We start from the raw sequence: 144,179 nt of genomic DNA on the forward strand, positions 1-144,179 counted from the left end.
GTATTGACTTTGTAACCAGACATAGCCATCTGTCAACTAAAAGAAATGTTCTTGCTATAGGATTCTGCAGCATTATGTATGCTTCTGGACACTGAATACCGGGTGCGTCACCTCTCTTGAAAGCACTCAGATTTGTGTACTTATCAGTACGTTTGAGATGAGAAAATTTTATCAGCTTCTTTTCTTTATTTTATAATTAGCTACACAGCATGTCGCAAAAAAAAAATGTTTTAAGGAAAAGTATTTCAGTTTAGAGTAGAACAGTTCAACAAAGTTGTTTTGGGCATTCTGGTAACTTCAAGATGGTATCTGATGGTTGCATACAGACGCGCAAGTCAAACCTCAAAGGGCATCAAACTTAACAGTACCGCTGAGCTTATCCTTTCGTGCTTTTTATGTGTGTGTAGATCACCTGGGGAAGTTCAGTATTGGATGTTGCATTTCATAGTTCTGCTACAACTTTTATCTTCCTTTCTACACATGAAACATGACTGAACTTGATTACATTCCCCAAGCAAATACCTGACGCCTTACAAGCGTTCCTTACTGTGCACAGTTGTCCCAGTGCATTATATCCACTCATGTGCAGCACACTGTTGTGTTGCTCTTGGTCTCCGAATGTGCTCTCAGCAATATGATGGAATCATAGTCCATCCAGATGGTCTTTGTGGTAGTGCAAATTTCAAAACAGATTGAAGAAGAATGATGAGTGTGATACTTCGTCATGCATCATGCAATGCTGGTGCTAATCAGGCAACATGTGTGGTATATATACTTCGCACATTTGAGATTCATTGGATTTGTTCTGGAGCCATACTGGGAATTAATTAATCGATCTGTGATTTGTCACTGAAATTGAAAGAGGGCACTAATTTCTGAACTTTTGACACCAACTGTGAATTCAAAACTGTCTTTTCGTGTAGGCTTACATGGCCTTTTTACGTGTATGTAAATTTATGCTAATGACTTTGGAAATTGCTTTGGAAATGGTTTTGGAAATTGCCTCATAACATTCCTGTTACAGCTCACAATTCGCTTTCTGCACGTCATGTTTGATTGAACCTGATTATATCCCCAGGCTTGTTTGTTGCACCTAACAAACACTGTTGCCCTTTCAGAGTTATTCCATTGATTGACTCCTTTCGAGTGCAAGCAACAAATGGTTGTGTTGCTTCTGATTTCGAAATATGGCTGTCTGCATGACGGGCAACAACATAAGTGCTCTGGATGGCTTTCATCATGCATCTATAAGATATCTGTAACTTTCAGAATTGGTTAAAGGAAGAACTGAAGGATGCTGTAAGAGTCATTAGCAGCTTGTTTTTTACATTATTTTACAATGAACTTGCAATGTTGACAAGTTCTTGCTCAGTGTGCATGTTGTCATGTACAGGTCCCTGCAGTATCGAAGGGAACCATTTTGCACTAAAAGATAATTTTTTGGTTATTTGTTTGCTGAAGTTGAAAATGATTAATGGGTACTTACGCCAAGACGAAAATTATAAAACAGCAAAACGTGAGCTTATTGCTCATTATTGAGAAGTAATCATTAACTGAATGCTCGAACTTTGTTTGCTTTCACCCTAAATGGGCCTTTACAGTCTCGACAAGTTGCTACTAAGCAAGCAAACGCACACATGGCCACACGCAGCCTCACTGAGCTTGCTCAGTATGCACATAAGCACGCACAGCTTCGGCAAGCCCCTCTCAGCACGCAGATGTCCACGTACAGAGAGTTCTCCACGAGAGTCCACGATTTTGTACACGCAAAGAGTGTGCGTGAACGTCTATCAGCTCACAGTACGCGCATATGTACACACAGGACGCACAGAATGCGTACAGGTAACGCACAATTTCTGCGCATTCGTGTGCAAAATGAACGTGATCGTACAAAAATCACTGTTCTCGTGCAAACTCACGCAGAGTTTTTTCAATAGGGATCCCAGTTGAAAAATCCACCAGACTGTTCTGGTGTGTTCTGGTGTTAACACCAGGATTTCCTGGTGTGGCTGGTGTGCACACCACACCGGTCTGGTGTGCACACCAGACCAGCCTGGTGGTGCTGGTGTGCACACCAGACCGGTGTGGTGGTGTCTGGTGTGCACACCAGACCGGTGTGGTGTTGTCTGATGTGCACACCAGACCGGTGTGGTGTTGTCTGATGTGCACACCAGACCGGTGTGGTGTTGTCTGATGTGCACACCAGACTGGTTTCATGTCGTCTGGTGTGCACACTAGACTGGTTTCATGTCGTCTGGTGTGCACGTACACTAGACTGGTTTCGAGTCATCTGGCGTATATGATCCAGCTCAAGCACACCAGACCTGTTGCTGTATTCATGTGCGGGAGCCGAGCGCCACCAAAAAGATCTGTTCGGTTCATTCTAGTTTGCATGATGTACCAGATACAATCTCAGGCACATGCCAGACATGTGGCCAAGGATTATTTCATGCACTGACCAACATGTAGGTTGGTTTGGTACTTACTGAGATTAATGAAAGATTTCTGTCCTGCTTAATTGCATAGTCCATTGTTGCAACTATGGGTGTTCATGTCTTCACACCACAGTCAAACCGTAAAAAAGTCCAAGGTAAATTGTGAGGTGCATTTGCATATCATACAGCATATAATTTAGTATTTATTACTATTACACTAAGGATGAATGGCAGTCTGTTTATTATGTGGACAAAAAAGGCACACTTTTTTAGCTTCCAGGTATAGTTAAATGCTCATATCAGCCAGGACAACAAAAAATTTGTATCTGGTGTGACTATGAAAACATAAAGGCATGACAGCAGGTTGAACTAAAGCTTGAAAGAAATTAAAACACATTTATTCTCAAAATTCAGCATAGAACTCCTTCGTTTCAGAGTTGCAGTAGTGCCTTCGCGAAATGGGCATTTGGGAAAGTGCCCCTGAAAGCATCACAAAAGAACACCATCAATTCATTCCCCTGAATTGTAGCAATGTGGGGCCTTTCATACAGCCAGGCAGCTTCCACAGTGCCTTTCACAGTGATCAAGGCAATGAAATTACTGGAATCAGAATGGTGATAAGGAGGTGGGCTTTTGTGCAGACACAATACTTGACGGGCAGGTAGGAAAGTACTGAAGTGCTGCCAGCTGCATTAAGCACAACAGCAAATGCCAGCTCAGTTGATAACAAATTTTGCAAGGGCATTTGAAGACAACTTCACACAGCACTGTGCATTTGCTCATCGACGCAATGCCAGAAACCATAAGGAACAGCAAGACAGGAACAGGCATGGCTGAGTTGGCAACAGTAAAAAGTGCTACACGGCAAAACAGCCGAAAACGTCCTAAGCTCCCCCTGTGCTATAGATTCTGCCTGTAAGAGCTTAATTTTCTGACTGACATGAGAGCTGTACATTGTTAAGAGATGAAGAGAATGTGAACAATCAAGTTTAAATGGCCAACGATTATTTCGTGCACTGACCAAACACCACCAATTGCATAGCTGCTAAAAGGAGCATTTTGCTACTAGTTTGCTTGTTTTAACACCCGCTAGGTGAGATGCCCCAGACAACTTTTTCATCAACAGCCAAACAAAGTCTCAAGGTCAGCACATGTAGGTAAAAAAAACAAGCAAAAGACATTTTACATATCATTATATAAAGGGTCTTGGAAAACAATGCCCTTCCAAAGTTACATGCACTGAAAAAATTCCCCGCTGTACATTACCACTGAAGGCTATGGAAAGGTGCAAAGGAAGTGCAAATACACTGTAGAGAACATCTTCAGCATAAGTTGCTGTTTTTCATGACAATGCCTACTTCGAAGCATGAAGGACAAGAATCAAAAAACTCGTGCTGAGCAGCAGAGCAGCAAATAATGCACAAGACAGTACACCGCAACTTGACATTACTTAATAAGGCACAATATTATATAAAAAAGGGCTTCATATCACAGGATACAATGTCAGTCAGGTTATCCAGCTTAAGTAAGCAAAGAATAAAAATAAATGGGTGCAGTTTTCACTGGATATAAACGAATGCATGAGAACTGCTTCAAAGAACTGTTCATGAACTCGGAACAGATTGAAAACACAGAGATAACAGTCCCTGATAAGTGTGTTCATTTAACAGAAATGAACACTTACAAAAAAGCTGGCTCATTCGGGTTGCTAAGTCATATATATAGGGATACATCTTGTAGAGAAATCATCAGCTAAACTGCATACACTTTGGGGCGAAGGCTTCTCCGAATACTAAGTTCCGAACCTCATGTGAAACACGGCACTGCAGGAGCATTCATGCTTTGGTTGGTCTGTCCAGCGGGCTCAATATTTAAGGCTACGTGTTCCCTTGATGGAGACAGTTGGCAAGTACGTGTGTGAATTTTGTACTAAGCTGCCATTGAAGCATGTATGTGTTGACGTGTTGGCAAATGCAAAGAAAAACATGCCTATCGAAACATTTTCTTGCTGAACATGCACAAGACAGTGTACTGGATGCCACTGCCATGTGACAGTGAACATGCACAACAAACAAGACAGTGTGTTAATGATAATGCAACACGCTGCAACCTCAAACAACACTAACTAGGTACCTTGCAATGTGCTGCCAAGTTTCATGACATTTTGAATTTTGTAAAACGCAATAGCAAGTTGGCCACAATCATAAATGGAGATCAGTGAAAAAGTGGATGAGTGAAACTGCTATGAGTAAGATGTGCAACAGACTGGGCAAAGGGTATTTTGTCTATGTCAAAAAGATCAGCATCATCATTTTTGCATTTTTCACAAAGCTGTATTCGTGTCTCACATGCTGCATACATATCGTAAAACTGTGCTCAGAATGACGTCGCTTTGAACCAGTTTTGACCACTGGTTTTGTAGAAAAAGAGAGGAACAGAGCTGTAGCAATCACTTCATAAAAAGACCTCAAATATGGTAAATATCCATACCGCAGTCTTTTGGATGTATAAGACGACTTGCTTGTACACTGAAACTTGCTTCAAGAAGTATTATGTTGCAGTTCACCGATGAAAAAAGCTCAAAAGCTGAAGAAGTTTATTTTTGTTTCCCTGCAAAAGTGGGCCGTGTCGAACTGTACGCCCGTGCTTGTAAAAACATAACACCAAGGAGGCCTAAAAGTTAAAAATATGCTGAATGGTTTGTTTCATAGCTCGGTAGTATCCAGCATGCAAAAATATGGTGCACAGGGGCGGCATTTTCCCATTTGACAGCATTTGAAGCAAGTGGGATACAAGTGTCTTACTCAAGAATATTTTCATGCTGTTCCCTCATGGTACTGAAAATGACTAATCACTTTCATGAAGATTAGGCATCTTCACTAAGAATGTGCTCTCTTGTTCCACAAGCACACAAGATGAAACAACGCTTTCTTCGCAAAGCATGCAGAGAGCGATGCCAAATGGAGGGTGCTCGATTCTGAACAAAAAGGGCAGCTCAAACACTTCAGTAATCAATTCTTGACACAACAGCAAGATTTTGCTGTCAGCAGCAAACACCTTGAGAATTTTAACAAGTTTGCCGTTACTTGCTTCCAGGTAGCATGAACATGTTCTTTCTGCTTGTTGATAATGGGCGCTGTGTACAGTGAACCCCTTGACACGAGCTCTAAGGTACTCACTTACGCATGCCTCGGAACCAATGTTTTGCCTCAACAGTATTTGGATGGGTTCTTCATAGACACAAGGTGGCAAAGCTGCACCTAAGACACTAGATTTGTGCTGTTTAGAAATTTTACCTGAAATTAGCTCCTGCTGCTTTTTCAAAAATGGAGGAAGAGGTACCAGACGTTTCAAAGAATTTAGAACTCCATTCATAATGAATCTTTCTGATATTTGCCGAGGAACCCCTTTCGCAGCAGACACAAGCTTCAAGATGTCCCCGTTGCCCCCTTCAAATGGGAAGGTTGACGTGGCCCACAGTGGACCTGTCATCCTAACAGATTTCGCCAGATGTAGAAGTTGATGAACATTGAATGTTTGCGCACTTTCATCATAAAATATTTTCACTTCCTCCACAAACTGTTTCAGCAACCTTTCTGCAATAAAAGTGTCACTGCGTTCAACACTTTCCCTCAGCAGCATAAAAATGCCTTCTACCAGCAATGAAAAATGCCTAATATATCTATCTGGCAGAATGTTTTGAAGGCATGGCACACTGTAGTATAGCAACCAATACTTCCATTCTGTGGCTTTCCAGAATGCCCTCTCTGAAATTGGCCTTGGCAGTCTCGAGAAGCTTATTGGTGGCCGTGCTTTCAATATACGCTGATTTAGCTCGGCAATTCTATTTCCTACATACCAAGGCTTCCCAGTTGCAGACAGCCAAAGCTCTGTCATTTGTGCAGTCACACCCTCCAGGACACAATGCATATAATCGGGAGGGAAGCCCCAGACCAAGTCCAATGTTCCTAGCTTCGTAACTGGAGATGGCCCCTTCACTCCATCGACAGAGCACTTTCTTGTAACTGCAAGGGACATGGCTGACAGCACAGTGTCGTGGGACCTTTCAACCATGGCACCGCCTTCAAACGTGTACTTTACTGTGCCTACAACAAAAACACAACAAATCATTAAAATCAAAACTCACTTCATGCCGCACAGATCAAAGCAGTAGTAAAGAACAAATGAAAATAATTAAAAACATGAATATAACACCGGCAAAGTATAAAACATCCAACTAGCCAAGTAGGCTGTTATTCCTTACTTTTACCGCTGGCAACCAATCTGCCATGTAAAACATATGCTGTATATCTGTGTCCTTCATAAGACTGAATGAAAGCAGGAGTCTCACCGTCAACTAAAGTTCCCTTGTTAAGACACCAAGTGCAGCCGTAGTACCCGTTGTACTGCTTTGCATTGAGCAAAGCAGCTCTGGCCGGTGAGTCGACACAGCAGCACACAATTCTGACTGCAGACTCCACAACTTGATCAGCAAAGGTCCACATCAGGCTGCCAACCTCTTGGAACTTGTCCACAAAGGTTTTCATGAAGAGATGTGCAGGTGGATGCTCCTTGCCGAACCACACTGCTCCAACCAAAATATTCTTCCACCGCAGAGGAACGGGAAGCTCATTGAGGGCAACTTGTATTGGCCACACAGAACCTTTGCTTGACTTAAATACCGGTGCACCATCAGTATTCATCGTCAAAGTTAGGTCACTCCACTTCATTTTGTGGTCGCTGCGAACTTTCTTGTAGAGCAGGCCATCTGTGATATCGGTGAAAGCCTCTGGGCATGATGAAGCAAGCTGAAGCAGGTTGCTTCCAACTATTTTGCCCATGCGTTTCAGGAGCTGTTGCAGTTGTCGCTTCAAGTTAAGAGTGATGAAAAAGCTCCCCTTCTTCAAAACCTCTCCTAGGCTTGCAACTTCTGAACAAATTCGGCAACGCCAGTGGCTGGTACCATTGCCATCAATTAAGAACTGGCAAGTCGGGCAGAAGGCATGAATGCTCACCATTTTTGACTGCTGAAGCCTCCACAGTTTTCGAAAACCATATTTGGTTGAAGGAAAAACCTCTTCAGCAAAGAGGGCGTTCAGAAGCTTGAGCAAGCTGTCAACTTGTGTCCATGGTAGCTTAGCTGCCACAACAAATGATAATATCAGGAGCATGGCTTGCAGTCGAGTTGTGGACTGGCCAGGAAGAGTCGTCTTTGAGTTGGCTGCGATGAAATCAGAAAGATCATCATCTGGGTCGTCAGCTTCCGCATACACATCAGGGTCTCCCTGCTCAGCATTCTGGTTAAAAGAGGCAGCACTTTCTGCTTGTTCAGAGAGCTGAGGTAGTGGCAGCAGACATTCTTCACTCTCAGTTTGTTCGTCTGTAACCTCAGCGTCCCCTCTTGGTACCTCATTTACTGCAGCTAACTGCAAAGAACAAACAAAAGAGGAATGTATTATCAGACAGTGACGAAAGCCCGAGTGGCATGCTTTGAGAAATCTGGCCGATTAGTGGGTCAGCATCTTATCATGGCATGATGTGAGCCCAATTAATGCTGAATTGCTGCTCCATCCTCACACCGCTTGTTCTTTACCCAGATTGAGCATTTGAGACTATTCCAGCTGACGAAATGGGAATGGATGTGAGAGGGCAGCAGTTGTAATTGCGTCCACTGCACACAACTCTGCCATTGGCTGTGATAAGATGCTGACCAAGTGACCGGCTCCAGCTCTCACAGTGCTATAAAGTGAGCTTCACACACTGACATGAGAAGATTTGTCTGAACCGGTGTTCTGCTGGACAAAGAGAGAGACCTGAGAGATCCGCTATGTTGAGGGCTCAGTGTTTTTACTTTTTGTCATTCTTACTGGTATGCACAGGAATTTTCCATAAAAATTACTACGGGCTTTAAAAAGTATCAGTGCAATCCGTGCTGCTCACAGATGATGTCAGAGCAGAATTGCACGACACGTAAACTCATGTTTGCCACATATGCCGATGTAGTCGACACCTCTCACACATTTATAGTGTTCAGTTGGAGTTCGTGTTTGACTGCATTTATGTTGATGAACTCTTCTATACGCAGCAGTTTTCATTGGCGCCTGTGCTCAAGTCCCCAAATGATGGCGGCTACATCCAATTTGGCTGCTATTTGGCTGTATTTCAGCCTGGCTATGTTACAAAAGGCCCTCACAACGCAATATTTCGATCCACATTTCACCTCACCATTCTCCTTCTGCTTCTGTTTCTTGTTTCTCTTAATTCGATGCTGCGGAGTGCTTTTTTTCCTGATCATTGTACACCCGCGCTGCCTTGCTCTTCTGCCACAATCTTTGATGCGACAAACTTTTTTGCCATGGTTTCATTCATCACATTCATCATTTCCGTTTCCTAGCCCTGTTTCTCATTTCTGCATGCTGCGTTCTGCTATCAGCTGTCTGCATCCATCACAGACAATATTTTGGACGTTGATAGGCCATGTAAGCAATGTAAGCTCCGCCTTTTCAGGAACTCTCTTTAGATGCTTACCGCGCAGGTAAGAGCATGACCACTGCCTGCGGTGGGTGTAAGGACGCTAGGTTCTCGCGATTCCGCAAAAGAAAAAAATCTGACTTTAGCTTTCTCCCCCCCCCCCCTTTTCACAAAGAAAAAAAACTGTGTGTGGTGGGGGGGGGGGGGGGGCAAGTTGAAATACAGAATAAACGAATAGGTCCAAGTTATTCAAAAGGCAACGCTTCAAATGAGCGCGGCACAGTCTAGCGAAGCAAATCTCCATTACGGTAACGCACGCACAACGCACAGCAGCAGCCGCGCCGTCATGATCCGTGCCGCCGGTGCTCGGCGTTTCGAGCTGTCCAGCTCCAGCACCCGTTTGCCCTTCTTTGCTGTCCCTACTTCACTCAACTTCTGCAGTGCCTTTTATTTCGCAGCGACCCGTACCTCTTTTCCGCATCCACACCCACAAATATGCACTTGCTCGCCCCGCGTTTTGCTTCAAAAATTCACTGAAAAGCGGGCTTCTCCTCACGGCTCGCAAGCCTAATGGCAAAGGTCGCTTTTGCAACATTGCACAGCTCGGAAAAAAAAAAAAAAACACTTGCGGATTCTTTATGAGTTCATGGAATGTAAAACTTTTCGCCGCAGAAAGTGAATGGGCCCTAGCATATGACGTAAACAAGTCGGTGAATTACCTGCGGTGCTTGAGACGTTGCAGCGGATTCCTTTTGCAGCCGGCTCCATGTCGTCTGCCGCGGAATTTTCAGTGATAGCGCATTTGGCTCCAAATAGGCGCGGTAGCGTTTTTTGGGAGGCATGTTGGAGCACCTCCTTTGCACGCTTGTAACAGGCTTGTACAAGTAGATGAGGCGTTGGCTTGTATAAGGTGCAAGAACGACACTGAAGACAGATGGAACGTACAACCAAGGAGGCGATCGACTACAGACTGCGCGGGAAATTCCGCACGCCCGCCTCTCCTTTCCTTTTTTTTTTATAGCTTCAATGCGTGCCCGCCTCTCCCAGCAAGGCAAACGCTACAATCTAGCCAAAAAGAAAGTGGCGCTTACAAAGTTAACTACTACATTTGCAACATCTACAGATAACTCAATCTGTTTCAGAGCAACGCGCTAAAGCAGTCTCATTAGCATGCAATTTTTTGTTTGACAAGACTGCAGCGCCACACACACCATTACGTTGTCAAAACGTGTAGATATAGTTTGTTCCAACCGTTCCAACATCCTTTTTGTTCTATACTGCGCGACATTGGTGACTTGCTCCCGAGTGTGCATCAGTGCAATGGTGTTTTACATTTACGTGAAGTTTCTGCTTGACAACGTGAAAAAAGTCACTTCATCGGTTCTTGTGAAAAATTTCCACCCAAAGAGCACGGAAGATTTTGCGGCGGGAAATATCTATCAGGTCTATTGGGAGGGGGACGACAAAACAAAGGGCGGATACTACGACGCGGAAATCCTACAGATGACAGGTAAGAACACTTTTATTACTGTCTGAGTACTTTTGTAATTTCTACTTTGCGGCAGCTGTAGCTACCCGTGTATTTCCAGTGCCTCGTTGATTGATATTGAAACTTCATTCAGCCTCTATGTATGTACCGCCGTGAACACAGACGCTCGAGCGATTGTCTTTCACTGACGTTAGTGCCGCTGGGCGTCGGCCGCTGCGTCTGAGACAAAATTAAAGTGGAAGCAGGGCACGAGCTGTCTCCAACGTCCGCAAACATACCGTGCAGTATGGCCTTGGACTCTGCGCCCAGCGCTCAGAGGCTGTAATATCAGTGCAGGACGCGCAAGCGAACGTTCCTCCAATCAACCACAGATATCCGTCGGACTTACGAGCTAGATCCGAACGTCCTTTGCCGAGATCGGACGTCCATCGGACGTACGAGCACAATCCGATTTCGGATATCCGTATTCATACATCCGCCGGACGTACAGACAGTATCCGCTTTTGTCTATCCGCATTAGAGACAAGGTGTACGTCCGAGGGATGTACGGTGGAGTATATTCTCCGGATATGAGTATAGAGTTTTTTATAATTGTTCACACAGAAAAGTCGCGCCGTTCGAGTATGTATACTGTAGAGTTCGCTTTTTTAACCTAGAAAATTTTATTCGCGAAGGAAATTTTGTCAGTTTTATTGGCTAGTGTGCGAGAAATTGCGTTAATATCTGCATATCTGCTTTGGAGAAATTATTTCCATGAGCTACACGGTTTGACTTGAGGACTTTTGTAAATTCGCGCAATTCCCTAGTCATATACTTGCAGTGCAAGGGCCACTGCTGAACTAAATTTATTTAAGGGTAGGAGCGAGTGCTACACAAATTTACAGTAAATCAATTACTAATTTACATCTAGAAAACGTATAAAAATCAGTAGCGACATCGTGTCCGCCGTGGTAGCCACCCTAGCCGTGGTAAAACGCGATTGAAACCACTTGTAAATTCAAAACTCCCGTTTAACTCCGCTATCATCATCATAAATGCAGCTTGTAGTCAGCCCAATCCAATCCATCAGCCACAGAGTGCAGCGGCGTAATGGCGGCGTTGCTGGTTTGGTGCGAAGTGTGGTGCCCCTTTTGAGCTCTGTTACTAGAATGTGTGGCTTTTTTTAGTCTGCGGACGAAAGTGGTGTGTAACTTGAACAATTCGAAGGATGCGACAAGTGCCTGAAGCCCTCCTGGAACGCTGGAATATCGTACTACACCGACTTCGGATGAAAGAAGGCCTAGTGTGATTGCCTACGGCATGTCCTACGGAGGTAAGTGCAGTACACTGCTTGGGAATTACTTTTATGACAGCGGAGCAGGATCTGTAACATTCTCTCGCGGGAGAGTTGGAGTTATGTTATGGCTATACTGTGGTGTGGGCTACGGATGGGTTGAGACTTGTTGAGAATGGGTTGAGAATACCAATAACAAAGTTGCCAAGCATTTTTGAATTTATCATGGTCTACTGAGATTTGGCGTGGACTTGATTACTAACCTTTTTCTTTTCATTTTTTGCAGAAAGCTGTTCGCTTCTGCTTCATCATGGAAGTAGGAAGATGGATGTGCGCTCGAAGTTTTACGTCTCATTGAGGAGTTACACACTTCACATTAACTCAGTCCTGTGCTGATGTACAGTCACAATAAAATATTCTCGCTGTACTTTCAGTTGCTTTTTCATTTTATTGCCCCGCGGACACGAAGAAAGTATGCATGTGCCATATATGCAAACATCCGAGAAAGATCCGGGAACGGACGTTCGAAATCGATGTCCGTCCGGAACATCCGAAACGGACGGCCAACGGCCGGCCGATGGATAGCTGTGGTTGCTTTGTTAGGCGTGCTGACGGCGGTACAGCACTCGAATTTGCTTGTCAGGGCTATAGGAATGTGTTCTTGAGCTTTTCTGCCTTTCGTAACGCGCACCGCTGTTGTGCAGTTCTCACGTTCAACTTGCAGGTTTGCGAATTCCGTCCTGTTTGCAGCATGTTGCATGTTGATGGATGTAACGAAATTAATCTGGCAGTGTCCGGTAGATGGTAGAGTCGCCCAGCTGAAATTACCCCGGCACCTCCATCAACTGGGCCTCGTGAATACGTTTTTTTTTCTCACTGGCGCCCCTCCAGGCATTCTTCAGTTGTAGTAATGAACTGTCTTATGTACAAGTGATGAGTGGCTGGTCTTCCCAGGGTGAACCCGTTGCTTTTTTTTTTTGGGGGGGGGGGGGGGGGGGTGTATCACTTGGGACTAGTTCGGAAGCATAAAATGTATACTTCACTGCTCTTGGTTATAGCTCAGTTGATGACCATGTCCTAGCTACGTGTATTGAATATTAAACTGTGAAGACCTCTGTAGCCGAGAAAGCTGCCAAATGTGACAGAGGTTCTCACGCCACACTAGGTAGGAAGTGTCGATTCTGCATTGTTTCTTGAAAACTTGACATGAATGCGAAATTCTAGAGGCCCCCGTGTACTGTGCGGTCAGTGCACATTAAAGAACCCTAGGAGGTCGAAATTTCTGAAGCCGTTCACTGCGGTATCCCTCATAGCCTGAGTTCCTTTGGGACGTTGAACCCCCATAAACAAAAAAGCCTGGGGCTGCAGTTTCATATAGTAATGTTTGTTACTGCTGCTGAACAGTGGCGAAAATGATTCATTCTTAAAAAAAGGACAGACTACTCAATTGAGCAGCCAGTCTCTGATGAGTGTTGGGGGAATTCTGGCTGATGGCCAGATAGGCACTGTCAATTAAATAATTTAGAATAGAAGCTGCTGCAAAAGGCTTGGTGCAGGAAACATTATCTTGCATTTTATCATTACAATCAATGTATGGAAAATTGTGCGAACATACTCCTAAAAGAGATTTCTTCCCAGAATCCAAAGAAGAAATGGACCAACATATTTCTGGTCAACGACATCGTGGCGCAGTCGCGCGCCCTGCAAAACGCCCAAGAGACCTGGCACGTGATAAAGTATGTATGCGCAATTGAAACCCGAACCTTGTAATGAAATGTGATGTTTAATAGGTTTTCAGTAACGTTGTGTCACATGTGTCACATGGCAGTCGCGCGCCCCGCAAAACGCCCAAGAGACCTGGCACGTGATAAAGTATGTATGCGCAATTGAAACCCGAACCTTGTAATGAAATGTGATGTTTAATAGCTTTTCAGTAACGTTGTGTCACATGTGTCACATGGCAGTCGCGCGCCCCGCAAAACGCCCAAGAGACCTGGCACGTGATAAAGTATGTATGCGCAATTGAAACCCGAACCTTGTAATGAAATGTGATGTTTAATAGGTTTTCAGTAACGTTGTGTCACATGCAAGCATTTCTGCAGTTTGTGTCCAAAGAAATTTAATTTTTTTTATAATGTTAAAGACAATATGGGTGAATATGTGTTTTGACACTGTGTTAACTACTGCAGGTTCGAAACATCAAAAAGTTGCGGATGCTCGCGCAGCAGGCCGCAACGGACGACCTTAGCACGGAGACAGCAGCAGAGAAAGAGGTGCAGAAGCTGAGAAAGGAAAATGAGGAGCTGCGCCAGCTGAACATCAAGCTGCAGCACCAGCTCTTGCGCTTCCTCTCAGCTGATGGTACACTCCTTATAAGGAGTTTTTTTCCTGTATTTCCTGCTGGTCAAGCTTATTGATTAAATGTTTTCAGGTCACATAACCTGGAAAAATTTTTGGGTGGTTTAAGAAGGAAGTGTGTGTGTGTTGGGGTGGGAGGGGGGGAATAGCTTACGGCGCATATTGAAATCTGCGGACTGAAGAGCAACTTGCTCTCACTTTGAAGGATTTAACCTAGCCATGACTGCCGACAAATCTTTTTGTGTTACTCTTTTACTCTCTTCCCTTGCTTTAAAACACCATACCAATAATTGTTGTACCTGCTTCGGTGGCTGAGTGGTCAGGGCACTTGGCTGCTTAGCCAGGACACCTGTGTTCAATCCTGGCCGTGGTGGCGGCGTTTCGAAGGAGGCAGAACACAAAAAGGGTCCGTGTACTCTGCAACGTCTGCCCATTAAAAACCCCATGTGGTCAAAGTTATTCCGAAGCCCTCCACTGCGGTGTCCCTCATAGCCTGTGTGTCGCTTCGGGACATAGATTAATTGTAAATTGTGGCTAAGCCATAAATCACAGTTTTTTATTTGTTCACAAAGTCAACACGCTAGTAGTTCACTCAGTCATGTTGGCTTGTTGAATAAGACCAAGCTTTCCATTAATGTCAGATTTAAAATTCATTACTTCAGGTGTTAAAAAAATAAAAATAAATACCTGACAAAGCCATATCTAAACATGCAGTTTCTTGTGGGACACGAACTGATAGATTTTTTGGCACAGCAGTGAGCCATGCCGCAAAAAATCCCAAGCTATGGGAAGGAATAACGGGGGATAAGGTTGTAGTGGAGCTTATTTTGGAGGCACTTTTCGCACAGGTGCATGGCTGATTATGTTGGAATCAGTGTAACATCTACCACAAAACTGCGTCTAAACTTGAGTCGGGCATGAATCTGCAGTCGAATTGTCAACCAGCACATGCATGAGCGTGTATGAGGGCTGTTTGTGGAGTGCGAGGCGTTTACCATGGGAACAGGCACACAATATTATAAATATACGGAACATGTGCCTCGCGGCCCATTCCTAACAAAGACTCAAGACTCGTCCTCTGTGGCTTCAACATTTCTCTTTGAAGCACTGAGGCGACCAACTTGCAATGCATTCTTGCAAAGAGCAGTAAACACAGGAGAGGACGCTGCAGCCAGGCAAGGGTTGTACTGCTCCACTCCGCACCGCTGAGGAGTGTACTTTCAGTGTTGTAGTTTAGAGGCCTTGCACTGGATAAAGCGTGAGTGCTCCACATTGTACTCTTGAGGGTAGCTTAAGTATTGTCTGTTTTCTGCCTCAATACATAAAAAAATTAAGCTGTGCTCAAATTTCGCATTACAAAAAACCATGATCGTTGGTGAAGTTATTTTCATTGGCCTACATCTGTGCCACCCTTTGCAGCACTGCCTGCTGCGTCTGCACCTTCCGCGGCCGTGGCGGCTGCATCTGCCAGTGCTGCTTTTGCCTCTGCTGCACCTGCCCATGCTGCATTTGCCTCTGCTGCATCTGCACCTGCGGCGTCTGCTTCTGTTCCACCTGCGACATTGGCACCTGCGGCATTGGCACCTGCGGCATTGGCACCTGCGGCATTGGCACCTGCGGCACCGGCACCTGCGGCATCAGCAGCTTCGTCACTGATGGCTGCTACATCGGCAGCTGCTACCTGGGCGCCTGCAAAAGATGCCCCTTTGGTTGAGGTGTTCCCAGCTCCCTCCTCTCCACCTGCAGCCACCTCTGAGCCCCCACCGAGCCCCATTCCTGGAGCCCTGGTTCATGTGGAGTTCACAGAGGGTGGTTTGGGCAGCCAGGAGGAAGGCGCCACCAGGGAAGGCACACAAGTGTGCACAGTAGCAGAGGATGGGAGGGTATGGTTAAAGATACAGCTTAATAATATTTAATATTAGTAGTAACGTTACCACTTAGTTGTTTCACATAATAGCGAAGGCGAGACAATGAAACTCTTGTGTCTTGTGCCACAGGCACTGGCAAGGTGGCAGAAGCAGAGTACATTCACAAGCAACAAACTTGCCGGGCAATTACTATTCAGGCAGCTTCATTCCTTCAGTGACAGCCATAACATTAAAGGTCCCCTGACCATGTTCAGAGATTACAAACAAACAAGTACTCTGGATAAATTGGGCCGCTAGTGGCAACATCTGTACATCGTTTTTTTGGTGTTTTCTAGCTGATAAAAGCTCACATTTTGAATGAGAGTGGTCTCTGAGAATATAACGGGATGCATGCCAACTCAAATTTATATTGTGTGTTCCTCTAAATGATAGTGTAGGAATGCAACAAAAAACACACCTGTACTTCCATCTTTTCATGGCTTGCAGTGTATGTGTGCGTGCTTTGATAATACTGCACTTTTCAGTTGCTGGAACCAAAACAGAAGGCAGCGAAATTTCTTTATTGTGATAGCTATATCTCCAATATTAATTGGTCAATACAGAAAATTTTTGTGGGAGGGCATTCTTTGAAACAGGCCGGAAACCATTGAAGTCAAACAAAAATCCAACCAGATGGTGGTCAGGTGCACTCGGGTGCGACGAGAGCAGTGTGGAATGAAGCACAACTCTTGGTTTGGAATATTCGAGCTTAACAATAGACTTGCATGGGACCTGGGTATTGATTTAGGCAAGATGTGTGGTATATAGCTGGTTGTCTGCGAGTGTGAAAGCTTCGACAGCTAGTAAGAGGACACATTCTGAAAATATTTGGGGCTGTGAATTCCTCATGTTTGTTATTGGAAATCCGTGGGGGAGGCATTTGTGTTGCAGTGGACGTAACATGGCCAATTTTGATTACTGTAATTTCTTGGAAGTGCCTACCTTTTTCTTGTTTTGTTGTTTTATTACTTGGCCAGGGGCCGCAATATTGTCATGAGCTGAGGGCAGATAGGAAAGTGACGTAACCTTTTTTTTGTGCTGCATTAACTGCTACATTCCAACCTACACTGAACACAGATTGCCTTGAAGCAGCTGTTTTTATGGGCTGTATGGCTGTGTGTGTTTTTTCACATTATGAAGTGGTGTTGAAAGTAGTTTGGTTTGATTTCATGCAGGTTCACCTGGCCAATGGGGTCTATTTGGCCAAAGGGGTGTACGACCAATTGTTGACAGTGCCCAAGGACTCACACTTCGTGAAGCGAGCCGCGACTGCCATTTGGTCGACGGAAGGGCTCGCCAAGCGGAGTGTGACGGGCACACTGTCCAACCGCTTCGTCGCCCAAGGCGGAGAGAAGCCGCCTCAACAGCCCCTCACCCCCCACAAAGTTGATGCACTGAAAGGTGAATGCGGTCATCTTGCTCTCTGTTCTGTGATTTAACTGCAGTTTAACTCTCAAATTTATTAGTTCTGTGATTTAACTGCAGTTTAACTCTCAACTTTATTAGTTCTGTGATTTAACTGCAGTTTAACTCTCAAATTTATTAGTAAGCAGACTAAAGTTTTCACTCAATGTGCTCTGTGTCCGCAAAAATTGATTGCTGTTAGTGTTACACATTCTGTGTGATTGATATTGTGCTTCCACCTTCAGCCATGAAATTAAATATTTAAGTGTTTTTAAAAGAAAATAATGCCTGAAAGGTTTATTGTTCACAGTGGGAAAGCAATTGAGGAATTTTGATAGCAGATAATTTGACAGCTAGTGGAAGAAAGGACCATATGTTGTGGCATCATCACAACATCCTCACTGGATTGTGAGAAAACTGCCCATCATGGCAGGTAGCAGTGAAATTAATGATTGGTTTTGAGAGGTGGCTCTTAAATAAAGAAAACTGTGAGCCGCAGAGCTTAAATGCGCCCTCAAATTTTTTTGTTTGTTTACAGCTGCATTCTAATGTACCGCAGCTAAATTAACTAGTGTGGAGATCCAAATGTGCGGCATTCTAACACTCATGGTGCATTTTCTTTTCTACGCAGTGTTTTTCACGCACTACGCGTCACGAAAAGGCTACGGAGAGGAGGACGTTGCCAAAGCCTCGAAAAACATTCGCATGTGGCTCTCACAAAAAGCCTGTGAGCTGCGGCGACAGAGGCCTCCGAAATAAACATCTTGCGTAAGCATAGAAAATTGCATGTTTCTTTATCCAAGAAGTGGCATGGGATTTTTTCCTATGCAACTTTCTCCATATAATGCACCATTACGTCTCACCATACATACCGAATGCAGCAGGGCACATGCCAGGCTCGTGATACGAGCCTGTATGCCTGCATGCATGGAAACGTCGTCTGGTGTCACGGCCTGGTGGATTTTTATGCCCATAAACATCAGCCCGGAAACACCAGCCCGGAGACACCAAACCGTATTTTCTGGTGTTAACACCAGGCACAACCACGTGGGTTTCTCGGCCCCAGAAACACCAGCCCGGAAACACCAGCCCGTAAACACCAGCCCAGAAATACCAGCCCGGAAACACCAGCCCGGGAACACCAGCCCGGGAACACCAGCCCGGAAACACCAGCCCGGAAACACCAGCCCGGAAACACCAGCCCGGAAACACCAGAACCGTGTCTGAATTTCCACTCTGGTGTTAACACCACATACGGCCTGGTGGAATTTTCGATTGGGATGCCTCGTGACAACAATGTACAGGCGCGGACATAAGTAAACGGAGCACGCTATTTCGTTGAAATTGCAATCACGCCTTCTCCATTGGAAATGAAGAAACACTGTATGCCTACAATAAAGCCCACCAACCTCCGCTACCAGCATGCGCGTACCACTTGTGGAAATTTCAATTAGGTGACGCATGAAACATATTCAAGGACAGTTACGTGCTCCGTTTACTTTTGTCCGCGCCTGTACGTTTAAACGCGTTTGGCATCTGCAGAAAGAACCGCTTTAGCAGCATATCGACAAGAATGAATTTTATGGATTAGCTGCTTCTTTTCAGTGCTCACGCCTTTCAATACTTTATTAGTCTGCGACGCTTTAAAAGCGTACTGCTTGTTGTTAACAAGTAATGTCGCTACCCCAAACTAAAAAATCTCTATTTCTAAATGCAAAGCTACGGCACAAGTGGAAGGATAAAATGCAGACATGAAGAAAGGGCGTGAGCTCAGCGGCTCCAGTGTGTTTTTCTTTTTACGGGAACCTGCACCGACAGTTGATTTGAATTCTGCACGCTTGTCAAGTGAATGAATCTACATGCGCTCGCCTCGCGGCAAAAGAAAATGCTTTTGTTTATTTTATCTTTACTTATTTATTTGTGTGCTAATTTTGTGAGGCCAGAAATGAAATACACTGAACACAAATTGTTCGAAAATGTGTTTCCCCTTTCCTTTCACATCGGCATATTTTTAACCGCCTTATGACCATATGATCTGCTCTCATGTGCGCACTGACGCTTTATGAACAGCGGATACTTGGCCAGTGTAGCAGCCGGCTGCGTATGTTCCTTCATTTTTTATAACTTTGTCAACATCGCAAAAAAAAAGGCGTCGTTTTCAAATTTCTGTTGACGGTAATATACACGCAAAGTGCACGACGGACAGCCAGCAATATCATCATCCTGCTTGGCTTGCGCTAACACTGCTCTTGTTGGCAAATAAAAGAGAACCTATTCGAGCGAGGAGCCATACAAGAAGAGGTTGTCTTCAGAGAGCTGCGAGTTCCCGCGCGCCGCTTTGGACGGTGATTTCTTTTTCGTTCCCGATTCCATAGCAATTTTCTGCCATACTCTCTACCGTAGCTCCACTCCGCGAAGTTTTGAAAAATTTTTGGCTTCAGTTCAGTGGTGCCAACCAATTAAGTAGCAACTTTCGCCGGCGGTGCGCCCACTTCATGCTTTGCAGAATATGTATTTCGTACCTGGCCTTCGAAGAGACAGAAACGCGAAAGCTGATTAGCCACCTGTGCCAGCGAATGCGGCGCCGCCACCCCGGCCAACAACTCGTTACTATGGGGAGTATTTCTAGCCAGAGCAGGTTTAGTCCCAACTCGAATTTTTGACACGCGGCGAAGGAGCAAGCAGTACATTATCGAATCCGAAGATCTGCGAAACCACCAGAAAACGGCAATGTGATAAATGCCAAGACCACTATAGTAGGATGCTGATCAAAAAGGCCGCCGCTTTTTCCTTTCAAAGGGTACCCCTTCCAGCCATTGGTGTCGGGCGATTCCTGTGGCCCTGATAATGTTAGAATGCAGGGATAGGCGCCACAATAGCGGGAGAGGTCTATCCTTGACCAAGGAATAACCCCCAATCAACTACCACTCCCTGCTTAGTCACACAAGCAGGGTCGGGAGAATCGGCCAAGGCAACTGACTGGAAGGTGTTCGTTCTAGAAACGCGGCTGCGTGCTGACATAGCAGCAAGTTATAGTTCACTAGACCCTCGACTGTGACTAACCAAACGGGCCCGCAAAAGGGTTGGGAGAATGGGTGGTGCAGCACGGGGGGTTGGGAGGGGAGAAGGGTCGAGGGCAGGAGGCGCAAGGCGCGTTCACACTAGCCCAAAAATCCGGCGAGGGAGGCGAACGCGGTCGCCGCAAACACTGTGACCTGTTCCCATCTGTTGACGCACGACCGAGGCGGAACCGCCGTGCCGCTGCTGTTTCTCGCTTTTCCACACCACGCCGCTGTTGGCGGCATACACAGATATAAGAGAAAAGAACATAAATTTGCCCCGTCTATGTACAATAGGCGCCAGCATGCTTACGTACGTTAAACGCAGGCGCATCCCCACTTTTAGTTCAGCGTATGCTAGCGTAGACGCAAAAAATAAACTCAGCCAATAGAGGCGCCATCTGGTTGTCATGACGGAAACCATTACTGGCAACAAACCGACCCTTTTATTAAGTTGAGAAGCGGCAAAATCGCCTCTCTGAATAAAAGAAAGAAAGCATACAATATCATTCATTCGTTTTGTTATAGGCGAGGTCAGGCGAAGCTAAAGACCAGTGCTCCATTTACGGCCAGTGAAAGCGCTGAAAAAGGCAGTAACAACGAGAATTCAGTCTGAAGCGAGGAACTCGCAATCGAAGGGTGCCGCACGGCGGAAATCGGACTGAACCGATCGGCCTCGCCGCGCCGCTTTCCGCTTCACTCGCCGGATTTTTGGGTGAGTGGAACGCGCCTTTTACCTTGCGACATTGAAGGTCTAAAGGGAGCTTCAATGAAAATTCAGTATGGCTGCCCGAGAGTGAACCACAAGCATGCTAGGCTTGTTTTCTGTTCTGCTGCCTGATCCTGCAATAAATTGCAATACTTTGCCACTATAAGCTGAAGAAGTCGTCCTGATCAAAACTACCTGTCCATTACCTCTGTTTTTGACCTGCAGAAACATTCAACTCATCGAATATTTTTCTATTCTATTTTGCGCATTATTTGCTTCACTTGTGCTGTTTTATTGCTATTTTTTGCGCTGAAACAATTCGGTTTATATTTACGCATTTAAGTTCTTTTCCTTGAGAAAATTTTTGACATTTTACAGCACTGGTCTTTTAGGATTGTTGTATTCAATTTTTTTATTCTGATACTACGAGAGGAAAAAATTTATTGGATTCATGAGACCCAACTCTCATAAGGAGTTTCTCTTTTTTTCTTTGACTATAAGTTTATGTACATGTATTTGCGTTTACCGCAAATATCATGGTCTGTTCTGCTAGCATTCATGGGTTACTTAGCTTTATGTGTTCTGAAACGCCTTCATTTCTTGCATCGGGTATTTTAAATGACATGTTGCGAACAGCATGTAGTGCACGTGTTAGGGACACTAATCCTGTCGGCCTGTAGGGTCCGAAGAAAGGAGAAAATAAATGGAATACAAATGTACCCTCAAGAACTGACATTCGTTATGCCGCAGTATGATACAACTGAGACCAAATGGGGCGCTAAAGACTGGGAAGCTTTCTTTAGAAGCCATGTTACGTAGCAGCACCACATCGATCCGCGGTGCCGCTTGCAACCGTGCAGGCCACCTGCGTGCAGACATCACAGGTGCGATCGAAACCACACGACACAAGTACGGCTTGTTTTGTTGACGAACATAGACTGCTGTTAGCGAATAGCAGCAAGTGGGCAACATACCGACATGTTTCAGACCAAAGTTAACATGAAATTGTCTGATCGCCTTCAGGAACTTTCCAAAACGACGAAGACAAAAAAGGCTCTGACCACAATTAACAGTGCTCCCTTCGTCATTATTGACGCATAGAACTGTTAGGAGGAACGGCGTATTCAGGGCATCAGTCCCAAGAACGTGGTGATAACATATTTTCCACGTGGTTAGAAGTAGACGAAGCACCGCCAGCACGTGTCTATAGGGTGTGTGGGGTAGGGCGTTAAGCGGGAGCGAGTTCAAGGAGCAGGACCTGGGAGCCGGAACGCAGCCTAGCCTTCACCTTTGTCGGACAAGTTCATAGGAAAGCTTAATTCGGACAGTGGTCAAGAAAATGTGATAACGTTTTGGCCACGTCGAGAAGGGAAGCGGAAATTTTACAGAAGGAGTTTGTGGTATACTTTTTGTGCATCAGTATTGTCGAACACAACAGCACAAAAGAGATGCGAACATCCCTCAAAATATGTTGTGCCACAGGAATCTGAAGTATAGGGGAACTTGAAAGGGATGTTTCTTTGATCCCGCGGTCAGGAATACTTGAAAAGAGGAAAGAAAATAGATTAAGAAGACAATAACCTGCTTAATCTGCCATTTATGGATCCGAGAAAAATGACATTAGAAGATTTATTCCCGAGCTGCACTTTGTTTAGGGAGAGGCAAAAATGGGGCTAGCTTCTGGGGAAGTAACAGAAGACAGAAAACCGGTAAGCAATGGCCGGAAATAAGTCTGGAAGCTACTCTTCTGGGAGCGGCTTAATCTGTACACCGATGAGTCAATTCTGGCGATAGCGTCTTTGTGAAAGCGGTGGAGGGGAAGGGAAAGCTGACGGAATCAGGTTGTGGAGCTAGTGACCGGACTACCGGGAGAGGAGGTTTTCGCGAGTGAGAGGGGGTTGCCAACCTCGGCGCGCTAACCAGACACCAGACGACGTTCAGCTGTCACATCAATCGGACGTGCTCGCGAGGTCGTATTCCTGCTGCCTAGCCGTCGTCATGAAGACCGCCCCGGACGCTAACCAGCCTCGCCCCGTTGATGTCACCACGACACGGAGACGCCGGCGTGTTCGGTTCACGCTCCCGAGTGGCGATATCGTCTGCCCGCGGAGAGTGGAAGTGGCCGTGCGTGAACCCTAACTCCGGCTATGTGGAGGGGCCGTCGGAGTAGAAGAAGGCGGCAATTCTGTGTTAGAACCGGGAGATCGACAGAAGGTGGTCATCAAAGGCGGTGAGTTTTTCTGTTTATTTTCATGCAGTGCTTGTCCTCGCCCAGTAATGTTAGCAAGCATAGAGTGAAAGCTCAGAGTACTGACCGCCAAGTACTGTTAGCAAGCATAGAGTGAAAGCTCAGAGTACTGACCGGAAGTTTTCCGCCCTTTTTTCTTGCAGGCTTCCCCCTCCGGCGCTTCAAGAGAATACGCTCCATCAACGTAGCAAGCCTTCCCTCCGGACCCATAACACAAGTGCCATTGGTATCCACCGATCCCCGTTCGTGTGGAACACTCCAGTCACCCTCTGACCCCAGCGCCCCTAGCCCGGACAGCGGCGCCGAACCGTGCCCCACGACTTCACCTGATGGCTTCATGGACGAACTGCTGAAAGCTATGGAACACGAATGCTGACAGTTCAGGAGTCACCACTGAGTTGACCTGACGCCTCCGTAGGCGAAACTTTCTACGTTGCGGAAAGCGACTTGTGAGTGAAAGGAAGTGCAGCCGGCACCCGTTTCACTGAGCAAGTTTTGAGACCGTCAAGGAGTTTTGGAATTCTCTTTCAATGTCAATGTCCTAGTCGTGCTTATTTTTGTGTTTTGGATGTCAGTTTTGGTGTGCCCAGTCGGGCTTTCCCTGCCTTGTATCTCATGTAGGCAATATTCTGGTCGTGTTCATATCGCGTTTTGGATGTTAGTTTTTGTGTGCCCAGTCGAGCAATCCCTGCCTTGTATCTCATGTGGGCAATGTCCTTGTCGTGTTCATTTCGCGTTTTGGATGTCAGTTTTGTGTGCCCACTCAAGCATTCCCTGCCTTGTATCTCATGTAGTCAATATTCTTGTCGTGTTCATTTCTCGTTTTGGATGTCAGTTTTTGTGTACCCAGTCGGGCATTCACTGCCTTGTATCTCACATTCGTCTGACAGAAGCAGTGTTCGCGTCCCGCAGATTCGGTCCTGTCCTCCTGGCTGGACCCGACCTGCCTGTTTGCGATGAATTTCTTACCGTGTTTCCGATGGATTTTCTGAAGTGGTGAAATTGCACCGCTGGAAGATAGGGGATCATTTAGAGGTTCCCACGTGTACCGGGGCCGACAACTGAGCTTTTATAGATTTGACTTTTCGTGCTCTCAGTGACGGCTCTAATCCGAACGTACTAATGTTTCAGTTATTGAACCGATGAGCCTAAAGCGACCGAAATGAACCGAAAGCGACAAAGGCCGCAGATCACTTGCAGCCGAAATCGCAAAATGACTTAGGCATAGGGATTATTTTATTTCTGTCAGCAGTTTTTTTCGTAGGTGGGGTGCACTAGCTTAACTACATGTGGAGCGGTGTTTTATGTGCGAACCGACACTCTCAGAACACATATCATTGGTGTTAAGGTGTTTTGGAGTTGTTTTAATCCTGCTGTTGGGCCCGTATAGTCCAAACGCAGAAATGCCGCTCTATTAGTGATCAAAATACCTCCGCTGACGTTCTTCGCCATAAATTTGTTTTTTCTATTGTAATAGCCTGACAGTTGGTGCGAGGGTTGTTTTTTTTCATGTTTCTGTTTTTCAATGTAAGAGCATAGAAATTTGTAGAAGGCTTATTAGTTCCCTCTCATGTAAAGATGGAAATGGATGGTTGAAATGGAATGCCGGCTTCTGTGGTCTCCCCACTGGCCTCACCTGACGCCTTCCTGGAAGAAGTTGTGAGCATTCCGGAAAGCAACTACTTATTAAGCGGTGCTAAGCAAGCACGCATTCCGCGGATTTAGTTTTGGGATGTGCAAGAAGTTTTGGGCTGTATTTGTCCTGTGTGCGGTCGAGGCGCCATTATTTGTTTTTATATTATTTCGTTCAACCGAATGTGCGTCATTGTCGTCCAACCTTGTGTCCGTGGAGTCCAACTTATGTGTATGTGAAGTTGGGCATGTTTACCAAAGTAATAAATGTGTTTTGCAATTCTCTCGATTTTTGCCTCGTGTCCGTCTGACAGACGCAGTGTCAGCGCCCCATAGATTCTGTCCAATCATCACTGGACCCCACTTGAAACGGTTCCTCAAGGTCAGGGTTCGTCACGGATGCCCTAATACCGCATAAACTACACCCCTCGGAAACTAAGCATCGTTTGCGAGAGACCTTCGTTTAACAGAGCGGACAGCAGAACATTTACTAATTCAAGTTTTTGTACTCTCAGCGGGAGCTTAATTTCAAACGGTCTAGTTATTCAGTTATTGCCAAATTTGGTACGAATCAGGCATTGAGCTGAAAAGTACAAAGGTCGGGAAAGTACAAAGGTCGGGTAACGTATTTATTGCGGCAGCAAACGCGGGGCAATAAGCTTGCTGAAGTGAAGCAGAAAATGGGTCCAGTGGCTCTGAACTGCGGGCTTACACGTGGAATGTGACCGACTGCTGACTTTTACATAACTTGAAAATTTTGCTTTCCGTCAGCGCCACAGAACGATGTTGGCTTTGGAGTTTTTCTCGCAGTTATTGCTTTCTTTCTGCCGCTCCTTAATTAAAAAAAATTGAAAAAGACCGTGTTTTCATGTTCAAACTCGTTTCGCCAAGCAAAACGTTCTAGGCACGTGTGCTCGTTCTATTGTTATCTTGGTGTGCGCTTATTAGAGCCTCTTTTCTAAACCGTTTTTCTTATTTTTGGCTGGTTACAAAAATTACCGAGGGCACGTTATCTCTTGCGGGCATCTAATCCGTAATACAATATGTGTTAGTGTCAAAGCCTTTCTATATATCAGTTGTGAGCCGCAGAAATGATTCGAGGAGAGCATAATAATGCAGCTAACCTCTTTTCTTTTTCACGTTTCCGGCTCTTACTGAAGGGGTGAAAGAATATTTGGTTTGAAACTCCGTTGAATTTCAGATTCCTGCTGAAACGTACCGCCCGTGGCTTGTACTTGAAAAGACTGGCAAGTGAGGTGACTCAGTGGTTTACGACAAAAATAAAACGCTGCGTGCACTTAGTCATCGACACAAAAGCCATATTTTGCACTCGCTTACAGCAAATACATACAAATTTAGTGAAGAATTTTCTCCTAAATCATTAGATCGCCATCATACTTTTCCCCTAGTACAGGATTGCAAATCAGTTTCTTCTTCCCTTTAACCTCTCTGACTTTCCTTCCCCTCCACGTCCAGCACCGCTTAATATGTGTAAAGAGTTCCTCAATAAAGCGGTAGAGATAACATATTGTGACGAAGAAGGCGAAGCTGGCAGTTGATCGGGACGGAACGCTCGCGCTAGGCCTGCAGCCATTAAAACATCTTGCTGATCTCCAAATAACATTTCTTCGAGATCCTGGGGTATCATCGCCATCCTGGTCACGGAGCTTCGGCGTCCTGCGCCTGCTGCGGTCATCGGCCGTGTGTACCTCGTCCGCACAGCCCGGCTGTGCCCCAGCCCGCCAGACGTGAACCGACCTCGCCGCTCATCCCAGCCCCGTCCTCCGCCCCGACCACAAGACACGACGAACTCACAACGCTGCCGCGACGAGAACCAATGACCCGAACGACCGGAGACGCAGCTGACAAGTAAATACTTTCCCCCTGCCCATGCCGATCTGTGCGTCCAAGGGCCTCGGTCGTCCGCTACAGGCAAACTGCGCCCCGGATGCTTCGCAGACCGGGAGCAATTTGCTCATATCTCTCATCGTGGCGGCCAGCACTTCACCACCTTGCCACTTCTGTTCTGCCCTTGAAGCCCATCACCATATCACGCGTCCCTTCGTCAATGTGTTCTGCTATTTACGATCTGGACGATCGCTCGCAGGCCCCGGGTAATGTCACGAAGACGACGAAGCTGGCAGTGGCGCGGGACGGAGCGCTCGCGCTACGGCAGCGGCTATTAAATCACCTCTTTGCCATCAGTCATCTCGTCTCATTCTTCTGCTGGCCGCAAAGTAACAATATGAACTCAAAAAGAAATAGTGGCGCACAAAAGAAGGCGGGATTCAGTTTCCTTCAGTTCCAAGGTACTGCTTGTCCGTGTCTTCTCGTTCGTCCCGTCTCGTGCGGCATCCTGAATGCATGCCTCGTGGCAACAATTTACGTTTAGACGCGTTCGGCATTTGCGAAGAGAACAACTTTAGCAACATATCGGCAGTGGTGGAGGTTGCTGCGTTCCCCTTTCTCCCATCACCGTGGACCTTCGAAGTCGCACCATCCCGATGTCCAAGGCCGGTCAACAGCCCCCCAGTCAACAGCCCACCCCCGCCGGAGCCAGTCGTCTGCTCCGGTGCCGTCCGGCAGCGGGACCCCGCTGTTTCCAGCGGCCACAGCGACCAAGATGTGGAAGATTGGCTGGAATCGTATGAACGGGTGAGCCGCCATAACTGGGACGACCGTGTAAACCTCACTAATGTGATATTCTACCTGAGCGACGCCGCGAACCTGTGGTTCTGGAACCCCGAGGCCAACATTCCCACCTGGGCCTTTCTAAACAGCACACTTGCGGAGGTTCTCGGCCGTCCCGCCGTGCGGAAACTGCGCGCTGAGCAAAGCCTACGTGTCCGAGCTCACCACACGGATGAGACTTTCACCAGCTACATTGAAAATGTAGTTGTCCTTTGCAAGCGTGTTGACCCGGCTATGACCGAGGCTGAGAACATCAAGCACATCCTGAAAGGCATCGACGACAACGCTTTTCAAATGTTGTTGGCCAAGAGCCCCACCACCGTTGCCTCATTGTATACCCTGTGCCAAAGTTTCGACGAGTTGCGCAAACAACGCCTTTGCGCTCGCCGCCCTCCCCCACCTGCCGGCTCCACCTCTGGCCATGGTATCAACCATGACTTACTCGCTACCATCAAAGACTTCGTGCGGGACGAGGTCGCCAGGCAACTCTCGCTCCTATGTTGACAACACCCGTCCCCGCCCGTCCTCATTCCTGAGATCCGGCATGCCATGACGCAGGAGGTCGCCGATGCACTTCCTTGTCTTCGGCAAGCGGTTACTTTGGCCCCCCAGGCCGGTCTTTTTCCGATCCAACCCACCCCTGTTGCCGCCCCGTTGAGCTACGATCCTCCAGTAACAGTGCCGCCTGCGCCCGCACCCGTGCCTCTCACCTATGTCGACACTGTCAGAAGGTCACCGCGGCCGCAGGCCTATGCATACGCTCTTCCTGCGGTGCCTTCGCCTGCTGCTCCCCGACACCGTTTCGCGCCCGCTGCCTACAATCCTTGGCGCACGGCTGACGACAGACCTATCTGCTACGCCTGCGGTATTCCAGGCCATGTCGCGCGCATCTGTCGACGTACTCTGCCTGCGCCTCTGCACCCGCTGCCTGACTACCCCGGTACGGATCGCACCTTTCGCCCTCCTTTCGAACCTCCCCACAGGGGCACCTCACCTGAACGCGCGCTTGGTCGCCAGCCCTACGTTTCCCACCACTCGCCCTCCCCTCGCCGCGGCTCCTTGTCGCCCATGAGGCGTCGCACCGTGCCCGCCGATTCGGAAAACTAGCAGCCGCAGTTCCTGGGGCACGAACTGCGCTCTCATCGCCCTGCTTAAGTCCTCGTCTTTCACCGCCGAATCTTCTTGACATGTTTGTAGACGGCGTCCCGACACTTGCGCTCGTGGACACTGGGGCCACCGTTTCTGTAATTAACGAAAACTTTTGCGTTTGCTTCGAAAAGTTACCACCCCATCTTCTGGACTCTCCTCCGTACAGCTAGCGCCGAGCCCGTTCATCCTTCTGCCGCTTGCACAGCACGCGTCGCCATCGCCGATGTTTTATATGTTGTCAAACTTTTAGTCCTCCGTGCAAGCTCCCATGACGTCATCCTTGGTTGGGATTTTCTATCCCGCCACAGCGCCATCATTGACTGCGCCCGTGCGCTTGTCGTCTTTTCTCCGCTCTGTGACGCACCCTTCGACGAACCTCCGATTCGCTGTGATGATAAACTTGTTGTTGCCGAGGACACTAATATTCCCCCTGAGAGTGCTGTGCTCGTCCCTATGTGCGCCGCCTCTGTTTCTGATGCCACCGTTCACTTCAAGCCTTCCCCCCTCCTTGCCTCTCGCCGACGTCTCTCTCTTCCCTTCGCCGTCATCGACATTCACCACGGTGCTGCCGCAATCCTCGTCTCTAACACCTCATTCTCTGCGTTCCCCTTGCTCCGTGGCGAGTGCCTTGGTCATTTTGAGACCGCAGACTTGATCTGTTCCTTGGACACCGAAGTGACCTCCTCCAGTCCCGACATCGCAGCCCTCACTCCACGTGGCGCTACTCCCGATCACCCACTGCCTTCGGACATTTTCGACCGCTCTATTGACCCCGCCCTCGACACAGCTCAACACGCGCAGCTTCTTGCCCTGCTCAAGCAGTTTCGCTCCTCGTTTGACCACCACTCCTCTTCTTTGGGCCGTGCGACCACTGTCGAGCAACACATTGAAACCGGTACTTATACTCCTCTCCGCCAGCGCCCTACCGTGTTGTCACTTCCCGAGCGCCGCCTCATCGCTGAGCAAGTGGACGACATGCTACAACGCGGCACTCTTCAGCCATCTGCCAGTCCTTGGCGATCCCCAGTTGTCCTGGTGAAAAAGAAGGATGGCACCATACGATTTTGCGTGGACTATCGCCGACTCAACAAAATTACGCGCAAAGACGTCCACCCGCTACCCCGTATTAACGACGCCAGTAAAGTTCAGGTTCTCTATCTTCCTTCCTCGCACCAGAGGTGCCCCGCCAGAGACGGTTTGTTCACTTGAAGACTGCAACGTTTTCTTCCCACCAGGGGTGCCCCGTCAGAGACGGTCTTACGATGAGTTGTAACGCAGGGATCAAGGGAAACTTAGATTTATATGCAGATATTTACAGCATATACAAGTTTAGGCACTCGAGACAAATTAAACGGCAAAAGGATACAAAACAAAAAGGTGGAACTGGCTAACACTGCCCTACTCGGCATATCCGAAGATGCATAGCACCTGACCTTAGCGCAGAACCCTTTTTCCGGCTCCGCGGCCCGGTTTTAAAGCCCTAAATGCCCGGCACACATTTCGTAGCTTCCAATCATGTTGTGCTCTTAACATGATTGGTTCTTCAAGGGCATGGCCAGCCCTCCAGCTTCTATAAGGTAAACCACCCTCTCAATATCAAAATAAAAGCAAAAACAAACACAAATGCACGGTCGTGCCAGCACGTGCGGGGTAGAACATTCTCTCCACCACAAAATAAAAACAAACACAAATACACATTCGTGCCTCCACGTGCGCCAATCGGTACCGCGGTACGTGGGGGGGGGGACACTCGTATTTCCCGGCGCATTCGCGAGCGCCGGCGTTCCGAGAAAGGGGACGCTTCTGCTTTGAGCGCCTCCATCCCCCCCCCCACCCCTTCACGCCAATGGCGTCCATTGAAGACGGCAGCTGGCGATGTTCTGAGACAGAATTAGCGGTACTAACAATCCCGCACGCATTACCGATCCTATACAACGCCCTTGACTGCTTGCAAGGCGCCGAGTTTCTCTCCTCTCTGGATATCCGTTCCGGCTATTGGCAAGTCCCGATGTCTGAGTCCGACCGCCCTAAAACGGCATTCGTTACCCCTGACGGCCTATATGAATTCACCGTAACCCCATTCGGTCTATGTAACGCTCCCGCTACGTTCGAACAAATGATGGTCAACTCTTGCGCGGCCTCAAGTGGAACATTTGTCTCTCCTCTTTAGATGGTGTTGTTGTGTTTCGCCCGATTTCCTTACGCATCTCCAGCGCTTGCGCCAGATATTGAGCTGCCTCACCCGTGCTGGCCTTCAACTTAACCTCACGAAATGAATTTTATGGCTTAGCTGTTTCTTTTAGTGCTGCCGCCTTTCAATACTTTAGAGGTCCACGACGCTTTAAAAGCTTACTGCTAGTATTAACAAGTAATGTCGCTACCACAAAATAAAAACTCACTATTCTTAAAAATAAAGCCACGAAACAAGTGGAAGGAGAAAAAGCAGAGATGAAGCAAGAGCGTGAGCTCAGCGGTTCCAGTGTCTTTTTTTTTTTTTTTACGGGAACCTGCAACAATTCCTGATTTAAATTCTGGACGCTTGTCAAGTGGGTCAATCTACATACGCTCTCGTCGCGGCAAAACAAAATGCTTTGGTTTATTTTATTTCTACGTATTTATTTGTGTGCTAGTTCTGTAAGACCAGGAATAAAATACAGGACACTGAACACAAATTGTTCTAAAATGCGTTTTGCGTTTCCTTTCACATCGGCACGTTTTTAACCGGGTTATTACCATGATCTGCTCTCATGTGTGCACTGACGCTTTATGAAGAGCGGATACTTGGCCGGTGTGTCAGCCGGCTGCTTATGTTCCTTCATTTTTTCCAACTTTGGCAACACCACAAAAAAAGACGTATTTTCAAATTCCTGTTGACAGTAATATGCGCGCAAGAGCACGCAAGGAGAGCAAGCAATATCATCATCCCGCTTGGCTTGCGCTAACACTGCTCCTGTTGCCAAATAAAAGAGAACCTATGCCAGCGAGAAGGCAGACACACAAGAAGAGGTCGTCTTCAGAAGGCTGCGAGTTCCCGCGCGCCGCTTTGGACGGTGATTTCATGTCGTTCCCGATTCCCTAGCAATTTTCTACTACACTCACTACCGTAGCTCTACCCCGAGAAGTTTTGAAAAATTTTTGGCTTCAGTTCAGTGATGCCAACCAATTAAATAGCAACTTTCGCCGGCGAAGTGTCCAGTTCATGCATTGCAGAATATGTATTTCATACCTGGCCTTCGAAGAGATAGAAACCCGAAAACCGATTAGCCACCTGTGCTCGCGAATGCGCCGCCGGCACCCCGGCCAACAATTCATTACCATGAAGAGCCTTTCTAGCCAGAGCAGGTTCAGCCCCAACTCAAATTTTTGACACGCGGCGAAGGAGGAAGCAGTACATTAGCGAATCCCAGGATCTGCGAAAACACCTGCAAGCGCCAGTGTGATAAATGTCAAGCCCACAATAGTAGGATACAAGACAAGAACGCAGCCGCATTTTTCCTTCAAGGTACTCCCTTCCAGCCATTGGTGTCGGCCGATTTTCAGGACCCTGATAATGAGAGAATACAGGTAGAGCGCCACAATAGAGATGGGTGTTGCAGGACGGATGGTGCAAGGCAGGAGGCTTAAGGCCCGTTCACGCTTGGCCGGCGAGCGGAGCGGATTCGCTCGCCGCAAAAATTAGGACCTGTTCTCATCTGTTGACGCCGATCGTGGCGGAGCCTCCGCTCCGCTACTGTTTCTCGCTTTTCCACACCACGTCGCTGCTAGCGGCATACACAGATATAGTGAGAAAAGAGCATAAATTTGCGCTCTCTACATACCACACGCGTATGCAAGCTTACGTACGTTAAACGCAGGCGCATTCCCACTTTTAGTTTAGCATATGCTAGCACAGACGCAAAAATAAACTCAGCCCATTGCGGCGTCATCTGGTTCTCAGCACGGGAACTATTACTGTCAACAAACCGACTCTCCTATTAAGCTCGGAAGCGGCAGAATCGTCTCTTGAATAAAAAAAAGAAAGCAAATTTATCACTCATATGTTTTCTTATAGGCGAGGCGAAACCAAGCTAAAGACCGGTGCTCCATTTTGGGCCAGTGAAAAGGCTGAAAAAGGCAGAAACAACGAGAATTCAGTACGAAGCGAGGGGTCCGGCTTCGAAGGGCGCCGCCATCTCGTCGCCCCGCGGCGGAAATCAGTCAGGCCGATCGGCCTCGCCGCGCCGTTTTCCGCTTCGCTCGCCGGATTTTGCGGCCAGTGTGGACGCGCCTATGACCTTGCGACCTTCAAGGGCTACAGGGGGCTTCAATTAAATTCCCGTATGGCTGCCCGAGAGTGAACCAGCAGCATGGTAGGCTTGTCTTGTGGTCTCCTGCCTGATCCCGCAATAAATTGCAATAATTTGCCACTATAAGCGGAAGAAGTCGTCCTGATCAAAAACACCTGTCCATTACCTCTGTTTTTGACCTGCAGAAACATTTAACTCATCGAATATTTTTCTATTGTATTTTTCACGTTATTTGTTTCACTTGTGCTGCTTTATCGTTTTTTTTTGCGCGGAAATAACTCGATTTATTTTTACGCATTTTATTTTTATTCCTTGAAAAATTTTTTGTAATTTTACCGCACTGGCCTTTTAGGATTGTTGTATTAATTTTTTTCTTCTGGGGAGTCTTCTTCTGAGGGAGTTCCACGAGCAGGACCTGGGGACCAGAGCGCAGCCCAGTCTTCAGCTCGGTCGGACAAGTTCCTAGGAAAGCTTAATTTGCACATTGGTCAAGAAAATGTGATAACTTTTTGGCCACGTTGAGAAGTGAAGTGAAAATTTGACAGAAGGAGGTTGTGCTATACATTTTGTGTATCAGTATTGTCGAACACAACACCAGAAACGAGATGCGAACATTCCTCAAAATATGTGGGTGCCACAGGAATCTGAAATATAGGGGAACTTCAAAGTGATGCTTCTTTGATCCCGCGGCCAGCAACACTAGAAGAGAGGAAAGAATACAGATTACGAGGACAATAACCTGCTTCATCTGCCATTTATGGCTCCGAGAAAGGTGACATTAGAAGGTTTATTCCCGAGCTGCAATTTGATTAGGGAGAGGCAAAAAAGGGGATCAGCGTCTGGGGAAGTAACACAAGGCAGAAAACCGGCATGCAATGGGCGGTAATAAGTCTGGAAGCTGAGAGCGGCTACTGAGAGCGGCTTAATCTGTACACGGATGAGCAAATTCTGGCGATAACGTCTTTGTGACAGCGGAGGAGGTGAAGGGAAAGCTGACGGAAGCAGGTTGTGGAGCTAGTGACCGTACTACCGGGAGAGGAGGTTTTCGCGAGTGAGAGGGGATTGCCAATCCCGGCGCGCTAACCAGACGACGTTCAGCTTTCACATCAATCGGACGTGTACCCGAGGTCGTATTCCTGCTGCCTAGCCGTGGTAATGAAGACCGTACCAGTCCCAGACGCTAGCAAGACTCGCCCCGTGGATGCGGCTACGGCACGGAGACGCCGGCGTGTTCGGTTCACGCTCCCGAGTGGAGACATCGTCTGCCCGCGGAGAGTGGAAGTGGCCCTGCGTGAACCCCAACTGCGGCTACGTGGAGGGGCTGCCGCAGTAGAAGAAGGCGACAATCCTCTGTTCAGTTCAGTTCAGTTTATTTACCTTAAAGGCCCCCTTGTATCGGGAGTATTACATAAGGGGTGGGATTTTAATGAAATGAGCAAACAAGACAGCGAATATTATTTAGCACTGAAGGTGATCGGTTACATGTTCTTGAAAAGTACCGGATGAAGCGATGTTGACGATGTCACGGGGAAGGCCGTTCCAGGCCGTTGCTGCTCGAAAGAAAAATGAAGCAGAAAAGGTGGCAGTATGCGATGGCGGCCGTTCAACTTGTAGGGGATGACTGGTGCGGTGAGATATGCGTGCGGTAGCTGTGATATACGGTGACCGATTGAGGGAAGAATGAAATAATTTGTGATAAAGGGTGAGACTTGAAATGCGACGACGGAACGAAAGGGGCGGTAGTCCTGATAATGCTTTCAATGAAGAAATGCTGACGTCATATGAGTATGAAGGGTGGATGAACCGAGAGGCACGATTTTGGACAGCTTTAAGTGCATTAATTAAATAAGTTTGGTGCGGGCTCCATATGGCAGAGGCATATTCTAATTTTGGTCTGATGAGCGATTTATATGCGAGTAATTTTATGTGTTGAGGGGCAAGGCGGAGATGGCGCTTGAGAAAACAAAGTGTTTTATTCGAGGCTGAAATGATGTTGCCAATATGGGTGCGCCAAGATAAATCACAAGACAAGGTGACTCCTAGATACTTATAAGATGATACTGAATCAATCGAGGTGTTAGAAATGGAATATTGGAAGCGATGCGGGCTATGGCGATGAGAGAAGGATAAGTGTTTGCATTTATTAGGATTTAGGGACATGAGCCAGTTGTTACACCAATTAAGTACGCTGTTAAGATCGGTTTGAAGACTAAGTTGATCACGACAGTTAATAGTGCGGTAAATAACACAGTCGTCAGCGAACATTCGAATATTGCAGGAAACGTGGTCAGGTAAATCATTAATATATATTAAAAAGAGTAATGAACCGAGTACAGATCCTCGAAGATACATGAACAGATACATGAAGTGTCAGTCAGTCTTCAGAGGAAATCCAAGCTGTGGGGTACCAATTTGTAAAGTGGCTGCTGTATTATCGTATAGATTCCCTAAAGGAGAGCTAATGCAAAGCTAAATTTGATTAGAAGTAATATCGCTCGATCTTCTGAAACATAAGCCAAGGCTGTGTAGCCCATCTCTAAGCCTGCGTCTAACGTGAAGAAAATTCAGTGAAACTTGATTACTTACACGCGTTGGCAATTCTATTAACTATTTTCATTCCTCCTGCAGTCAACTCATGCACGAAAACCCATACCTTCATTGAAGACAGCTACGATGCGCTTCATTTTTGCAGGTGGTTTCAAGACTGCAAGTGAAAACCTACACCTCACAAGCGCAACCTTTCTCAACATGTGGAAGCGGGTCAAATTTCTTCGCTACAAACTTCAGGCAGGTCAGGTTTTCACGTTTTACAACGGTTTATTTTTACAGCAGTTAATATAGTTATAATTACAGTAGATTTAATTACAGCTGTATTAAGCAAACTGCTGCAGAAAAGTTTTAAAGCTCAAGATATTGAGGGAAAATCAGCACAGCAATTGTCCATAAACCACTCTGTCAGATGGCTTGTTCCTTTCATTCTTCAGTACAACGCGTACATTTTCTGAAGAGATGAATCACGGAAGGTTCAGATAGTCAATCGATCTTCAAAATGAATTTCGATAATGCCTTGAGTGGTGGCTGAAGCAGCCAGTGATTGCGTGCAGGGCACTCCCAGGCTGCGATTATCTTCGCAACCTTCCTGTGCCTCCTGTCTCCCCTTCGCTCTATTCCTGATGATTACTTCTCCGCCTTCCGGTACCTTTCTTAAGCATTTACCGCTCGTCGCTGCCTTCGTCCTTCTGCTTCGTAGAGTGCCACGCTTGTTCTGCAAGTAGCTATTCTCTCCCCTGCCCTCTACAATATATGTTCCAACTCATGGTTGTCCTCCATGAAGCTGTACGACCTTTCCCAACCTTGTTTTCTAATGAGCGCAAGACAAAATTGGCGCGGGCTTAGCTTTGGTTAAGCCTGATAGGTTCCGAAAGCAGGTGTTTTATACTCCATATGCAGTGCCTCTAGTGGGAAGAGCGCGGAGCGCCTTGCCAAGCGGCCGCCGTTACCCGACCAGCCGAGTTGGTAGTCCGTCTCTCGCTCCTGGTATGACGTCACTCTGTAACGTCACTAGGAATGGTATGACGTCAGGGGTCATTCTAAAGGTCAAACGTGTCAAGTGGCCGCCGCTACGCGAAAAGCCGCTCTTGGGAGTTGTATTGCTTTCGCAATAAAAAGCCTGCACCCTATGCAGAAGAGGGAGCAGCCAGTTTCTGCACGTGCATTCTCTCAATGAGGCAACATTGCGGCTACTAGGCGGCTTGGCCTCTTTCACTGGGTTAAAGAATGTGCCATTGTAATGAGTAATAAATCTATCCTGTATTCTATAGACTTTCATTTTCTCCTGCAAAGCTTTCCCACAGTGCATCTATCTCCTGCTTTGTTTTCATAAACACCAACCGCATCCGTATTGTTTATAGGTCTGTCCTCTCATATCACCAGGCTTCTTTCCTACTTTCTTATCTACTCACACCTGCAGAAGACCACAAAGCGCTGAAACTTCCTTACGCCGGTAATAAGTTTGATATCACACCTGCTTTTGTAATACTTTTAAAGGTGGCAGTCTTTCGTGCTCAGTTTACCTGGAGCATGTGAGCTGACATGAAGTTTAATGCCAGTTGGCGCATTCGAGAGTAACCGAGGGACAAAGTCAAAAACTTTCATTCCTACGTTACGCTTTCACGCACGTACTCGCGACGTGATCATGGAATACACGCAATTATTTGCATGTATTCCTTCACGTGTTGAAATATTCCAAGGAGCACAGCTAATAAGCCCAATATTGCAAAATTAATGGCAAAGGCCGACCCTAGATTGGTCCAGAGTGAAACCATCCATTTGGAATATTATGTCGATTGTCTGTGCTGCATTGGACAAGGATGACGATGATGGAATTAGAGGGCAGCACATCAACTTACCCTCCTTCGTTAGCAAAGGGCAGCGCTAAACAAGAAAACTTTAGCCATTATTGGCGCCAGTGCCCTTGTGTGCATCTTTCCTTGCGTCCTTGAATCCAATATTCCATCACTGTGTTGTGTAATTCAAAGTATACCTTCAAGCGCTGCAGCTCGGCTTCACTGGCCAAGTGTCGAAGAACCTTCTTGTGCCTCACTGCTATTGAATTCGGCGATCATTCACGCTATTTCATAGTGGGCTGATATGTCGGCACAAATGGAATTAAAGTTTTTGTTGCGCTGGCGGCATTATTATACCGTATCTCTTTTGTCTACTGCTTCTGATAGTTTTTGAATACTCGATATGGAATATACGCGTACAAGTGTGATGTCATGTTGTTTCGTCGACGAGCACATTGGATCACAAAATTTATGTTTAGACGCGTTCGGCATTTGCGAAGAGAACAACTTTAGCAACATATCGGCAGTGGTGGAGGTTGCTGCGTTCACCTTTCTCCCATCACCGTGGACCTTCGAAGTCGCACCATCCCGATGTCCAAGGCCGGTCAACAGCCCCCCAGTCAACAGCCCACCCCCGCCGGAGCCAGTCGTCTGCTCCGGTGCCGTCCGGCAGCGGGACCCCGCTGTTTTCAGCGGCCACAGCGACCAAGATGTGGAAGATTGGCTGGAATCGTATGAACGGGTGAGCCGCCATAACAACTGGGACGACCGTGTCAACCTCACTAATGTGATATTCTACCTGAGCGACGCCGCGAACCTGTGGTTCCGGAACCACGAGGCCGACATTCCCACCTGGGCCTTTCTAAACAGCACACTTGCGGAGGTTTTCGGCCGTCCCGCCGTGCGGAAACTGCGCGCTGAGCAAAGCCTACGTGTCCGAGCTCGCCACACGGATGAGACTTTCACCAGCTACTTTGAAAATGTAGTTGTCCTTTGCAAGCGTGTTGACCCGGCTATGACCGAGGCTGAGAACATGCGCTGAGAACAACGCCTTTGCGCTCGCCGCCCTCCCCCACCTGCCGGCTCCATCTCTGGCCTTGGTATCAACCATGACTCACTCGTTACCATCAAAGACTTCGTGCGGGACGAGGTCGCCAGGCAACTCTCGCTCCTATCTTGCCAACACCCGTCACCGCCCGTCCTCATTCCTGAGATCCGGCATGCCATGACGGAGGAGGCCGCCGATGCACTTCCTTGTCTTCGGCAACCGGTTACTTTGGCCCCCCAGCCCGATCTTTTTCCGATCCAACCCACCCCTGTTGCCGCTCGCTCCGTTGAGCTACGACCCTCCAGTAACCGTGCCGCCTGCGCCCGCACCCGTGCCTCTCACATGTCGACGCTGTCAGAAGGCCACCGCGGCCGCAGGCCTATGCATACGCTCTTCCTGCGGTGCCTGCGCCTGCTGCTCCCCGACACCTGTTTCGCGCCCGCTGCCTACAGTCCTTGGCACACGGCTGACGACAGACCTATCTGCTACGCCTGCGGTATTTCAGGCCACGTCGCGCGCATCTGTCGACGTACTCTGCCTGCGCCTCTGCACCCCCTGCCGGACTACCCCGGTACGGATCTCACCTTTCGCCCTCCTTTCGAACCACCCCACCGGGGCACCTCACCTTAACGCGCGCTTGGTTGCCAGCTCTACGTTTCCCACCGCTCGCCCTCCCCTCGCAGCCGCTCCTTGTCGCCCATGAGGCGTCGCACCGTGCCCGCCGATTCGTTCGGAAAACTAGCAGCCGCAGTTCCTGAGGCACGAACTGCGCTCTCATCGCCCTGCTTAAGTCCTCGTCTTTCACCGCCGAATCTTCTTGACATATTTGTAGACGGCGTCCCGCCACTTGCGCTTGTGGACACTGGGGCCACCGTTTCTGTAATTAACGAAACCTTTTGGGTTTGCTTCGAAAAGTTACCACCCCATCTTCTGGACTCTCCTCCATACAGCTAGCGCCGAGCCCGTTCATCCTTCTGCCGCTTGCACAGCACGCGTCCCCATCGCCGATGTTTTATATGTTGTCGAACTTTTAGTCCTCCGTGCAAGCTCCCATGACGTCATCCTTGGTTGGGATTTTCTATCCCGCCACAGCGCCTTCATTGACTGCGCCCGTGCGCTTGTCGTCTTTTCTCCGCTCTGTGACGCACCCTTCGACGAACCTCCGATTCGCTGTGATGATAAACTTGTTGTTGCCGAGGACACCGATATTCCCCCTGAGAGTGCTGCGCTCGTCCCTGTGTGCGCCGCCTCTGTTTCTGACGCCACCGTTCTCTTCAAGCCTTCCCCCCTCCTTGCCTCTCGCCGACGTCTCTCTCTTCCTTTCGCCGTCATCGACATTCACCACGGTGCTGCCGCAATCCTCGTCTCTAACACCTCATTCTCTGCGTTCCCCTTGCTCCGTGGCGAGTGCCTTGGTCATTTTGAGACCGCAGACTTGATCTGTTCCTTGGACACCGAAGTGACCTCCTCCAGTCCCGACATCACAGCCCTCACTCCACGTGGCGCTACTCCCAATAACCCACTGACTACGGACATTTTCAACCGCTCTATTGACCCCGCCCTCGACACAGCTCAACACGCGCAGCTCAAGCAGTTTCGCTCATCGTTTGACCACCACTCCTCTTCTTTGGACCGTGCGACTACTGTCGAGCAACACATTGAAACCGGTACCCATACTCCTCTCCGCCAGCGCCCCTACCATGTGTCACTTCCCGAGCGCCGCCTCATCGCTGAGCAAGTGGACGACATGCTACAATGCGGCACTATTCAGCCATCTGCCAGTCCTTGGCGATCCCCAGTTGTCCTGGTGAAAAAGAAGGATGGCACCATACGATTTTGCGTGGACTATCGCCGACTCAACAAAATTACGCGCAGACATCCACCCGCTACCCCGTATTAACGACGCCAGTAAAGTTCAGGTTCTCTATCTTCCTTCCTCGCACCAGAGGTGCCCCGCCAGAGATGGTTTGTTCACTTGAAGACTGCAACGTTTTCTTCCCACCAGGGGTGCCCCGTCAGAGACGGCCTTACGATGAGTTGAAACGCAGGGATCAAGGGAAACTTAAAGATTTATATGCAGATATTTACAGCATATACAAGTTTAGGCACTCGAGACAAATTAAACGGCAAAAGGATACAAAACAACAAAAAGGTGGAACTGACTAACACTGCCCTACTCGGCATATCCGAAGATGCATAGCACCTGACCTTAGCGCAGAACCCTTTTTCCGGCTCCGCGGCCCGGTTTTAAAGCCCTAAAGGCCCGGCACACATTTCGTAGCTTCCAATCATGCTGTGCTCTTAACATGATTGGTTCTTCAAGGGCATGGCCAGCCCTCCAGCTTCTATAAGGTAAACCACCCTCTCAATATCAAAATAAAAGCAAAAACAAACACAAACGCACGGTCGTGCCAGCACGTGCGGGGTAGAACATTATCTCCACCACAAAATAAAAACAAACACAAATACACATTCGTGCCTGCACGTTCGCCAATCGGTACCGCGGGGCGGGGGGGACACTCGTATTTCCCGGCGCATTCGCGAGCGGCCGCGTTCCGAGAAAGGAGACGCTTCTGCTTTGAGCGCCTCCATCCGCCCCCCCCCCCCCCCCCCTTCACGCCTATGGCGTCCATTGAAGACGGCCGCTGGTGATGTGCTGAGAAAGAATTAGCGGTACTAACAATCCCGCACGCACTACCGATCTTATACAACGCCCTTGACTGCTTGCAAGGCGCCGAGTTTCTCTCCTCTCTGGATATCCGTTCCGGCTATTGGCAAGTCCCGATGTCTGAGTCCGACCGTCCTAAAACGGCATTCGTTACCCCTGACGGCCTATATGAATTCACCGTAATGCCATTCGGTCTATGTAACGCTCCCGCTACGTTCGAACAAATGATGGTCAACTCTTGCGCGGCCTCAAGTGGAACATTTGTCTCTCCTCTTTAGATGGTGTTGTTGTGTTTCGCCCGATTTCCTTACGCATCTCCAGCGCTTGCGCCAGATATTGAGCTGCCTCACCCGTGCTGGCCTTCAACTTAACCTCACGAAATGAATTTTATGTCTTAGCTGTTTCTTTTAGTGCTGCCGCCTTTCAATACTTTAGAGGTCCGCGACGCTTTAAAAGCTTACTGCTAGTATTAACAAGTAATGTCGCTACCACAAAATAAAAACTCACTATACTTAAAAATAAAACTACGACACAAGTGGAAGGAGAAAATGCAGAGATGAAGCAAGAGCGTGAGCTCAGCGGTTCCAGTGTCTTTTTTTTTTTTACGGGAACCTGCACCAATTGCTGATTTAAATTCTGGACGCTTGTCAAGTGGGTCATTCTACATACGCTCTCGTCGCGGCAAAACAAAATGCTTTGGTTTATTTTATTTCTAGGTATTTATTTGTGTGCTAGTTCTGTAAGACCAGGAATAATATACAGGACAAACACAAATTGTTCCAAAATGCGTTTTGCGTTTCCTTTCACATCGGCACGTTTTTAACCGGGTTATTACCATGATCTGCTCTCGTGTGCGCACTGACGCTTTATGAAGAGCGGATACTTGGCCGGTGTATCAGCCGGCTGCTTATGTTCCTTCATTTTTTCCAACTTTGGCAACACCGCAAAAAAAAGACGTATTTTCAAATTCCTGTTGACAGTAATATGCGCGCAAGAGCACGCAAGGAGAGCAAGCAATATAATCATTCCGCTTGGCTTGCGCTAACACTGCTCTTGTTGCCAAATAAAAGAGAACCTATGCCGGCGAGAAGGCAGACACACAAGAAGAGTTCGTCTTCAGAAGGCTGCGAGTTCCCGTGCGCCGCTTTGGACGGTGATTTCATGTCGTTCCCGATTCCCTAGCAATTTTCTACCACACTGACTACCGTAGCTGTACTCCTAGAAGTTTTGAAAAATTTTTGGCTTCAGTTCAGTGATGCCAACCAATTAAATAGCGACTTTCGCCGGCGAAGTGTCCAGATCATGCACTGCAGAATATGTATTTCATACCTGGCCTTCGAAGAGATAGAAACCCGAAAACCGATTAGCCACCTGTGCTCGCGAATGCGCCGCTGGCACCCCGGCCAACAATTCATTACCATGAAGAGCCTTTCTAGCCAGAGCAGGTTCAGCCCCAACTCAAATTTTTGACACGCGGCGAAGGAGGAAGCAGTACATTAGCGAATCCCAAGATCCGCGAAAACACCTGCAAGCGCCAGTGTGATAAATGTCAAGCCGACAATAGTAGGATACAAGACAAGAACGCAGCCGCATTTTTCCTTCAAGGTACTCCCTTCCAGCCATTGTTGTCGGCCGATTTTCAGGGCCTTGATAATGAGAGAATACAGGTAGAGCGCCACAATAGAGATAGGGTCTGTCAGAAGAGCAGGTCTATGCAGAAGAGCAAGTAGGCTCTATGCTTGAGCAACCCATAATCCCCTTTCATCTACCACTCCCTGCTTTGTCACACTAGTAGGATCGTTAGAATCAGTCCAGACCATTAACTGGAAGGCGACCTTTTGAGAAATGCGGCTGGGTTGTGATGTAGCAACAAGGTATAGTTCACTGGGCCGACGAATGTGACTACCAAACGGGCCCGGACAAGGTTTGGGAGAATGGGTGTTGCAGGACGGATGGTGCAAGGCAAGAGGCTTAAGGCCCGTTCACGCTTGGCCGGCGAGCGGAGCGGATTCGCTCGCCGAAAAAATTAGGACCTGTTCTCATCTGTCGACGCCGATCGTGGCCTCCGCTACTGTTTCTAGCTTTTCCACACCACGTCGCTGCTAGCGGCATACACAGATATAGTGAGAAAAGAGCATAAATTTGCGCTCTCTACATACCATACGCGTATGCATGCTTACATACGTTAAACGCAGGCGCATTCCCACTTTCAGTTTAGCATATGCTAGCACAGACGCAAAAATAAACTCAGCCCATTGTGGCGTCATCTGGTTGTCAGGACAGGAACTATTACTGTCAACAAACCGACTCTCCTATTAAGCTCGGAAGGGGCAGAATCGTCTCTTGAATAAAAAAAAGAAAGCAAATTTATCACTCATATGTTTTCTTATAGGCGAGGCGAAACCAAGCTAAAGACCGGTGCTCCATTTTCGGCCAGTGAAAAGGCTGAAAAAGGCAGAAACAACGAGAATTCAGTACGAAGTGAGGGGTCCGGCTTCGAAGGGCGCCGCCATTTCGTCGCCCCGCGGCGGAAATCAGTCAGGCCGATCGGCCTCGCCGCGCCGTTTTCCGCTTTGCTCGCCGGATTTTGTGGCCAGTGTGGACGCGCCTATGACCTTGCGACCTTCAAGGGCTACAGGGGGCTTCAATTAAAGTCCCGTATGGCTGACCGAGTGTGAACCAGCAGCATGCTAGGCTTGTCTTGTGTTCTCCTGCCTGATCCCGCAATAAATTGCAATAATTTGCCACTATAAGCGGAAGAAGTCGTCCTGATCAAAAACAACTGTCCATTACCTCTGTTTTTGACCTGCAGAAACATTTAACTCATCGAATATTTTTCTATTGTATTTTTCACGTTATTTGTTTCACTTGTGCTGCTTTATCGTTTTTTTTTGCGCGGAAAAAGCTCGATTTATTTTTAGGCATTTTATTTTTATTCCTTGAAAAATTTTTGTAATTTTACCGCACTGGCCTTTTAGGATTGTTGTATTAATTTTTTTCTTCTGGGGAGTCTTCTTCTGAGGGAATTCCACGAGCAGGACCTGGGGACCAGAGCGCAGCCCAGTCTTCAGCTCGGTCGGACAAGTTCCTAGGAAAGCTTAATTTGCACATTGGTCAAGAAAATGTGATAACTTTTTGGCCACGTTGAGAAGTGAAGTGAAAATTTGACAGAAGGAGGTTGTGCTATACATTTTGTGTATCAGTATTGTCGAACACAACACCAGAAACGAGATGCGAACATTCCTCAAAATATGTGGGTGCCACAGGAATCTGAAATATAGGGGAACTTCAAAGTGATTCTTCTTTGATCCCGCGGCCAGCAACACTAGAAGAGAGGAAAGAATACAGATTACGAGGACAATAACCTGCTTCATCTGCCATTTATGGCTCCGAGAAAGGTGACATTAGAAGGTTTATTCCCGAGCTGCAATTTGATTAGGGAGAGGCAAAAAAGGGGATCAGCTTCTGGGGAAGTAACACAAGGCAGAAAACCAGTATGCAATGGGCGGTAATAAGTCTGGAAGCTACTCTACTGGGAGCGGCTTAATCTGTACACGGATGAGCAAATTCTGGCGATAACGTCTTTGTGCCAGCGGAAGAGGGGAAGGGAAAGCTGACGGAAGCAGGTTGTGGAGCTAGTGACCGTACTACTGCGAGAGGAGGCTTTCGCGAGTGAGAGGGAATTGCCAATCCCGGCGCGCTAACCAGACGACGTTCACCTTTCACATCAATCGGACGTGTACCCGAGGTCGTATTCCCGCTGCCTAGCCGTGGTAATGAAGACTGTACCAGTCCCAGACGCTAGCAAGACTCGCCCCGTGGATGCGGCTACGGCACGGAGACGCCGGCGTGTTCGGTTCACGCTCCCGAGTGGAGACATCGTCTGCCCGCGGAGAGTGGAAGTGGCCCTGCGTGAACCCCAACTGCGGCTACGTGGAGGGGCCGCCGCAGTAGAAGAAGGCGACAGTTCTCTGTTCAGTTCAGTTTATTTACCTTAAAGGCCCCCTTGTATCGGGAGTATTACATAAGGGGCGGGATTTTAATGAAATGAGCAAACAAGACAGCGAATATTATTTAGCCCTGAAGGTGATCGGTTACATGTTCTTGAAAAGTAGCGGATGAAGCGATGTTGACGATGTCACGGGGTAGGCCGTTCCAGTCCGTTGCTGCTCGAAAAAAAATGAAGCATAAAAGGTGGCAGTATGCGATGGCGGCCGGGCAACTTGTAGGGGATGACTGGTGCGATGAGATATGCGTGCGGTAGCTGTGATATACGGTGACCGATTGAGGGAAGAATGAAATAATTTGTGATAAAGGGTGACACTTGAAATGCGACGACGGAACGAAAGGGGCGGTAGTCCTGATAATGCTTTCAATGAAGAAATGCTGACGTCCTATGAGTATGAAGAGTGGATGAATCGAGTGGCACGGTTTTGGACTGCTTCTAATGCATTAATTAAATAAATTTGGTGCGGGCTCCATATGGCAGAGGCATATTCTAATTTTGGTCTGATGAGCGATTTATATGCGAGTAATTTTACGTGTTGAGGGGCAAGGCGGAGATGGCGCTTGAGAAAACCAAGTGTTTTATTCGAGGCTGAAATGATGTTGCCAATATGGGTGCGCCAAGATAAATCACAAGACAAGGTGACTCCTAGATACTTATAAGATGATACTGAATCAATCGAGGTGTTAGAAATGGAATATTGGAAGCGATGCGGGCTATGGCGATGAGAGAAGGATTAGAGTTTGCATTTATTAGGATTTAGGGACATGAGCCAGTTGTTACACCAATTAAGTACGCTGTTAAGATCGGTTTGAAGACTAAGTTGATCACGAGAGTTAATAGTGCGGTAAATAACACAGTCGTCAGCGAACATTTGAATACTGCAGGAAACGTGGTCAGGTAAATCATTAATATATATTAAAAAGAGTAATGGACCGAGTACAGATCCTTGAAGGTACATGAACAGATACATGAAATGTCAGTCAGTCTTCAGAGGAAATCCAAGCTGTCGGGTACCAATTTGTAAAGTGGCTGCTGTATTATCGTATAGATTCCCTAAAGGAGAGCTAATGCAAAGCTAAATTTGATTAGAAGAAATATCGCTCGATCTTCTGAAACATAAGCCAAGGCTGTGTAACCCATCTCTAAGCCTGCGTCTAACGTGAAGAAAATTCAGTGAAACTTGATTACTTACACGCGCTGGCAATTCTATGAACTATTTTCATTCCTGCTGCAGTCAACTCATGCACGAAAACCCATACCTTCATTGAAGATAGCTAGGATGCGCTTCATTTATGCAGGTGGTTTCAAGACTGCAAGTGAAAACCTACACCTCACAAGCGCAACCTTTCTCAACATGTGGAAGCGGGTTAAATTTCTTCGCTACAAACTTCAGGCAGGTTTTCACGTTTTACAACAGTTTATTTTTACAGCAGGTAATATAGTTATAATTACAGTAGATTTAATTACAGCTGCATTAAGCAAACTGCTTCAGAAAACTTTTAAAGCTCAAGATATTGAGGGAAAATCAGCACAGCAATTGTCCATAAACCACTCTGTCAGATGGCTTGTTCCTTTCATTCTTCAGTACAACGCGTACATTTTCTGAAGAGATGAATCACGGAAGGTTCAGATAGTCAATCGATCTTCAAAATGAATTTCGATAATGCCTTGAGTGGTGGCTGAAGCAGCTAGTGATTGCGTGCAGGGCACTCCCAGGCTGCGATTATCTTCGCAACCTTCCTGTGCCTCCTGTCTCCCCTTCGCTCTATTCCTGAAGATTACTTCTCCGCCTTCCGGTACCTTTCTTAAGCATTTACCGCTCGTCGCTGCCTTCGTCCTTCTGCTTCTTAGAGTGCCACGCTTGCTCTGCAAGTAGCTATTCTCTCCCCTGCCCTCTACAATCTGTGTTCCAGCTCATGGTTGTCCTCCATGAAGCTGTACGAGCTTTCCCAACCTTTTCTCGTGAGCGCAAGACAAAATTGGCGGGAGCTTAGCTTTGGTTAAGCCTGATAGGTTGCGAAAGCAGGTGTTTTATACTGCATATGCAGTGCCTCAAGTGGGAAGAGCGCGGCGCGCCTTGCCAAGCGGCCGCCGTTACCCGACCAGCCGGGTTGGTAATCCGTCTCTCGCTCCTGGAATGACGTCACTCTGTAACGTCACTAGGAATGGTATGACGTCAGGGGTCGTTCTAAAGGTCAAACGTGTCAAGTGGCCGCCGCTACGCGAAAAGCCGCTCTTGGGAGTAGTATTGCTTTCGCAATAAAAAGCCTGCACCCTATGCAGAAGAGGGAGCAGCCAGTTTCTGCACGTGCATTCTCTCAATGAGGCAACATTGCGGCTACTAGGCGGCTTGGCCTCTTTCACTGGGTTAAGGAATGTGCCATTGTAATGAGTAATAAATCTATCCTGTATTCTATAGACTTTCATTTTCTCCTGCAAATCTTTCCCACAGTGCATCTATCTTCTGCTTTGTTTTCATAAACACCAGCCGCATCCGTATTGTCCTCTCATATCACCAGGCTTCTTTCCTACTTTCTTATCTACTCACACCTGCAGAAGACCACAAAGCGCTGAAACTTCCTTACGCCTGTAATAAGTTTGATATCACACCTGCTTTTGTAATACTTTTAAAGGTGGCAGTCTTTCGTGCTCAGTTTACCTGGAGCATGTGAGCTGACATGAAGTTTAATGCCAGTTGGCGCATTCGAGAGTAACCGAGCGACAAAGTCAAAAACTTTCATTCCTACGTTACGCTTTCACGCACGTACTCGTGACGTGATCATGGAATACACGCAATTATTTGCATGTATTCCTTCACGTGTTGAAATATTCCAAGGAGCACAGCTAATAAGCCCAATATTGCAAAATTAATGGCAAAGGCCGACCCTAGATTGGTCCAGAGTGAAACCATCCATTTGGAATATTATGTCGATTGTCTGTGCTGCATTGGACAAAGATGACGATGATGGAATTAGAGGGCAGCACATCAAATTACCCTCCTTCGTTAGCAGAGGACAGCGCTAAACAAGAAAACTTTAGCCATTATTGGTGCCAGTGCCCTTGTGTGCATCTTTCCTTGCGTCTTTGAATCCAATCTTCCATCACTGTGTTGTGTAATTCAAAGTATACCTTCAAGCGCTGCAGCTCGGCTTCACTGGCCAAGTGTCGAAGAACCTTCTTGTGCCTCACTGCTATTGAATTCGGCGATCATTCACGCTATTTCATAGTGGGCTGATATGTCGGCACAAAAGGAATTAAAGTTTTTGTTGCGCTGGCGGCATTATTATATCCTATCTCTTTTGTCTACTGCTTCTGATAGTTTTTGAATACTCGATATGGAATATACAAGTGTGATGTCATGTTGTTTCGTCGACGAGCACATTGGATCACGTTTCTTTGCGAAAAGATTGCACTACCACAGTTTTCAGTTCTTATCCCCATGTTAAAATAATAGCATACATGCATAACGTAAATCACAAGCTTGAGAGAAACAGCGCAAAAGACGGGGACGAAAGAAAGAACACAGTACAAACGCCGTCCTGCAGCGCTCATCCTGTGTTCTTTTTTTCGTTACCGTCTTTTGCGCTGCTACCTTAAAGATTGTATTATGAATTCGCCCGTTTAGCAGTCGTACTTGACAAGGTTTTCGAATAAAACCATCTGCAGTTCACTTGCCAAATTGTAGCGCCAGTGGTATGGACAGCGCTAGTGCGGGAGCACCGAACGCAAGTGGCGCTAGAATGCAAAACTGAAGTTTAAAAAATGCGAGTTAAAATTGAAACGACGAAAAAAACTTTGCGCAACGCGAGCTATGTCGAGAATAGGTAACCAATGATTTATTTAAACAAGGGCAAGACGGCACAGCGGAGACAAAAAAGCGTAAAATTACCAAGGGCACTTTATCTCTCGCGGGCATCTAATCCGTAATACAAGATGTGTTTGTGTCAAAGTCTTTCAATATAGCAGTTGTGAGCCGCAGAAATGATGATGATGATGTCCTCGGGCTGAATGCCACATACCCACGGCGGGGGATTGGCCAGGGTGCATAGCGGCAGAAATGATACGAGGAGAGCATAATATTGTAGCCAGCCTCTTTTCTTTTTTCGTTTCCGGCTGTTACTGAAGGGGTGAAAGAATTTTCGGTTTCAAACTGCGTTGAATTTCAGATTCCTGCCGAAACTTACCGCGCCTTTTTTGTACTTGAAAAGGCAAGTGAGTTGACTCAATGGTTTACGACAAAAAAAAAAAAACAATGCGTGCTTTTAGTTCGCGAAACAGACGCCATATTTTGCAGTCGTTTACAGCAAATACACACAAATTTGGTGTAGCATTTTCTCCTAAATCATTACATCCCCTCAACGATTTCCCCTCGAACAGGATTGCATATCAATTTCTTTTTCCGGTTAACCTCCTTGCCTTTCCTTCTCCTCCAGCCTCGTTTAATAGTTTCAAAGAGTTCCCCAATATAGCGGTAGAGATAATATATTGTGACGAAGAAGACGAAGCTGACAGTGGATCGGAACGGAGCGCTGGCGCTAGGGCAGCGGCCATTAAATCATCTCATTGCCATCAGTCATCACGTCCGATTCTTCTGCTGGTCAGCAAGCAACATTTCTTGGAAGTGCTGGGGTATCATCGCCACCCTGGTCACGGAGCTTCGACGTCCTGCGCCTGCCGCGGTCATCGGCCATGTGTACCTGGTCCGCACTGCCCGCCAGACCTGAACCGACCTCATCGCTCATTCCAGCCCCGTCCTCCGCCCCGACCACAAGACACGATGAACTCACGACGCTGCCGCGCCGGGGACCAGTGACCCGACCGACCTGAGTCGTCACTGACAAGTAAATACACTGTTCCCCTGTCCATGCCGATGATCTGTGCGTCCAAGGGCCTCGGTCGTCGGCTCCTGGCAACCTGCGGCCCGGATGCTTCGTAGACCGGGATTTCATTTGCTCATATCTCTCATCGTGGCGGCCAGCACTTCACCACCCCGCCACTTCTGTTCTGCCCTTGAAGCCCATCACCATATCGCGGTCCCTTCGTCGATGTCCCTTCGTCGCAGGCCCCTCGTAACGTGACGAAGAAGACGAAGCTCGCAGTTGCGCGGGACGGAGCGCTGGCACTAGGCCAGTGGTCATTAAAAAATATTGCCACCAGTCACCTCGTCTCATTCTTCTGCTGGCCGCCAAGTAACAATATGAACTCAAAAAGAAATAGTGGCGCACAAAAGAAGATGGGACGAACGAGAGGCACGGACAAGTTTCACTTGAAGGGTTAAAGTGATTCAGTTCCCTTGAGTTTCAAGATAATGCTTGTCCGTGTCTTCTCATCCGTCCCGTCTTGCGCGGCATCCTGAGGGCATGCCTCGTGACAACAATGTACAGGCGCGGACATAAGTAAACGGAGCACGCTATTTCGTTGAAATTGCAATCACGCCTTCTCCATTGGAAATGAAGAAACACTGTATGTCTACAAGAAAGCCGACCAACCTTCGCTACCAGCATGCGCGTACCACTTGTGGAAATTTCAATTAGGTGACGCATGAAACATATTCGAAGACAGTTGCGTGCGCCGTTTACTTTTGTCCGCGCCTATACGTTTAAACGCGTTTGGCATCTGCAGAAAGAACCGCTTTAGCAGCATATCGACAAGAATGAATTTTATGGATTAGCTGCTTCTTTTCAGTGCTAACGCCTTTCAATACTTTATTAGTCTGCGACGCTTTAAAAGCGTACTGCTTGTTGTTAACAAGTATTGTCGCTACCCCAAACTAAAAAATCACTATTTCTAAATGCAAAGCTACGGCACAAGTGGAAGGATAAAATGCAGACATGAAGAAAGGGCGTGAGCTCAGCGGCTCCAGTGTGTTTTTCTTTTTATGGGAACCTGCACCGACAGTTGATTTGAATTCTGCACACTTGTCAAGTGGGTGAATCTACATGCGCTCCCCTCGCGGCAAAAGAAAATGCTTTTGTTTATTTTATCTTTACTTATTTATTTGTGTGCTAATTTTGTAAGGCCAGAAATGAAATACACTGAACACAAATTGTTCGAAAATGTGTTTTCCCTTTCCTTTCACATCGGCATATTTTTAACCGCCTTATGACCATATGATCTGCTCTCATGTGCGCACTGACGCTTTATGAACAGCGGATACTTGGCCAGTGTAGCAGCCGGCTGCGTATGTTCCTTCATTTTTATAACTTTGTCAACATCGCAAAAAAAAAGGCGTCATTTTCACATTTCTGTTGACGGTAATATACACGCAAAGTGCACGACCGACAGCCAGCAATATCATCATCCTGCTTGGCTTGCGCTAACACTGCTCTTGTTAGAAAATAAAAGAAACCTATTCGAGCGAGGAGGCAGACACACAAGAAGAGGTTGTCTTCAGAAGGCTGCGAGTTGCCGCGCGCCGCTTTGGACGGTGATTTCTTTTTCGTTCCCGATTCCATAGCAATTTTCTACCATACTCTCTACCGTAGCTCCATTCCGAGAAGTTTTGAAAAATATTTGGTTTCAGTTCAGTGGTGCCAACCAATTAAGTAGCAACTTTCGCCGGCGGTGCGCCCACTTCATGCATTGCAAAATATGTATTTCGTACCTGGCCTTCGAAGAGACAGTAACGCGAAAGCTGATTAGCCACCTGTGCCAGCGAATGCGGCGCCGGCACCCCGGCCAACAACTCGTTACTATGGGGAGCGTTTCTAGCCAGAGCAGGTTTAGTCCCAACTCGAATTTTTCATACTCGGCGAAGGAGCAAGCAGTACATTATCGAATCCGAAGATCTGCGAAACCACCAGAAAACGGCAATGTGATAAATGCCAAGCCCACTATAGTAGGATGCTGATCAAAAAGGCCGCCGCTTTTTCCTTTCAAAGGGTACCCCTTCCAGCCATTGCTGTCGGGCGATTCCTGTGGCCCTGATAATGTTAGAATGCAGGGATAGGCGCCACAATAGCGGGAGAGGTCTATCCTTGACCAAGGAATAACCCCCAATCAACTACCACTCCCTGCTTAGTCACACAAGCAGGGTCGGGAGAATCGGCCAAGGCAACTGACTGGAAGGTGTTCGTTCGAGAAACGCGGCTGCGTGCTGACATAGCAGCAAGTTATAGTTCACTGGACCCTCGACTGTGACTAACCAAACGGGCCCGCAAAAGGGTTGGGAGAATGGGTGGTGCAGCACGGGGGGTAGGGAGGGGAGGAGGGTCGAGGGCAGGAGGCGCAAGGAGCGTTCACACTAGCCCAAAAATCCGGCGAGGGAAGCGAACGCGGTCGCCGCAAACACTGTGACCTGTTCCCATCTGTTGACGCACGACCGAGGCGGAACCGCCGTGCCGCTGCTGTTTCTCGCTTTTCCACACCACTTCGCTGTTGGCGGCATACACAGATATAAGAGAAAATAACATAAATTTGCCCCGTCTATGTACAATAGGCGCCAGCATGCTTACGTACGTTAAACGCAGGCGCATCCCCACTTTTAGTTCAGCGTATGCTAGCGTAGACGCAAAAAATAAACTCAGCCAATAGAGGCGCCATCTGGTTGTCAGGACGGAAACCATTACTGTCAACAAACCGACCCTTTTATTAAGTTGAGAAGCGGCAAAATCGCCTCTCTGAATAAAAGAAAGAAAGCATACAATATCATTCATTCGTTTTGTTATAGGCGAGGTCAGACGAAGCTAAAGACCAGTGCTCCATTTACGGCCAGTGAAAGCGCTGAAAAAGGCAGTAACAACGAGAATTCAGTCTGAAGCGAGGAACTCGCAATCGAAGGGCGCCGAGCTGCTTTCCGCTTAACTCGACGGATTTTTGGGTGAGTGTGAACGCGCCTTTTACCTTGCGACATTCAAGGCCTACAGGGGCTTCAATGAAAATTCAGTATGGCTGCCCGAGAGTGAACCACAAGCATGCTAGGCTTGTCTTGTGTTCTGCTGCCTGATCCTGGAATAAATTGCAATACTTTGCCACTATAAGCGGAAGAAGTCGTCCTGATCAAAACTACCTGTCCATTACCTCTGTTTTTGACCTACAGAAACATTCAACTCATCGAATATTTTTCTATTCTATTTTGCGCATTATTTTCTTCACTTGTGCTGTTTTATTGTTATTTTTTGCGCTGAAACAATTCGGTTTATATTTACGCATTTTAGTTCTTTTCCTTGAGAAAATTTTTGAAATTTTACAGCACTGGTCTTTTAGGATTTCTGTATTCAATTTTTTTATTCTGATACTACGAGAGGAAAAAATTTATTCGATTCATGAGACTCAGCTCTGATAAGGAGTTTCTCTTTTTTTCTTTGACTATAAGTTTATGCACATGTATTTGCGTTTACCGCAAATATCATGGTCTGTTCTCCTAGCATTCAAGGGTTACTTAGCTTTATGTGTTCGGAAACGCCTTCATTTCTTGCATCGGGTATTTTAAATGACATGTTGCGAACAGCATGTAGTGCACGTGTTAGGGACACTAATCCTGTCGGCCTGTAGGGTGCGAAGAAATGAGAAAATAAATGGAATACAAAAGTACCCTCAAGAACTGACATTCGTTATGCCGCAGTATGATACAACTGAGACCAAATGGGGCGCTAAAGACTGGGAAGCTATCTTTAGAAGCCATGTTACCTAGCAGCACCACATCGATCCGCGGTGCCGCGTGCAACCGTGCAGGCCACCTGCGTGCAGACATCACAGGTGCGATCGAAACCACACGACACAAGTACGGCTTGTTTTGTTGACGAACTTAGACTGCTGATAGCGAATAGCAGCAAGTGGGCAACATATCGACATGTTTCAGACCAAAGTTAACATGGAAATTGTCTGATCGCCTTCAGGAACTTTCCAAAACGACGAAGAAAAAAAAGGCTCTGACCACAATTAACAGTGCTCCCTTCGTCATTATTGACGCATAGAACTGTTAGGAGGAACGGCGTATTCAGGGCATCAGTCGCAAGAACGTGGTGATAACATATTTTCCACGAGGTTAGAAGTAGACGAAGCACCGCCAGCACGTGTCTATAGGGTGTGTGGGGTAGGGCGTTAAGTGGGAGCGAGTTCCAGGAGCAGAACCTGAGAGCCGGAGCGCTGCCCAGCCTTCACCTTGGTCGGACAAGTTCCTAGGAAAGCTTAATTCGGACAATGGTAAAAAAAAATGTGATAACGGTTTGGCCACGTCGAGAAGGGAAGCGGAAATTTTACAGAAGGAGGTTGTGGTATACTTTTTGTGCATCAGTATTGTCGAACACAACAGCAGAAACGAGATGCGAACATTCCTCAAAATATGTGGGTGCCACAGGAATCTGAAGTATAGGGGACCTTGAAAGTGATGTTTCTTTGATCCCGCGGTCAGGAATACTTGAAAAGAGGAAAGAAAATAGATTAAGAAGACAATAACCTGCTTAGTCTTCCATTTATGGATCCGAGAAAAATGACATTAGAAGGTTTATTCCCGAGCTGCACTTTGTTTAGGGAGAGGCAAAAAGGGGGCTAGCTTCTGGGGAAGTAACAGGAGACTGAAAACCGGTAAGCAATGGCCGGAAATAAGTCTGGAAGCTACTCTACTGGGAGCGGCTTAATCTGTACACCGATGAGTCAATTCTGGCGATAGCGTCTTTGTGTCAGCGGTGGAGGGGAAGGGAAAGCTGACGGAAGCAGGTTGTGGAGCTAGTGACCGGACTACCGGGAGAGGAGGTTTTCGCGAGTGAGAGGGGGTTGCCAACCTCGGCGCGCTAACCAGACACCAGACGACGTTCAGCTGTCACATCAATCGGACGTGCTCGCGAGGTCGTATTCCTGCTGCCTAGCCGTCGTCATGAAGGCCGCCCCGGACGCTAACCAGCCTCGCCCCGTTGATGTCACCACGACACGGAGACGCCGGCGTGTTCGGTTCACGATCCCGAGTGGCGATATCGTCTGCCCGCGGAGAGTGGAAGTGGCCGTGCGTGAACCCTAACTCCGGCTATGTGGAGGGGCCGTCGGAGTAGAAGAAGGCGACAACTCTGTGTTAGAACCGGGAGAGCGACAGAAGGTGGTCATCAAAGGCGGTAAGTTTTTCTGTTTATTTTCATGCAGTGCTTGTCCTCGCCCAGTAATGTTAGCAAGCATAGAGTGAAAGCTCTGAGTACTGACCGGGAGTTTTCCGCCCTTTTTTCTCGCAGGCTTCCCCCTCCGGCGCTTCAAGGGAATACGCTCCATCAACGTAGAAAGCCTTCTCTCCGGACCCATAACACAAGCGCCATTGGTATCCACCGATCCCCGTTCGCGTGGAACACTCCAGTCGCCCTCTGACCCCAGCGCCCCTAGCCCGGACAGCGGCGCCGAACCGTGCCCCACGGCTTCACCTGATGGCTTCATGGACGAACTGCTGAAGGCTATGGAACTCGAATGCTGACAGTTCAGGAGTCCCCATTGAGTTGACCTGACGCCTCCCTAGGCGAAACTTTCTACGTTGCCGAAGGGGACTTGTGAGTGAAAGGAAGTGCTAAGCCAGCACCCGTTTCACTGAGCAAGTTTTGAGACCGTCAAGGAGTTTTGGAATGTCTTTCAATGTCGATGTTCTAGTCGTGCTTATTTTTGTGTTTTGGATGTCAGTTTTTGTGTGCCCAGTCGGGCTTTCCCTGCCTTGTATCTCATGTAGGCAATGTTCTGGTCGTGTTCATATCGCGTTTTGGATGTCAGTTTTTTGTCCCCAGTCGAGCATTCCCTGCCTTGTATCTCATGTAGGCAATGTCCTTGTCGTGTTCTTTTCGCGTTTTGGATGTCAGTTTTGTGTGCCCACTCGAGCATTCCCTGCCTTGTATCTCATGTAGGCAATGTTCTTGTCGTGTTCATTTCTCGTTTTGGATGTCAGATTTTGTGTGCCCAGTCGGGCATTCCATGCCTTGTATCTCACATACGTCTGACAGAAGCAGTGTTCGCGTCCCGCAGATTCGGTCCTGTCCTCCTGGCTGGATCCGACCTGCCTGTTTGCGATGAATTTCTTACCGTGTTTCCGATGGATTTCCTGCAGTGCTGAAATTGCACCGCTGGAAAATAGGGGATCATTTAGAGATTCCCACGTGTACCGGGGCCGACAACTGAGCTTTTTTAGATTTGACTTTTCGTGCTCTCAGTGGCGGCTCTAATCCGAACGTACTTATGTTTCAGTTATTGAACCGATGAGCCTAAAGCGACCGAAATGAACCGAAAGTGACAAACGCCGCAGATCACTTGCAGCCGCAATCGCAAAATGACTTAGGCATAGGGATTATTTTATTTCTGTCAGCAGTTTTTTTCGTAGGTGGGGTGCACTAGCTTAACTACACGTGGAGCGGTGTTTTATGTGTGAACCGACACTCTCAGAACACATATCATTGGTGTTAAGGTGTTTTGGAGTGGTTTTAATCCTGCTGTTGGGCTCGTATAGTCCAAACGAAGAAATGCCACTCTATTAGTGATCAAAATACCTCCGCTGACGTTCTTCGCCATAAATTTGTTTTTTCTATTGTAATAGCCTGACAGTTCGTGCGAGGGTTGTTTTTTTTTCATGTTTCTGTTTTTCATTGTAAGAGCATAAATATTTGTAGAAGGCTTATTATTTCCCTCTCATGTAAAGACCGAAATGGATGGTGGAAATTTGATGCCGGCTTCTGTGGTCTTCCCACTGGCCTCACCTGACGCCTTCCTGGAAGAAATTGTGAGCATTCCGGAAAGCAACTACTGATTAAGCGGTGCTTAGCAAGCACGCATTCCGCGGATTTAGTTTTGGGATGTACAAGAAGTTTTGGGCTGTATTTGTCCTGTGTGCGGTCGAGGCGCCATTATTTGTATTTATATTATTTCGTTCAACCGAATGTGCGTCATAGTCGTCTATCCTTGTGTATGTGAAGTTGGGCATGTTTACCAAAGTAATAAATGTGTTTAGCAGTTCTCTCGATTTTTTCCTCGTGCCCGTCTGACAGACGCAGTGTCACCGTCAAATAGCTTTTGTCCAGGCGCGACTGGACCCAACTTGAAACGGTTCCTCAAGGTCAGGGTTCGTCACGGATGCTCTAATACCGCATAAACTACACACCTCGGAAACTAAGCATCGTTTGCGAGAGACCTTCGTTTAACAGAGCGGACAGCAGAACATTTACTAATTCAAGTTTCGTACTCTCAGCGGGAGCTTAATTTCAAACGGTCTAGTTTTACAGTGATTGCCAAATTCGGTATCAATCAGGCCTTGAGCTGAAAAGTACAAAGGTCGGGAACCACTTGCCTAAGCCGCGGTTTTTTCTTACCTATTTATTGTGGCAGTTAACCGAGGCAACATGCTTGCTGAGGTAAACAGAAAATTGGCCCAGTGGCTGTGGGCGTAAACGTCGAATGTGACCGACTGCTGACTTTTACATACCTTGAAATTTTGTTTTCCGTCAGCGCCACAGAGCGATGTTGCCTTTGGAATTTTTCTCGCAGTCATTGCTTTCTTTCTGCAGCTCATTTATTAAAAAAAAAAAAAAATGAAACAGGCCGTGTTTTCTTATTCAGTCTGGTTTCGCGAAACAAAACTTTGTAGGCATGTGTGCTCGTTCTACGCTTATCTTGGTGTGCTGGTTACAGCCTCTTTTCGAAACCGTTTATCTTATTTTTGGCTGGTTGAGAAAATTACCAAGGGCACTTTATCTCTCGCGGGCATCTAATCCGTAATACAAGATGTGTTTGTGTCAAAGTCTTTCAATATAGCAGTTGTGAGCCGCAGAAATGATACGAGGAGAGCATAATATTGTAGCCAGCCTCTTTTCTTTTTTCGTTTCCGGCTGTTACTGAAGGGGTGAAAGAATTTTCGGTTTCAAACTCCGTTGAATTTCAGATTCCTGCCGAAACGTACCGCGCCTTTTTTGTAGTTGAAAAGGCAAGTGAGTTGACTCAATGGTTTACGACAAAAAAAAACAAAAACAATGCGTGCTTTTAGTTCGCGAAACAGACGCCATATTTTGCAGTCGTTTACAGCAAATACACACAAATTTGGGGTAGCATTTTCTCCTAAATAATTACATCCCCTCAACCTTTTCCCCTCGTACAGGATTGCATATCAATTTCTTTTTCCGGTTAACCTCCTTGCCTTTCCTTCTCCTCCAGCCTCGTTTAATAGTTGCAAAGAGTTCCCCAATATAGCGGTAGAGATAATATATTGTGACGAAGAAGACGAAGCTGGCAGTGGATCGGGACGTAGCGCTCGCGCTAGGCCAGCGGCCATTAAATCATCTCATTGCCATCACTCATCACGTCTGGTTCTTCTGCTGGTCAGCAAGCAACATTTGTTGGAAGTGCTGGGGTATCATCGCCACCCTGGTCACGGAGCTTCGGCGTCCTGCGCCTGCCGCGGTCATCGGCCGTGTGTACCTGGTCCGCATTGCCCGCCAGACCTGAACCGACCTTGCCGCTCATCCCAGCCCCGTCCTCCGCCCCGACCACAAGACACGATGAAGTCACGACGCTGCCGCGCCGGGGACCAGTGACCCGACCGACCTGAGTCGTCACTGACAAGTAAATACACTGTTCCCCTGTCCATGCCGATGACCTGTGCGTCCAAGGGCCTCGGTCGTCGGCTCCTGGCAACCTGCGGCCCGGATGCTTCGTAGACCGAGATTTCATTTGCTCATATCTCTCATCGTGGCGGCCAGCACATCACCACCTCGCCACTATTGTTCTGTCCTTGAAGCCCATCACCATAACGCGGTCCCTTCGTCGATGTCTTCTGCTATTTACAAACTGGACGATCGCTCGCAGGCCCCTCGTAACGTGACGAAGAAGACGAAGCTGGCAGTTGCGCGGGACGGAGCGCTGGCACTAGGCCAGTGGTCATTAAAAAATATTGCTATCAGTCATCTCGTCTCATTCTTCTGCTGGCCGCCAAGTAACAATATGAACTCAAAAAGAAATAGTGGCGCACAAAAGAAGATGGGACGAACGAGGGGCACGGACAAGTTTCACTTGAAGGGTTAAAGTGATTCAGTTCCCTTGAGTTTCAAAATAATGCCTGTCCGTGTCTTCTCATCCGTCCCGTCATGCGCGGCATCCTGAGGGCATGCCTCGTGACAACAATGTACAGGCGCCGACATAAGTAAACGGAGCACGCTATTTCGTTGAAATTGCAATCACGCCTTCTCCATTGGAAATGAAGAAACACTATGTCTACAAGAAATCCGACCAACCTCCGCTACCAGCATGCGCGTACCACTTGTGGAAATTTCAATTAGGTGACGCATGAAACATATTCGAAGACAGTTGCGTGCTCCGTTTACTTTTGTCCGCGCCTGTACGTTTAAACGCGTTTAGCATCTGCAGAAAGAACTGCTTTAGCAGCATATCGACAAGAATGAATTTTATGGATTAGCTGCTTCTTTTCAGTGCTAACGCCTTTCAATACTTTAGTTGTCTGCGACGCTTTAAAAGCGTACTGCTTGTTGTTAACAAGTAACGTCGCTACCCCAAACTGAAAAATCACTATTTCTAAATGCAAAGCTACGGCACAAGTGGAAGAATAAAATGCAGACATGAAGAAAGGGCGTGAGCTCAGCGGCTCCAGTGTGTTTTTCTTTTTACGGGAACCTGCACCGACAGTTGATTTGAATTCTGCACGCTTGTCAAGTGGGTGAATCTACATGCGCTCCCCTCGCGGCAAAAGAAAATGCTTTTGTTTATTTTATCTTTACTTATTTATTTGTGTGCTAATTTTGTAAGGCCAGAAACGAAATACTGGACACTGAACACAAATTGTTCGAAAATGTGTTTTCCCTTTCCTTTCACATCGGCATATTTTTAACCGCCTTATGACCATATGATTTGCTCTCATGTGCGCACTGACGCTTTATGAACAGCGGATACTTGGCCAGTGTAGCAGCCGGCTGCGTATGTTCCTTCATTTTTATAGCTTCGTTAATATCGCCAAAAAAGGCGTCGTTTTCAAATTTCTGTTGACGGTAATATACACGCAAAGTGCCCGACGGACAGCCAGCAATATCATCATCCTGCTTGGCTTGCGCTAACACTGCTCTTGTTGGCAAATAAAAGAGAACCTATTCGAGCGAGGAGCCATACACACAAGAAGAGGTTGTCTTCAGAGAGCTGCGAGTTCCCGCGCGCCGCTTTGGACGGTGATTTCTTTTTCGTTTCCGATTCCATAACAATTTCCCACCATACTCTCTACCGTAGCTCCACTCCGAGAAGTTCTGAAAAATTTTTGGCTTCAGTTCAGTGGTGCCAACCAATTAAGTAGCAACATTCGTCGGCGGTGCGCCCACTTCAGGCATTTCAGAATATGTATTTAGTACCTGGCCTTCGAAGAGACAGAAACGCGAAAGCTGATTAGCCACCTGTGCCAGCGAATGCGGCGCAGGCACCCCGGCCAACAACTCGTTACTATGGGGAGCGTTTCTAGCCAGAGCAGGTTTAGTCCCAACTCGAATTTTTGACATGCGGCGTAGGAGCAAGCAGTACATTATCGAATCCGAAGATCTGCGAAACCACCAGAAAACGGCAATGTGATAAATGCCAAGCCCACTATAGTAGGATGCTGATCAAAAAGGCCGCCGCTTTTTCCTTTCAAAGGGTACCCCTTCCAGCCATTGGTGTCGGGCGATTCCTGTGGCCCTGATAATGTTAGAATGCAGGGATAGGCGCCACAATAGCGGGAGAGGTCTATCCTTGACCAAGGAATAACCCCCAATCAACTACCACTCCCTGCTTAGTCACACAAGCAGGGTCGGGAGAATCGGCCAAGGCAACTGACTGGAAGGTGTTCGTTCTAGAAACGCGGCTGCGTGCTGACATAGCAGCAAGTTATAGTTCACTGGACCCTCGACTGTGACTAACCAAACGGGCCCGCAAAAGGGTTGGAAGAATGGGTGGTGCAGCACAGGGGGTAGGGAGGGGAGGAGGGTCGAGGGCAGGAGGCGCAAGGCGCGTTCACACTAGCCCAAAAATCCGGCGAGGGAATCGAACGCGGTCGCCGCAAACACTGTGACCTGTTCCCATCTGTTGACGCACGACCGAGGTGTAACCGCCGTGCCGCTGCTGTTTCTCGCTTTTCCACACCACGTCGCTGCTGGCGGCATACACAGATAAAGTGAGAAAAGAACATAAATTAGCCCTCTCTACGTACAATAAGCGTAAGCATGCTTACGTACGTTAAATGCAGGCGCAATACCACTTTCAGTTCAGCGTATGCTAGCGTAGACGCAAAAAATAAACTCAGTCTATAGTGGCGCCATGTGGTTGTCAGGACGGAAACCATTACTGTCAACAAACCGACCCTCTTTTTTAGTTTAGATGCAGCAGATCGCCTCTCTGAATAAAAGAAAGAAAGCATACAATATCATTCATTCGTTATGTTATAGGCGAGGTAAGACGAAGCTAAAGACCAGTGCTCCATTTACGGCCAGTGAAAGCGCTGAAAAAGGCAGTAACAACGAGAATTCAGTCTGAAGCGAGGAACTCGCAATCGAAGGGCGCCGCACGGCGGAAATCGGACTGAACCGATCGGCCTCGCCGCGCCGCTTTCCGCTTTACTCGCCGGATTATTGGGTGAGCGTGAACGCGCCTTTTACCTTGCGACATTCAAGGCCTACAGGGGCTTCAATGAAAATTCAGTATGGCTGCCCGAGAGTGAACCACAAGCATGCTAGGCTTGTCTTGTGTTCTGCTGCCTGATCCTGCAATAAATTGCAATACTTTGCCACTATAAGCGGAAGAAGTCGTCCTGATCAAAACTACCTGTCCATTACCTCTGTTTTTGACCTGCAGAAAGATTTAACTCATCGAATATTTTCTATTCTATTTTGCGCATTATTTGCTTCACTTGTGCTGTTTTATTGTTATTTTTTGCGCTGAAACAATTCGGTTTATATTTACGCATTTTAGTTCTTTCCCTTGAAAAAATTTTTGAAATTTTACAGCACTGGTCTTTTAATATTGTTGTATTCAATTTTTTTATTCTGATACTACGAGAGGAAAAAATTTTTTGGATTCATGAGACTCAACTCTGATAAGGAGTTTCTCTTTTCTTCTTTGACTATAAGTTTATGTACATGTATTTGCGTTTACCGTAAATATCATGGTCTGTTCATGGTCTGTTCTGCTAGCATTCAAGGGTTACTTAGCTTTATGTGTTCGGAAACGCCTTCATTTCTTGCATCGGATATTTTAAATGACATGTTGCGAACAGCATGTAGTGCACGTGTTAGGGACACTAATCCTGTCGGCCTGTAGGGTGCGAAGAAATGAGAAAATAAATGGAATACAAAAGTACCCTCAACAACTGACATTCGTTATGCCGCAGTATGATACAACTGAGACCAAATGGGGCGCTAAAGACTGGGAAGCTATCTTTAGAAGCCATGTTACGTAGCAGCACCACATCGATCCGCGGTGCCGCGTGCAACCGTGCAGGCCACCTGCGTGCAGACATCCCAGGTGCGATCGAAACCACACGGCACAAGTACGGCTTGTTTTGTTGACGAACTTAGACTGCTGATAGCAAATAGCAGCAAGTGGGCAACATATCGACATGTTTCAGACGAAAGTTAAGATGGAAATTGTCTGATCGCCTTCAGGAACTTTCCAAACCGACGAAGAAAAAAAGGGCTCTGACCACAATTAACAGTGCTCCCTTATTCATTATTGACGCATAGAACTGTTAGGAGGAACGGCGTATTCAGGGCATCAGTCGCAAGAACGTGGTGATAACATATTTTCCACGTGGTTAGAAGTAGACGAAGCACCGCCAGCACGTGTCTATAGGGTGTGTGGGGTAGGGCGTTAAGCGGGAGCGAGTTCCAGGAGCAGGACCTGAGAGCCGGAGCGCAGCCCAGCCTTCACCTTTGTCGGACAAGTTCATAGGAAAGCTTAATTCGGAGAGTGGTCAAGAAAATGTGATAACGTTTTGGCCACGTCGAGAAGGGAAGCGGAAATTTTACAGAAGGAGGTTGTGGTATACTTTTTGTGCATCAGTATTGTCGAACACAACAGCAGAAACTAGATGCGAACATTCCTCAAAATATGTGGGTGCCACAGGAATCTGAAGCATAGGGGAACTTGAAAGTGATGTTTCTTTGATCCCGCGGTCAGGAATACTTGAAAAGAGGAAAGAAAATAGATTAAGAAGACAATAACCTGCTTATTCTGCCATTTATGGATCCGAGAAAAATGACATTAGAAGGTTTATTCCCGAGCTGCACTTTGTTTAGGGAGAGGCAAAAAGGGGGCTAGCCTCTGGGGAAGTAACAGAAGACAGAAAACCGGTAAGCAATGGCCGGAAATAAGTCTGGAAGCTACTCTACTGGGCGCGGCTTAATCTGTACACAGATGAGTCAATTCTGGCGATAGCGTCTTTGTGCCAGCGGTGGAGGGGAAGGGAAAGCTGACGGAAGCAGGTTGTGGAGCTAGTGACCGGAATACCCGGAGAGGAGGTTTTCGCGAGTGAGAGGGGGTTGCCAACCTCGGCGCGCTAACCAGACACCAGACGACGTTAAGCTGTCACATCAATCGGACGTGCTCGCGAGGTCGTATTCCCGCTGCCTAGCCGTCGTCATGAAGACCGCCCCGGACGCTAACCAGCCTCGCCCCGTTGATGTCACCACGACACGGAGACGCCGGCGTGTTCGGTTCACGCTCCCGAGTGGCGATATCGTCTGCCCGCGGAGAGTGGAAGTGGCCGTGCGTGAACCCCAACTCCGGCTATGTGGAGGGGCCGTCGGAGTAGAAGAAGGCGACAACTCTGTGTTAGAACCGGGAGATCGACAGAAGGAGGTCATCAAAGGCGGTAAGTTTTTCTGTTTATTTTCATGCAGTGCTTCTCTCGTCCTCGCCCAGTAATGTTAGCAAGCATAGAGTGAAAGCTCAGAGTACTGACCGGAAGTTTTCCGCCCTTTTTTTCTTGCAGGCTTCCCCCTCCGGCGCTTCAAGAGAATACGCTCCATCAAAGTAGCAAGCCTTCACTCCGAACCCATAACACAAGCGCCATTGCTATCCACCGATCCCCGTTCGTGTGGAACACTCCAGTCGCCCTCTGATCCCAGCGCCCCTAGCCCGGACAGCGGCGCCGAACCGTGCCCCACGACTTCACCTGATGGCTTCATGGACGAACTGCTGAAGGCTATGGAACACGAATGCTGACAGTTCAGGAGTCCCCACTGAGTTGACCTGACGCCTCCCTAGGCGAAACTTTCTACGTTGCGGAAAGCGACTTGTGAGTGAAAGGAAGTGCTAAGCCGGCACCCGTTTCACTGAGCAAGTTTTGAGACCGTCAAGGAGTTTTGGAATCTCTTTCAATGTCAATGTTCTAGTCGTGCTTATTTTTGTGTTTTGGATGTCAGTTTTTGTGTGCCCAGTCGAGCATTCCCTGCCTTGTATCTCATGTAGGCAATTTCCTTGTCGTGTTCATTTCGTGTTTTAGATGTCAGTTTTGTGTGCCCACTCGAGAATTCCCTGCCTTGTATCTCGTGTAGGCAATGTTCTTCTCGTGTTCATTTCTCGTTTTGGATGTCAGTTTTTGTGTGCCCAGTCGGGCATTCCCTGCCTTGTATCTCACATACGTCTGACAGAAGCAGTGTTCGCGTCCCGCAGATTCGGTCCTGTCCTCCTGGCTGGACCCGACCTGCCTGTTTGCGATGAATTTCTTACCGTGTTTCCGATGGATTTCCTGAAGGGCTGAAATTTCACCGCTGGAAGATAGGGGATCATTTAGAGATTCCCACGTGTACCGGGACCGACAAATGAGCTTTTATAGATTTGACTTTTCGTGCTCTCAGTGGCGGCTCTAATCCGAACGTACTAATGTTTCAGTTATTGAACCGATGAGCCTAAAGCGACCGAAATGAACCGAAAGCAACAAAGGCCGCAGATCAATTGCAGCCGTAATCGCAAAATGACTTAGGCATAGGGATTATTTTATTTCTGTCAGCAGTTTTTTTCGTAGGTGGGGTGCACTAGCTTAACTACACGTGGAGCGGTGTTTTATGTGTGAACCGACATTCTCAGAACACATATCATTGGTGTTAAGGTGGTTTGGAGTGGTTTTAATCCTGCTGTTGGGCCCGTATAGTCCAAACGCAGAAATGCCGCTCTATTAGTGATCAAAATACCTCCGCTGACGTTCTTCGCCATAAATGTGTTTTTTCTAATGTAACAGCCTGACAGTTCGTGCGAGGGTTGTTTTTTTTTTCACGTTTCTGTTTTTCAATTAAGAGCATAGAAATTTGTAGAAGGCTTATTAGTTCTCTCTCATGTAAAGACCGAAATGGATGGTTGAAATGGAACGCCGGCGTCTGTGGTCTCCCCGCTAGCCTCACCTGACGCCTTCCTGCAGGAAATTCTGAATATTGCGGAGAGCAACAACTGATTGAAAAGATGTGCTAAGCAAGCATCCAGTCCACGGATTTTGTTTTGGGATGTAAAAGAACTTTTGGGCACTCTTTGTCCTGTGTGCGGTCAAGGCGGCATTATTTGTTTTTATATAATTTCGTTCAACCGAATGTGCGTCATTGTCGTCTATCCTTGTGTCTGTGGGGTTGAACTTATGTGTATGTGAAGTTGGGCACTTTTACCAAAGTAATAAATGTGTTTTGCAGTTCTCTCGATTTTTGTCTCGTGTCCGTTTGACAGACGCAGTGTCACCGTCAAATAGATTTTGTTCAGTCGCGACTGGACCCGACTTCAAACGGTTCCTTAAGGTCAGGCTTGGTCACGGATGCCCTAAAGCGCAGAAATTGCATCGCTTGGAAACTGGGCACCCTTTACGACAGACGGTCGTTTAATAGAGGCGGCAACTGAACATTTATGGACAAACTTCTTGTACTCTCAGCGGGGGCTTTATTTCAAACGGTCCAGTTTTTCAGTCATTGCCAAATTCGGTACCAATCTGGCCTTGAGCTGAAAAGTACAAAGGTCGGGAACCACTTGCCTAAGCCACGGTTTTTTCTTACCTATTTATTGTGGCAGCTCACCGAGGCAACATGCTTGCTGAGGTAAACAGAAAATGGGCCCAGTGGCTGTGGGCGTACACGTCGAATGTGACCGACTGCTGACTTTTACATACCTTGAAATATTGTTTTCCGTCAGCGCCACAGACCGATGTTGCCTTTGGAATTTTTCTCGCAGTCATTGCTTTCTTTCTCCAGCTCCTTAATTAAAAAAAATGAAACAGGCCGTGTTTTCTTATTCAGTCTCGTTTCGCGAAACAAAACTTTGTAGGCATGTGTCCTCGTTCTACGCTTATCTTGGTGTGCTGGTTAACGCCTCTTTTCGAAACCGTTTATCTTATTTTTGGCTGGTTGAGAAAATTACCAAGGGCACTTTATCTCTCGCGGGCATCTAATCCGTAATACAAGATGTGTTTGTGTCAAAGTCTTTCAATATAGCAGTATTGAGCCGCAGAAATGATGATGATGATGATGATGTCCTCGGGCTGAATGGCACATACCCACGGCGGGGGATTGGCCAGGGTGCATAGCGGCATAAATGATACGAGGAGAGCATAATATTGTAACCAGCCTCTTTTCTTTTTTCGTTTCCGGCTGTTACTGAAGGGGTGAAAGAATTTTCGGTTTCAAACTCCGTTGAATTTCAGATTCCTGCCGAAACTTACCGCGCCTTTTTTGTACTTGAAAAGGCAAGTGAGTTGACTCAATAGTTTACGACAAAAAAAAAAAAACAATGCGTGCTTTTAGTTCGCGAAACAGACGCCATATTTTGCAGTCGTTTAAAGCAAATACACACAAATTTGGTGTAGCATTTTCTCCTAAATCATTGCATCCCCTCAACCTTTTCCCCTCGTACAGGATTGCATATCAATTTCTTTTTCCGGTTAACCTCATCCCAGCCCCGTCCTCCGCCCCGACCACAAGACACGATGAACTCACGACGCTGCCGCGCAGGGGACCAGTGACCCGAACGACCTGAGTCGTCACTGACAAGTAAATACACTGTTCCCCTGTCCATGCCGATGATCTGTGCGTCCAAGGGCCTCGGTCGTCGGCTCCTGGCAACCTGCGGCCCGGATGCTTCGTAGACCGGGATTTCATTTGCTCATATCTCTCATCGTGGCGGCCAGCACTTCACCACCCCGCCACTTCTGTTCTGCCCTTGAAGCCCATCACCATATCGCGGTCCCTTCGTCGATGTCTTCTGCTATTTGCGAACTGGACGATCGCTCGCAGGCCCCTCGTAACGTGACGAAGAAGACGAAGCTCGCAGTTGCGCGGGACGGAGCGCTGGCACTAGGCCAGTGGTCATTAAAAAATATTGCCATCAGTCACCTCGTCTCATTCTTCTGCTGGCCGCCAAGTAACAATATGAACTCAAAAAGAAATAGTGGCGCACAAAAGAAGATGGGACGAACGAGAGGCACGGACAAGTTTCACTTGAAGGGTTAAAGTGATTCAGTTCCCTTGAGTTTCAAGATAATGCTTGTCCGTGTCTTCTCATCCGTCCCGTCTTGCGCGGCATCCTGAGGGCATGCCTCGTGACAACAATGTACAGGCGCGGACAAAAGTAAACGGAGCACGCTATTTCGTTGAAATTGCAATCACGCCTTCTCCATTGGAAATGAAGAAACAGTGTATGTCTACAAGAAAGCCGACCAACCTCCGCTACCAGCATGCGCGTACCACTTGTGGAAATTTCAATTAGATGACGCATGAAACATATTCAAAGACAGTTACGTGCTCCGTTTACTTTTGTCCGCGCCTGTACGTTTAAACGCGTTTGGCATCTGCAGAAAGAACCGCTTTAGCAGCATATCGACAAGAATGAATTTTATAGATTAGCTGCTTCTTTTCAGTGCGAACGCCTTCCAATACTTTATTAGTCTGCGACGCTTTAAAAGCGTACTGCTTGTTGTTAACAAGTAATGTCGCTACCCCAAACTAAAAAATCACTATTTCTAAATGCAAAGCTACGGCACAAGTGGAAGGATAAAATGCAGACATGAAGAAAGGGCGTGAGCTCAGCGGCTCCAGTGTGTTTTTCTTTTTACGGGAACCTGCACCGACAGTTGATTTGAATTCTGCACGCTTGTCAAGTGGGTGAATCTACATGCGCTCCCGTCGCGGCAAAAGAAAATGCTTTTGTTTATTTTATCTTTACTTATTTATTTGTGTGCTAATTTTGTAACGCCAGAAATGAAATACACCGAACACAAATTGTTCGAAAATGTGTTTTCTCTTTCCCTTCACATCGGCATATTTTTAACCGCCTTATGACCATATGATCTGCTCTCATGTGCGCACTGACGCTTTATGAACAGCGGATACTTGGCCAGTGTAGCAGCCGGCTGCGTATGTTCCTTCATTTTTATAACTTTGTCAACATCGCAAAAAAAAGGCTTCGTTTTCACATTTCTGTTGACGGTAATATACACGCAAAATGCACGACGGACAGCCAGCAATATCATCATCCTGCTTGGCTTGCGCTAACACTGCTCTTGTTGGCAAATAAAAGAGAACCTATTCGAGCGAGGAGATATACACACAAGAAGAGGTTGTCTTCAGAAGGCTGCGAGTTCCCGCGCGCCGCTTTGGACGGTGATTTCTTTTTCGTCCGATTCCATAGCAATTTTCTACCATACTCTCTACCGTAGCTCCATTCCGAGAAGTTTTGAAAAATATTTGGCTTCAGTTCAGTGGTGCCAACCAATTAAGTAGCAACTTTCGCCGGCGGTGCGCCCACTTCATGCATTGCAGAATATGTATTTCGTACCTGGCCTTCGAAGAGACAGAAACGCGAAAGCTGATTAGCCACCTGTGCCAGCGAATGCGGCGCCGGCACCCTGGCCAACAACTCGTTACTATGGGGAGCGTTTCTAGCCAGAGCAAGTTTAGTCCCAACTCGAATTTTTGACACGCGGCGAAGGAGCAAGCAGTACATTATCTAATCCGAAGATCTGCGAAACCACCAGAAAATGGCAATGTGATAAATGCCAAGCCCACTATAGTAGGATGCTGATCAAAAAGGCCGCCGCTTTTTCCTTTCAAAGGGGACCACTTCCAGCCATTGGTGTCGGGCGATTCCTGTGGCCCTGATAATGTTAGAATGCAGGGATAGGCGCCACAATAGCGGGAGAGGTCTATCCTTGACCAAGGAATAACCCCCAATCAACTACCACTCCCTGCTTAGTCACACAAGCAGGGTCGGGAGAATCGGCCAAGGCAACTGACCGGAAGGTGTTCGTTCTAGAAACGCGGCTGCGTGCTGACATAGCAGCAAGTTATAGTTCACTGGACCCTCGACTGTGACTAACCAAACGGGCCCGCAAAAGGGTTGGGAGAATGGGTGGTGCAGCACGGGAGGTAGGGAGGGGAGGAGGGTCGAGGGCAGGAGGCGCAAGGCGCGTTCACACTAGCCCAAAAATCCGGCGAGGGAAGCGAACGCGGTCGCCGCAAACACTGTGACCTGTTCCCATCTGTTGACGCACGACCGAGGCGGAACTGCCGTGCCGCTGCTTTTTCTCGCTTTTCCACACCACGTCGCTGTTGGCGGCATACACAGATATAAGAGAAAAGAACATAAATTTGCCCCGTCTACGTACAATAGGCGCCAGCATGCTTACGTACAGTCGCGGTCAAAAACACGCGGCCCAAGGCTCCGGCGCAAGGAGCGGCTGCGGGGCCGCACCGTGGCGCTGCTATCTCCGTCGGGCTAACGTCGGGCGCTCGCTGCGAGGGTGCACAGAGTGACGACACAGCTTCGCCCAACCTCTCGCCGGGCACGTCACACGACTTATAATTTCAAGTGCGGCGTTCCGCTGTTTCACGGCTGAGCATGGCTGAGCTCAGTACGAAAGAGGGATCTGCAATTCGCGCTGCGTGCGACTTTCGGAGCCGCGCCAGCGCCTGCTCGAGTATCTCGTTTTCCCTATGTGGAGACCAGCTAAGGCGCGTGCTGTTGCAAAGTGTCCGAGTTCAGTTCGCATTCGACATTTACGCGTGTCTCGCGTACGTGTACGCCGCGCTCCAGTGCCCGGCGCTTGGGCGGTTGGCATACGTGCGTTGAGGCTCTCAAGTGAGTGAGTGAATAAGGGTTCATTGACAAAGTGTGATAAGTCGTGAGAAACTTGAGAGCAGTCCTCCATCAAGGACCTCTTCGGCCTTCACTTGCTGCTACAATCAGACAGCGCGTTATAGCCTACAATATTTCTCTCACGGCGGCAAACTGTTTGTTGGGCGGATGAGTTTAGGAGGTTTGTAGGTACAAAGCAGTTGGAGTTAGCACAAGGCTGGGTAATTGGAGAATTATGGAAGGGACATTTGTGGTACAGTGGCCATAGTCACGCTGACTGTGAAAATGGTTTCTGGCATGAATCACCGTCATTAGTTGCGGGGGGTTGCTGAGAAAGCAGGAAAACCATTTAATGTTAATTTACCAACAGTGTATCGCACTCGCTTTTCTGCACGTGATCCTGCATAAAATACACATCCAATTAAGTGCGCAGTAGTGTGTGGCTAGCCCTTATTAACAGCAGGAAGTTAAGAGCTCATTCCTTTAAGATCATGTATTCAAACTTACAAAAATCAAAGCACGCTTCGGCTGCAATAGAAATCACTAATACACGGCCACGAACAAAACAGGGCTGCATCGAGTTCACAGAGGGGTCTTGACTCGACAATAACTTGTTCTGGCCTAGTTCTTGAGCGCGCTAATGCCCATGCACCGTTCACCAAGGCTCATCATTCGTGGGCGCGCAGTATATACGAGAGCGAAGCAGTATCGAGGCGGCAACGGTCAACCGTGCGCGCTCTCCTTCAGTACAGCCGCGCAGCAAATGAGGCAAAGTGGAGGCGCGCTCCTTCGTATTAACCGTCCGCCGCGAAAAAGCTGAATGGCGCACTTGAAGGTCATCAGTCGTGTGACGCGCCCGAAAGAGAGTGAAAGCGAAGTTTTATCGTCACCCGATGCACCCTCGCAGCAAGAGCACGACGGAGGTAGCAGCGCCGCGATGCGGCCCAACAGCCGCTCCTTGCGCCGGAGCCGTGGGCCGCGTATTTTTGACCGCGACTGTACGTTAAACGCAGGCGCATCCCCACTTTTAGTTCAGCGTATGCTAGCGTAGACGCAAAAAATAAACTCAGCCAATAGAGGCGCCATCTGGTTGTCAGGACGGAAACCATTACTGTCAACAAACCGACCCTTTTATTAAGTTGAGAAGCGGCAAAATCGCATCTCTGAATAAAAGAAAGAAAGCATACAATATCATTCATTCGTTTTGTTATAGGCGAGGTCAGACGAAGCTAAAAACCAGTGCTCCATTTACGGCCAGTGAAAGCGTGAAAAAGGCAGTAACAACGAGAATTCAGTCTGAAGCGAGGAACTCGCAATCGAAGGGCGCCGCAAGGCGGAAATCGGACTGAACCGACCGGCCTCGCCGCTTTCCGCTTCACTCGCCGGATTTTTGGGTGAGTCTGAACGCGCCTTTTACCTTGCGACATTCAAGGTCTACAGGGGGCTTCAATGAAAATTCAGTATGGCTGCCCGAGAGTGAACCACAAGCATGCTAGGCTTGTCTTGTGTTCTGCTGCCTGATCCTGCAATGAATTGCAATACTTTGCCACTATAAGCGGAAGAAGTCGTCCTGATCAAAACTACCTGTCCATTACCTCTGTTTTTGACCTGCAGAAACATTCAACTCATCGAATATTTTGCTATTCTATTTTGCGCATTATTTGCTTCACTTGTGCTGTTTTATTGTTATTTTTTGCGCTGAAACAATTCGGTTTATATTTACGCATTTAAGTTCTTTTCCTTCAGAAAATTTTTGAAATTTTACAGCACTGGTCTTTTAGGATTGCTGTATTCAATTTTTTGTTCTGATACTACGAGAGGAAAAAATTTATTGGATTCATGAGACTCAACTCTCATAAGGAGTTTCTCTTTTTTTCTTTGACTATAAGTTTATGTACATGTATTTGCGTTTACCGCAAATATCATGGTCTGTTCTGCTAGCATTCATGAGTTACTTAGCTTTATGTGTTCGGAAACGCCTTCATTTCTTGCATCGGGTATTTTAAATGACATGTTGCGAACAGCATGTAGTGCACGTGTTAGGGACACTAATCCTGTCGGCCTGTAGGGTCCGAAGAAAGGAGAAAATAAATGGAATACAAAAGTACCCTCAAGAACTGACATTCGTTATGACGCAGTTTGATACAACTGAGACCAAATGGGGCGCTAAAGACTGGGAAGCTTTCTTTAGAAGCCATGTTACGTAGCAGCACCACATCGATCCGCAGTGCCGCTTGAAACCGTGCAGGCCACCTGCGTGCAGACATCACAGGTGCGATCGAAACCACACGACACAAGTACGGCTTGTTTCGTTGACGAACTTAGACTGCTGATAGCGAATAGCAGCAAGTGGGCAACATACCGACATGTTTCAGACCAAAGTTAACATGGAAATTGTCTGTCGCCTTCAGGAACTTTCCTAAACGACGAAGAAAAAAAAGGCTCTGACCACAATTCACAGTGCTCCCTTCGTCATTATTGACACATAGAACTGTTAGGAGGAACGGCGTATTCAGGGCATCAGTCGCAAGAACGTGGTGATAACATACTTTCCACGTGGTTAGAAGTAGACGAAGCACCGCCGGCACGTGTCTATAGGGTGTGTGGGGTAGGACGTTAAGCGGGAGCGAGTTCCAGGAGCAGGACCTGAGAGCCGGAGCGCAGCCCAGCCTTCACCTTTGTCGGACAAGCTCATAGGAAAGCTTAATTCGGAGAGTGGTCAAGAAAATGTGATAACGTTTTGGCCACGTCGAGAAGGGAAGCGGAAATTTTACAGAAGGAGGTTGTGGTATACTTTTTGTGCATCAGTATTGTCGAACACAACAGCAGAAACTAGATGCGAACATTCCTCAAAATATGTGGGTGCCACAGGAATCTGAAGCATAGGGGAACTTGAAAGTGATGTTTCTTTGATCCCGCGGTCAGGAATACTTGAAAAGAGGAAAGAAAATAGATTAAGAAGACAATAACCTGCTTAATCTGCCATTTATGGATCCGAGAAAAATGACATTAGAAGATTTATTCCCGAGCTGCACTTTGTTTAGGGAGAGGCAAAAAGGGGGCTAGCCTCTGGGGAAGTAACAGAAGACAGAAAACCGGTAAGCAATGGCCGGAAATAAGTCTGGAAGCTACTCTACTGGGAGCGGCTTAATCTGTACACCGATGAGTCAATTTTGGCGATAGCGTCTTTGTGCCAGCGGTGGAGGGGAAGGGAAAGCTGACGGAAGCAGGTTGTGGAGCTAGTGACCGGACTACCGGGAGAGGAGGTTTTCGCGAGTGAGAGGGTGTTGCCAACCTCGGCGCGCTAACCAGACACCAGACGACGTGCAGCTGTCACATCAATCGGACGTGCTCGCGAGGTCGTATTCCTGCTGCCTAGCCGTCGTCATGAAGACCGCCCCGGACGCTAACCAGCCTCGCCCCGTTGATGTCACCACGACACGGAGACGCCGGCGTGTTCGGTTTACGCTCCCGAGTGGCGATATCGTCTGCCCGCGGAGAGTGGAAGTGGCCGTGCGTGAACCCCAACTCCGGCTATGTGGAGGGGCCGTCGGAGTAGAAGAAGGCGACAACTCTGTGTTAGAACCAGGAGATCGACAGAAGGTGGTCATCAAAGGCGGTAAGTTTTTCTGTTTATTTTCATGCAGTGCTTGTCCTCGCCAAGTAATGTTAGAAAGCATAGAGTGAAAGCTCAGAGTACTGACCGGAAGTTTTCCTCCCTTTTTTCTCGCAGGCTTCCCCCTCCGGCGCTTCAAGAGAATACGCTCCATCAACGTAGAAAGCCTTCTCTCCGGACCCATAACACAAGCGCCATTGGTATCCACCGATCCCCGTTCGTGTGGAACACTCCAGTCGCCCTCTGACCCCAGCGCCCCTAGCCCGGACAGCGGCGCCGAACCGTGCCCCACGACTTCACCTGATGGCTTCATGGACGAACTGCTGAAGGCTATGGAACACGAATGCTGACAGTTCAGGAGTCCCCACTGAGTTGACCTGACGCCTCCCTAGGCGAAACTTTCTACGTTACTGAAGGCGACTTGTGAGTGAAAGGAAGTGCTAAGCCAGCACCCGTTTCACTGAGCAAGTTTTGAGACCGTCAAGGAGTTTTGGAATGTCTTTCAATGTCGATGTTCTAGTCGTGCTTATTTTTGTGTTTTGGATGTCAGTTTTTGTGTGCCCAGTCGGGCTTTCCCTGCCTTGTATCTCATGTAGGCAATGTTCTGGTCGTGTTCATATCGCGTTTTGGATGTCAGTTTTTGTGTGCCCAGTCGAGCATTCCCTGCCTTGTATCTCATGTAGGCAATGTCCTTGTCGTGTTCATTTCGCATTTTGGATGACAGTTTTGTGTGCCCACTCTAGCATTCCCTGCCTTGTATCTCATGTAGGCAATGTTCTTGTCGTGTTCATTTCTCGTTTTGGATGTCAGTTTTTGTGTGCCCAGTCGGGCATTCCCTGCCTTGTACCTCACATACGTCTGACAGAAGCAGTGTTCGCGTCCCGCAGATTCGGTCCTGTCCTCCTGGCTGGACCCGACCTGCCTGTTTGCAATGAATTTCTTACCGTGTTTCCGATGGATTTCCTGAAGTGCTGAAATTGCACCGCTGGAAAATAGGGGATCATTTGGAGATTCCCACGTGTACCGGGGCCGACAACTGAGCTTTTTTAGATTTGACTTTTCGTGCTCTCAGTGGCGGCTCTAATCCGAACGTACTAATGTTTCAGTTATTGAACCGATCAGCCTAAAGCGATCGAAATGAACCGAAAGCGACAAAGGCCGCAGATCACTTGCAGCCGCAATCGCAACATGACTTAGGCATAGGGATTATTTTATTTCTGTCAGCAGTTTTTTTCGTAGGTGGGGTGCACTAGCTTAACTACACGTGGAGCGGTGTTTTATGTGTGAACCGACACTCTCAGAACACATATCATTGGTGTTAGGGTGTTTTGGAGTGGTTTTAATCCTGCTGTGGGGCCCGTATAGTATAAACGCAGAAATGCCGCTCTATTAGTGATCAAAATACCTCTGCTGACGTTCTTCGCGATAAATTTGTTTTTTCTATTGTAATAGCCTGACAGTTCGTGCGAGGGTTGTTTTTTTTCATGTTTCTGTTTTTCATTGTAAGAGCATAAAAATTTGTAGAAGGCTTATTACTTCCCTCTCATGTAAAGACCGAAATGGATGGTGGAAATGGGATGCTGGCTTCTGTGGTCTCCCCACTGGCCTCACCTGACGCCTTCCTGGATGAAATTGTGAGCATTCCGGAAAGCAACTACTGATTAAGCGGTGCTAAGCAAGCACGCATTCCGCGGATTTAGTTTTGGGATGTACAAGAAGTTTTGGGCTGTATTTGTCCTGTGTGCGGTCGAGGCGCCATTATTTGTTTTTATATTATTTCGTTCAACCGAATGTGCGTCATTGTCGTCTATCCTTGTGTCTGTGGAGTCCAACTTATGTGTATGTGAAGTTGGGCATGTTTACCAAAGTAATAAATGTGTTTTTCAATTCTCTCGATTTTTGCCTCGTGTGCGTCTGACAGACGCAGTATGAGCGTCCCATAGATTCTGTCCTATCATCACTGGACGCCACTTGAAATGGTTCCTCAAGGTCAGGGTTCGTCACGGATGCCCTAATACCGCATAAACTACACCCCTGGAAACTAAGCATCGTTTGCGAGAGACCTTCGTTTAACAGAGCGGACAGCAGAACATTTACTAACTCAAGTTTTCGTACCCTCAGCGGAAGCTTAATTTCAAACGGTCTAGTTTTTCAGTTATTGCCAAATTTGGTACGAATCAGGCATTGAGCTGAAAAGTACAAAGGTCGGGAACCACTTGCCAAGGCCACGGTGTTTTTGTAACGTATTTATTGCGGCAGCAAACGCGGGGCAATAAGCTTGCTGAAGTGAAGCAGAAAATGGGCCCAGTGGTTCTGAACTGCGGGCTTACACGTGGAATGTGACCGACTGCTGACTTTTACATAACTTGAAAATTTTGCTTTCCGTCAGCGCCATAGAACGACGTTGGCTTTGGAGTTTTTCTCGCAGTCATTGCTTTCTTTCTGCCGCTCCTTAATTAAAAAAAATTGTAAAAGACCGTGTTTTCATGTTCAAACTCTTTTTCGCCAAGCAAAAGGTTCTAGGCACGTGTGCTCGTTCTATTGTTATCTTTGTGTGCGCTGATTACAGCCTCTTTTCTAAACCGTTTTTCTTATTTTTGGCTGGTTGCAAAAATTACCGAGGGCACGTTATCTCTTGCGGGCATCTAATCCGTAATACAATATGTGTTAGTGTCAAAGCCTTTCTATATATCAGTTGTGAGCCGCAGAAATGATTCGAGGAGAGCATAATAATGCAGCTAGCCTCTTTTCTTTTTCACGTTTCCCGCTCTTACTGAAGGGCTGAAATAATTTTTGGTTTGAAACTGCGTTGAATTTCAGATTCCTGCTGAAACGTACCGCCCGTGGCTTGTACTTGAAAAGACTGGCAAGTGAGGTGACTCAGTGGTTTACGACAAAAATAAAACGCTGCGTGCACTTAGTCATCGACACAAAAGCCATATTTTGCACTCGCTTACAGCAAATACATACAAATTTAGTGAAGAATTTTCTCCTAAATCATTAGATCGCCATCATACTTTTCCCCTAGTACAGGATTGCAAATCAGTTTCTTCTTCCCTTTAACCTCTCTGACTTTCCTTCCCCTCCACGTCCAGCACCGCTTAATATGTGTAAAGAGTTCCCCAATAAAGCGGTAGAGATAACATATTGTGACGAAGAAGGCGAAGCTGGCAGTTGATCGGGACGGAACGCTCGCGCTAGGCCTGCAGCCATTAAAACATCGTGCTGATCTCCAAATAACATTTGTTGGATATACTGGGGTATCATCGCCATCCTGGTCACGGAGCTTCGGCGACCTGCGCCTGCTGCGGTCATCGGCCGTGTGTGCCTCGTCCGCAACGCCCGGTAGTGCCCCAGCCCGCCAGACGTCAACCGACCTCGCCGCTCATCCCAGCCCCGTCCTCCGCCCCGACCACAAGACACGACGAACTCACGACGCTGCCGCGACGAGAACCAATGACCCGAACGACCGGAGACGCAGCTGACAAGTAAATACACTTTCCCCCTGCCCATGCCGATCTGTGCGTCCAAGGGCCTCGGTCGTCGGCTACTGGCAAACTGCGCCCCGGATGCTTCGCAGACCGGGAGTAATTTTCTCATATCTCTCATCGTGGCGGCCAGCACTTCACCACCTTGCCACTTCTGTTCTGCCCTTGAAGCCCATCACCATATCACGCGTCCCTTCGTCGATGTGTTCTGCTATTTACGATCTGGACGATCGCTCGCAGGCCCCGGGTAATGTCACGAAGACGACGAAGCTGGCAGTGGCACGGGACGGAACGCTCGCGCTAGGGCAGCGGCCATTAAATCACCTCATTGCCATCAGTCGTCTCGTCTCATTCTTCTGCTGGCCGCAAAGTAACAATATGAACTCAAAAAGAAATAGTGGTGCACAAAAGAAGACGGGATTCAGTTTCCTTGAGTTCCATGGTACTGCTTGTCCGTGTCTTCTCGTTCGTCCCGTCTCGTGCGGCATCCTGAATGCATGCCTCGTGACAAAAATTTACGTTTAGACGCGTTCGGCATTTGCGACGAGAACAACTTTAGCAACATATCGGCAGTGGTGGAGGTTGCTGCGTTCACCTTTCTCCCATCACCGTGGACCTTCGAAGTCGCACCATCCCGATGTCCAAGGCCGGTCAACAGCCCCCCAGTTAACAGCCCACCCCCGACGGAGCCAGTCGTCTGCTCCGGTGCCGTCCGGCAGCGGGACCCCGCTGTTTTCAGCGGCCACAGCGACCAAGATGTGGAAGATTGGCGGGAATCGTATGAACGGTTGAGCCGCCATAACAACTGGGACGACCGTGTCAACCTCAGTAATGTGATATTCTACCTGAGCGACGCCGCGAAGCTGTGGTTCCGGAACCACGAGGCCGACATTCCCACCTGGGCCTTTCTAAACAGCACACTTGCGGAGGTTTTCGGCCGTCCCGCCGTGCGGAAACTGCGCGCTGAGCAAAGCCTACGTGTCCGAGCTCACCACACGGATGAGACTTTCACCAGCTACATTGAAAATGTAGTTGTCCTTTGCAAGCGTGTTGACCCGGCTATGACCGAGGCTGAAAACATCAAGCACACACTGAAAGGCATCGACGACAACGCTTTTCAAATGTTGTTGGCCAAGAGCCCCACCACCGTTGCCTCGTTGTATACCCTGTGCCGAAGTTTCGACGAGTTGTGCAAACAACGCCTTTGCGCTCGCCGCCCTCCCCCACCTGCCGGCTCCATCTCTGGCCTTGGTATCAACCATGACTTACTCGCTACCATCAAAGACTTCGTGCTTGACGAGGTCGCCAGGCAACTCTCGCTCCTATCTTGCCAACACCCGTCCCCGCCCGTCCTCATTCCTGAGATCCGGCATGCCATGACGCAGGAGGTCGCCGATGCACTTCCTTGTCTTCGGCAAGCGGTTACTTTTGCCCCCCAGGCCGGTCTTTTTCCGATCCAACCCACCCCTGTTGCCGCCCCGTTGAGCTACGATCCTCCAGTAACCGTGCCGCCTGCGCCCGCACCCGTGCCTCTCACCTATGTCGACGCTGTCAGAAGGCCACCGCGGCCGCAGGCCTATGCATACGCTCTTCCTGCGGTGCCTGCGCCTGCTGCATCCCGACACCGTTTCGCGCCCGCTGCCTACAGTCCTTGGCGCACGGCTGACGACAGACCTATCTGCTACGCCTGCGGTATTCCAGGCCACGTCGCGCGCATCTGTCGACGTACTCTGCCTGCGCCTCCGCACTCCCTGCCGGACTACCCAGGTACGGGTCGCACCTTTCGCCCTCCTTTCGAACCACCCCACCGGGGCTCCTCACCTGAACGCGCGCTTGGTCGCCAGCCCTACGTTTCCCACCGCTCGCCCTCCCCTCGGAGCCGCTCCTTGTCGCCCATGAGGCGTCGCACCGTGCCCGCCGATTCGGAAAACTGGCAGCCGCAGTTCCTGGGGCACGAACTGCGCTCTCATCGCCCTGCTTAAGTCCTCGTCTTTCACCGCCGAATCTTCTTGACATATTTGCAGACGACGTCCCGACACTTGCGCTTGCGGACACTGGGGCCACCGCTTCTGTAATTAACGAAAACTTTTGCGTTTGCTTCGAAAAGTTACCACCCCATCTTCTGGGACTCTCCTCCGTACAGCTAGCGCCGAGCCCGTTCATCCTTCTTCCGCTTGCACAGCACGCGTCGCCATCGCCGATGTTTTATATGTTGTCGAACTTTTAGTCCTCCGTGCAAGCTCCCATGACGTCATCCTTGGTTTTGATTTTCTATCCGGCCACAGCGCCATCATTGACTGCGCCCGTGCGCTTGTCGTCTTTTCTCCGCTCTGTAACGCACCCTTCGACGAACCTCCGACTCGCTGTGATGATAAACTTGTTGTTGCCGAGGACACCGATATTCCCCCTGAGAGTGCTGTGCTCGTCCCTGTGTGCGCCGCCTCTGTTTCTGACGCCACCGTTCTCTTCAAGCCTTCCCCCCTCCTTGCCTCTCGCCGACGTCTCTCTCTTCCCTTCGCCGTCATCGACATTCTCCACGGTGCTGCCGCAATCCTCGTCTCTAACACCTCATTCTCTGCGTTCCCCTTGCTCCGTGGCGAGTGCCTTGGTCATTTTGAGACCGCAGACTTGATCTGTTTCTTGGACACCGAAGTGACCTCCTCCAGTCCCGACATCGCAGCCCTCACTCCACGTGGCGCTACTCCCGATCACCCACTGCCTTCGGACATTTTCGACCGCTCTATTGACCCCGCCCTCGACACAGCTCAACAAGCGCAGCTTCTTGCCCTGCTCAAGCAGTTTCGCTCATCGTTTGACCACCACTCCTCTTCTTCGGGCCGTGCGACCACTGTCGAGCAACCCATTGAAACCGGTACCCATACTCCTCTCCGCCAGCGCCCCTACCGTGTGTCACTTCCCGAGCGCCGCCTCATTGCTGAGCAAGTGGACGACATGCTACAACGCGGCACTATTCAGCCATCTGCCAGTCCTTGGCGATCCCCAGTTGTCCTGGTGAAAAAGAAGGATGGCACCATACGATTTTGCGTGGACTATCGCCGACTCAACAAAATTGCGCGCAAAGACGTCCACCCGCTACACCGTATTAACGACGCCAGTAAAGTTCAGGTTCTCTATATTCCTTGCTCGCACCAGAGGTGCCCCGCCAGAGACGGTTTGTTCACTTGAAGACTGCAACGTTTTCTTCCCACCATGGGTGCCCCGTTAGAGACGGCCTTACGATGAGTTGAAACGCAGGGATCAAGGGAAACTTAAAGATTTATATGCAGATATTTACAGCATATACAAATTTAGGCACTCGAGACAAATTAAACGGCAAAAAATTTACAAAACAACAAAAAGATGGAACTGGCTAACACTGCCCTACTCGGCATATCCGAAGATGCATAGCAAATGACCTTAGCGCAGAACCTTTTTTCCGGCTCCGCGGCCCGGTTTTAAAGCCCTAAAGGCCCGGCACACATTTCGTAGCTTCCAATCATGTTGTGCTCTTAACATGATTGGTTCTTCAAGGGCATGGCCAGCCCTCCAGCTTCTATAAGGTAAACCACCCTCTCAATATCAAAATATAAGCAAAAACAAACACAAACGCACGGTCGTGCCAGCACGTGCGGGGTAGAACATTCTCTCCACCACAAAATAGAAACAAACACAAATACACATTCGTGCTTGCCCGTGCGCCAATCGGTACCGCGGGGCGGGGGGGGGGGACACTCGTATTTCCCGGCGCATTCGCAAGCGGCCGCGTTCCGAGAAAGGAGACGCTTCTGCTTTGAGCGCCTCCATCCGCCCCCCCCCCCTTTCACGCCGATGGCGTCCATTGAAGACGGCAGCTGGCGATGTGCTGAGAAAGAATTAGCGGTACTAACAATCCCGCACGCACTACCGATCCTATACAACGCCCTTGACTGCTTGCAAGGCGCCGAGTTTCTCTCCTCTCTGGATATCCGTTCCGGCTATTGGCAAGTCCCGATGTCTGAGTCCGACAGTCCTAAAACAGCATTCGTTACCCCTGACGGCCTATATGAATTCACCGTAATACCATTCGGTCTATGTAACGCTCCCGCTACGTTCGAACGAATGATGGTCAACTCTTGCACGGCCTCAAGTGGAACATTTGTCTCTCCTCTTTAGATGGTGTTGTTGTGTTTCGCCCGATTTCCTTACGCATCTCCAGCGCTTGCGCCAGATATTCAGCTGCCTCACCCGTGCTGGCCTTCAACTTAACCTCACGAAATTAATTTTATGGCTTAGCTGTTTCTTTTAGTGCTGCCGCCTTTCAAAACTTTAGAGGTACGCGACGCTTTAAAAGCTTACTGCTAGTATTAGCAAGTAATGTCGCTAGCACAAAATAAAAACTCACTATTCTTAAAAAAAGCTACGATACAAGAGGAAGGATAAAATGCAGAGATGAAGCAAGAGCGTGAGCTCAGCGGTTCCAGTGTCTTTTTTTTTTTACGGGAACCTGCACCAATTGCTGAATTAAATTCTGTACGCTAGTCAAGTGGGTCAATCTACATACGCTCTCGTCGCGGCAAAACAAAATGGTTTGGTTTATTTTATTTCTACGTATTTATTTGTGTGCTAGTTCTGTAAGACCAGGAATAAAATACAGGACACTGAACACAAATTGTTCCAAAATGCGTTTTGCTTTTCCTTTCACATCGGCACGTTTTTAACCGGGTTACCATGATCTGCTCTCGTGTGCGCACTGACGCTTTATGAAGAGCGGATACTTGGCCGGTGTATCAGCCGGTTGCTTATGTTCCTTCATTTTTTCCAACTTTGCAAGCAATATCATCATTCCACTTGGCTTGCGCTAACACTGCTCTTGTTGCCAAATAAAAGAGAACCTATGCCAGCGAGAAGGCAGACACACAAGAAGAGGCCGTCTTCAGAAGGCTGCGAGTTCCCGCGCGCCGCTTTGGACGGTGATTTCATGTCGTTCCCGATTCCCTAGCAATTTTCTACCACACTCACTACCGTAGCTCTACTCCGAGAAGTTTTGAAAAATTTTTGGCTTCAGTTCAGTGATGCCAACCAATTAAATAGCAACTTTCGCCGGCGAAGTGTCCAGTTCATGCATTGCAGAATATGTATTTCATACCTGGCCTTCGAAGAGATAGAAACCCGAAAACCGATTAGCCACCTGTGCTCGCGAATGCGCCGCCGGGACCCCGGCCAACAATTCATTACCATGAAGAGCCTTTCTAGCCAGAGCAGGTTCAGCCCCAACTCGAATTTTTGACACGCGGCGAAGGAGGAAGCAGTACATTAGCGAATCCCAAGATCTGCGAAAACACCTGCAAGCGCCAGTGTGATAAATGTCAAGCCCACAATAGTAGGATACAAGACAAGAACGCAACCGCATTTTTCCTTCAAGGTACTTCCTTCCAGCCATTGTTGTAGGCCGATTTTCAGGACCCTGATAATGAGAGAATACAGGTAGAGCGCCACAATAGAGATAGGGTTTGTCAGAAGAGCAAGTCTATGCAGAAGAGCAAGTAGGCTCTATGCTTGACCAAGCCATAATCCCCTTTCATCTACCACTCCCTGCTTTGTCACACTAGCAGGATCGTTAGAATCAGTCCAGGCCATTAACTGGAAGGTGTCCTTTTGAGAAATGCGGCTGGGTTGTGATGTAGCAACCAGGTATAGTTCACTGGGCCCTCGACTGTGACTACCCAAACGGGCCCGGACAAGGTTTGGGAGAATGGGTGTTGCAGGACGGATAGTGCAAGGCAGGAGGCTTAAGGCCCGTTCACGCTTGGCCGGCGAGCGGAGCGGATTCGCTCGCCGAAAAAATTAGGACCTGTTCTCATCAGTTGACGCCGATCGTGGCGGAGCCTCCGCTCCGCTACTGTTTCTCGCTTTTCCACACCACGTCGCTGCTAGCGGCATACACAGATATAGTGAGAAAAGAGCATAAATTTGCGCTCTCTACATACCATACGCGTATGCATGCTTACGTACGTTAAACGCAGGCGCATTCCCACTTTTAGTTTAGCATATGCTAGCACAGACGCAAACTCAGCCCATTGTGGCGTCATCTGGTTGTCAGGACGGGAACTATTACTGTCAACAAACCGACTCTCCTATTAAGCTCGGAAGCGGCAGAATCGTCTCTTGAATAAAAAAAAGAAAGCAAATTTATTACTCATATGTTTTCTTATAGGCGAGGCGAAACCAAGCTAAAGACCGGTGCTCTATTTTCGGCCAGTGAAAAGGCTGAAAAAGGCAGAAACAACGAGAATTCGGGGGTGGTATTCTGCCGGTGTCGCCTTTTGCGACATGTCGCATATGGGCGGGGCCTAAAAAAGTGCTTACAGATGCTCGAAGAAACGGAAAAAGCCGCCGGCACATTCGTCTGCGGTGCATTCATTCACTCCGAGAAGCGACAATTTACCACTGCTGATCCACTAGCAGCAGTAGTTTCGTATCTTTCATTGCAAGAATATTTGACATCACATGCCGTCTAATGTTCAAAAAAACAATTGCAAATTTAATATAAACTCGCTTTACTTCATTAAAGTCTATAAAACACCGCGAAAAAGCTCCAAATCTATTTTTCTTTCGTTCCGGACGGTTGTGCTAGGTTTCGGTTGCGTTTCGGGTAGTTGCAGACGGTAGCAGTGTAGCTGGAGGTCCCATTAGGCTTGCGCGCTCCAGAATCGAAAGCGTATCTAAAAAACTAGGCTGAATTGCAGCTTAAACTTTATCGTCGAAGCAAGGTAATTCATAGCGAAAAGTAACAACACCAGTAGTTGCCGGCAAACATGCCGACCGGAATCGCAAGGACTGCTGAATTGGCTGAAGCGGGCGGCTCTCGCTTGAAAGGACGTCGCCATGTTTTCACGCCAAGGGCGCAAAAGCCGCAACGGCCGATTGCGTTCGTACGCTAACGGTAGCCCGTCGCCCGCTCGAATCGCTTCAGCGCATTCCGTTGTTCGACTAAGCGTAGTAAATTGGGGCGACGTCACGATGACGTAGCAGGAAGGCGGGTCCGTGTCGTCACGCCGCCGTCACCGCGGCTCGAGCCAATCAGCGAAGAGCGAATGCGACATGTCGCAAAAGGCGACACCGGGAGAATACCACCCCAGTACGAAGCGAGGGGTCCGCGGCTTCGAAGGGCGCCGCCATTTCGTCGCCCCGCGGAGGAAATCAATCAGGCCGATCGGCCTCGACGCGCCGTTTTCCGCTTCGCTCGCCGGATTTTGCGGCCAGTGTGGACGCGCCTATGACCTTGCGACCTTCAAGGGCTACAGGGGGCTTCAATTAAAGTCCCGTATGGCTGCCCGAGAGTGAACCAGCAGCATGCTAGGCTTGTCTTGTGTTCTCCTGCCTGATCCCGCAATAAATTGCAATAATTTGCCACTATAAGCGGAAGAAGTCGTCCTGATCAAAAACACCTGTCCATTACCTCTGTTTTTGACCTGCAGAAACATTTAACTCATCGAATATTTTTCTATTGTATTTTTCACGTTATTTGTTTCACTTGTGCTGCTTTATCGTTTTTTTTGCGCGGAAATAACTCGATTTATTTTTACGCATTTTATTTTTATTCCTTGAAAAATTTTTTGAAATTTTACCGCACTGGCCTTTTAGGATTGTTGTATTAATTTTTTTCTTCTGGGGAGTTTTCTTCTGAGGGAGTTCCACGGGCAGGACCTGGGGACCAGAGCGCAGCCCAGCCTTGAGCTCGGTCGGACAAGTTCCTAGGAAAGTTTAATTCGCACATTGGTCAAGAAAATGTGATAACTTTTTGGCCACGTCGAGAAGTGAAGTGAAAATTTGACAGAAGGAGGCTGTGGTATACATTTTGTGTATCAGTATTGTCGAACACAACACCAGAAACGAGATGCGAACATTCCTCAAAATATGTGGGTGCCACAGGAATCTGAAATATAGGGGAACTTCAAAGTGATGCTTCTTTGATCCCGCGGCCAGCAACACTAGAAAAGAGGAAACAATACAGATTACGAGGACAATAACCTGCTTCATTTGCCATTTATGGCTCCGAGAAAGGTGACATTAGAAGGTTTATTGCCGAGCTGCACTTGGATTAGAGAGAGGCAATAAGGGGGCTAGCTTCTGGGGAAGTAACAAAAGACAGAAAACCGGAATGCAAAGGGCGGTAATAAGTCTGGAAGCTACTCTACTGGGAGCGGCTTAATCTGTACACCGATGAGCAAATTCTGGCGATAACGTCTTTGTGCCAGCGGAGGAGGGGAAGGGAAAGCTGACGGAAGCAGGTTGTGGAGCTAGTGACCGTACTACCGGGAGAGGAGGTTTTCGCGAGTGAGAGGGGATTGCCAATCCCGGCGCGCTAACCAGACGACGTTCAGCTTTCACATCAATCGGACGTGTACCCGAGGTCGTATTCCTGCTGCCTAGCCGTGGTCATGAAGACCGTACCAGTCCCAGACGCTAGCAAAACTCGCCCCGTGGATGCGGCTACGGCTCGGAGACGCCGGCGTGTTCGGTTCACGCTCCCGAGTGGAGACATCGTCTGCCCGCGGAGAGTGGAAGTGGCCCTGCGTGAACCCCAACTGCGGCTACGTGGAGGGGCCGCCGCAGTAGAAGAAGGCGACAATTCTCTGTTCAGTTCAGTTCAGTTTATTTACCTTAAAGGCCCCCTTGTATCGGGAGTATTACATAAGGGGTGGGATTTTAATGAAATGAGCAAACAAGACAGCGAATATTATTTAGCACTGAAGGATATCGGTTACATGTTCTTGAAAAGTAGCGGATGAAGCGATGTTGACGATGTCACGGGGTAGGCCGTTCCAGTCCGTTGCTGCTCGAAAGAAAAATGAAGCAGGAAAGGTGGCAATATGCGATGGCGGCCGGGCAACTTGTAGGGGATGACTGGTGCGGTGAGATATGCGTGCGGTAGCTATGATATACGGTGACCGATTGAGGGAAGAATGAAATAATTTGTGATAAAGGGTGAGACTTGAAATGCGACGGCGGAACGAAAGGGGCGGTAGTCCTGATAATGCATTCAATGAAGAAATGCTGACGTCATATGAGTATGAAGAGTGGATGAATCGAGTGGCACGATTTTGGACAGCTTCAAGTGCATTAATTAAATAAGTTTGGATCGGGCTCTATATGGCAGAGGCATATTCTAATTTTGGTCTGATGAGCGATTTATATGCGAGTAATTTTACGTGTTGAGGGGCAAGGCGGAGATGGCGCTTGAGAAAACCAAGTGTTTTATTCGAGGCTGAAATGATGTTGCCAATATGGGTGCGCCAAGATAAATCACAAGACAAGGTGACTCCTAGATACTTATAAGATGATACTGAATCAATCGAGGTGTTAGAAATGGAATATTGGAAGCGATGCGGGCTATGGCGACGAGAGAAGGATAAGTGTTTGCATTTATTAGGATTTAGGGACATGAGCCAGTTGTTACACCAATTAAGTACTCTGTTAAGATCGGTTTGAAGACTAAGTTGATCACGAGAGTTAATAGTGCGGTAAATAACACAGTCGTCAGCGAACATTCGAATACTGGAGGAAACGTGGTCAGGTAAATAATTAATATATATTAAAAAGAGTAATGAACAGAGTACAGATCCTTTAAGATATATGAACAGATACATAAAGTGTCAGTCAGTCTTCAGAGGAAATCCAAGCTGTCGGGTACCAATTTGTAAAGTGGCTGCTGTATTATCGTATAGATTCCCTAAAGAAGAGCTAATGCAAAGCTAAATTTGATTAGAAGAAATATCGCTCGATCTTCTGAAACATAAGCCAAGGCTGTGTAACCCATCTCTAAGCCTGCGTCTAAGGTGAAGAAAATTCAGTGAAACTTGATTACTTACACGCATTGGCAATTCTATGAACTATTTTCATTCCTCCTGCAGTCAACTCATGCACGAAAACCCATACCTTCATTGAAGACAGCTACGATGCGCTTCATTTTTGCAGGTAGTTTCAAGACTGCAAGTGAAAACCTACACCTCACAAGCGCAACCTTTCTCAACATATGGAAGCGGGTCAAATTTCTTCGCTACAAACTTCAGGCAGGTCAGGTTTTCACGTTTTACAACGGTTTATTTTTACAGCAGTTAATATAGTTATAATTACAGTAGATTTAATTACAGCTGTATTAAGCAAACTGCTGCAGAAAAGTTTTAAAGCTCAAGATATTGAGGGAAAATCAGCACAGCAATTGTCCATAAACCACTCTGTCAGATGGCTTGTTCCTTTCATTCTTCAGTACAACGCGTACATTTTCTGAAGAGATGAATCACGGAAGGTTCAGATAGTCAATCGATCTTCAAAATGAATTTCGATAATGCCTTGAGTGGTGGCTGAAGCAGCCAGTAATTGCGTGCAGGGCACTCCCAGGCTGCGATTATCTTCGCAACCTTGCTGTGCCTCCTGTCTCCCCTTCGCTCTATTCCTGAAGATTACTTCTCCGCCTTCCGGTACCTTTCTTAAGCATTTACCGCTCGTCGCTGCCTTCGTCCTTCTGCTTCGTAGAGTGCCACGCTTGCTCTGCAAGTAGCTATTCTCTCCCCTGCCCTCTACAATCTGTGTTCCAGCTCATGGTTGTCCTCCATGAAGCTGTACGACCTTTCCCAACCTTGTTTTCTAATGAGCGCAAGACAAAATTGGCGGGGGCTTAGCTTTGGTTAAGCCTGATAGGTTGCGAAAGCAGGTGTTTTATACTGCATATGCAGTGCCTCTAGTGGGAAGAGCGCGGCGCGCCTTGCCAAGCGGCCGCCGTTACCCGACCAGCCGAGTTGGTAGTCCGTCTCTCGCTCCTGGTATGACGTCACTCTGTAACGTCACTAGGAATGGTATGACGTCAGGGGTCATTCTAAAGGTCAAACGTGTCAAGTGGCCGCCGCTACGCGAAAAGCCGCTCTTGGGAGTAGTATTGCTTTCGCAATAAAAAGCCTGCACCCTATGGAGAAGAGGGAGCAGCCAGTTTCTGCACGTGCATTCTCTCAATGAGGCAACATTGCGGCTACTAGGCGGCTTGGCCTCTTTCACTGGGTTAAAGAATGTGCCATTGTAATGAGTAATAAATCTATCCTGTATTCTATAGACTTTCATTTTCTCCTGCAAAGCTTTCCTACAGTGCATCTATCTCCTGCTTTGTTTTCATAAACACCAACCGCATCCGTATTGTTTATAGGTCTGTCCTCTCATATCACTAGGCTTCTTTCCTATTTTCTTATCTACTCACACCTGCAGAAGACCACAAAGCGCTGAAACTTCCTTATGCCGGTAATAAGTTTGATATCACACCTGCTTTTGTAATACTTTTAAAGGTGGCAGTCTTTCGTGCTCAGTTTAGCTGGAGCATGTGAGCTGACATGAAGTTTAATGCCAGTTGGCGCATTCGAGAGTAACCGAGGGACAAAGTCAAAAACTTTCATTCCTACGTTACGCTTTCACGCACGTACTCGTGACGTGATCATGGAATACACGCAATTATTTGCATGTATTCCTTCACGTGTTGAAATATTCCAAGGAGCACAGCCAATCGGCCCAATATTGCAAAATTAATGGCAAAGGCCGACCCTAGATTGGTCCAGAGTGAAACCATCCATTTGGAATATTATGTCGATTGTCTGTGCTGCATTGGAGAAGGATGACGATGATGGAATTAGAGGGCAGCACATCAACTTACCCTCCTTCGTTAGCAGAGGGCAGCGCTAAACAAGAAAACTTTAGCCATTATTGGCGCCAGTGCCCTTGTGTGCATCTTTCCTTGCGTCTTTGAATCCAATCTTCCATCACTGTGTTGTGTAATTCAAAGTATACCTTCAAGCGCTGCAGCTCGGCTTCACTGGCCAAGTGTCGAAGAACCTTCTTGTGCCTCACTGCTATTGAATTCGGCGATCATTCACGCTATTTCATAGTGGGCTGATATGTCGGCACAAAAGGAATTAAAGTTTTTGTTGCGCTGGCGGCATTATTATATCGTATCTCTTTTGTCTACTGCTTCTGATAGTTTTTGAATACTCGATATGGAATATACGCGTACAAGTGTGATGTCATGTTGTTTCGTCGACGAGCACATTGGATCGCGTTTCTTTGCGAAAAGATTGCACTGCCACAGTTTTCAGTTGTTATCCCCATGTTAAAATAATAGCATACATGCATAACGTAAATCACAAGCTTGAGAGAAACAGCGCAAAAGACGGGGACGAAAGAAAGAACACAGTACAAACGCCGTCCTACAGCGCTCATCCTGTGTTCTTTTTTTCGTTACCGTCTTTTGCGCTGCTACCTTAAAGATTGTATTATGAATTCGCCCGTTTAGCAGTCGTACTTGACGAGGTTTTCGAATAAGACCATCTGCAGTTCACTTGCCAAATTGTAGCGCCAGTGGTATGGACAGCGCTAGTGCGGGAGCACCGAACGCAAGTGGCGCTAGAATGCAAAACTGAAGTTTAAAAAATGCGAGTTAAAATTGAAACGACGAAAAAAACTTTTCGCAACGCGAGCTATGTCGAGAATAGGTAACCAATGATTTATTTAAACAAGGGCAAGACGGCAAAGCGGAGGCAAAAAAGCGTAAAATTACCAAGGGCACTTTATCTCTCGCGGGCATCTAATCCGTAATACAAGATGTGTTTGTGTCAAAGTCTTTCAATATAGCAGTTGTGAGCCGCAGAAATGATGATGATGATGTCCTCGGGCTGAATGGCACATACCCACGGCGGGGGATTGGCCAGGGTGCATAGCGGCTGAAATGATACGAGGAGAGCATAATAGTGTAGCCAGCCTCTTTTCTTTTTTCGTTTCCGGCTGTTACTGAAGGGGTGAAAGAATTTTCGGTTTCAAACTGCGTTGAATTTCAGATTCCTGCCGAAACTTACCGCGCCTTTTTTGTACTTGAAAAGGCAAGTGAGTTGACTCAATGGTTTACGACAAAAAAAACAAAACAAAACAATGTGTGCTTTTAGTTCGCGAAACAGACGCCATATTTTGCAGTCGTTTACAGCAAATACACACAAATTTGGTGTAGCATTTTCTCCTAAATCATTACATCCCCTCAACCTTTTCCCCTCGAACAGGATTGCATATCAATTTCTTTTTCCGGTTAACCTCCTTGCCTTTCCTTCTCCTCCAGCCTCGTTTAATAGTTGCAAAGAGTTCCCCAATATAGCGGTAGAGATAATATATTGTGACGAAGAAGACGAAGCTGACAGTGGATCGGAACGGAGCGCTCGCGCCAGGCCAGCGGACATTAAATCATCTCATTGCCATCAGTCATCACGTCCGATTCTTCTGCTGGTCAGCAAGCAACATTTCTTGGAAGTGCTGGGGTATCATCGCCACCCTGGTCACGGAGCTTCGACGTCCTGCGCCTGCCGCGGTCATCGGTCATGTGTACCTGGTCCGCACTGCCCGCCAGACCTGAACCGTCCTCGTCGCTCATCCCAGCCCCGTCCTGCGCCCCGACCACAAGACACGATGAACTCACGACGCTGCCGCGCCGGGGACCAGTGACCCGACCGACCTGGGTCGTCACTGACAAGTAAATACACTGTTCCCCTGTCCATGCCGATGACCTGTGCGTCCAAGGGCCTCGGTCGTCGGCTCCTTGCAACCTGCGGCCCGGATGCTTCGTAGACCGGGATTTCATTTGCTCATATCTCTCATCGTGGCGACCAGCACTTCACCACCTCGCCACTTCTGTTCTGCCCTTGAAGCCCATCACCATATCGCGGTCCCTTCGTCGATGTCTTCTGCTATTTACGAACTGGACGATCGCTCGCAGGCCCCTCGTAACGTGACGAAGAAGACGAAGCTCGCAGTTGCGCGGGACGGAGCGCTGGCACTAGGCCAGTGGTCATTAAAAAATATTGCGATCAGTCATCTCGTCTCATTCTTCTGCTGGCCGCCAAGTAACAATATGAACTCAAAAAAAAATAGTGGCGCACAAAAGAAGATTGGACGAACGAGACGCACGGACAAGTTTCACTTGAAGGGTTAAAGTGATTCAGTTCCCTTGAGTTTCAAAATAATGCTTGTCCGTGTCTTCTCATCCGTCCCGTCTTGCGCGGCATCCTGAGGGCATGCCTCGTGACAACAATGTACAGGCGCGGACATAAGTAACCGGAGCACGCTATTTCGTTGAAATTGCAATCACGCCTTCTCCATTGGAAATGAAGAAACACTGTATGTCTACAAGAAAGCCGACCAACCTCCGCTACCAGCATGCGCGTACCACTTGTGGAAATTTCAATTAGGTGACGCATGAAACATATTCGAAGACAGTTGCGTGCGCCGTTTAATTTGTCCGCGCCTGTACGTTTAAACGCGTTTGGCATCTGCAGAAAGAACCGCTTTAGCAGCATATCGACAAGAATGAATTTTATGGATTAGCTGCTTCTTTTCAGTGCTAACGCCTTTCAATACTTTAGTTGTCTGCGACGCTTCAAAAGCGTACTGCTTGTTGTTAACAAGTAATGTCGCTACCCCAAACTAAAAAATCACTATTTCTAAATGCAAAGCTACGGCACAAGTGGAAGGATAAAAGGGCGTGAGCTCAGCGGCTCCAGTGTGTTTTTCTTTTTACGGGAACCTGCACCGACAGTTGATTTGAATTCTGCACGCTTGTCAAGTGGGTGAATCTACATGCGCTCCCCTCGCGGCAAAAGAAAATGCTTTTGTTTATTTTATCTTTACTTATTTATTTGTGTGCTAATTTTGTAAGGCCAGAAATGAAACACTGGACACTGAACACAAATTGTTCGAAAATGTGTTTTCCCTTTCCTTTCACACCGGTATATTTTTAACCGCCTTATGACCATATGACCTGCTCTCATGTGCGCACTGACGCTTTATGAACAGCGGATACTTGGCCAGTGTAGCAGCCGGCTGCGTATGTTCCTTCATTTTTATAACTTTGTCAACATCGCAAAAAAAAAGGCGTCGTTTTCAAATTTCTGTTGACGGTAATATACACGCAAAGTGCACGACGGACAGCCAGCAATATCATCATCCTGCTTGGCTTGCGCTAACACTGCTCTTGTTGGCAAATAAAAGAGAACCTATTCGAGCGAGGAGCCATACACACAAGAAGAGGTCGTCTTCAGAAGGCTGCGAGTTCTCGCGTGCCGCTTTGGACGGTGATTTCTTTTTCGTTCCCGATTCCATAGCAATTTCCTACCATACTCTCTACCGTAGCTCCACTCCGCGAAGTTTTGAAAAATTTTTGGCTTCAGTTCAGTGGTGCCAACCAATTAAGTAGCAACTTTCGCCGGCGGTGCGCCCACTTCATGCATTGCAGAATATGTATTTCGTACCTGGCCTTCGAAGAGACAGAAACGCGAAAGCTGATTAGCCACCTGTGCCAGCGAATGCGGCGCCGGCACCCTGGCCAACAACTCGTTACTATGGGGAGCGTTTCTAGCCAGAGCAGGTTTAGTCCCAACTCGAATTTTTGACACGCGGCGAAGGAGCAAGCAGTACATTATGGAATCCGAAGATCTGCGAAACCACCAGAAAACGGCAATGTGATAAATGCCAAGCCCACTATAGTAGGATGGTGATCAAAAAGGCCGCCGCTTTTTCCTTTCAAAGGGTACCCCTTCCAGCCATTGGTGTCTTGCGATTCCTGTGGCCCTGATAATGTTAGAATGCAGGGATAGGCGCCACAATAGCGGTAGAGGTCTATCCTTGACCAAGGAATAACCCCCAATCAACTACCACTCCCTGCTTAGTCACACAAGCAGGGTCGGGAGAATCGGCCAAGGCAACTGACCGGAAGGTGTTCGTTCTAGAAACGCGGCTGCGTGCTGACATAGCAGCAAGTTATAGTTCACTGGACCCTCGACTGTGACTAACCAAACGGGCCCGCAAAAGGGTTGGGAGAATGGGTGGTGCAGCACGGGGGGTAGCGAGGGGAGGAGGATCGAGGGCAGGAGGCGCAAGGCGCGTTCACACTAGCCCAAAAATCCGGCGAGGGAAGCAAACGCGGTCGCCGCAAACACTGTGACCTGTTCCCATCTGTTGACGCACGACCGAGGCGGAACCGCCGTGCCGCTGCTGTTTCTCGCTTTTCCACACCACGTCGCTGTTGGCGGCATACACAGATATAAGAGAAAAGAACATAAATTTGCCCCGTCTATGTACAATAGCCGCCAGCATGCTTACGTACGTTAAACACAGGCGCATCCCCACTTTTAGTTCAGCGTATGCTAGCGTAGAAGCAAAAAATAAACTCAGCCAATAGAGGCGCCATCTGGTTGTCAGGACGGAAACCATTACTGTCAACAAACCGACCCTTTTATTAAGTTGAGAAGCGGCAAAATCGCCTCTCTGAATAAAAGAAAGAAAGCATACAATATCATTCATTCGTTTTGTTATAGGCGAGGTCAGACGAAGCTAAAGACCAGTGCTCCATTTACGGCCAGTGAAAGCGCTGAAAAAGGCAGTAACAACGAGAATTCAGTCTGAAGCGAGGAACTCGCAATCGAAGGGCGCCGCGCCGCTTTCCGCTTCACTCGCCGGATTTTTGGGTGAGTGCGAACGCGCCTTTTATCTTACGACATTCCAGGTCTACAGGGGGCTTCAATGAAAATTCAGTATGGCTGCCCGAGAGTGAACCACAAGCATGCTAGGCTTGTCTTGTGTTCTGCTGCCTGATCCTGCATTAAATTGCAATATATTGCAATTTATTGCAGGATCAGGCAGGATCCGCTTATAGTGGCAAAGTATACTTTGCCACTATAAGCGGAAGAAGTCGTCCTGATCAAAACTACCTGTCCATTACCTCTGTTTTTGACCTGCAGAAACATTCAACTCATCGAATATTTTTCGATATTATTTTGCGCATTATTTGCTTCACTTGTGCTGTTTTATTGTTATTTTTTGCGCTGAAACAATTCGGTTTATATTTACGCATTTAAGTTCTTTTCCTTGAGAAAATTTTTGAAATTTTACAGCACTGGTCTTTTAGGATTGTTGTATTCAATTTTTTTTATTCTGATAGTACGAGAGGAAAAAATTTATTGGAATCATGAGACTCAACTCTGATAAGGAGTTTCTCTTTTTTTCTTTGACTATAAGTTTATGTACATGCATTTGCGTTTACCGCAAATATCATGGTCTGTTCTGCTAGCATTCATGGGTTACTTAGCTTTATGTGTTCGGAAACGCCTTCATTTCTTGCATCGGGTATTTTAAATGACATGTTGCGAACAGCATGTAGTGCACGTGTTAGGGACACTAATCCTGTCGGCCTTTAGGGTCCGAAGAAATGAGAAAATAAATGGAATACAAAAGTACCCTCAAGAACTGACATTCGTTATGCGGCATTATGATACAACTGAGACCAAATGGGGCGCTAAAGACTGGGAAGCTTTCTTTAGAAGCCATGTTACGTAGCAGCACCACATCGATCCGCGGTGCCGCTTGCAACCGTTCAGGCCACCTGCGTGCAGACATCACAGGCGCGATCGAAACCACACGACACAAGTACGGCTTGTTTTGTTGACGAACTTAGACTGCTGATAGCGAAAAGCAGCAAGTGGGCAACATACCGACATGTTTCAGACCAAAGTTAACATGGAAATTGTCTGATCGCCTTCAGGAACTTTCCAAAACGACGAAGAAAAAAAAGGCTCTGACCACAATTAACAGTGCTCGATTCGTCATTATTGCCGCATAGAACTGTTAGGAGCAACGGAGTATTCAGGGCATCAGTCGCAAGAACGTGGTGATAACATATTTTCCACGTGGTTAGAAGTAGACGAAGCACCGCCAGCACGTGCATATAGGGTGTGTGGGGTAGGGCGTTAAGCGGGAGCGAGTTCCAGGAGCAGGACCTGAGAGCCGGAACGCAGCCCAGGCTTCACCTTGGTCGGACAAGTTCCTAGGAAAGCTTAATTCGGACAATGGTCAAGAAAATGTGATAACGTTTTGGCCACGTCGAGAAGGGAAGCGGAAATTTATAGAAGGAGGTTGTGGTATACTTTTTGTGCATCAGTATTGTCGAACACAACAGCAGAAACGAGATGCGAACATTCCTCAAAATATGTGGGTGCCACAGGAATCTGAAGTATAGGGGAACTTGAAAGTGAATTTTCTTTGATCCCGCGGTCAGGAATACTTGGAAAGAGGAAAGAAAATAGATTAAGAAGACAATAACCTGCTTAATCTGCCATTTATGGATATGAGAAAAATGACTTTGAAGGTTTATTCCCGAGCTGCACTTTGTTTAGGGAGAGGCAAAAAGGGGGCTAGCTTCTGGGGAAGTAACAGAAGACAGAAAACCGGTAAGCAATGGCCGGAAATAAGTCTGGAAGCTACTCTAATGGGAGCGGCTTAATCTGTAGACCGATGAGTCAATTCTGGCGATAGCGTCTTTGTGCCAGCGGTGGAGGGGAAGGGAAAGCTGACCGAAGCAGGTTGTGAAGCTAGTGACCGGACTACCCGGAGAGGAGGTTTTCGCGAGTGAGAGGGGGTTGCCAACCTCGGCGCGCTAACCAGACACCAGACGACGTTCAGCTGTCACATCAATCGGACGTGCTCGCGAGGTCGTATTCCTGCTGCCTAGCCGTCGTCATGAAGACCGCCCCGGACGCTAACCAGCCTCGCCCCGTTGATGTCACCACGACACGGAGACGCCGGCGTATTCGGTTCACGCTCCCGAGTGGCGATATCGTCTGCCCGCGGAGAGTGGAAGTGGCCGTGCGTGAACCCTAACTCCGGCTATGTGGAGGGGCCGTCGGAGTAGAAGAAGGCGACAACTCTGTGTTAGAACCGGGAGATCGACAGAAGGTGGTCATCAAAGGCGGTAAGTTTTTCTGTTTATTTTCATGCAGTGCTTGTCCTCGCCCAGTACTGTTAGCAAGCATAGAGTGAAAGCTCAGAGTACTGACCGGAAGTTTTCCGCCCTTTTTTCTTGCAGGCTTCCCCCTCCGGCGCTTCAAAAGAATACGCTCCATCAACGTAGCAAGCCTTCCCTCCGGATCCATAACACAAGCGCCATTGGTATCCACCGATCCCCGTTCGTGTGGAACACTCCAGTCGCCCTCTGACCCCAGCGCCCCTAGCCCGGACAGCGGCGCCGAACCGTGCCCCACGACTTCACCTGATGGCTTCATGGACGAACTGCTGAAGGCTATCGCAAAATGAACAAGGGAGGGGAAAACCTCAGGTTGCTAGAGCCAACGTTTCGACAAGGGGAACACGAATGCTATGGAACACGAATGCTGACAGTTCAGGAGTCCCCACTGAGTTGACCTGACGCCTCCCTAGGCGAAACTTTCTACGTTGCGGAAAGCGACTTGTGAGTGAAAGGAAGTGCTAAGCCGGCACCCGTTTCACTGAGCAAGTTTTGAGACCGTCAAGGAGTTTTGGAATCTCTTTCAATGTCAATGTTCTAGTCGTGCTTATTTTTGTGTTTTGGATGTCAGTTTTTGTGTGCCCAGTCGAGCATTCCCTGCCTTGTATCTCATGTAGGCAATGTCCTTGTCGTGTTCATTTCGCGTTTTGGATGTCAGTTTTGTGTGCCCACTCGAGCATTCCCTGCCTTGTATCTCATGTATGCAATGTTCTTGTCGTGTTCATTTCTCGTTTTCGATGTCAGTTTTTGTGTGCCCAGTCGGGCATTCCCTGCCTTGTATCTCACATACGTCTGACAGAAGCAGTGTTCGCGTCCCGCAGATTCGGTCCTGTCCTCCTGGCTGGAGCCGACCTGCCTGTTTGCGATGAATTTCTTACCGTGTTTCCGATGGATTTACTGAAGTGCTGAAATTGCACCGCTGGAAGATAGGGGATCATTTAGAGATTCCCACGTGTACCGGGGCCGACAACTGAGCTTTTATAGATTTGACTTTTCGGGCTCTCAGTGGCGGCTCTAATCCGAACGTACTAATGTTTTAGTTATTGAACCGATGAGCCTAAAGCGACCGAAATGAACCGAAAGCGACAAAGGCCGCTGATCACTTGCAGCCGCAATCGCAAAATGACTTAGGCATAGGAATCATTTTATTTCTGTCAGCAGTTTTTTTCGTAGGTGGCGTGCACTAGCTTAACTACACGTGGAGCGGTGTTTTATGTGTGAACCGACACTCTCAGAACACATATCATTGGTGTTAAGGTGTTTTGGAGTGGTTTTAATCCCGCTGTTGGGCCTGTATAGTCCAAACGCAGAAATTCCGCTCTATTAGTGATCAAAATACCTCCGCTGACGTTCTTCGCCATAAATTTGTTTTTTCTATTGTAATAGCCTGACAGTTCGTGCGAGGGTTGTTTTTTTTTTATGTTTCTGTTTTTCAATGTAAGAGCATAGAAATTTGTAGAAGGCTTGTTAGTTCCCTCTCATGTAAAGACCGATATGGATGGTTGAAATGGGAAGCCGGCTTCTGTGGTCTCCCCACTGACCTCACCTGACGCCTTCCTGGAAGAAATTGTGAGCATTCCGGAAAGCAACTACTGATTAAGCGGTGCTAAGCAAGCACGCATTCCGCGGATTTAGTTTTGGGATGTACAAGACGTTTTGGGCTGTATTTGTCCTGTGTGCGGTCGAGGCGCCATTATTTGTTTTTATATTATTCCGTTCAACCGAATGTGCGTCATTGTCGTCTATCCTTGTGTCTGTGGGGTCCAACTTATGTGTATGTGAAGTTGGGCATGTTTACCAAAGTAATAAATGTGTTTTGCAATTCTCTCGATTTTTGCCTCGTGTCCGTCTGACAGACGCAGTGTCAGCGCCCCATAGATTCTGTCCTATCATCACTGGACCCCACTTGAAACGGTTCCTCAAGGTCAGGGTTCGTCACGGATGCCCTAAACCGCATAAACTACACCCCTCGGAAACTAAGCATCGTTTGCGAGAGACCTTCGTTTAACAGAGCGGAGAGCAGAACATTTACTAATTCAAGTTTTCGTACTCTTAGAGGGAGCTTAATTTCAGACGGTCTAGTTTTTCAGTTATTGCCGAATTTGGTACGAATCAGGCATTGAGCTGAAAAGTACAAAGGTCGGGAACCACTTGCCAAGGCCACGGTTTTTTTGTAACGTATTTATTGCGGCAGCAAACGCGGGGCAATAAGCTTGCTGAAGTGAAGCAGAAAATGGGCCCAGTGGCTCTGAAATGCGGGCTTACACGTGAATGTGACTGACTGCTGACTTTTACATAACTTGAAAATTTTGCTTTCCGTCAGCGCCACAGAACGATGTTGGCTTTGGAGTTTTTCTCGCAGTCATTGCTTTCTTTCTGCCGCTCCTTAATTAAAAAAAAAATTGAAAAAGACCGTGTTTTCATGTTCAAACTCGTTCCGCCAAGCAAAACGTTCTAGGCACATGTGCTCATTCTAGTGTTATCTTGGTGTCCGCTGATTAGAGCCTCTCTTCTAAACCGTTTTTCTTATTTTTGGCTGGTTGCAAAAATTACCGAGGGCACGTTATCTCTTGCGGGCATCTAATCCGTAATACATGTGTTAGTGTCAAAGCCTTTCTATATATCAGTTGTGAGCCGCAGAAATGATACGAGGAGAGCATATTAATGCAGCTAGCCTTTTTTCTTTTTCACGTTTCCGGCTCTTACTTGTGGGCAATTCCTCTGCGCGGGGGCGCACAGGCAGTCACTCGAGGCAGGACTTGGTACAAAGGGTTTATTCTCACATCAGGGGGGCCGGTCGTCGTCGTGGCAGCTGGGTCAGGTGGTCCTTTCGGCAGGGCTGGTCCAAGAGCAAGAGCCCGCGAGCCTCTCCGGTCTCGCCTTATAAAGGCTTTCTCCTCGCCTCTCTCCCCCCGCCCCACCACTCGGGAAGAAGGGTTCCAGACTACCCGCGGTGAGCGGCGCGGGATTTGACTTGCCCGCGAGCAGACCCTACATCTCCCCCCCCTCAAACGTCCGTCCCGGGGCCCGCCAGTAGGCGTTCGACGACCTCCGGGTCCGGGTCCATAGAGTCGTCGCCGGGGGGCCGCTCACCGCTGGCTGGACGGGCTCCTCACGAGCCGCCTGGGGGAGCGAGGCGCCTGGCTCCGCTGGGGGCCCTGCCGGCAGCGCCCTCCAAAGCTCCTCGGCCGCCGGGGACAGCAGGTCTGGGCGGCTGGACTGGAGGATGCGGAGGGCCGCCTCCTCCGGGCGCCCCTCTGCAGTGGCGCAGCGGGGGGAAGGCGCTGCAGCCGCCAAGCGCTTTTCCGCCGCGAAGGGGCTGCGCCTGGTCCCGCCACCTGGACCGCGCGCAGTAAGAGATGGCCGCTCCGTTGGCGACCGTGGTCCAGGTGGCCACGTGCCGCAGGACCCTGGGCCGCTTGGGTTGCGGCTGCTCGGCGGCCGAAGCGCCGGCTGGGTGCTGAGGGGGGCCCTGCGCCTGGTCGTCACTGGCCCTCTTGCGTTGGCCTGCACCACTGGGAGGTGCTCTCCAGTGGTTAGGCATGTGGTTTGGCGGGCGGTGGGGGCCACCGCGGCCATGGAACCTGCGCCACTCGCGCGGCTCCTGCCGCCAGCCGGGTGGCGCGCCTTGATGGCGGCCACCGTTCGACGGTGGTCTGCCTTGCCTTCTGGAGTCCGAGCCACGGGCGTCGGTCCGCTGGAGCTTCCTAGAAGACATACTGAGAGGGCGAGAGCACTGCGAGTGATAATTGATCGAGAGACACGGGTGCTACCTGGTCCTCAGGTTGTAGCGTCGGTTGCAAACCGCACCGCTACCTGCTCGTCCTCCCGGGGGTGAGATCGCCGCATCGCGCTGATTTTCCACCGCTTCGCAGCCATCGTCCTTGCGAAGGTGGAAAGCCTTCAAATCAGCGACATGAACCGGACCGGCGGTTTCGCCGTTTGTCAACAACCGCAACTGGTAGGTGAGCGGCGTAGTCCGTGCCGTAACTTCGTACGGCCCAGCCCACTTGTGCGCTAGCGACGCGGCGAAACCGCGCGCTGCGTTACTAAGTGGGTGCGTTCTCTTGAGTACTAGGTCGCCCGTGTTGAAAACGACGTGACGGCGACCTTTGTTGTACTGATCCGCCTGCTCCATGCGCGCCACATCGAGGTTTTCGCGGGCTGCTCGCTGCGCTGCCTCCAGGCGCTCCCGGAGCCTTGCCGCGTACTGCGAAAGCGGAGGGGGCGCAGGCCCCGCCGCGTCGAGTAGGGCATTCTCTAGCGGAAAAGCGATCTCTCTCCCAAAATTCAAGTAAGCGGGTGTAATACCCACTGACCTGTTCACGGTTGTCCTTGTAGCGAACGCCAGTTCGGACAGCCGCGCGTCCCAATCTCTGTGCTGCTCGGTCGTCGCGACCAGCATGCTCTTCAGATTTCGATTCACCCGCTCGGTTATGTTGCTCTGAGCGTGGTAGGGACTCGTTCTCCTGTGGCGGATTTGAAGCGCCCGACAGGAGTCTACAAAGACTTTGCTTGTGAAATACGAAGCATTGTCTGTAATCAGGTCGGAAGGGAAACCGAAACGAGTGAAAGTCTCCAACAGTTTTTCCCAAATTCGTTCCGACACAAGCTTCCTAAGGGGGAAAACCTCAACCCACTTGGAATAGTGGTCCGTTATTACCAGGATGAATTGGTTTCCGCGTGCGGACCGAGGGAGGGGTCCCATGATATCGCACGCGACCACTTGCCACGGGTAGTTGCTAACTACCGCCTTCATCATGCCAGCGGGTTTGCCCGCCCGCGGCTTGGCTACCTGGCATACCGGGCAGGTACGGGCGTATCCCAGCACATCCTTTCTCATGCCTGGCCAGGTCGCGACACGGCATAACTTGTCGTAAGTCTTACTGCCGCTGCCATGGCCTGCCAGCGCTGAGTCATGGAAGTACTGCAGGAACCGTTTCCGCAACCTTCTCGGGACCACGACTCGGAAAGGGGATGCTATCGCCTCTTCCTCGTCAAGTTGGGGGATGTAGCGGAGCAGCAAGCCATCATCGCCCAGCAGATACGCGTCGTACTTGCCCTCAGCGTTCCCGGTGCAAGCTGCGCTGCTCGCAAGCTCCTTCAGCACCCGCTGGCAAAGACCGTCTGCTTTCTGGGCCTGGATCAGCTCTTCTCTACTGACCGCTACTCCCCAAGACAGATTTCTTTCTGCCTCGCTCCTAGGCAGGCGAGCGGTCGCCGCCACGAGCTGCTGTGTTTCCCTTCCGTCACAGCACCGTGCGGGACCTTTGTCCGTCTCCTCTCTCTCCAAACAGGGCGCGACACTCCCGTCCGCCCTCTCTTCCTCTCCAACAGCGGTGACGCCGCTTTTTACAAAGCTGGGCTGCGCCTCTGAAGCGCTTCCGCCAGCATTCCATGGTGCGCGCGATAAAGCATCGGCCACCTTGTTCAAGCTGCCCCGGCGGTACTCGATGGCGTACGCGTAACGTTGCAACGTCAGCGCCCATCTCGCGAGTCTGCCTGCGGGGTTCTTGAGCTTCTTTAACCAAGACAATGCCTGATGATCTGTCTGCACGGTGAAGACCGCTCCGTCTAGGTACATGTCGAACTTCGACAATGCGAACATGATCGCCAGGCATTCTTTTTCGGTCACGGAGTAATTCCGCTCCGCCGATGTGAGCGTGCGACTAGCGAACGCGACAGGGCGCAGTTTGCCCTCGTGTTCCTGCAACAAAACAGCTCCAACACCGTAGTCACTAGCGTCTGTCTGCAAGACAAACTGCTTGTTCAGGTCGGGGAGGCGCAGACTAGCGGTATTCGCTATCGCGCGAGCCAAGGCAACAAATGCGTCACTCTGTTCCTTGCCCCAGACCCACTTCGAGCCTTTACGCAACAGCAGGTTCAGCGGCCTTGCAAGCTCTGAACAGCGCGGGATGAATTGCCTGTAGAACGCAACCATCCCCAAAAACCTCTGCAAGCTTTTCACATCCATGGGGCAGGGGTAGTTCAGAATTGCCTGCAGTTTGTCATCATTTGGTCTCAGTGTGCCATCATCCACGACAAAGCCCAAGAGGTTCACTCTCTTCGATGCCAACTGCACTTTCTTTGGATTTATGGTTAGACCGGCACGTCTCATTCTATCGAGAACGGAATTCAGGTGAATGAGGTGCTCCTCGAACGACTGTGAGAATATCACAACGTCGTCGAGGTACGCCATGGCGTAGTTGAACCTTGCATCGCCCAGCACGATGTCCATCAGTCGCATGAACGTGCTCGGGGCGTTAGACAAACCAAACGGGAGTCGAGTAAATTCGAAGAGCCCGCGGTGGCAGGTGAATGCGGTTTTCTCAATGTCACCTTCGGCCACCTCAATCTGCAGGTACCCTCTGCTTGCATCTAGGACTGTGAAGAACCTCGCGTTCCCTAACGCGTACATCACAGCCTCGATCGACTGAAAAGGGTACGCAACCGTAGGCGTCAGTGAGTTGAGCTTACGATAATCAACACACAGCCTGACCGATCCATCTTTCTTCGGCGCTAGAACCACTGGTGACGCCCAGGGACTTTGTGAGGGTCTCACCGCACCGGTATCAATCATCTCGTCAAGGGCACAGTCGAGAAGCTGCCTCTTATGCGCACTTAACGGCCTCGGGTTACACCTGAAAGGGCGCGTATCACCCGTCTGAATCTCGTGCTGAAGCAGGTCGCTTCTGCCCGGTTTCTCCGTGAAGCAATCCGAAAACGGGAGTAAAGTTTCCGCGAGCCTTCGGCGCTGACTACTGGGTCCTGAGAAAGACGCAATAATCGCTTCTAACGGGCCACCGTCTCTCAGCGTCTCGAGGGAGCTCACCTGCCTTTCTGTCGCACAGGTGTGGACAACCACCTTTTGTGCAGGACAGCCGGGCAAGGATGCGCTTTCGAAGGGAATGAGGGGGGCGAGCTGGCTGTAACGATAGCCATTCTCCCCCATGTCGAGCACAATGCCTTCGCTCGAGAGAAAATCCCTTCCCAGAATTACTGGTATCGACAAGCCAGGCAGATAGACGAAGCGATGTCTCCGCTTTCTGCCGTCAAAGAGCATCGTAAGACGCACTGCTCCCTTTGCCTTTGCCGCCCCAGCTGCTAAGCTTAACGGGGTTTCGGCCGGTCTGACACGGATGTTACCTATCCGGCAGGCCTCGTACACCTCGTCACCGACCAGTGACAGCGTTGAGCCCGTGTCTACGAGTGCAGAGTAGCATCGACCCGCTAACTGCACTAGCATAAAAGGGCTTGAGCGCGGAACGACTCCATGAGCTCTACAGGCGAGCGGGACAAAGGCCTCCCCGTCGCCGGCGCGGGAGTTATTTTCCTGCTTAGCGCCTTGACAACCATTGTTGTGTTTCTACCCCCCCCCCCCCTAACTCTCTTTGTGTGTTCCCGTCACACCTGTGTCCACTCGGACCACGTGGGCCCGATCATGCAGCTACCGTGAACATTCATCGAGGTCGACAACCTCGCGACGACCATGGGAAGTTGGATGCTTGGAATGCCCCCCCGAGCCTCAGCGGATTAGTGTGGCAGGGATGTCAAAGGCCATTGTCAGCAGTAATCCCAGCGAAATTCCTTGAGCAGAGTGCAGCGGCGACGAAGGCAGGCGAGGCCCAGGAGCTATTGTCCGAGCAACCACCGTGAATGCGGAGGCGACCTGGCGGCGCCGGTCACGCTGGCGGATAATTGAAGAATTCTGTGTCCCCGACTCGCGTTCTGGGAAATCGGCGGGGAGGCAAGTTCATTCCCCTGCTGGAGGACTTCGGGAGATTCCTTTCCCGCAGTGCTGGATGAGTCAGCATTCTCCCCCTCTCATCGGCCCAGCTGTGGGAGAGTGGAAAAGCTCGCACCTGCCCAGCCGTAGGTGGTGACAAGAACGTCCCCTTCGGTCCATCCGATTGGACAGTGCTCGTCGACCATTATTCCCCAGCCAGGGATCTGGGGAAACCGAACGATATTTAACTCGGCCGTGAGTGTGGCCGAAAGAAGCCTGCTAGCTCCAGTCGACTACGGTTGACGAAGACGTTGCCCTTCCACTGAGAGCCATTCTCAGTCCCGCTCTATGTAAATAATGTAAATATGTGAATACAGTTTTTTTCCTTCTCTTCCCCTACTCCCCGTCTCCGGCCCACGTTCCTTCCTCCTTGGGCATTGCGGCGGTGCTCCTGGACCCGATGCCTGGTGGGACGCGCTTCTAGCATCGACAAATATATCAACTGGTTGGCAGCGGCGGGATCTTCCACGCTTGGTCCTGGCTTCAGCAGTGGTGAGCGCTTGACTTTCTTTAAGAATCTGCCAGGCTTGATAACTCTGGAAATTTATCACTACCTGTAGATTGTTTTTCTGCACGTGCTCGCTTAAGCATTTCACGTAGCAGCTTATTTTTGAAAGTCCTCGTTCGAGAATTGCCATGGATTTGAGCAAGCTAAAGAAGCCAGAGTTGATGTTGCTGTGTGAAAAGCTGGGTATTGAGGCCAGGAAGAGTCACAGAAAGCCGCAGCTGATTGAGGCTATTAAGGAATGTGGTGCTAAGGAGGGAGACAAAATTTTGGAGACCTGGGAAGTCATTCAGGAGGGAATCAGGAACGCTGAGGAGGAGGCCGACAGGGTTGAAAAGGAACGCAAGGAGAAGGCCGTCAGAATTGAAAAAGAACGCAAGGAGGAGTCAGACAGGGTTGAAAAAGAACGCCTTTACCGCAAGGAAGCCGCTAAGAAGGAGGCTGACAGGATTGAAAAAGAGCGCAAGGAGAAGGTCGAGAGGGTTGAAAAAGAATGGCAGGAGCAATGCCGTAAGAGGCGCGCTGAGCTCGAGGAACTACGTAAACGAGAGCAGCAGGAGCTCATACGTACGACTCAATTTCTCAGACGGAAAAGGGCCCGAGATCGGTTGAGGACTTTTCAGAGAGGCGAGAGCTTCAGAACTTTCCTCGCGAGTTTTGAACAGATATGTACGGAGGAGGAGCTAGATCAGGGCGAATGGTCAATGATGTTGCTGGCCATCCTTCCTTGCGATGTCAGCGCCGTATTAGCGCGACTGTCCGATGAGGATGCCAGCAACTACGACAAAGCGAAAAGTGCCCTCTTCCGATACTTCGGAATTCGTGTACAGACCGTATCTAAAAGCCGAAGTGATAACAGCGGGCAGCGCTCCCATCGGTGCGTCAGCGACCAGCCGAAGAGCCTCGCTTGGTCAGCTACGCACAATGTAGTTGCTCAGAAGAACAGTGGCAGTCGGGAAGTTGATGTGATAATCTGCGGCACAGAGCGTCGTTGTCAGTCACCTGACAGCGACTGTGGAGCTCCAAGCCAGAGCGCGGCTTTAGCTGAAAAGCGCGATGCCGCGCAGATTACCCTTGCAACCAAGAAAGGCGTAGGCGCAACGCAAAAATGTAGTCCTCCAGAAAGCAGTCGCGCGTTGGAAGCGGCAACTGCAAGTTCTATTCTAAGCGAGGAATGCGCCTCAGCGCTGCCTCGAAACAACGATCAGTTCAACGATCAGGGAACGACAGCCGCTCGCGACCAAACACCCGAAAATGAGTTATGCTCCACTGAAACCAGCGTGTCTTTGCCCATTGCCAGCGTCGCGATCGAGAGCCCGCTCGAGGTGCGTCTGACCGGTGCAGCCGTCTCCCAAAACCTGCCTAAGCAGCATCCCTCGATTTTCTCTAATCGCTTGGATATGCTGCCCCAAGAAAAAGGCCTTTGTTTTGGAGATAACGCTGCGAAGGTCCTTACCATTTCGAAGGCTCGTGAGGTCGCGGCGCCAGCAGAGCACGTGGTTGAAGAGGGCAAACCTGAACCTGTAAGCCCGAAGCCTGTAAATTCTCACGGTGATGAGCTAGAACAGGCTTTATTGCAAACTGGCGATGAGGCGAACGCCGGCGACTTTACCCGTGACGGCTCCGCGCTACCTAATGACGAGCCAGCCCAGGACTTACTCACCTCTAGCACAGCGGTAAAGAGTACCGACAGTAGTGCAGGCTATAGTGAGTCTTCCGAAGCAGGCGCATGTGATGAGCTGGGGCCAGGTGAGGAATTGAATACGAATCTAGTGTTGCCCCACTCAGATGGCTTTCTCGAACTCCTTCGTGTGGACAGAGAAACGTTCACCGCTGAGCAAGAGAAAGACCAGACTCTACGAAATTTGAGTCACCAAAGTGACATAGGTGTGTCACGGAAGAACATACCTTTCCAGCTCCGTCCTGGCCTGCTGTACCGCCAGTATAAGGATAGGAAAGGTATCCAACACGACCAACTTACTGCCCGCGTCGCGATCGAGAGCCCGCTCGAGCTGCGTCTGACCGAGGCAGCCGTCTCCCAAGACCTGCCTATGCAGCATCCCTCGATTTTCCCAAATCGCTTGGATAGGCTGCCCAAAGAAAAGGGCCTTAGTCTTGGAGATAACGCTGCGCAGGTCCTCACCAGTTCGAAGGCTCCAGAATTCGCAGCGCCAGCAGAGCACGCGGGTGAAGAGGGCAAACGTGACCCTGTAACCCTTATAAACTCTCACGGTAGTGAGCCAGAGCAGGCTGGATCACAAATTGGAAATGAGGCGAACGCCGACGACTTAACCTGTGACGGTTCCGCGATGGCTAGTGACGCGCCCCGCAAACCAACAGCAAGGGTTTCCACGGAGCGGCAGCGTAAAGAGGTGGCCAAACGGGAAGAGTTAATTAAGGGGAAAGTGCGGCTCTTGTTGACTGCTCGACTGAAATCCGAACCGCGTAGCCGCCCCAATTTGGCACCTCGGTGCTCAAGAGTTCGCACCCGCCCCGTGGGAACACAAGCCAAGAGAACGCCACGCGCGAACCCAATCCGAGAGAGACAGATTCGGTGGCACGGCATTCGCACTCGTTCGTTCCCTTCTCGCATTCTGCTTTCTGAGCGTCAGCCAAACTTCAGAACCGCGAGACTTGGACGAAGAACAGTGCAGGGTCCCAAGCTGAAGTTCCTAGCCTTGTGTAATTTTGCACCTGCTAGAGTAGCTATCGGACCGCGGCCGCGCAGGGGGCGGCTGAAAAATAGGAACCAGTAAATTCCTTGAGTCGCAACGCTGTTTGTAGACGGATTCGAGGAATAATCCCGTCTTGAGTTGAATGCTTATTTCTTTTGTTCATTTAACTCTCCTGTACAGAAATGCAAGCTGAAATTCCTAGCATTATGCAATGTCTCATCTGCTAAAGCAGCTGTCGGACCGCGGCCGCGCAAGGGGCAGATACGACGCATAATCTCATATTGAGTTTAATGCTTGTTTTTTGTCTTTTGTTCATATCACTCTCCTATGCGAAATGAGAGCGAAAATTTGGAGATTGGCATTGCCGGACTCAGTTTACATGCGTTGCAGTAAAGTGCGAGGTAATGGAAACGCTGATGGCCTCAGCCGAAGCTTTCCCGTGTAATGCCCTTTCCTGACTCCCCAGACGTTATTCCGCTATGCAAATTTGTATTTTGTTTTTGCTTTAGCGGGAATCATTTTTGTCTGTTTTGTATGTGTGTTCAGCAGCTCCACCTTCCCTTTGTGCTCTCACGGGCGGTGGCTTTCTGTGACAAAAACCGTGCTACGGAACCCCCCCAAAATTTTAGAAAATTTTCCTCCCTTTTGGCTAAACAAGCTCTGTGTATTCTGGTTTGGTCAAACATGTCAACTTTCGGAGGAGGACGTAAATTTCACGCTACAGCTCATTTTCTCTAAAGAGGTTTTGTTGACCGAAAACAGCTTGGCAGTTCTTAAAGTCGGTTTGGCGCTTTCTGCTTGTTGGGCTTTGGACTTTGCTGGTTGAGCTCGTTACAGCTGTCAACGAAGCAAGAAGAACCTTTGGGCCCAGCTGTGACCAAAAGCCGAACGGACACAACTCCAGGTCTCTGCGCGCAGCAGCGTTGGCTGCAACCACTACGAGACCTCTTCGGGCGGCGGACGTGCTGTTGTGTTTCTACCCCCCCCCCCCCCCTAACTCTCTTTGTGTGTTCCCGTCACACCTGTGTCCACTCGGACCACGTGGGCCCGATCATGCAGCTACCGTGAACATTCATCGAGGTCGACAACCTCGCGACGACCATGGGAAGTTGGATGCTTGGAATGCCCCCCCGAGCCTCAGCGGATTAGTGTGGCAGGGATGTCAAAGGCCATTGTCAGCAGTAATCCCAGCGAAATTCCTTGAGCAGAGTGCAGCGGCGACGAAGGCAGGCGAGGCCCAGGAGCTATTGTCCGAGCAACCACCGTGAATGCGGAGGCGACCTGGCGGCGCCGGTCACGCTGGCGGATAATTGAAGAATTCTGTGTCCCCGACTCGCGTTCTGGGAAATCGGCGGGGAGGCAAGTTCATTCCCCTGCTGGAGGACTTCGGGAGATTCCTTTCCCGCAGTGCTGGATGAGTCAGCATTCTCCCCCTCTCATCGGCCCAGCTGTGGGAGAGTGGAAAAGCTCGCACCTGCCCAGCCGTAGGTGGTGACAAGAACGTCCCCTTCGGTCCATCCGATTGGACAGTGCTCGTCGACCATTATTCCCCAGCCAGGGATCTGGGGAAACCGAACGATATTTAACTCGGCCGTGAGTGTGGCCGAAAGAAGCCTGCTAGCTCCAGTCGACTACGGTTGACGAAGACGTTGCCCTTCCACTGAGAGCCATTCTCAGTCCCGCTCTATGTAAATAATGTAAATATGTGAATACAGTTTTTTTCCTTCTCTTCCCCTACTCCCCGTCTCCGGCCCACGTTCCTTCCTCCTTGGGCATTGCGGCGGTGCTCCTGGACCCGATGCCTGGTGGGACGCGCTTCTAGCATCGACAAATATATCACCATGAAATTCTCCCGCTGACGGTGAAAGGCCGCTGCCACCAGACATCACCGCCAGCGCCTGGCGTTTCCCTGCATACGCCTAGCTTGGCATTCGCGTGCCACGTGGCCGGGCTGGTTGCAATTCCAGCAAAGCCGGTCATTCACCCGCCGCGTAGACGGAGGACCCCTCGTTCCACGAAGCGGTTGGGGACGGCTCTCCCCTTTCTCCGCGCATTCCTGACGCTCGCTCCGCGCGTGGCCTGTGAGACCGGCACGACGCCGCTGCTCGAATGCGTACGGGTCAAGCGCACGAGGGACAACAGGGGGTTCCGCCTGATTTTCCACGGCCATTACCTCGGCGCGCCGAGCCCTCATCGCGCATTCTCGGCCTCCATCCCATGCGCATCCCGGTTCTAGCGATTCGGCCGGCCTGGGGGACGGCCGGTAGCGCAGTTCGGCGAGTAAATCCGCCTGCACGGTCTTGGCCTCCTGCGCTAGGGCCTCGAGGTTTGTAAAACTGCGGCCCCGCAGATACGGCTTGAAGCGTGGATGGCACTGCCTGATCACACGCGCAACCTGATCTCGGTCGGTTGCCATCGGATCTGCCCTCTTGTACAGCTCCTGCATTGCGCGTACGTATTCGAGGAGGCTTTCCTCTGGGTGTTGGGTGCGCAACGCGAGCTCATCCAGCATCCGGCGCTCATAATCAGGCGGCAAGAACTCGGCGCGGAAACGATCTTTGAAGTCCGCCATCGACTGGAAAGTCGGCTGGCAGCGCCTCCATCGCGCCGCGCTCTCGACGAGTGCTACAGGCAGGACCTGCCCTAGCACTACGTCATCTGGGGCGCCCAGAGCCGTCTGGTAGTCCTCGAGTTGTTGTAAAAACTCGTGGACTGATTTCGCGTCCGTGTACCCGGAAAAGGAGGGGACCTCCATATTTATCCGCGGGCACGATGCTGTCGCCGATGCTACCGATGCTGCGGCCTGGTTGGCGCCAGCCACCGAACCGAGCTGACGGGCTAATGCGGCAAACATCTCAGTCACCTGCTCCATTACGGCCGCCGCGTCGACCGACTCACTACCGGCTGCCCCGCCATCCAAAGCCGTGGCTGAAACATCCTTTCTGGGAGGCATAGTTCGCGCTAACTGTCCGGCCGCACCGGCTAACTGCTCATGGCAACAAGAACATTCACATACACAACAATCTATCTACAAACACGCGGAAATACACAACACAAAACGCCCGAAAACTACATAAATAACACAAAACCCCTAACAAATTTACAAGACTACACAAGTCGCTACCCCGCGAACATTCCGCCTGACCCGCTCCTTAACCCTATCGGTCCGGCGTGGCCCTGAACAAAGAGGGCCTGCCACGAGTCTGGCTGCACGTCCCAAAATCGGCAGAGAAATCGTCCACAAGGTGTTAATTAAGGCCCCACGTTGGGCGCCATTTTTTGTGGGCAATTCCTCTGCGCAGGGGCGCACAGGCAGTCACTCGAGGCAGGACTTGGTACAAAGGGTTTATTCTCACATCAGGGGGGCCGGTCGTCGTCGTGGCAGCTGGGTCAGGTGGTCCTTTCGGCAGGGCTGGTCCAAGAGCAAGAGCCCGCGAGCCTCTCCGGTCTCGCCTTATAAAGGCTTTCTCCTCGCCTCTCTCCCCCCGCCCCACCACTCGGGAAGAAGGGTTCCAGACTACCCGCGGTGAGCGGCGCGGGATTTGACTTGCCCGCGAGCAGACCCTACATACTGAAGGGGTGAAAAAATTTTTGGTTTGAAACTCCGTTGAATTTCAGATTCCTGCTGAAACGTACCGCCCGTGGTTTGTACTTGAAAAGACAGGCAAGTGAGGTGACTCAGTGGTTTACGACAAAAATAAAACGCTGCGTGCATTTAGTTAGCGACACAAAAGCCATATTTTGCACTCGCTTACAGCGAATACACACAAATTTAGTGAAGAATTTTCTCCTAAATCATTAGATCCCCTCATACTTTTCCCCTCGTACAGGATTGCATATCAGTTTCTTCTTCCGGTTAACCTCTCTGACTTTCCTTCCCCTCCACGTCCAGCACCGCTTAATATGTGTAAAGAGTTCCCCGATAAAGCGGTAGAGATAACATATTGTGACGAAGAAGGCGAAGCTGGCAGTTGATCGGCACGGAACGCTCGCGCTGGGCCTGCGGCCATTAAAACATCTTGCTGGTCTCCAAATAACATTTGTTGGAGATCCTGGGGTATCATCGCCATCCTGGTCACGGAGCTTCGGCGTCCTGCGCCTGCTGCGGTCATCGGCCGTGTGTACCTCGTCCGCACCGCCTGGTTGTGCCCCAGCCCGCCAGACGTGAACCGACCTCGCCGCTCATCCCAGCCCCGTCCTCCGCCCCGACCACAAGACACGACGAACTCACGACGCTGCCGCGACGAGAACCAATGACCCGAACGACCGGAGACGCAGCTGACAAGTAAATACACTTTCCCCCTGCCCATGCCGATCTGTGCGTCCAAGGGCCTCGGTCTTCGGCTCCTGGCAACCTGCGGCCCGGATGCTTCGTAGACCGGGATTTCATTTGCTCATATCTCTCATCGTGGCGGCCAGCACTTCACCACCTCGCCACTTCTGTTCTGCCCTTGAAGCCCATCACCATATCGCGGTCCCTTCATCGATGTCTTCTGCTATTTACGAACTGGACGATAGCTCGCAGGCCCCTCGTAACGTGACGAAGAAGACGAAGCTCGCAGTTGCGCGGGACGGAGCGCTGGCACTAGGCCAGTGGTCATTAAAAAATATTGCCATCAGACACCTCGTCTCATTCTTCTGCTGGCCGCCAAGTAACAATATGAACTCAAAAAGAAATAGTGGCGCACAAAAGAAGATAGGACGAACGAGAGGCACGGACAAGTTTCACTTGAAGGGTTAAAGTGATTCAGTTCCCTTGAGTTTCAAAATAATGCTTGTCCGTGTCTTCTCATCCGTCCCGTCTTGCGCGGCATCCTGAGGGCATGCCTCGTGACAACAATGTACAGGCGCGGACATAAGTAAACGGAGCACGCTATTTCGTTGAAATTGCAACCACGCCTTCTAAATTGGAAATGAAGAAACACTGTATGTCTACAAGAAAGCCGACCAACCTCCGCTACCAGCATGCGCGTACCACTTGTGGAAATTTCAATTAGGTGACGCATGAAACATATTCGAAGACAGTTGCGTGCGCCGTTTACTTTTGTCCGCGCCAGTACGTTTAAAAGCGTTTGGCATCTGCAGAAAGAACCGCTTTAGCAGCATATCGACAAGAATGAATTTTATGGATTAGCTGCTTCTTCTCAGTGCTAACGCCTTTCAATACTTTATTAGTCTGCGACGCTTTAAAAGCGTACTGCTTGTTGTTAACAAGTAATGTCGCTACCCCAAACTAAAAAATCACTATTTCTAAATGCAAAGCTACGGCACAAGTGGAAGGATAAAATGCAGACATGAAGAAAGGGCGTGAGCTCAGCGGCTCCAGTGTGTTTTTCTTTTTACGGGAACCTGCACCAACAGTTGATTTGAATTCTGCACGCTTGTCAAGTGGGTGAATCTACATGCGCTCCCCTCGCGGCAAAAGAAAATGCTTGTGTTTATTTTATCTTTACTTGTTTATTTGTGTGCTAATTGTGTAAGGCGAGAAATGAAATACTGGACACTGAACACAAATTGTTCGAAAATGTGTTTTCTCTTTCCTTTCACATCGGCATATTTTTAACCGCCTTATGACCATATGATCTGCTCTCATGTGCGCACTGACGCTTTATGAACAGCGGATACTTGGCCAGTGTAGCAGCCGGCTGCGTATGTTCCTTCATTTTTATAACTTTGTCAAGATCGCAAAAAAAAGGCGTCGTTTTCACATTTCTGTTGACGGTAATATACACGCAAAGTGCACGACGCACAGCCAGCAATATCATCATTCCGCTAGGCTTGCGCTAACACTGCTCTTGTTGGCAAATAAAAGAGAACCTATTCGAGCGAGGAGGCAGACACACAAGAAGAGGTTGTCTTCAGAAGGCTGCGAGTTCCCGGACGCCGCTTTGGACGGTGATTTCTTTTTCGTTCCCGATTCCATAGCAATTTTCTACCATACTCTCTACCGTAGCTTCATTCAGAGAAGTTTTGAAAAATATTTGGCTTCAGTTCAGTGGTGCCAACCAATTAAGTAGCAACTTTCGCCGGCGGTGCGCCCACTTCATGCATTGCAGAATATGTATTTCGTACTTGGCCTTCGAAGAGACAGAAACGCGAAAGCTGATTAGCCTCCTGTGCCAGCGAATGCGGCGCCGGCACCCCGGCCAACAACTAGTTACTATGGGAGCGTTTCTAGCCAGAGCAGGTTTAGTCCCAACTCGAATTTTTGACACGCGGCGAAGGAGCAAGCAGTACATTATCGAATCCGAAGATCTGCGAAACCACCAGAAAACGGCAATCTGATAAATGCCAAGCCCACTATAGTAGGATGCTGATCAAAAAGGCCGCCGCTTTTTCCTTTCAAAGGGTACCCCTTCCAGCCATTGGTGTCTTGCGATTCCTGTGGCCCTGATAATGTTAGAATGCAGGGATAGGCGCCACAATAGCGGGAGAGGTCTATCCTTGACCAAGGAATAACCCCCAATCAACTACCACTCCCTGCTTAGTCACACAAGCAGGGTCGGGAGAATCGGCCAAGGCAACTGACTGGAAGGTGTTCGTTCGAGAAACGCGGCTGCGTGCTGACATAGCAGCAAGTTATAGTTCACTGGACCCTCGACTGTGACTAACCAAACGGGCCCGCAAAAGGGTTGGGAGAATGGGTGGTGCAGCACGGGGGGTAGGGAGGGGAGGAGGGTCGAGGGCAGGAGGCGCAAGGCGCGTTCACACTAGCCCAAAAATCCGGTGAGGGAAGCGAACGCGGTCGCCGCAAACACTGTGACCTGTTCCCATCTGTTGACGCACGACCGAGGCGGAACCGCCGTGCCGCTGCTATTTCTCGCTTTTCCACACCACGTCGCTGTTGGCGGCATACACAGATATAAGAGAAAAGAACATAAATTTGCCGCGTCTACTTACAATAGGCGCCAGCATGCTTACGTAGGTTAAACGCAGGCGCATCCCCACTTTTAGTTCAGCGTATGCTAGCGTAGACGCAAAAAATAAACTCAGCCAATAGAGGCGCCATCTGGTTGTCAGGTCGGAAACCATTACTGTCAACAAACCGACCCTTTTATTAAGTTGAGAAGCGGCAAAATCGCCTCTCCGTATAAAAGAAAGAAAGCATACAATATCATTCATTCGTTATGTTATAGGCGAGGTCAGACGAAGCTAAAGACCAGTGCTCCATTTACGGCCAGTGAAAGCGCTGAAAAAGGCAGTAACAACGAGAATTCAGTCTGAAGCGAGGAACTCGCAATCGAAGGGCGCCGCACGGCGGAAATCGGACTGAACCGATCGGCCGCGGCGCTTTCCGCTTCACTCGCCGGATTATTGGGTGAGCGTGAACGCGCCTTTTACCTTGCGACATTCAAGGTCTACAGGGGGCTTCAATGAAAATTCAGTATGGCTGCCCGAGAGTGAACCACAAGCATGCTAGGCTTGTCTTGTGTTCTGCTGCCTGATCCTGCAATAAATTGCAATACTTTGCCACTATAAGTGGAAGAAGTCGTCCTGATCAAAACTACCTGTCCATTACCTCTGTTTTAGACCTGCAGAAACATTCAACTCATCGAATATTTTTCTATATTATTTTGCGCAGGAGTTTCGCTTTTTTTCTTTGACTATAAGTTTATGTACATGTATTTGCGTTTACCGCAAATATCATGGTCTGTTCTGCTAGCATTCAAGGGTTACTTAGCTTTATGTGTTCGGAAACGCCTTCATTTCTTGCATCGGGTATTTTAAATGACATGTTGCGAACAGCATGTAGTGCACGTGTTAGGGACACTAATCCTGTCGGCCTGTAGGGTCCGAAGAAATGAGAAAATAAATGGAATACAAAAGTACCCTCAAGAACTGACATTCGTTATCTCGCAGTATGATACAACTCAGACCAAATGGGGCGCTAAAGACTGGGAAGCTTTCTTTAGAAGCCTTGTTACGTAGCAGCACCACATCGATCCGCGGTGCCGCTTGCAACCGTGCAGGCCACCTGCGTGCAGACATCACAGGTGCGATCGAAACCACACGACACAAGTACGGCTTGTTTTGTTGACGAACTTAGACTGCTGATAGCGAATAGCAGCAAGTGGGCAACATACCGACATGTTTCAGACCAAAGTTAACATGAAAATTGTCTGATCGCCTTCAGGAACTTTCCAAAACGACGAAGAAAAAAAAGGCTCTGACCACAATTAACAGTGCTCCCTTCGTCATTATTGACGCATAGAACTGTTAGGAGGAACAGCGTATTCAGGGCATCAGTCGCAAGAACGTGGTGATAACATATTTTCCACGTGGTTAGAAGTAGACGAAGCACCGCCAGCACGTGTCTATAGGGTGTGTGCGGTAGGGCGTTAAGCGGGAGCGAGTTCCACGAGCAGGACCTGAGAGCCGGAGCGCAGCCCAGCCTTCACCTTGGTCGGACATGTTCCTAGGAAAGCTTAATTCGGACACTGGTAAAAAAAATGTGATAACGTTTTCGCCACGTCGAGAAGGGAAGCGGAAATTTTACAGAAGGAGCTTGTGGTATACTTTTTGTGCATCAGTATTGTCGAACACAACAGCAGAAACGAGATGCGAACATTCCTCAAAATATGTGGGTGATACAGGAATCTGAAGTATAGGGGAACTTGAAAGTGATGTTTCTTTGATCCCGCGGTCACGAATACTTGAAAAGAGGAAAGAAAATAGATTAAGAAGACAATAACCTGCTTAATCTGCCATTTATGGATCCGAGAAAAATGACATTAGAAGGTTTATTCCCGAGCTGCACTTTGTTTAGGGAGAGGAAAAAAGGGGGCTAGCTTCTGGGGAAGTAACAGAAGACAGAAAACCGGTAAGCTATGGCCGGAAATAAGTCTGGAAGCTACTCTACTGGGAGCGGCTTAATCTGTACGCCGATGAGTCAATTCTGGCGATAGCGTCTTTGTGCCAGCGGTGGAGGGGAAGGGAAAGCTGACGGAAGCAGGTTGTGGAGCTAGTGACAGGACTACGCGGAGAGGAGGTTTTCGCGAGTGAGAGGGGGTTGCCAACATCGGCGCGCTAACCAGACACCAGACGACGTTAAGCTGTCACATCAATCGGACGTGCTCGCGAGGTCGTATTCCTGCTGCCTAGCCGTCGTCATGAAGACCGCCCCGGACGCTAACCAGCCTCGCCCCGTTGATGTCACCACGACACGGAGACGCCGGCGTGTTCGGTTCACGCTCCCGAGTGGCGACATCGTCTGCCCGCGGAGAGTGGAAGTTGCCGTGCGTGAACCCCAACTCCGGCTATGTGGAGGGGCCGTCGGAGTAGAAGAAGGCGACAACTCTGTGTTAGAACCGGGAGATCGACAGAAGGTGGTCATCAAAGGCGGTGAGTTTTCCTGTTTATTTTCATGCAGTGCTTGTCCTCGCCCAGTAATGTTAGCAAGCATAGAGTGAAAGCTCAGAGTACTGACCGGAAGTTTTCCGCTCTTTTTTCATGCAGGCTTCCCCCTCCGGCGCTTCAAGAGAATACGCTCCATCAACGTAGAAAGCCGTCTCTCCGGACCCATAACACAAGCGCCATTGGTATCCACCGATCCCCGTTCGTGTGGAACACTCCAGTCGCCCTCTGACCCCAGCGCCCCTAGCCCGGACAGCGGCGCTGAACCGTGCCCCACGACTTCACCTGATGGCTTCATGGACGAACTGCTGAAGTCTATGGAACACGAATGCTGACAGTTCAGGAGTCCCCACTGAGTTGACCTGACGCCTCCCTAGGCGAAACTTTCTATGTTGCGGAAGGCGACTTGTGAGTGAAAGGAAGTGCTAAGCCAGCACCCGTTTCACTGAACAAGTTTTGAGACCGTCAAGGAGTTTTGGAATGTCTTTCAATGTCGATGTTCTAGTCGTGCTTATTTTTGTGTTTTGGATGTCAGTTTTTGTGTGCCCAGTCGGGCTTTGCCTGCCTTGTGTCTCATGTAGGCAATGTTCTGGTCGTGTTCATATCGCGTTTTGGATGTCAGTTTTTGTGTGCCCAGTCGAGCATTCCCTGCCTTGTATCTCATGTAGGCAATGTCCTTGTCGTGTTTATTTCGCGTTTTGGATGTCAGTTTTGTGTGCCCACTCGAGCATTCCCTGCCTTGTATCTCATGTAGGCAATGTTCTTGTCGTGTTCATTTCTCGTTTTGGATGTCAGTTTTTGTGTGCCCAGTCGGGCATTCCCTGCCTTGTATCTCACATACGTCTGACAGAAGCAGTGTTCGCGTCCCGCAGATTCGGTCCTGTCCTCCTGGCTGGACCCGACCTGCCTGTTTGCGATGAATTTCTTACCGTGTTTCCGATGGATTTCCTGAAGTGCTGAAATTGCACCGCTGGAAAATAGGGGATCATTTAAAGATTCCCACGTGTACCGGGGCCGACAACAGAGCTTTTTTAGATTTGACTTTTCGTGCTCTCAGTGGCGGCTCTAATCCGAACGTACTAATGTTTCAGTTATTGAACCGATGAGCCTAAAGCGACCGAAATGAACCGAAAGTGACAAAGGCCGCAATCGCAAAATGACTTAGGCATAGGGATTATTTTATTTCTGTCAGCAATTTTTTTCGTAGGTGGGGTGCACTAGCTTAACTACACGTGGAGCGGTGTTTTATGTGTGAACCGACACTCTCAGAACACATATCATTGGTGTTAAGGTGTTTTGGAGTGGTTTTAATCCTGCTGTTGGGCCCGTATAGTCCAAACGCAGAAATGCCGCTCTATTAGTGATCAAAATACCTCCGCTGACGTTCTTCGCCATAAATTTGTTTTTTCTATTGTAACAGCCTGACAGTTCGTGCGAGGGTTGTTTTTTTTTTCATGTTTCTGTTTTTCAATTAAGAGCATAGAAATTTGTAGAAGGCTTATTAGTTCTCTCTCATGTAAAGACCGAAATGGATGGTTGAAATGGAACGCCGGCGTCTGTGGTTTCCCCGCTGGCCTCACCTGACGCCTTCCCGCAGGAAATTCTGAATATTGCGGAGAGCAACAACTGATTGAAAAGATGTGCTAAGCAAGCATCCAGTCCACGGATTTTGTTTTGGGATGTAAAAGAACTTTTGGGCACTCTTTGTCCTGTGTGCGGTCAAGGCGGCATTATTTGTTTTTATATTATTTCGTTCAACCGAATGTGCGTCATTGTCGTCTATCCTTGTGTCTGTGGGGTTGAACTTATGTGTATGTGATGTTGGGCACTTTTACCAAAGTAATAAATGTGTTTTGCAGTTCTCTCGATTTTTGTCTCGTGTCCGTTTGACAGACGCAGTGTCACCGTCAAATAGATTTTGTTCAGTCGCGACTGTACCGGACTTCAAACGGTTCCTTAAGGTCAGGCTTGGTCACGGATGCCCTAAAGCGCAGAAATTGCATCGCTTGGAAACTGGGCACCCTTCACGACAGACGGTCCTTTAATAGAGGCGGCAACTGAACATTTATGGACAAACTTCTTGTACTCTCAGCGGGGGCTTTATTTCAAACGGTCCAGTTTTTCAGTCATTGCCAAATTCGGTACCAATCAGGCCTTGAGCTGAAAAGTACAAAGGTCGGGAACCACTTGCCTGAGCCACGGTTTTTTCTTACCTATTTATTGTGGCAGCTAACCGAGGCAACATGCTTGCTGAGGTAAACAGAAAATGGGCCCAGTGGCTGTGGGCGTACACGTCGAATGTGACCGACTGCTGACTTTTACATACCTTGAAATACTGTTTTCCGTCAGCGCCACAGACCGATGCTGCCTTTGGAATTTTTCTCGCAGTCATTGCTTTCTTTCTGCAGCATCCTAATTAAAAAAAATGAAACAGGTCGTGTTTTCTTATTCAGTCTCGTTTCGCGAAACAAAACTTTGTAGGCATGTGTGCTCGTTCTACGCTTATCTAGGTGTGATGGTTACCGCCTCTTTTCGAAACCGTTTATCTTATTTTTGGCTGGTTGACAAAATTACCAAGGGCACTTTATCTCTCGCGGGCATCTAATGCGTAATACAAGACGTGTTTGTGTCAAAGTTTTTCAATATAGCAGTTGTGAGCCGCAGAAATGATGATGATGATGTCCTCGGGCTGAATGGCACATACCCACGGCGGGGGATTGGCCAGGGTGCATAGCGGGATAAATGATACGAGGAGAGCATAATATTGTAGCCAGCCTCTTTTCTTTTTTCGTTTCCGGCTGTTACTGAAGGGGTGAAAGAATTTTCGGTTTCAAACTCCGTTGAATTTCAGATTCCTGCCGAAACTTACCGCGCCTTTTTTGTACTTGAAAAGGCAAGTGAGTTGACTCAATGGTTTACGACAAAAAAAAAAAAAACAATGCGTGCTTTTAGTTCGCGAAACAGACGCCATATTTTGCAGTCGTTTAAAGCAAATACACACAAATTTGGTGTAGCATTTTCTGCTAAATCATTGCATCCCCTCAACCTTTTCCCCTCGTACAGGATTGCATATCAATTTCTTATTCCGGTTAACCTCATCCCAGCCCCGTCCTCCGCCCCGACCACAAGACACGATGAACTCACGACGCTGCCGCGCCGGGGACCAGTGACCCGACCGACCTGAATCGTCACTGACAAGTAAATACACTGTTCCCCTGTCCATGCCGATGATCTGTGCGTCCAAGGGCCTCGGTCGTCGGCTCCTGGCAACCTGCGGCCCGGATGCTTCGTAGACCGGGATTTCATTTGCTCATATCTCTCATCGTGGCGGCCAGCACTTCACCACCCCGCCACTTCTGTTCTGCCCTTGAAGCCCATCACCATATCGCGGTCCCTTCGTCGATGTCTTCTGCTATTTACGAACTGGACGATCGCTCGCGGGCCCCTCGTAACGTGACGAAGAAGACGAAGCTCGTAGTTGCGGGGGACGGAGCGCTGGCACTAGGCCAGTGGTCATTAAAAAATATTGCCATCAGTCACCTCGTCTCATTCTTCTGCTGGCCGCCAAGTAACAATATGAACTCAAAAAGAAATAGTGGCGCACGAAAGAAGAAGGGACGAACGAGAGGCACGGACAAGTTTCACTTGAAGGGTTAAAGTGATTCAGTTCCCTTGAGTTTCAAGATAATGCTTGTCCGTGTCTTCTCATCCGTCCCGTCTTGCGCGGCATCCTGAGGGCATGCCTCGTGACAACAATGTACAGGCGCGGACATAAGTAAACGGAGCACGCCATTTCGTTGAAATTGCAATCACGCCTTCTCCATTGGAAATGAAGAAACACTCTATGTCTACAAGAAAGCCCACCAACCTCCGCTACCAGCATGCGCGTACCACTTGTGGAAATTTCAATTAGGTGACGCATGAAACATATTTAAAGACAGTTACGTGCTCCGTTTACTTTTGTCCGCGCCTGTTCGTTTAAACGCGTTTGGCATCTGCAGAAAGAACCGCTTTAGCAGCATATCGACAAGAATGAATTTTATGGATTAGCTGCTTCTTTTCAGTGCTAACGCCTTTCAATACTTTATTAGTCTGCGACGCTTTAAAAGCGTACTGCTTGTTGTTAGCAAGTAATGTCGCTACCCCAAACTAAAAAATCACTATTTCTAAATGCAAAGCTACGGCACAAGTGGAAGGATAAAATGCAGACATGAAGAAAGGGCGTGAGCTCAGCGGCTGCAGTGTGTTTTTCTTTTTACGGGAACCTGCACCGACAGTTGATTTGAATTCTGCACGCTTGTCAAGTGGGTTAATCTACATGCGCTCCCCTCGCGGCAAAAGAAAATGCTTTTGTTTATTTTATCTTTACTTATTTATTTGTGTGCTAATTTTGTAAGGCCAGAAATGAAATACACTGAACACAAATTGTTTGAAAATGTGTTTTCCCTTTCCTTTCACATCGGCATATTTTTAACCGCCTTATGACCATATGATCTGCTCTCATGTGCGCACTGACGCTTTATGAACAGCGGATACTTGGCCAGTGTAGCAGCCGGCTGCGTATGTTCCTTCATTTTTATATCTTTGTCAACATCGCAAAAAAAAGGCGTCGTTTTCACATTTCTGTTGACGGTAATATACAAGCAAAGTGCACGACGGACAGCCAGCAATATCATCATCCTGCTTGGCTTGCGCTAACACTGCTCTTGTTGGCAAATAGAAGAGAACCTATTCGAGCGAGGAGACATACACACAAGAAGAGGTTGTCTTCAGAGAGCTACGATTTCGCGCGCGCCGCTTTGGACGGTGATTTCTTTTTCGTTCCCGATTCCATAGCAATTTTCTACCATACTCTCTACCGTAGCTCCTCTCCGAGAAGTTCTGAAAAATTTTTGGCTTCAGTTCAGTGGTGCCAACCAATTAAGTAGCAACTTTCGCCGGCGGTGCGCCCACTTCATGCATTGCAGAATATGTATTTCGTACCTGGCCTTCGAAGAGACAGAAACGCGAAAGCTGATTAGCTACCTGTGCCAGCAAATGCGGCGCCGGCACCCCGGCCTACAACTCGTTACTATGGGGAGCGTTTCTAGCCAGAGCAGGTTTAGTCCCAACTCGAATTTTTGACCCGCGGCGAAGGAGCAAGCAGTACATTATCGAATCCGAAGATCTCCGAAACCACCAGAAAACGGCAATGTGATAAATGCCCAGCCCACTATAGTAGGATGCTGATCAAAAAGGCCGCCGCTTTTTCCTTTCAAAGGGTACCCCTTCCAGCCATTGGTGTCTTGCGATTCCTGTGGCCCTGATAATGTTAGAATGCAGGGATAGGCGCCACAATAGCGGGAGAGGTCTATCCTTGACCAAGGAATAACCCTAATCAACTACCACTCCCTGCTTAGTCACACAAGCAGGGTCGGGAGAATCGGCCAAGGCAACTGACCGGAAGGTGTTCGTTCGAGAAACGCGGCTGTGTGCTGACATAGCAGCAAGTTATAGTTCACTGGACCCTCGACTACTGTGACTAACCAAACGGGCCCGCAAAAGGGTTGGGAGAATGGGTGATGCAGCACGGGGGGTAGGGAGGGGAGGAGGGTCGAGGGCAGGAGGCGCAAGGCGCGTTCACACTAGCCCAAAAATCCGGCGAGGGAAGCGAACGCGGTCGCCGCAAACACTGTGACCTGTTCCCATCTGTTGACGCACGACCGAGGCGGCACTACCGTGCCGCTGCTGTTTCTCGCTTTTCCACACCACGTCACTGTTCGCGGCATACACAGATATAAGAGAAAAGAACATAAATTTGCCCCGTTTATGTACAATAGGCGCCAGCATGCTTACGTACGTTAAACGCAGGCGGATCCCCACTTTTAGTTCAGCGTATGCTAGCGTAGACGCAAAAAATAAACTCAGCCAATAGAGGCGCCATCTGGTTGTCAGGACGGAAACCATTACTGTCAACAAACCGACCCTTTTATTAAGTTGAGAAGCGGCAAAATCGCCTCTCTGAATAAAAGAAAGAAATCATACAATATCATTCATTCGTTTTGTTATAGGCGAGGTCAGACGAAGCTAAAGACCAGTGCTCCATTTACGGCCAGTGAAAGCGCTGAAAAAGGCAGTAACAACGAGAATTCAGTCTGAAGCGAGGAACTCGCAATCGAAGGGCGCCGCACGGCGGAAATCGGACTGAACCGATCGGCCTCGCCGCGCCGCTTTCCGCTTCACTCGCCGGATTTTTGGGTGAGTGTGAACGCGCCTTTTACCTTGCGACATTCAAGGTATACAGGGAGCTTCAATGAAAATTCAGTATGGCTGCCCGAGAGTGAACCACAAGCATGCTAGGCTTGTCTTGTGTTCTGCTGCCTGATCCTGGAATAAATTGCAATACTTTGCCACTATCAGCGGAAGAAGTCGTCCTGATCAAAACTGCCTGTCCATTACCTCTGTTTTTGACCTGCAGAAACATTCAACTCATCGAATATTTTTCTATTCTTTTTTGCTCATTATTTGCTTCACTTGTGCTGTTTTATTGCTATTTTTTGCGCTGAAACAATTCGGTTTATATTTACGCATTTAAGTTCTTTTCCTTGAGAAAATTTTTGAAATTTTACAGCACTGGTCTTTTAGGATTGTTGTATTCAATTTTTTTATTCTGATACTACGAGAGGAAAAAATTTATTGGATTCATGAGACTCGACTCTTATAAGGAGTTTCTCTTTTTTTCTTTGACTATAAGTTTATGTACATGTATTTGCGTTTACCGCAAATATCATGGTGTGTTCTGCTAGCATTCATGGGTTACTTAGCTTTATGTGTTCGGAAACGCCTTCATTTCTTTCATCGGGTATTTTAAATGACATGTTGCGAACAGCATGTAGTGCACGTGTTAGGGACACTAATCCTGTCGGCCTGTAGGGTCCGAAGAAATGAGAAAATAAATGGAATACAAAAGTACCCTCAAGAACTGACATTCGTTATGCCGCAGTATGATACAACTGAGACCAAATGGGGCGCTAAAGACTGGGAAGCTTTCTTTAGAAGCCATGTTACGTAGCAGCACCACATCGATCCGCGGTGCCGCTTGCAACCGTGCAGGCCACCTGCGTGCAGACATCACAGGTGCGATCGAAACCACACGACACAAGTACGGCTTGTTTTGTTGACGAATTTAGACTGCTGATAGCGAATAGCAGCAAGTGGGCAACATACCGACATGTTTCAGACCAAAGTTAACATGGAAATTGTCTGATCGCCTTCAGGAACTTTCCAAAACGACGAAGAAAAAAAAGGCTCTGACCACAATTAACAGTGCTCCCTTCGTCATTATTGACGCATAGAACTGTTAGGAGGAACGGCGTATTCAGGGCATCAGTCGCAAGAACGTGGTGATAACATATTTTCCACGTGGTTAGAAGTAGACGAAGCACCGCCAGCACGTGTCTACAGGGTGTGTGGGGGAGGGCGTTAAGCGGGAGCGAGTTCCAGGAGCAGGACCTGAGAGCCGGAACGCAGCCCAGCCTTCACCTTGGTCGGACAAGTTCCTAGGAAAGCTTAATTCGGACAATGATCAAGAAAATGTGATAACGTTTTGGCCACGTCGAGAAGGGAAGCGGAAATTTTACAGAAGGAGGTTGTGGTATACTTTTTGTGCATCAGTATTGTCGAACACAACAGCAGAAACGAGATGCGAACATTCCTCAAAATATGTGGGTACCACAGGAATCTGAAGTATAGGGGAACTTGAAAGTGATGTTTCTTTGATCCCGCGGTCAGGAATACTTGAAAAGAGGAAAGAAAATAGATTAAGAAGACAATAACCTGCTTAATCTGCCATTTATGGATCCGAGAAAAATGACATTAGAAGGTTTATTCCCGACCTGCACTTTGTTTAGGGAGAGGCAAAAAGGGGGCTAGCTTCTGGGGAAGTAACAGAAGACAGAAAACCGGTAAGCAATGGCCGGAAATAAGTCTGGAAGCTACTCTACTGGGAGCGGCTTAATCTGTACACCGATGAGTCAATTCTGGCGATAGCGTCTTTGTGCCAGCGGTGGAGGGGAAGGGAAAGCTGACGGAAGCAGGTTGTGGAGCTACTGACCGGACTACCGGGAGAGGAGGTTTTCGCGAGTGAGAGGGGGTTGCCAACCTCGGCGCGCTAACCACACACCAGACGACGTGCAGCTGTCACATCAATCGGACGTGCTCGCGAGGTCGTATTCCTGCTGCCTAGCCGTCGTCATGAAGACCGCCCCGGACGCTAACCAGCCTCGTCCCGTTGATGTCACCACGACACGGAGACGCCGGCGTGTTCGGTTCACGCTCCCGAGTGGCGATATCGTCTGCCCGCGGAGAGTGGAAGTGGCCGTGCGTGAACCCCAACTACGGCTAAGTGGAGGGGCAGTCGGTGTAGAAGAAGGCGACAACTCTGTGTTAGAACCGGGAGATCGACAGAAGGTGGTCATCAAAGGCGGTAAGTTTTTCTGTTTATTTTCATGCAGTGCTTGTCCTCGCCAAGTAATGTTAGCAAGCATAGAGTGAAAGCTCAGAGTACTGACCGGAAGTTTTCCGCGCTTTTTTCTCGCAGGCTTCCCCCTCCGGCGCTTCAAGAGAATACGCTCCATCAACGTAGAAAGCCTTCTCTCCGGACCCATAACACAAGCGCCATTGGTATCCACCGATCCCCGTTTGTGTGGAACACTCCAGTCGCCCTCTGACCCCAGCGCCCCTAGCCCGGACAGCGGCGCCGAACCGTGCCCCACGACTTCACCTGATGGCTTCATGGACGAACTGCTGAAGGCTATGGAACACGAATGCTGACAGTTCAGGAGTCCCCACTGAGTTGACCTGACGCCTCCCTAGGCGAAACTTTCTAAGTTGCGGAAGGCGACTTGTGAATGAAAGGAAGTGCTAAGCCAGCACCGGTTTCACTGAGCAAGTTTTGAGACCGTCAAGGAGTTTTGGAATGTATTTCAATGTCGATGATCTAGTCGTGCTTATTTTTGTGTTTTGGATGTCAGTTATTGTGTGCCCAGTCGGGCTTTCCCTGCCTTGTATCTCATGTAGGCAATGTTCTGGTCGTGTTCATATCGCGTTTTGGATGTCAGTTTTTGTGTGCCCAGTCGAGCATTCCCTGCCTTGTATCTCACATACGTCTGACAGAAGCAGCGTTCGCGTCCCGCAGATTCGGTCCTGTCCTACTGGCTGGACCCGACCTGCCTGTTTGCGATGAATTTCTTACCGTGTTTCCGATGGATTTCCTGAACTGCTGAAATTGCACCGCTGGAAAATTGGGGATCATTTAGAGATTCCCACGTGTACCGGGGCCGACAACTGAACTTTTTCAGATTTGACTTTTCGTGCTCTCAGTGGCGGCACTAATCCGACCGTACTAATGTTTCAGTTATTGAACCGATGAGCCTAAATTGACCGAAATGAACCGAAAGTGACAAAGGCCGCAGATCACTTGCAGCCGCAATAGCAAAATGACTTAGGCATAGGGATTATTTTATTTCTGTCAGCAGTTTTTTTCGTAGGTGGGGTGCACTAGCTTAACTACACGTGGAGGGGTGTTTTATGTGTGAACCGACACTCTCAGAACACATATCATTGGAGTTAAGGTGTTTTGGAGTGGTTTTAATCCTGCTGTCGGGCCCGTATAGTCCAAACGCAGAAATGCCGCTCTATTAGTGATCAAAATACCTCCGCTGACGTTCTTCGCCATAAATGTGTTTTTTCTATTGTAACAGCCTGACAGTTCGTGCGAGGGTTGTTTTTTTTTTCATGTTTCTGTTTTTCAATGTAAGAGCATAAAAATTTGTAGAAGGCTTATTAGTTCCCTCTCATGTAAACACGGAAATGGATGGTTGAAATGGAACGCCGGCGTCTGTGGTCTCCCCACTGGCCATCACGTGACGCCTTCCTGGAGGAAATTCTGAATATTGCGGAGAGCAACAACTGATTGAAAAGATGTGCTAAGCAAGCATCCAGTCAACGGATTTTGTTTTGGGATGTAAAAGAACTTTTGGGCACTCTTTGTCCTGTGTGCGGTCAAGGCGGCATTATTTGTTTTTATATTATTTCGTTCAACCGAATGTGCGTCATTGTCGTCTATCCTTGTGTCTGTGGGGTTGAACTTATGTGTATGTGAAGTTGGGCACTTTTACCAAAGTAATAAATGTGTTTTGCAGGTCTCTCGATTTTTGTCTCGTGTCCGTTTGACAGACGCAGTGTCACCGTCAAATAGATTTTGTTCAGTCGCGACTGGACCCGACTTCAAACGGTTCCTTAAGGTCAGGCTTGGTCACGGATGCCCTAAAGCGCAGAAATTGCATCGCTTGGAAAGTGGGCACCCTTTACGACAGACGGTCGGTTAATAGAGGCGGCAACTGAACATTTATGGACAAACTTCTTGTACTCTCACCGGGGGCTTTATTTCAAACGGTCCAGTTTTTCAGTCATTGCCAAATTCGGTACCAATCAGGCCTTGAGCTGAAAAGTACAAAGGTTCGGGAACCACTTGCCTAAGCCACGGTTTTTTCTTACCTATTTATTGTGGCAGCTAACCGAGGCAACATGCTTGCTGAGGTAAACAGAAAATGGGCCCAGTGGCTGTGGGCGTACACGTCGAATGTGACCGACTGCTGACTTTTACATACCTTGAAATATTGTTTTCCGTCAGCGCCACAGACCGATGTTGCCTTTGGAATTTTTCTCGCAGTCATTGCTTTCTTTCAGCAGCTCCTTAATTAAAAAATATGAAACAGGCCGTGTTTTTTATTCAGTCTCGTTTCGCGAAACAAAACTTTGTAGGCATGTGTGCTCGTTCTACGCTTATCTTGGTGTGCTGGTTACCGCCTCTTTTCGAAACCGTTTATCTTATTTTTGGCTTATTGAGAAAATTACCAAGGGCACTTTATCTCTCGCGGGCATCGAATCCGTAATACAAGATGTGTTTGTGTCAAAGTCTTTCAATATAGCAGTTGTGAGCCGCAGAAATGATGATGATGATGTCCTCGGGCTGAATGGCACATACCCACGGCGGGGGATTGGCCAGGGTGCATAGCGGCATAAATGATACGAGGAGAGCATAATATTGTAGCCAGCCTCTTTTCTTTTTTCGTTTCCGGCTGTTACTGAAGGGGTGAAAGAATTTTCGGTTGCAAACTCCGTTGAATTTCAGATTCCTGCCGAAACTTACCGCGCCTTTTTTGTACTTGAAAAGGCAAGTGAGTTGACTCAATGGTTTACGACAAAAAACAATGCGTGCTTTTAGTTCGCGAAACAGACGCCATATTTTGCAGTCGTTTACAGCAAATACACACAACTTTGGTGTAGCATTTTCTCCTCAATCATTACATCCCCTCAACCTTTTCCCCTCGTACAGGATTGCATATCAATTTCTTTTTCCGGTTAACCTCCTTGCCTTTCCTTCTCCTCCAGCCTCGTTTAAAAGTTGCAAAGAGTTCCCCAATATAGCGGTAGAGATAATATATTGTGACGAAGAAGACGAAGCTGACAGTGGATCGGAACGGAGCGCTCGCGCCAGGCCAGCGGACATTAAATCATCTCATTGCCATCAGTCATCACGTCCGATTCTTCTGCTGGTCAGCAAGCAACATTTCTTGGAAGCGCTGGGGTATCATCGCCACCCTGGTCACGGAGCTTCGGCGTCCTGCGCCTGCCGCGGTCATCGGCCATGTGTACCTGGTCCGCACTGCCCGCCAGACCTGAACCGACCTCGCCGCTCATCCCAGCCCCGTCCTCCGCCCCGACCACAAGACACGATGAACTCACGACGCTGCCGCGCCGTGGACCAGTGACGCGACCGACCTGAGTCGTCACTGACAAGTAAATACACTGTTCCCCTGTCCATGCCGATGACCTGTGCGTCCAAGGACCTCGGTCGTCGGCTCCTGGCAACCTGCGGCCCGGTTGCTTCGTAGACCGGGATTTCATTTGGTCATATCTCTCATCGTGGCGGCCAGCACTTCACCACCTCGCCACTTCTGTTCTGCCCTTGAAGCCCATCACCATATCGCGGCCCCTTCGTCGATGTCTTCTGCTATTTGCGAACTGGACGATCGCTCGCCGGCCCCTCGTAACCCGGACAATAACCAGCCTCGCCCCGTTGATGTCACCACGACACGGAGACGCCGGCGTGTTCGGTTCACGCTCCCGAGTGGCGATATCGTCTGCCCGCGGAGAGTGGAAGTGGCCGTGCGTGAACCCCAACTACGGCTAAGTGCAGGGGCAGTCGGTGTAGAAGAAGGCGACAACTCTGTGTTAGAACCGGGAGATCGACAGAAGGTGGTCATCGAAGGCGGTAAGTTTTTCTGTTTATTTTCATGCAGTGCTTGTCCTCGCCCAGTAATGTTAGCAAGCATAGAGTGAAAGCTCAGAGTACTGACCGGAAGTTTTCCGCTCTTTTTTCTCGCAGGCTTCCCCCTCCGGCGCTTCAAGAGAATACGCTCCATCAACGTAGAAAGCCTTCTCTCCGGACCCATAACACAAGCGCCATTGGTATCCCCGTTTGTGTGGAACACTCCAGTCGCCCTCTGACCCCAGCGCCCCTAGCCCGGACAGCGGCGCCGAACCGTGCCCCACGACTTCACCTGATGGCTTCATGGACGAACTGCTGAAGGCTATGGAACACGAATGCTGACAGTTCAGGAGTCCCCACTGAGTTGACCTGACGCCTCCCTAGGCGAAACTTTCTAAGTTGCGGAAGGCGACTTGTGAATGAAAGGAAGTGCTAAGCCAGCACCGGTTTCACTGAGCAAGTTTTGAGACCGTCAAGGAGTTTTGGAATGTATTTCAATGTCGATGATCTAGTCGTGCTTATTTTTGTGTTTTGGATGTCAGTTATTGTGTGCCCAGTCGGGCTTTCCCTGCCTTGTATCTCATGTAGGCAATGTTCTGGTCGTGTTCATATCGCGTTTTGGATGTCAGTTTTTGTGTGCCCAGTCGAGCATTCCCTGCCTTGTATCTCACATACGTCTGACAGAAGCAGCGTTCGCGTCCCGCAGATTCGGTCCTGTCCTACTGGCTGGACCCGACCTGCCTGTTTGCGATGAATTTCTTACCGTGTTTCCGATGGATTTCCTGAACTGCTGAAATTGCACCGCTGGAAAATTGGGGATCATTTAGAGATTCCCACGTGTACCGGGGCCGACAACTGAGCTTTTTCAGATTTGACTTTTCGTGCTCTCAGTGGCGGCACTAATCCGACCGTACTAATGTTTCAGTTATTGAACCGATGAGCCTAAATTGACCGAAATGAACCGAAAGTGACAAAGGCCGCAGATCACTTGCAGCCGCAATAGCAAAATGACTTAGGCATAGGGATTATTTTATTTCTGTCAGCAGTTTTTTTCGTAGGTGGGGTGCACTAGCTTAACTACACGTGGAGGGGTGTTTTATGTGTGAACCGACACTCTCAGAACACATATCATTGGAGTTAAGGTGTTTTGGAGTGGTTTTAATCCTGCTGTTGGGCCCGTATAGTCCAAACGCAGAAATGCCGCTCTATTAGTGATCAAAATACCTCCGCTGACGTTCTTCGCCATAAATGTGTTTTTTCTATTTTAACAGCCTGACAGTTCGTGCGAGGGTTGTTTTTTTTTTCATGTTTATGTTTTTCAATGTAAGAGCATAAAAATTTGTAGAAGGCTTATTAGTTCCCTCTCATGTAAACACGGAAATGGATGGTTGAAATGGAACGCCGGCGTCTGTGGTCTCCCCACTGGCCATCACGTGACGCCTTCCTGGAGGAAATTCTGAATATTGCGGAGAGCAACAACTGATTGAAAAGATGTGCTAAGCAAGCATCCAGTCAACGGATTTTGTTTTGGGATGTAAAAGAACTTTTGGGCACTCTTTGTCCTGTGTGCGGTCAAGGCGGCATTATTTGTGTTTATATTATTTCGTTCAACCGAATGTGCGTCATTGTCGTCTATCCTTGTGTCTGTGGGGTTGAACTTATGTGTATGTGAAGTTGGGCACTTTTACCAAAGTAATAAATGTGTTTTGCAGGTCTCTCGATTTTTGTCTCGTGTCCGTTTGACAGACGCAGTGTCACCGTCAAATAGATTTTGTTCAGTCGCGACTGGACCCGACTTCAAACGGTTCCTTAAGGTCAGGCTTGGTCACGGATGCCCTAAAGCGCAGAAATTGCATCGCTTGGAAAGTGGGCACCCTTTACGACAGACGGTCGGTTAATAGAGGCGGCAACTGAACATTTATGGACAAACTTCTTGTACTCTCACCGGGGGCTTTATTTCAAACGGTCCAGTTTTTCAGTCATTGCCAAATTCGGTACCAATCAGGCCTTGAGCTGAAAAGTACAAAGGTTCGGGAACCACTTGCCTAAGCCACGGTTTTTTCTTACCTATTTATTGTGGCAGCTAACCGAGGCAACATGCTTGCTGAGGTAAACAGAAAATGGGCCCAGTGGCTGTGGGCGTACACGTCGAATGTGACCGACTGCTGACTTTTACATACCTTGAAATATTGTTTTCCGTCAGCGCCACAGACCGATGTTGCCTTTGGAATTTTTCTCGCAGTCATTGCTTTCTTTCAGCAGCTCCTTAATTAAAAAATATGAAACAGGCCGTGTTTTTTATTCAGTCTCGTTTCGCGAAACAAAACTTTGTAGGCATGTGTGCTCGTTCTACGCTTATCTTGGTGTGCTGGTTACCGCCTCTTTTCGAAACCGTTTATCTTATTTTTGGCTTATTGAGAAAATTACCAAGGGCACTTTATCTCTCGCGGGCATCGAATCCGTAATACAAGATGTGTTTGTGTCAAAGTCTTTCAATATAGCAGTTGTGAGCCGCAGAAATGATGATGATGATGTCCTCGGGCTGAATGGCACATACCCACGGCGGGGGATTGGCCAGGGTGCATAGCGGCATAAATGATACGAGGAGAGCATAATATTGTAGCCAGCCTCTTTTCTTTTTTCGTTTCCGGCTGTTACTGAAGGGGTGAAAGAATTTTCGGTTGCAAACTCCGTTGAATTTCAGATTCCTGCCGAAACTTACCGCGCCTTTTTTGTACTTGAAAAGGCAAGTGAGTTGACTCAATGGTTTACGACAAAAAACAATGCGTGCTTTTAGTTCGCGAAACAGACGCCATATTTTGCAGTCGTTTACAGCAAATACACACAACTTTGGTGTAGCATTTTCTCCTCAATCATTACATCCCCTCAACCTTTTCCCCTCGTACAGGATTGCATATCAATTTCTTTTTCCGGTTAACCTCCTTGCCTTTCCTTCTCCTCCAGCCTCGTTTAAAAGTTGCAAAGAGTTCCCCAATATAGCGGTAGAGATAATATATTGTGACGAAGAAGACGAAGCTGACAGTGGATCGGAACGAAGCGCTCGCGCTAGGCCAGCGGCCATTAAATCATCTCATTGCCATCAGTCATCACGTCTGATTCTTCTGCTGGTCAGCAAGCACCATTTGTTGGAAGCGCTGGGGTATCATCGCCACCCTGGTCACGGAGCTTCGGCGTCCTGCGCCTGCCGCGGTCATCGGCCATGTGTACCTGGTCCGCACTGCCCGCCAGACCTGAACCGACCTCGCCGCTCATCCCAGCCCCGTCCTCCGCCCCGACCACAAGACACGATGAACTCACGACGCTGCCGCGCCGGGGACCAGTGACGCGACCGACCTGAGTCGTCACTGACAAGTAAATACACTGTTCCCCTGTCCATGCCGATGACCTGTGCGTCCAAGGACCTCGGTCGTCGGCTCCTGGCAACCTGCGGCCCGGTTGCTTCGTAGACCGGGATTTCATTTGGTCATATCTCTCATCGTGGCGGCCAGCAATTCACCACCTCGCCACTTCTGTTCTGCCCTTGAAGCCCATCACCATATCGCGGCCCCTTCGTCGATGTCTTCTGCTATTTGCGAACTGGACGATCGCTCGCCGGCCCCTCGTAACCCGGACAATAACCAGCCTCGCCCCGTTGATTTCACCACGACACGGAGACGCCGGCGTGTTCGGTTCACGCTCCCGAGTGGCGATATCGTCTGCCCGCGGAGAGTGGAAGTGGCCGTGCGTGAACCCCAACTACGGCTAAGTGCAGGGGCAGTCGGTGTAGAAGAAGGCGACAACTCTGTGTTAGAACCGGGAGATCGACAGAAGGTGGTCATCAAAGGCGGTAAGTTTTTCTGTTTATTTTCATGCAGTGCTTGTCCTCGCCAAGTAATGTTAGCAAGCATAGAGTGAAAGCTCAGAGTACTGACCGGAAGTTTTCCGCCCTTTTTTCTCGCAGGCTTCCCCCTCCGGCGCTTCAAGAGAATACGCTCCATAAACGTAGAAAGCCTTCTCTCCGCACCCATAACACAAGCGCCATTGGTATCCACCGATCCCCGTTCGTGTGGAACACTCCAGTCGCCCTCTTATCCCAGCGCCCCTAGCCCGGACAGCGGCGCCGAACCGTGCCCCACGACTTCACCTGATGGCTTCATGGACGAACTGCTGAAGGCTATGGAACACGAATGCTGACAGTTCAGGAGTCCCCACTGAGTTGACCTGACGCCTCCCTAGGCGAAACTTTCTACGTTGCGGAAGGCGACTTGTGAGTGAAAGGAAGTGCTAAGCCAGCACCCGTTTCACTGAGCAAGTTTTGAGACCGTCAAGGAGTTTCGGAATGTCTTTCAATGTCGATGATCTAGTCGTGCTTATTTTTGTGTTTTGGATGTCAGTTTTTGTGTGCCCAGTCGGGTTTTCCCTGCCTTGTATCTCATGTAGGCAATGTCCTTGTCGTGTTCATTTCGCGTTTTGGATGTCAGTTTTGTGTTGCTAGTCGGGCATTCCCTGCCTTGTATCTCACATACGTCTGACAGAAGCAGTGTTCGCGTCCCGCAGATTCGGTCCTGTCCTCCTGGCTGGACCCGACCTGCCTGTTTGCGATGAATTTCTTACCGTGTTTCCGATGGATTTCCTGAAGTGCTGAAATTGCACCGCTGGAATATAGAGGATCATTTAAAGATTCCCACGTGTACCGGGGCCGACAACAGAGCTTTTTCAGATTTGACTTTTCGTGCTCTCAGTGCCGGCTCTAATCCGAACGTACTAATGTTTCAGTTATTGAACCGCTGAGCCTAAAGCGACCGAAATGAACCGAAAGTGACAAAGGCCGCAGATCACTTGCAGCCGCAATCGCAAAATGACTTAGGCATAGGGATTATTTTATTTCTGTCAGGAGTTTTTTTCTTAGGTGGGGTGCACTAGCTTAACTACACGTGGAGCGGTGTTTTATGTGTGAACCGACACTCTCAGAACACATATCATTGGTGTTAAGGTGTTTTGGAGTGGTTTTAATCCTGCTGTTGGGCCCGTATAGTCCAAACGCAGAAATGCCGCTCTATTAGTGATCAAAATACCTCCGCTGACGTTCTTCGCCATAAATTTGTTTTTTCTATTGTAATAGCCTGACAGTTCGTGCGACGGTTGTTTTTCTTTTCATGTCTCTGTTTTTCAATGTAAGAGCATAGAAATTTGTAGAAGGCTTATTAGTTCCCTCTCATGTAAAGACGGAAATGGATGGTTGAAATGGAACGCCGGCGTCTGTGGTCTCCCCGCTGGCCTCACCTGACGCCTTCCTGCAGGAAATTCTGAATATTGCGGAGAGCAACAACTGATTGAAAAGATGTGCTAAGCAAGCATCCAGTCCACGGATTTTGTTTTGGGATGTAAAAGAACTTTTGGGCACTCTTTGTCCTGTGTGCGGTCAAGGCGGCATTATTTGTTTTTATATTATTTCGTTCAACCGAATGTGCGTCATTGTCGTCTATCCTTGTGTCTGTGGGGTTGAACTTATGTGTATGTGATGTTGGGCACTTTTACCAAAGTAATAAATGTGTTTTGCAGTTCTCTCGATTTTTGTCTCGTGTCCGTTTGACAGACGCAGTGTCACCGTCAAATAGATTTTGTCCAGTCGCGACTGGACCCGACTTCAAACGGTTCCTTAAGGTCAGGCTTGGTCACGGATGCCCTAAAGCGCAGAAATTGCATCGCTTGGAAACTGGGCACCCTTTATGACAGACGGTCCTTTATTAGAGGCGACAACTGAACATTTATGGACCAACTTCTTGTACTCTCAGCGGGGGCTTTATTTCAAACCGTCCAGTTTTTCAGTCATTGCCAAATTCGGTACCAAGTACAAAGGTCGGGAACCACTTGCCTAAGCCACGGTTTTTTCTTACCTATTTATTGTGGCAGCTAACCGAGGCAACATGCTTGCTGAGGTAAACAGAAAATGGGCCCAGTGGCTGTGGGCGTACACGTCGAATGTGACCGACTGCTGACTTTTACATACCTTGAAATATTGTTTTCCGTCAGCGCCACAGACCGATGTTGCCTTTGGAATTTTTCTCGCAGTCATTGCTTTCTTTCAGCAGCTCCTTAATTAAAAAATATGAAACAGGCCGTGTTTTCTTATTCAGTCTCGTTTCGCGAAACAAAACTTTGTAGGCATGTGTGCTCGTTCTACGCTTATCTTGGTGTGCTGGTTACCGCCTCTTTTCGAAACCGTTTATCTTATTTTTGGCTGGTTGAGAAAATTACCAAGGGCACTTTATCTCTCGCGGGCATCTAATCCGTAATAAAAGATGTGTTTGTGTCAAAGTCTTTCAATATAACAGTTGTGAGCCGCAGAAATGATGATGATGATGATGATGATGATGATGATGTCCTCGGGCTGAATGGCACATACCCACGGCGGCGGATTGGCCAGGGTGCATAGCGGCATAAATGATACGAGGAGAGCATAATATTGTAGCCAGCCACTTTTCTTTTTTCGTTTCCGGCTGTTACTGAAGGGGTGAAAGAATTTTCGGTTTCAAACTCCGTTGAAATTCAGATTCCTGCCGAAACTTACCGCGCCTTCTTTGTACTTGAAAAGGCAAGTGAGTTGACTCAATGGTTTACGACAAAAAAAAAAAAACAATGCGTGCTTTTAGTTCGCGAAACAGACGCCATATTTTGCAGTCGTTTAAAGCAAATACACACAAATTTGGTGTAGCATTTTCTCCTAAATCATTGCATCCCCTCAACCTTTTCCCCTCGTACAGGATTGCATATCAATTTCTTTTTCCGGTTAACCTCATCCCAGCCCCGTCCTCCGCCCCGACCACAAGACACGATGAACTCACGACGCTGTCGCGCCGGGGACCAGTGACCCGACCGACCTGAGTCGTCACTGACAAGTAAATACACTGTTCCCCTGTCCATGCCGATGATCTGTGCGTCCAAGGGCCTCGGTCGTCGGCTCCCGGCAACCTGCGGCCCGGATGCTTCGTAGACCGGGATTTCATTTGCTCATATCTCTCATCGTGGCGGCCAGCACTTCACCACCCCGCCACTTCTGTTCTGCCCTTGAAGCCCATCACCATATCGCGGTCCCTTCGTCGATGTCTTCTGCTATTTACGAACTGGACGATCGCTCGCAGGCCCCTCGTAACGTGACGAAGAAGACGAAGCTCGCAGTTGCGCGGGACGGAGCGCTGGCACTAGGCCAGTGGTCATTAAAAAATATTGCCATCAGTCACCTCGTCTCATTCTTCTGCTGGCCGCCAAGTAACAATATGAACTCAAAAAGAAATAGTGGCGCACAAAAGAAGATGGGACGAACGAGAGGCACGGACAAGTTTCACTTGAAGGGTTAAAGTGATTCAGTTCCCTTGGTTTCAAGATAATGCTTGTCCGTGTCTTCTCATCCGTCCCGTCTTGCGCGGCATCCTGAGGGCATGCCTCGTGACAACAATGTACAGGCGCGGACATAAGTAAACGGAGCACGCTATTTCGTTGAAATTGCAATCACGCCTTCTCCATTGGAAATGAAGAAACACTGTATGTCTACAAGAAAGCCCACACCTCCGCTACCAGCATGCGCGTACCACTTCTGGAAATTTCAATTAGGTGACGCATGAAACATATTCAAAGACAGTTACGTGCTCCGTTTACTTTTGTCCGCGCCTGTACGTTTAAACGCGTTTGGCATCTGCAGAAAGAACCGCTTTAGCAGCATATCGACAAGAATGAATTTTATGGATTAGCTGCTTCTTTTCAGTGCTAACGCCTTTCAATACTTTATTAGTCAGCGACGCTTTAAAACCGTACTGCTTGTTGTTAACAAGTAATGTCGCTACCCCAAACTAAAAAATCACTATTTCTAAATGCAAACCTACGGCACAAGCGAAGGATAAAATGCAGACATGAAGAAAGGGCGTGAGCTCAGCGGCTCCAGTGTGTTTTTCTTTTTACGAGAACCTGCACCGACAGTTGATTTGAATTCTGCACGCTTGTCAAGTGGGTGAATCTACATGCGCTCGCCTCGCGGCAAAAGAAAATGCTTTTGTTTATTTTATCTTTACTTATTTATTTGTGTGCTAATTTTGTAAGGCCAGAAATGAAATACACTGAACACAAATTGTTCGAAAATGTGTTTTCCCTTTCCTTTCACATCGGCATATTTTTAACCGCCTTATGACCATATGATCTGCTCTCATGTGCGCACTGACGCTTTATGAACAGCGGATACTTGGCCAGTGTAGCAGCCGGCTGCGTATGTTCCTTCATTTGTATAACTTTGTCAACATCTCAAAAAAAAAAGGCGTCGTTTTCAAATTTCTGTTGACGGTAATATACACGCAAAGTGCACGACGGACAGCCAGCAATATCATCATCCTTCTTGGCTTGCGCTAACACTGCTCTTGTTGGCAAATAAAAGAGAACCTATTCGAGCGAGGAGACATACACACAAGAAGAGGTTGTCTTCATATAGCAGCGAGTTCCCGCGCGCCGCTTTGGACTGTGATTTCTTTTTCGTTCCCGATTCCATAGCAATTTTCTACCATACTCTCTACCGTAGCTCCATTCCGAGAAGTTTTGAAAAATAATTGGGTTCAGTTCAGTGGTGCCAACCAATTAAGTAGCAACTTTCGCCGGCGGTGCGCCCACTTCATGCATTGCAGAATATGTATTTCGTACCTGGCCTTCGAAGAGACAGAAACGCGAAAGCTGATTCTGTGCCAGCGAATGCGGCGCCGGCACCCCGGCCAACAACTCGTTACTATGGGGAGCGTTTCTAGCTAGAGCAGGTTTAGTCCCAACTCGAATTTTTGACACGCGGCGAAGGAGCAAGCAGTACATTAACGAATCCGAAGATCTGCGAAACCACCAGAAAACGGCAATGTGATAAATGCCCAGCCCACTATAGTAGGATGCTGATCAAAAAGGCCGCCGCTTTTTCCTTTCAAAGGGTACCCCTTCCAGCCATTGGTGTCGGGCGATTCCTGTGGCCCTGATAATGTTAGAATGCAGGGATAGGCGCCACAATAGCGGGAGAGGTCTATCCTAGACCAAGGAATAACCCCCAGTCAACTACCACTCCCTGCTTAGTCACACAAGCAGGGTCGGGAGAATCGGCCAAGGCAACTGACTGGAAGGTGTTCGTTCGAGAAACGCGGCTGCGTGCTGACATAGCAGCAAGTTATAGTTCACTGGACCCTCGACTGTGACTCACCAAACGGGCCCGAAAAAGGATTGGGAGAGTGGGTGGTGCAGCACGGGGTTAGGGAGGGGAGGAGGGTCGAGGGCAGGAGCTAGGCGCGTTTTGGGCTAGGCGCGTTCACACTAGCCCAAAAATCCGGCGAGGGAAGCGAACGCGGTCGCCGCAAACACTGTGACCTGTTCCCATCTGTTGACGCACGACCGAGGCGGAACCGCCGTGCCGCTGCTGTTTCTCGCTTTTCCACACCACGTCGCTGTTGGCGGCATACACAGATATAAGAGAAAAGAACATAAATTTGCCGCGTCTACGTACAATAGGCGCCAGCATGCTTATGTACGTTAAACGCAGGCGCATCCCCACTTTTAGTTCAGCGTATGCTAGCGTAGACGCAAAAAATAAACTCAGCCAATAGAGGCGCCATCTGGTTGTCAGGACGGAAACCATTACTGTCAACAAACCGACCCTTTTATTAAGTTGAGAAGCGGCAAAATCGCCTCTCCGAATAAAAGAAAGAAAGCATACAATATCATTCATTCGTTATGTTATAGGCGAGGTCAGACGAAGCTAAAGACCAGTGCTCCATTAACGGCCAGTGAAAGCGCTGAAAAAGGCAGTAACAACGAGAATTCAGTCTGAAGCGAGGAACTCGCAATCGAAGGGCGCCGCACGGCGGAAATCGGACTGAACCGATCGGCCTCGCCGCGCCGCTTTCCGCTTCACTCGCCGGATTATTGGGTGAGCGTGAACGCGCCTTTTACCTTGCGACATTCAAGGTCTACAGGGGGCTTCAATGAAAATTCAGTATGGCGGCCCAAGAGTGAACCACAAGCATGCTAGGCTTGTCTTGTGTTCTGCTGCCTTATCCTGCAATAAATTGCAATACTTTGCCACTATAAGCGGAAGAAGTAGTCCTGATCAAAACTACCTGTCCATTACTCTGTTTTTGACCTGCAGAAACATTTAACTCATCGAATATTTTTCTATTCTATTTTGCGCTGAAACAATTCGGTTTATATTTACGGATTTTAGTTCTTTTCCTTGAGAAAATTTTTGAAATTTTACAGCACTGGTCTTTTAGGATTGTTGTATTCAATTTTTTTATTCTGATACTACGAGAGGAAAAAATTTATTGGATTCATGAGACGCAACTCTGATAAGGAGTTTCTCTTTTTTTCTTTGACTATAAGTTTATGTACATGTATTTGCGTTTACCGCAAATATCATGGTCTGTTCTGCTAGCATTCAAGGGTTACTTAGCTTTATGTGTTCGGAAACGCCTTCATTTCTTGCATCGGGTATTTTAAATGGCATGTTGCGAACAGCATGTAGTGCACGTGTTAGGGACACTAATCCTGTCGGCCTGTAGGGTCCGAAGAAATGAGAAAATAAATGGAATACAAAAGTACCCTCAAGAACTGACATTCGTTATCTCGCAGTATGATACAACTCAGACCAAATGGGGCGCTAAAGACTGGGAAGCTTTCTTTAGAAGCCTTGTTACGTAGCAGCACCACATCGATCCGCGGTGCCGCTTGCAACCGTGCAGGCCACCTGCGTGCAGACATCACAGGTGCGATCGAAACCACACGACACAAGTACGGCTTGTTTTGTTGACGAACTTAGACTGCTGATAGCGGATAGCAGCAAGTGGGCAACATACCGACATGTTTCAGACCAAAGTTAACATGGAAATTGTCTGATCGCCTTCAGGGACTTTCTAAAACGACGAAGAAAAAACGGCTCTGACCACAATTAACAGTGCTCCCTTCGTCATTATTGACGCATATAACTGTTAGGAGGAACGGCGTATTCAGGGCATCAGTCGCAAGAACGTGGTGATAACATATTTTCCACGTGGTTAGAAGTAGACGAAGCACCGCCAGCACGTGTCTATAGGGTGTGTGGGGTAGGTTAAGCGGGAGCGAGTTCCAGGAGCAGGACCTGAGAGCCGGAGCGCAGCCCAGCCTTCACCTTGGTCGGACAAGTTCCTAGGAAAGCTTAATTCGGACAATGGTAAAAAAAATGTGATAACGTTTTGGCCACGTCGATAAGGGAAGCGGAAATTTTACAGAAGGAGGTTGTGGTATACTTTTTGTGCATCAGTATTGTCGAACACAACAGCAGAAACGAGATGCGAACATTCCTCAAAATATGTGGGTGCCACAGGAATCTGAAGTATAGGGGAACTTGAAAGTGATGTTTCTTTGATCCCGAGGTCAGGAATACTTGAAAAGAGGAAAGAAAATAGATTAAGAAGACAATAACCTGCTTAATCTGCCATTTATGGATCCGAGAAAAATGACATTAGAAGGTTTATTCCCGAGCTGCACTTTGTTTAGGGAGAGGCAAAAAGGGGGCTAGCTTCTGGGGAAGTAACCGAAGACAGAAAACCAGTAAGCAATGGCCGGAAATAAGCCTGGAAGCTACTCTACTGGGAGCGGCTTAATCTGTACACGGATGAGTCGATTCTGGCGATAGCGTCTTTGTGCCAGCGGTGGAGGGGAAGGGAAAGCTGACAGAAGCAGGTTGTGGAGCTCGTGACCGGACTACCGGGAGAGGAGGTTTTCGCGAGTGAGAGGGGGTTGCCAACCTCGGCGCGCTAACCAGACACCAGACGACGTTAAGCTGTCACATCAATCGGACGTGCTCGCGAGGTCGTATTCCTGCTGCCTAGCCGTCGTCATGAAGACCGCCCCGGACGCTAACCAGCCTCGCCCCGTTGATGTCACCAGGACACGGAGAAGCCGGCGTGTTCGGTTCACGCTCCCGAGTGGCGATATCGTCTGCCCGCGGAGAGTGGAAGTGGCCGTGCGTGAACCCCAACTCCGGCTAAGTGCAGGGGCAGTCGGTGTAGAAGAAGGCGACAACTCTGTGTTAGAACCGGGAGATCGACAGAAGGTGGTCATCAAAGGCGGTAAGTTTTTCTGTTTATTTTCATGCAGTGCTTGTCCTCGCCCAGTAATGTTAGCAAGCATAGAGTGAAAGCTCAGAGTACTGACCGGAAGTTTTCCGCTCTTTTTTCTCGCAGGCTTCTCCCTCCGGCGCTTCAAGAGAATACGCTCCATCAACGTAGAAAGCCTTCTCTCCTGACCCATAACACAAGCGCCATTGGTATCCACCGATCCCCGTTCGTGTGGAACACTCCAGTCGCCCTCTGACCCCAGCGCCCCTAGCCCGGACAGCGGCGCCGAACCGTGCCCCACGACTTCACCTGATGGCTTCATGGACGAACTGCTGAAGGCTATGGAACACGAATGCTGACAGTTCAAGAGTCCCCACTGAGTTGACCTGACGCCTCCCTAGGCGAAACTTTCTACGTTGCGGAAAGCGACTTGTGAGTGAAAGGAAGTGCTAAGCCCGCACCCGTTTCACTGAGCAAGTTTTGAGACCGTCAAGGAGTTTTGGAATCTCTTTCAATGTCAATGTTCTAGTCGTGCTTATTTTTGTGTTTTGGATGTCAGTTTTTGTGTGCCCAGTCGAGCATTCCCTGCCTTGTATCTCATGTAGGCAATGTCCTTGTCGTGTTCATTTCGCGTTTTGGATGTCAGTTTTGTGTGCCCACTCGAGCATTCCCTGCCTTGTATCTCATGTAGGCAATGTTCTTCTCGTGTTCATTTCTCGTTTTGGATGTCAGTTTTTGTGTGCCCAGTCGGGCATTCCCTGCCTTGTATCTCACATACGTCTGACAGAAGCAGTGTTCGCGTCCCGCAGATTCGGTCCTGTCCTCCTGGCTGGACCCGACCTGCCTGTTTGCGATGAATTTCTTACCGTGTTTCCGATGGATTTCCTGAAGTGCTGAAATTGCACCACTGGAAGATAGGGGATCACTTAGAGATTCCCACGTGTATCGGGACCGACAACTGAGCTTTTATAGATTTGACTTTTCGTGCTCTCAGTGGCGGCTCTAATCCGAACGTACTAATGTTTCAGTTATTGAACCGATGAGCCTAAAGCGACCGAAATGAACCGAAAGCGACAAAGGCCGCAGATCAATTGCAGCCGTAATCGCAAAATGACTTAGGCATAGGGATTATTTTATTTCTGTCACCAGTCTTTTTCGTAGGTGGGGTGCACTAGCTTAACTACACGTGGAGCGGTGTTTTATGTGTGAACCCACATTCTCAGAACACATATCATTGGTGTTAAGGTGGTTTGGAGTGGTTTTAATCCTGCTGTTGGGCCCGTATAGTCCAAACGCAGAAATGCCGCTCTATTAGTGATCAAAATACCTCCGCTGACGTTGTGTTTTTTCTATTGTAACAGCCTGACAGTTCGTGCGAGGGTTGTTTTTTTTTCATGTTTCTGTTTTTCAATTAAGAGCATAGAAATTTGTAGAAGGCTTATTAGTTCTCTCTCATGTAAAGACCGAAATAGATTGTTGAAATGGAACGCCGGCGTGTGTGGTCTCCCCGCTGGCCTCACCTGACGCCTTCCTGCAGGAAATTCTGAATATTGCGGAGAGCAACTACTGATTGAAAAGATGTGCTAAGCAAGCATCCAGTCCACGGATTTTGTTTTGGGATGTAAAAGAACTTTTGGGCACTCTTTGTCCTGTGTGCGGTCAAGGCGGCATTATTTGTTTTTATATTATTTCGTTCAACCGAATGTGCGTCATTGTCGTCTATACTTGTGTCTGTGGGGTTGAACTTATGTGTATGTGAAGTTGGGCACTTTTACCAAAGTAATAAATGTGTTTTGCAGTTCTCTCGATTTTTGTCTCGTGTCCATTTGACAGACGCAGTGTCACCGTCAAATAGATTTTGTTCAGTCGCGACTGGACCCGACTTCAAACGGTTCCTTAAGGTCAGGCTTGGTCACGGATGCCCTAAAGCGCAGAAATTGCATCGCTTGGAAACTGGGCACCCTTTACGACAGACGGTCGTTTATTAGAGGCGGCAACTGAACATTTATGGACAAACTTCTTGTACTCTCAGCGGGGGCTTTATTTCAAACGGTCCAGTTTTTCAGTCATTGCCAAATTCGGTACCAATCAGGCCTTGAGCTGAAAAGTACAAAGGTCGGGAACCACTTGCCTAAGCCACGGTTTTTTCTTACCTATTTATTGTGGCAGCTAACCGAGGCAACATGCTTGCTGAGGTAACCAGAAAATGGGCCCAGTGGCTGTGGGCGTATACGTCGAATGTGACCGACTGCTGACTTTTACATACCTTGAAATATTGTTTTCCGTCAGCGCCACAGACCGATGTTGCCTTTGGAATTTTTCTCGCAGTCATTGCTTTCTTTCAGCAGCTCCTAAATAAAAAATATGAAACAGGCCGTGTTTTCTTATTCAGTCTCGTTTCGCGAAACAAAACTTTGTAGGCATGTGTGCTCGTTCTACGCTTATCTTGGTGTGCTGGTTATCGCCTCTTTTCGAAACCGTTTATCTTATTTTTGGCTGGTTGAGAAAATTACCAAGGGCACTTTATCTCTCGCGGGCATCTAATCCGTAATACAAGATGTGTTTGTGTCAAAGTCTTTCAATATAGCAGTTGTGAGCCGCAGAAATGATGATGATGATGTCCTCGGGCTGAATGGCACATACCCACGGCGGCGGATTGGCCAGGGTGCATAGCGGCATAAATGATACGAGGAGAGCATAATATTGTAGCCAGCCACTTTTCTTTTTTCGTTTCCGGCTGTTACTGAAGGGGTGAAAGAATTTTCGGTTTCAAACTCCGTTGAATTTCAGATTCCTGCCGAAACTTACCGCGCCTTCTTTGTACTTGAAAAGGCAAGTGAGTTGACTCAATGGTTTACGACAAAAAAAAAACAATGCGTGCTTTTAGTTCGCGAAACAGACGCCATATTTTGCAGTCGTTTAAAGCAAATACACACAAATTTGGTGTAGCATTTTCTCCTAAATCATTGCATCCCCTCAACCTTTTCCCCTCGTACAGGATTGCATATCAATTTCTTTTTCCGGTTAACCTCATCCCAGCCCCGTCCTCCGCCCCGACCACAAGACACGATGAACTCACGACACTGTCGCGCCGGGGACCAGTGACCCGACCGACCTGAGTCATCACTGACAAGTAAATACACTGGTCCCCTGTCCATGCCGATGATCTGTGCGTCCAAGGGCCTCGGTCGTCGGCTCCTGGCAACCTGCGGCCCGGATGCTTCGTAGACCGGGATTTCATTTGCTCATATCTCTCATCGTGGCGGCCAGCACTTCACCACCCCGC

At 48.6% G+C, this 144,179-nt stretch overlaps 1 protein-coding gene and 1 long non-coding RNA gene across 2 annotated transcripts; both read right to left on the reverse strand.

The window, feature by feature from the left end:
* Positions 1 to 3,041: 3,041 nt before the first annotated feature.
* LOC149362987 (uncharacterized) lies at positions 3,042 to 9,832 on the reverse strand. Its single transcript, XM_089568407.1, has 4 exons — positions 9,626 to 9,832; positions 6,787 to 7,861; positions 6,093 to 6,541; positions 3,042 to 3,122 (listed from the first exon to the last, which is right to left on the reverse strand). The coding sequence occupies exons 1-4, from the start codon at positions 9,746 to 9,748 to the stop codon at positions 3,042 to 3,044; spliced, it is 1,728 nt and encodes a 575-aa protein (XP_089424533.1). The 5' UTR covers positions 9,749 to 9,832.
* A 5,431-nt stretch (positions 9,833 to 15,263) lies between these two features.
* LOC149362988 (uncharacterized) lies at positions 15,264 to 99,423 on the reverse strand. Its single transcript, XR_016288552.1, has 2 exons — positions 99,247 to 99,423; positions 15,264 to 15,715 (listed from the first exon to the last, which is right to left on the reverse strand). It is a non-coding gene; the product is annotated as an uncharacterized LOC149362988 (long non-coding RNA).
* Positions 99,424 to 144,179: the final 44,756 nt, after the last annotated feature.

The sequence above is a fragment of the Amblyomma mixtum genome, chromosome 2 (assembly GCF_055824585.1).
Source record: "Amblyomma mixtum isolate Tamu chromosome 2, ASM5582458v1, whole genome shotgun sequence".
In the NCBI taxonomy this organism is placed as follows: Eukaryota; Metazoa; Arthropoda; class Arachnida; order Ixodida; family Ixodidae; genus Amblyomma; species Amblyomma mixtum.

Coding starts and splice junctions, on each gene's coding strand:
- LOC149362987 (XM_089568407.1), bottom strand. CDS start 9,748: ATGCCTCCCAAAAAACGCTACCGCGCCTATTTGGAGCCAAATGCGCTA. Junction 6,542..6,786: donor CAAGGGAACTTTAGTTGACG/GTGAGACTCCTG, acceptor TTTTTGTTGTAG/GCACAGTAAAGTACACGTTT. Junction 3,123..6,092: donor TTAGGCATTTTTCATTGCTG/GTAGAAGGCATT, acceptor TGCTTAATGCAG/CTGGCAGCACTTCAGTACTT.